General features: G+C 54.5%; 6 protein-coding genes across 8 annotated transcripts; 3 read left to right on the top strand and 3 right to left on the bottom strand.

Annotated features, from left to right (window-relative positions):
- Nucleotides 1–11392: 11392 nt before the first annotated feature.
- LOC132224775 (paraneoplastic antigen Ma6E-like) lies at nt 11393–14898 on the bottom strand. Its single transcript, XM_059679875.1, has 2 exons — nt 14778–14898; nt 11393–14561 (listed from the first exon to the last, which is right to left on the bottom strand). Exon 2 carries the CDS (start codon nt 14552–14554, stop codon nt 11393–11395), a length of 3162 nt encoding a protein of 1053 aa, XP_059535858.1. The 5' UTR covers nt 14555–14561; nt 14778–14898.
- Nucleotides 14899–25289: 10391 nt separating this feature from the next.
- On the top strand, nt 25290–37487 carry ZFP92 (ZFP92 zinc finger protein). The gene is made up of 5 exons (XM_059679173.1): nt 25290–25708; nt 31061–31111; nt 31339–31465; nt 32788–32889; nt 33220–37487. The coding sequence occupies exons 2-5, from the start codon at nt 31079–31081 to the stop codon at nt 34491–34493; spliced, it is 1536 nt and encodes a 511-aa protein (XP_059535156.1). The 5' UTR covers nt 25290–25708; nt 31061–31078; the 3' UTR covers nt 34494–37487.
- A 13662-nt stretch (nt 37488–51149) lies between these two features.
- TREX2 (three prime repair exonuclease 2) lies at nt 51150–55060 on the bottom strand. The gene is made up of 2 exons (XM_059679938.1): nt 53093–55060; nt 51150–52468 (listed from the first exon to the last, which is right to left on the bottom strand). Exon 2 carries the CDS (start codon nt 52438–52440, stop codon nt 51730–51732), a length of 711 nt encoding a protein of 236 aa, XP_059535921.1. The 5' UTR covers nt 52441–52468; nt 53093–55060; the 3' UTR covers nt 51150–51729.
- Nucleotides 55061–55079: 19 nt separating this feature from the next.
- Nucleotides 55080–78681, bottom strand: HAUS7 (HAUS augmin like complex subunit 7). The gene is made up of 10 exons (XM_059679937.1): nt 78454–78681; nt 77038–77153; nt 72139–72206; nt 69327–69388; nt 64584–64675; nt 64034–64171; nt 63860–63944; nt 63144–63356; nt 61957–62068; nt 55080–55300 (listed from the first exon to the last, which is right to left on the bottom strand). The coding sequence occupies exons 1-10, from the start codon at nt 78619–78621 to the stop codon at nt 55203–55205; spliced, it is 1152 nt and encodes a 383-aa protein (XP_059535920.1). The 5' UTR covers nt 78622–78681; the 3' UTR covers nt 55080–55202.
- A 9782-nt stretch (nt 78682–88463) lies between these two features.
- Nucleotides 88464–96700, top strand: LOC132224737 (extracellular matrix protein 2-like). The gene is made up of 8 exons (XM_059679837.1): nt 88464–88653; nt 90844–91128; nt 91428–91543; nt 91953–92085; nt 92276–92433; nt 93137–93276; nt 95549–95875; nt 96340–96700. The coding sequence occupies exons 1-8, from the start codon at nt 88488–88490 to the stop codon at nt 96518–96520; spliced, it is 1506 nt and encodes a 501-aa protein (XP_059535820.1). The 5' UTR covers nt 88464–88487; the 3' UTR covers nt 96521–96700.
- An 8965-nt stretch (nt 96701–105665) lies between these two features.
- BGN (biglycan) lies at nt 105666–121284 on the top strand. Of its 3 annotated transcripts, XM_059679839.1 has the most exons (9): nt 105666–105821; nt 106134–106236; nt 116038–116286; nt 116566–116678; nt 117505–117718; nt 118222–118332; nt 118500–118593; nt 118685–118823; nt 120055–121284. In XM_059679839.1, exons 3-9 carry the CDS (start codon nt 116049–116051, stop codon nt 120250–120252), a joined length of 1107 nt encoding a protein of 368 aa, XP_059535822.1. In that variant the 5' UTR covers nt 105666–105821; nt 106134–106236; nt 116038–116048; the 3' UTR covers nt 120253–121284. The 3 variants fall into 3 exon arrangements, with proteins under 3 accessions (XP_059535822.1, XP_059535821.1, XP_059535823.1); XM_059679838.1 differs by lacking the exon at nt 105666–105821 and having other exon boundaries at nt 106083–106236; XM_059679840.1 differs by lacking the exons at nt 105666–105821; nt 106134–106236 and adding an exon at nt 114155–114177.
- The last annotated feature ends 1580 nt before the right edge of the window (nt 121285–122864 follow it).

Below are 122864 nucleotides of genomic sequence, written 5' to 3'. Positions count from 1 at the left end.
GTTTGATTCCGGTCAAGGGCATGTACCTGGGTTGTGGGCACATCCCCAGTAGGAGATGTGCAGGAAACAGCTGATCGATGTTTCTCTCTCATCGATGTTTCTAACTCTCTATCTCTCTCCCTTCCTCTCTGTAAAAAATCAATAAAATATATTTTTTAAAAAAAAAGAGAGAGAGAGAGAGACATACACATCGATTGGTTGCCTCCCTCAAGTCAGGGGATGGGACGAATCTGGTCAGGAATCATATCCACAACCCTTTGGTCTCAGGGCAGACTCTCTACCCACTGAGCAACCCGGTCAGGACGGAACACGTTCAAATTTTAAGCTACAGGGTTTTGTTCTAGAACCACTTTCATCAGAGCTCATTGGTCTGAGACCGGAGAAAGGAATGTCGCCGGCCTTTGTCCCAGAGTGAGCTGTTAATGGAGTTCATCAAATCCTTAGCTTGATTTGGATTAGTTCAGGGCCTGTTTACAAAAGGCAAGATGACTCAAATGGATTTGCACACTGAAATTAAACCCCTGAAGCCAGGTCAGGCAGATGGCTCCTGAGTAACACGTTGATTTACCTGGGGCAACATCTGCCTGGCTGTCTCTGTCTTGCAAATTACTTATGCTGATCTTACAGGGGACTCAGTGCCTTTTAAGGACTGGAATCTAGATTCCAGCCTATTTGATGGCGCCGAAATCCTCTCCATCAAGAAAAGTGAGGTGAAAAAACAAGGGAGGAAAAAAAAAAAGTGGGTTGGACCCACCTGGTGTGACTCAGTGGTTGAGCATGGACCTATGAACCAGGAGGTCACAGTTCAATTCCCCGTAAGGGCACATGCCTGGGCTGGGGGCTCGATCCCCAGTGTGGGGCGTGCAGGAGGCGGTTCTCTCTCATCATTGATGTTTCTATCTATCTCTCCTTCTCCCTTCCTCTCTGAAATCAATAAAAATATTTTTTTAAAAACCCAACAAAACAGAAAGGTGAGCTGGGCAGGCTGGGCACGAGCCCTCGGCATGTGCTTTTTCTTGCAAATCTCATCTCCCATGTCAGAGGAGTAGTTTGCTGTTGCCGTGGTGAATTGGTATTATACTGTGACCTTGATTCTGAGCAGAAATGTACGTTGCCTTGACCATGATTACACAAAACTCGTTGTCTAGGAAACAGCACAGTTCTGAGAACAGGCAGGGCTGGATCATTCTTGGCTTTGCTTGGAAGCCGCACAGGCTTACCTTGTACCCAGCAGGGTCTCAGCTTTCCTCAGGGGCCTCTCAGCTTTGGCTCAAGTTTATGTGTGTGACATGGGGCGGGGGGGGGCGAGGGAGACAGAGACAGACAGAAAGGGGGAGAGCGCTAGCACCCCTGTGCTAATGTGGGGAGTTTCAAGCCCAGACAAGCTTCTGCAGCTGTTGTCTGGAAGCGGAGGGGGCTTGCAAGGCCCTCTCCCATCTCTGACCAGGAGGCTGTGGTGGAGGGGACAACACTCTGGCCTCCTGCCCAGTACCTTTCACTCAATGCAGTTTCAGTGCTGAGGAGTGGGGAGAGCACTAGGGGAGGGTCCACAGGCTTTGGGAAATGGTGGTTTCTCAAAGAGGGTGCCTGGCTCCATCTATGAAAAGGTCCCCCCAGTACTTCCCCTCACTCACACACCCACTAAGCGCAGATTGACATGAGAGCAGCTCGTTGGGGTACTTCTTTGCCACATACATCGTGCGTACCCTCCAATCGGGCTTCCCAGACCAGCATGAAAGCAGCCTTGACCTAGAAAGGCATTAGCCACAGTGGGGGGGAGGCAGTTTCCAACAGGGCACACCAAGTGAGGCCCGAGCTTGCCTTGACTTCCTGTCCAATAGCTTCATGGTCCTCATGGATCAGGGCCCTTCCCTCTCACAACCTGAGAACAGCCCACATTCAAAGCACGTCTCCCAGCCCCAGATAGGCACACCTCCTGATCAGCAACCCCATCTAGTTGCCCAGGCTGCAAACCTGCACATCATCCTTGACTCCCTCTCTTCCTCAACCACAAGCTCGCACTTCTTGCCAGTCTGTCAGGAACTCTCATTATTTCAATGCCTCAGTGCACCTGAGTCCAGCCACCCCCCACCCCCCCACCCCCGCTCCATTCTCCCTGCCGCTCACTCCTGCCCAGGCCCCGTCCTCACTCTATTAACAGCTACGCATGGGAGGGGTAAGGGAAATACTTCTCAAATAAATGAGAGAGAGAGAGAGAGAGAGAGAGAGAGAGAGAGAGAGAGAGATCACCATGAGGCAGTTAGCAAGGAGAAGAGAGAGAATACATGCACATAGGAGTGAGTCAAGTGTTCCAGAAAAGACCAGAGACAAGATTGAATCCACCCCATATCCCAGCACCCAGAAACAACCATTGTCAACAGTCAACATTGCCCCAGACCTAGGTGGGAGAAGATAGAAGTATAGACAGAGGCAGGAATGGGTAGGTGAGATGAAACTATTTCTCCAAAATGGGATCATCCCGTATACTCATGAAAAAAAGCCAGACTCAAAAGGCCACATACTGTATGAGTCTATTCATATGAAACTTGCAGAATGAGCAAATTCTGAGACAGAAATAGATCAGTGGTTGCCAGGGACTGGGGGAGGAAGGATGGGGAGTGACTACACATGGGCATGGGGTCTTCTTTTGGAGCAATAAAAATGTCCCAGGAGCCCTGGCCGGTTTTTGTCAGTGGTTAAGCAGTCGGCCTGCAGACCAAAGGGTTGCAGGTTCAATTCCCGGTCAAGATCATGTACCTCAGTTCCAGGCTCCATCCCCTGGTTGGGTGTGAATAGGAGGCAACCAGTCAATGTGTCTCTCTCATATCGATGTTTCTCTCTCTCCCCCATCCTCCTCCCTCTCTTCCATTCTCTCTTTAAAAAAATCTATGGAAAAAATATCCCAGGATAAGGATAAATAAATAAGTAAATAAATGAAAATGTCCCAGGAGTAGATAGTGATAATAGTTGTACAACTCAGTGAATATACCAAACACACTGAATTGTACCTTAAAAGGGTGAATTTTATGATATGTGCATTATACTTCAGAAAAAAAATGGATTGTTATATATATACTAGAGACCCGGTGCACGAATTTGTGCATGGATGGGGTCCCTCAGGGTGGCCTGTGGGAATTGGGGCCCAGCTCATGTCCCCAGCCTCACAGCCCCACAGCACCTGGGAGCTGGGCAGCGCCCCCCTCCCCGGCTGCCTCCCCAGGTCGTTGTTTGTGGAGTGATCGACGGGGCAATCGGGGTCTCCGGTTGCACTTGCCTTGGCCTGGTGCTGCCTGCTCACTGCTCCACCATCCCACTGTGGTTCCGCTCTTGTCAGGGCCTATTAGGGCCAGCCGCACCTCCATTGCTGCCCACTGCCAGCACCTCATCGCCAACACCCTTCATGTTCCACGCTGCCTCCTGGTGGTCAACGCATGTCATAGCAAGCGGTTGAACTCCCGGTCAGGCAATTTGCATTTTAGGCTTTTATTATATAGGATTGTGTTTAATCTGGAGCATTACACTCATTTTATTTGATTCTGACGAAGAAAAAGAAACTGGAAGAAAACTTTAAAAATTGTTGAATTTGTAGTAAATGTTTCTTCACAAGAAGTATTAGTTCCTAAAAGATCCACAAAAGTCAACGAATGAAACGACAAACAACACTGTCATCTCAGTAATGTTTATTTTTCCCTCCCAATTCTTTTCTGAGTTCTGCTGCCTTCCGTTCATTTCCTTCTGGTTTTTATTTTATTTTATTTTTTGTTACTCCTCACCTGAGGATATTTTCCCCCCATTGATTTTTAGAGAGAGTGGAAGGGAGGGGGAAAGATAGAGAGAAACAATGATGTGAGAGAGTCACATTGATTAGTTGCCTCCTGCATGCGCCCTGGCTGGGGTCAAGATTGAGCCTGCAACCAAGGTATGTGCGCTTGATGGGAATTGAACCCAGGATCCTTCAGTCCACTGGCTGACCACTGATTATTAAAAAACTAGAGGCCCGGTGCATGAAAATTCATGCACTGGAGGGGGGTCCCTCAGCCCAGCCTGCCCCCTCTCACAGTCCAGAAGCCCTCAGGTGTGGGAGGTGACCCGGCGACCAGGGGAAGGTGATGCCCCATCACACCTCTGCTGCTGCCACTGCCGGCAGTGCAAGCCTCGGCCAGCCCTGGTTACCTGCACCTTGGGCCGGCCCTGGGCGGCTGGGGGGCTGAGGGGACTGGGGGACTCCAGAGGCAGGCTTGCAGTGGGACTGAGGGGATTGGGTGCCACCATTTTGTGGCTGTGGGCGCCACCATCTTTGAGGGTGTGGCATTAAATTAGCATATTCCCTCCTTATTGGCTGTGGGCACCGCCATCTTTGAGGACAGGGCAATCAATTAGCATATTCCCTCTCTATTAGATAAGATAATCTCTTCTTTAAACTCTACATCTCTTCTTTAAATTCTCTTTTCTTTTGAGAAATCGTGTTTTCTGGAATTTCCTTGTGTCTGTGGAGAGGTTTTGGTTGTTTCTTGTGTAGGTTTTTTTTTTTTCTGGTCTATTGCCTTCCTGTATTTCTGTGTAATTCCCCTAGCAATGTGCTTTTCATCTTGTGTTTGCCTCTGTTTTCTCCCTATCGTATCATTTTTGTAACTGTTGCCAATTTGTATGTGGGACCCACATTGGGTTGTAAATGCACTTAATTTTGCCAATATGTCCACTAAGTCTCCCACTTCCACACTATCTGACCGGCCTCCCCTATAACATTTCAACACTCCCATGGCCTGTGTCCTTACGTTTCATTAATCGAACGAGATATTTGTTTTGTATTTTTCTCTGGCTTTCCAGACTGTGGCCCTTGACTTTGGGGTGGTCTGATTCCATGCTTCAGTTCTGAGAAAGCATCGCTGGCCCGGCTGGTCCCCCAACCCAGTGCAAACAGGGCAGTATTTGACTGGAGAGCGTCCTAATTTGTGGTTTGGGGTTCTAGCTGTTTCCAATGCTGTTTTTCTCTTTGAAGCTGTGTTTGAAACCAGGCCAGCCCATCGTTTCTCTGTATAACTGGAGAGGAAAAGAGCCCAAGGCCTGGAAGGAATTTCTCAAAGTCGGTATTTTATCTCAGGCAGCTAAGATTTAGGCAAGAGCACAGAGTACCCCAGTTCCACCTGCTCCTGAGCAAAGCCAGTCACTGGGGAGCTTGGGACTGGAAAGGGGCCCCAGCTTGGGAGGCCACCCCAGATAAGGGCTAGGCTGGGAAAGCTGAGCCCATCTGAGCTGAGAGCTGCTCTGTGGTGAGGAAGACAGACGCAGATCATGGTGTGCCTGCCAGTTATGGTTCCTTCGAAAGCAGAACCCACTCCCTGAGTGATATAGACGATGCACCATGGGGATGACACCCTCAGTCCATCAGGGGAATTGCTGCTTCTGGGCCTGTAGTCAGCAGGGCTGGTGCAAGGGACGCAGAGACCACAGAGAAGTGGAGCGATGAGTAAGGACAAACTGGGAGCCACATGTGTGTCCTACCACCTCAAATCTGGATGATGCGGTGGCCTGCAGGACATGGGAGTCCATCCTCTTGGAGCTGTACTTGAGTGGGCCCAGAACTTGGAGACAACAGAAGGAAGTGGCTCAATGGTTGAGCGTCGACCTACGAACCAGGAGGTCATGGTTCGATTCCTGGTCAGGGCACATACCTGGGTTGTGGGCTCAATAGTGGTGGGGGGGGGGAGGGGGGTTGCAGGAGGCAGTCAATCAATAATTCTCATCATTGATATTCCTATCTCTCTCTTCCTCTCTGAAATCAATTTAAATTTTTTTAAAAAAATAAATAATTTTATAAAAACCCCTGCTTCATTTCTCCCTTCCAAATTTTATGCAAATTTTCCCTGTGATCAACCTTAGCCTGGAACCATAAAGGGCAGGGAATCCTGGGACAAGTAGTTTCAGCTTAGCCCAGCAGACACAATACACTTGACACGTGCCGTCCCTCATCTGGGGATGCTTCTCTGCTTCCTCCACCCTGCCCCACTCACTACCCCTCTATGTGCACCTGGGGACATTTATCTTACACTTCAGGGATGCACATGTACCCTCGGCTCCCCAAGTCCCCCACAGCCCTGTGGGCACTGGTGGTCAGGGTTGGGCACTGGCGGGCAAGGCTGAGGGGGAGCTTCCCAGCTGGCAGCTTGGAGAGCACAGTCAGGAATCACTGCCCCTGCAACAGCGTTGGCAGTAGCTGAACACGAGTTCCTGATGCAGCCCCCTTGGCAGAGTCTGCCGGGGTCCCAGGAGTCTGGAATGCTCCAGTTGGAAAAAGAGGCAACTTACACAATGATTATGGAAGTTGTCCATCGCATGAGTGGATTTGTGCTGCCTCTCCAGCCCTAAACCTTCAGAAGGTCTGGGCCCTGGGACCCGCGAGGTGGCCACTGGGGCACAGGTTCACCAAGCTCTCTCTCAAGGCCACGTGGGCTCGAATCCCCGCTCATCCAGAAGGCATTGGCTCCCTGGGGACCTGGCAGCTGAGAGAGTGTCTGGAGCCCTGCTCCAGGGGACTTGTCCTCCGAAGTCCAGTGTGGCCATTGGAAAGGAATGTGTTCTCAGAATTAAGACTCTGAAAGTCCTTGTCAGGGAAGTGTTGAAGGCCAAATCCCAAGTGCCTCCTAAGGGGCAGGCACCGTGTTGCCAACCCCAGCAGCCAACAGGCCTGTCTTTCTTTTTCTTTTTTTAAAATTTTTTATTGTTTAAAGTCTTACATATAGTATTACATAAATCTCCTTTTCCCCCCATTGACCTCTCCCTGGCCACCCCAACCCCCCAGCATATGCCCTCACCCCCCTAGTGTCTGTGTCCACTGGTTATGCTTATATGCATGCATACAAGTCCTTTGGTTGATCTCTTACCCCCTCCTCCATCCCCTGCCTTCCCTCTGAGGTTTAATGGTCTGTTCAATGCTTCCCTGTCTCTGTCTGATCCCTTTTTGCTCATCAGTTTATGTCTTTCATTTTTCAGGGGCCACTAGGTAGCAGGATCCCAACGGTCATTTGGTGAATACTGTCTCCCTCTCTGCAGATGGGAGCTGGTCTGGGATGGGAATGAGCATGGGGCAGGGATGGGGCGCCAGCAGAATCTGCACTAGGCTTCAGGGAGGGCCATGCACTTACCCAACCACCATACCCTGTGCCAGCCGTGAATCTGGTCCCACGGGCTGGAAAAGACGTGGCAAGTGAGGTGGAGGGGTTCCCCACTCCTCTGGACTCTGCCAGCTGCCCTGGGCTACAGGCAGGGACAGGAAGGGCCTAGAGCAGTGGTTCTCAACCTTCTGGCCCTTTAAATACAGTTCCTCATGTTGTGACCCAACCATAAAATTATTTTCGTTGCTACTTCATAACTGTAATGTTGCTACTGTTATGAATTGTCATGTAAATATCTGATATGCAGGATGGTCTTAAGCGACCCCTGTGAAAGGGTCGTTCGACCGCCAAAGGGGTCGCGACCCACAGGTTGAGAACCGCTGGACTAGAATGATGTGCACTTGGATTGCAAGCAGGAAAGAGGACACAAGAGGAAGAATGAGAAGGAAATGTGAAAGGCACAGTCAAGGTCTGTGGAACGACCCTGACCATCCCAACTGGGACATAAGCTTTGGGGAATAGGGACAGGGCGAAAAATTGGGACAGGGACTCCCCCAGCAACCAGTCTGCTCGGCCCCCTGAGCTGGTCAGCGTCAGGGTATACTGTCTTCCTCAATTCATGGGGAAGAAGGAAACCACTGGGAATCTTAGGCCGCGGTCAGAAGAGATGCAGACTGAGAGAGAAATCACCTTGCCCAACTTTCTCTCTCTCTCACATACACACACTCACACATACACATAAGCCACACACACACACACACACACACACACACGCACACACGCACACACACACGCACACACAGAAGTCACACACATTTATGCATAAGCTACACACACTGAAGCTTTGTCCTGAGGCCTCCTCCCCTCCCACAATCCCAGGGCCTCCCCTGCCCTCTCACAGGCTCCTCCCTCCCCTTGACCAGGAGCATCCAGCCCACAGGAGTCTACAGGAAGGGACCAACTTTATCTGTGCCTGGGAGGGCTTCTCAGGCAGAGGGTGTGCCCTGCTGCTCACCCCAGAGAGGGGGCTCCCCTCTCACCACAAGATTAGCTCCCCCTCCAACCCAGTTCCAAGAGAAAAGAGGCAAAGGCCTACCCACCCTGACCCTGTCCCCCACCCCTTCCTGCCTGACCAGGGCCCCATACCTTACATTCCCGGGACTTGCTTTCCCTCAGACCTGCCCTGCAGGCACTAGGTATGGTATTCCCGAATCCCAGCCACCCTCCTGTGGATGGGGGTGCTCTTTTGGCGGGTGTCATTGGGACGCTCTTGTACCACCCAGGTCTTTAGCCATCATATCTCACTGTGGCTGCTGAAAGCTCTAAGGGAAATTAGCTGAAGGATGGCGGTTGGCTCGTGGGTGTTCGGGGAGGCTGGAGAGCCAGGCTTAGAGGAACAGGGTCTGCATCATGGCAAAGTGCTGGGCAGGCTCCCTCCCCTGACTGGCACGCACAGACACTGTGCTTTGCATCACCAATGTGGGACTCGGGCGCTGCCAGGAGAACCGTGGCTATCACTGTTCCTCAGGTAACAAGCCTCACCGCCCCTGCTGCCACTCACCACCCAAGTGGAACCTGGGAGGGCCTGCCTCTTCCCACCTCTGGGCCCAGATCCAGTGGGCGGCATGTGCATTTGATTGACGTACCTGGTCATGTGCCCATGCCCTAGCTGCAAGAAAAGCTGGGAGAACACAGACCCGGCCTTTTTGGTTCCTCTCATGGGAGGTGGGGCTCAGCCTCATAAAGTGGCAACTTCTGGAGCCAGAAGGAAGGAGCAGTGTCCACTGGGCCCACCTAAATGGTTCAGCAGCTTCCCACTGCCTTTAACATAAACCCTGACCTCCCTCCCCTCAATGTTGCCCCTTCAGAGGGCAGCCTCTCCCGGGGTCCTTCCACTATGCAGCTCACTAACCTAGTCTTTTTCTGTCGTTGGGAGCAATTCTTTAAAAAAAAAATTTTTTTTATTGATTTCCGAGAGGAAGGGAGAGAAACATCAATGATGAGAGAGAATCATTGATCAGCTGCCTCCTGCACACCCTCCACTGGGGATCAAACCCACAACCTGCATGTGCATGTGCCCTGACCGGGAATCAAACCGTGACTTCCTGCTTCATAGGCCGACGCTCAACCACTGAGCCACGCCAGCTGGGTGGAGCAAGTGGTTTGCAGGTGGAGGTGCTATGGATAAGGTAGTGCCCACTCTCCCAGAAACCGCAAAGGTGTCTAGAGATTCTGAGTTGCTCGGTAAGTGCCATCATTGTTATTCCACGGGGATATCTTCACATTTTAGGACAGTTCAAATTAAAATGCACTTGGGGTGTTTACAAAAGTCTTAGCAGTCTAATACTGGCTTCTCAGCAAGCATGCTATGGGGAATGAGTTCTTTGTTTCATGGCCCTCCCTCACACATCACACACACTTCGCAGTCCTGAATCCCAGGCACTGGAGGCCAGTGGCTCCTTCCCTCCCTGACCCATTTTCAAAAGACCAAGGGGACAGGACCATCCCAAGACAAGAATGAATGGAAACCCAAAACTTTATAATTCACCTAGTAAATGGAACAAAACCCCTCATCATGTCCTAGGCCAGTGGTTCTCAACCTTCCTAATGCCGTGACCCTTTAATACAGTTCATGTTGTGGTGACCCCCAACCATAAAATTTTTTTCATTGCTACTTCATAACTGTAATTTTGCTACTGTTATGAATCGTAATGTAAATATCTGATATGCAGGATGTATTTTCATTGTTACAAAATAAACATAATTAAAGCATAGTGATTAATCACAAAAACAATATGTAATTATATGTATGTTTTCTGATGGTCTTTAGGCTACCCCTGTGAAAGGGTCGTTCGACCCCCAAAGGGGTTGCGACCCACAGGTTGAGAACCGCTGTCCTAGGTTGACAGTCTAAGTACCCACCCTACCCTCTCCCTGGAGGTTTCCCAAGGGTGCTAAGCAGGAATCCTTCCCTGCTCCCGAAGCCCACCCCCAGCAGACCCTTCCCTCAACTGACCACAGCAAAACTCAGCTGAAACATTAAGTAACATTTATTGAAAAAGAAATATTTGTTGAAACCATTGAACAAAGGGAATGACAACAGAGGGGAACTTCTAACTGGCCACTAGAGCCCAGATGTCTTAACCCACCTTCTACTGGGGTCCCGGATGAGGTGCCTCAACTTCCTCCACACCACAGCCCTCACACCACAGTCTCCCTCCCTGAGGGCCCACAATTGGTCTTTGCAGAATAATGGACGCTGGTGATGTCCACTCACTGCAGGGTTCCCTCCCCTCTGGACGACATGCTGGGGCCTAGCTCTGCCCTATGGCCTGCACAGGACAGACACAGGACACTGCAAAACACAGCAAGGGACACTCCACCATGCTGAGGAAACTGAGTCACAAAGAACAGGGTGACATCAGTACACAGTGTCCATGAAACCTCCAGCAGCCGCCTTCTGTCCCTGGTCCACTTCTTCCAGGGGTCACTGGGTAAGCACCGGCCACACCTTCGCCGGTCCTTCCCGCCCTCTCCTGGGCCTGGGCACAGGGTCTCCAAGGTGGGTGATGTTCGCGGTGGGGAGGGAGAAAACTGCTCAGAGAAGAACACACACATCTCCACAAGCACAAGCAGCGGTTGGCCTAAATCTACACCAAGAAAGCTGAGGCTGAGCTCACGACACTGGATGAGAGCTGGCAGAGCCTTGGCTGGCAGTGGGGCTCACAGCACGTGCCGGGGCTGAGAGGTGGCTGCCCCGGGGGGGGGGGCGGGACACCCATCTGGGTTCACACACACCTGGAGGTTCTGCACCGGCACCAAGGCCTGTGTGTGCGGGCGAGAGGGGGTCACTATAGGGCCTACAGAGAAATAGGATGAGGGCTGCCCAGGGGATGGAGGATGGGGGTCCCAGAGACTGGCACCCTTGAAATGGCCCCTAACGTTTCCCAGTCCAATGCAGGTGGCAGACATATTCAGGTGCCCCTCACTTGGACTGGGACTGGCTGCCCAGGGGTGCCCAAGTGGGCAGGGTTTGGGGCTGGATGTGGTGACACTATGAGGGGACACCTCTTCCCATCCCATTGGTATCACAAACAGTCATCTTGATGGTTGGGAAGGGCTGATGGTGGGGTGGTGGTCAGGGCCCTTTGGGAGTAGTGGGGGGCCAGGGGGCAGGGAAGACCCTTCCCTGGGCCCTGCTCCCCATGTGGGGTGAGGTGGCCTTCCCCTGCCTCCAGGGCTCTGGTGCCCCGGGGAACAGGCCACTGGCCCTTCCAAGCTTACTTGAAGGAGGGCTCGGGGGAACTCATGTCCCCAAGCCCGTCGTCACTTTCTGACTCCTCCTGGAAGAGAATGCGCTCCTCCTCGTGGGGCTCGTCAGCCTCCTCATCTTCTTCCTGGGACAGTTCCTCTGGGTCACTGCCAGGACTTCCTGAGCCCACCCTGAAAGCAATGCCCATGTGGGCAGGCGAGGGCCCTGCCTGACCTAGACCTGCAGGAGCCAGAGCACTCTCATCTCCCTGAATGGCAGGGGAGGCCTTGGTGGTATCCTCAGGGGCAGGGTCTGCCCCAGTGGCACCTCCGGTTTCAGGAGCAGCCTCATCAGGATCGGCAGTGGCAGGACCCGCCTCATCAGGATCGGCAGTGGCAGGACCCGCCTCATCAGGATCGGCAGTGGCAGGACCCGCCTCATCAGGATCGGCAGTGGCAGGGCCCGCCTCATCAGGATCGGCAGTGGCAGGGCCCGCCTCATCAGGATCGGCAGTGGCAGGGCCCGCCTCATCAGGATCGGCAGTGGCAGGGCCCGCCTCATCAGGATCGGCAGTGGCAGGGCCCGCCTCATCAGGATCGGCAGTGGCAGGGCCCGCCTCATCAGGATCGGCAGTGGCAGGGCCCGCCTCATCAGGATCGGCAGTGGCAGGGCCCGCCTCATCAGGATCGGCAGTGGCAGGGCCCGCCTCATCAGGATCGGCAGTGGCAGGGCCCGCCTCATCAGGATCGGCAGTGGCAGGGCCCGCCTCATCAGGATCGGCAGTGGCAGGGCCCGCCTCATCAGGATCGGCAGTGGCAGGGCCCGCCTCATCAGGATCGGCAGTGGCAGGGCCCGCCTCATCAGGATCGGCAGTGGCAGGGCCCGCCTCATCAGGATCGGCAGTGGCAGGGCCAGCCTCATCAAGATCGGCAGTGGCAGGGCCAGCCTCATCAGGATCGGCAGTGGCAGGGCCCGCCTCATCAGGATCGGCAGTGGCAGGGCCCGCCTCATCAGGATCGGCAGTGGCAGGGCCCGCCTGATCAGGATCGGCAGTGGCAGGGCCCGCCTCATCAGGATGGGCAGTGGCAGGGCCCGCCTGATCAGGATGGGCAGTGGAAGGGCCAGCCTCATCAGGATGGGCAGTGGAAGGGCCAGCCTCATCAGGATGGGCAGTGGAAGGGCCCGCCTCAACGGCCACTGCGTTTTCCCAGAAAATGGCAGCTTGAGCGGCATTTTCACAGGGTGGGGTGGCCTGAGCAGCACCTTCATAGGCTGCAGAGGCCAGGCCAACATCTTCAAAAAACAGAGCGGCCTGGGCATCTTCACAGGCTAGAGCAGCCTGGGCAGCAGCCAAATCTTCAATGTCCATCCAGGGCCCTTCTTCCACTGGAAACTGCTGCTGGCTCGTAGTGGGAGTGGCCTCCCATGCCTCTGACTCCCGAATGAGCCGGAGCATCCCCAGAAAGCCAGGTGGTCTCCTCTCCAGGCGCATCCTTCTCAGCTTGTTCCAGAGAATTTCATTGGGGCGAGCCCACATCAGCACCTGCCTGGCACGCATCTGGTCTGCGCTGGAGGGTTGGATGGCCCCTTTCTCTATGGCCTCCTGCAGCAGGTCTTCCAGGCGCATCACATAGGCAAAGAGAGTTTCCTGGGGCCGCTGGGCACAAGTTATGAACCTCAGCCGCGCGGTTGCTCGGTTGTCCTTGTTCCCAAACACCTGAATCAGCGTGGCCAGGCAGTCCTGGGCTGTGATTTCAGCATTTTCATTCAGGATGTCACTCACCAGATCCAGAGCGGGCCCATGCAGGCTCTCCACCAGCCGCCGCTGCCGCTCCCTTTCCGATACGTGGCGCCACAGGTACAGCATGTCGTTGGCGTGGTCCAGCCAGCTCTCAAAGGACTCCTGCTGGTGGCTTGGCTCGTCCAGGCCAGAAAAGGATCTCAGTTCCTGATAGGCCATATTTTCCAGCAGAGGCTGCAGAGCCTGCCTCCATTGCTGGTTCCAGGCTCCTGCCTGTCCTGGGGCTCCTGCCATACCCACAGCTTCCTCACCTGGAGACCCTGCCTCACCTGAGGCTCCTGCCAAACTCACAGATCCTGCCATGCCTGCGATTCCTGTGTCACCTGAAGCGCCCTCCTCATCTGAGTCACCTTCAGCTACATCCTCATCTGCAGCTACATCCTCATCTGCAGGTATATCCTCACCTACAGCTACATCCACACCTACAGCTACATCCACACCTACAGCTACATCCACACCTACAGCTACATCCACACCTACAGCTACATCCACACGTGCAGCCATAATCTCACCTGAAGCTATATCCTCACCTGCAGGTATATCCTCACCTACAGCTATAGCCTCACCTGAAGCTTCTTCCACACGTGCAGCCATATCCTCACCTGCAGGTATATCCTCACCTACAGCTACATCCACACGTGCAGCCATAATCTCACCTGAGGCTATATCCTCACCTGCAGGTATATCCTCACCTATAGCTACATCCTCACCTACAGCTACATCCACATGTGCAGCCATAATCTCACCTGAAGCTATATCCTCACCTGCAGGTATATCCTCACCTATAGCTACATCCTCACCTACAGCTACATCCACACATGCAGCCATAATCTCACCTGAAGCTATATCCTCACCTGCAGGTATATCCTCACCTATAGCTACATCCTCACCTACAGCTACATCCACACATGCAGCCATAATCTCACCTGAAGCTATATCCTCACCTGCAGCTCCCTCCTCACCTGCAGCTCTATCCTCACCTGCAGCAGCTTCCACACCTGCAGCTCTTGCCTCATCTGCCCTGCCAGCCACTGCTTCCCCCTGGGGCTGTTCAGGGAAATCTGGTCTATCCTGTGAGTCACCATCAGGAACCTGTGGCAGGAAGATCACAGTCCAGGGTCCCTCCCTGCCTGGTATTTGTTGGGGGATCAAACTTCGGTTTAAATACTCAGGAAACTCAACCAAGGCGACCCTGGATTGGATCTCCCTTCTGAAGATCGTGCCCAGCACTCGGTACTCGCCCAGGGGCCTCAGTGCATCCTGCACAGTCTCCTGGAGTTCCTCTTCCTCACAGTCATCTGGGATGCCCAGGATGAGCAGGGAGCGCTGTGCGTTTATGGCCATCAGGCCGCACCAGTCTCGCAGGATGGTTAGTGCCATTGCCAGCATTGAGGACCTGAAGGGTGGGGGAAAGTGAATGATGAAAAGTGTGCAGGCTGTGGCAGTGTGGTCCTTGTCCTGGGTCAAAGGGGAGAGAATCACGTTCGTGCTACACAGCCCACCCCACTGCCCAACCAGAGCCCCATGCCCCACCCAGCAGAGGCCTGGAGCACCTCCTCTCCCTGTTCTATTTGTTTGATTTTAGGAAACTTTAAAAAATAAATAAACTTACAAGATACAATCCTCGCCGTATCCCAGAAATGAAATTGAGCGGTGGGGTGGGCTGGCTGACTGTAGCGGAGCTCAGAGGCTATTCGCAGAGCGAGCTGGAGATGAATGTCAGAGGATGCGGATCTCAGCTAAAGGACAGTAGACACAAACAAGCGAAAGCATATACTAGCCGTTTCCATACCTGCAGCTCATGGGTTGGAAGAATTAGCATCATTAAACTGTGCACACTACCCAAAGCAATTTATAGATTCAACACAGCCCTTATTAAAATACCAACAGCATATTTCACAAATCTAGAACAAATATTCCAAAACCCAAATAGCCTCAGCAACAATGAGAAAGAAGAACAAAGTTGGAAGGATCACAATACTGGATATTAAACTATACTACAAAACCATTATAATCAAAATAGCCTAGTACTGGCACAAGAACAAGTATTTAGATCAATGGAACAGAACAGAGGCCCCAGAAATCAACCCATATCAATATGGACAGTTAATATTTGACAAAGGAAGCAAAAGAGTACAATGGAATAAAGATAGTCTCTTCAATAAATGGTGCTGGGAAAATTGGACAGGCACAGACAAAAAAAACTGAAATTAGACCACCAACTTACACCATACACAAGAATATTCAAAATGGATAAAATCACAAAAATCCTAGAAAACATAGGCAGCAAAACCTCAGACACCTCACATAGCAGTTTTTTTCACCAATACATCTCCTAGGGCAAGAGAAACAAAGGAAAAAAAAAATAAATGGGACTACATCAAACTAAAAAGCTTCTGCACAGCAAAAGAAGCCATCAACCAAATGAAAAGGGAATCCACTTATGGACAACATATTCACCAATGATATATCTGATAAGTGGTTAATTTCCAAAATATATAATGAACTCATACAACTCAACACCAAGAAGACAAACAATCCAATTTAAAAATGGGCAAAGGAGGCTCACCAAGAAGCAAAGAGAGAGGACCCAAATAAACAAAATCAGAAATGAAGGAAGTGAAATAACAACAGCCCCCCACAGAAATACAAAGGATTGTTAAAAATTACTACGGACAACTCTGTTCTAACAAACTAAACAACCTGGAAGAAATGGACATATTCCTAGAAAAATACAACCTTCCAAAACTCAATCAGGAAGATACTAAAAATCTCAATAGGCTGATAACTATGGAAGAAATTGAAGCAGTCATCAAAAAGCTTCCATAAACAAAAGCCCAGGGCCAGATGGCTTCACAGGGGAGTTTTACCAAACATTCAAGGAAGAACTAAAACCTATCCTCCTCAGACTACTACAAAAAATTCAAGAGGAAGGAACACTTCCAAGCTCATTCTATGAAGCCAGCATCACCCTAATACCAAAACCAGGTAAAGACAACACAATGAAAGAGAATTACAGGCCAATATCCCTCATGAACATAGATGCCAAAATGCTCAACAAAATCTTAGCAAATCGGATCCAGCAGTATATCAGAAAGATCATACACCATGACCAAGTAGGATTTATCCCAGGGATGCAAGGATGGTACAATATCCGCAAATCAATAAACGTGATACATCACATAAACAAATTGAGAGAAAAAAAACCACATAGTCATATCAATTGACGCAGAGAAAGTATTTGACAAAATCCAACACCCTTTCTTGATAAAAACGCTCAGCAAGATGGGAACAGAAAAATCATACCTCAACATAATAAAAGCCATATATGACAAACCCACAGCCAACATCATACTCAATGGACAAAAACTAAAACCATTTCCCCTAAGAACAGGAACAAGACAGGGATGCCCACTCTCACCACTCCTGTTTGACATGGTACTTAAAGTATTAGCCATTGCGATCAGACAAGAGGAAGAAATAAAAGGCATCCAAATTGGAAAAGAAGAAGTAAAACTGTCCTTATTCACAGATGACATGATATTATACATAGATAACCCTAAAGACTCCATCAAAATATTATTAAACTTAATAAATGAATTCGGCAATGTAGCAGGATACAAAATTAATGCCAAGAAATCTATGGCATTTCTATACACCAATAATGAACTTACAGAAAGAGAGACTAAAAAAGCAATCCCATTTACCATCGCACCAAAAAATTTAAGATACCTAGGAATAAACTTAACTAAGGAGGTAAAAGACCTATACGCAGAAAACTACAGGACACTAAAAAAGGAGATGGAGGAAGACATAAACAGATGGAAGAACACACCGTGTTCATGGATTGGTAGAATCAACATCATCAAGATGTCCATACTACCCAAAGCAATCTATAGATTCAGTGCACGCCCCATTAAAATACCAACGGCATATTTCACAGACCTAGGACGAACTCTCCAAAAATTCATCTGGAATAAAAATAGACCCCAAATAGCTGCAGCGATCCTGAGAAAGAAGAACAAAGTAGGTGGTATCTAAATACCAGATATCAAGCTGTATTACAAAGCCACTGTTCTCAAAACAGCCTGGTATTGGCACAAGAACAGACATATAGATGAATGGAATAGAATAGAGACCCCCAAAATCGGCCCAAACCACTATGCTCAATTAATATTCAACAAGGAGGCATGAACATACAATGGAGTCAAGACAGCTTCTTCAATAAATGGTGTTGGGAAAAATGGACAGATATATGCAAGAAAATGAAACTAGAACACCAACTTACACCATACACAAAAATAAACTCAAAATGGATAAAGGAGTTAATCATAGGACGGGAAACCATAAAAATCCTAGAGGAATCCACAGGCAACAAAATCTCAGACATATGCCGAAGCAATTTCTTCACTGATACTGCTCGTAGGGCAATGGAAACTAAAGAGAAAATAAAGAAATGGGACTACATAAAAATAAAAAGCTTTTGCACAGCAAAAGAAACCATCAACAAAACAACAAGAAAGCTCATTGCATGAGAGAACATATTTGCAAATGTTATCACTGATAAGGGTTTAATCTCCAACATTTACAGGGAACTCATACAACTTAACAAAAGGAAGATAAACAACTCAATTAAAAAATGGGCAATGGACCTAAATAGATACTTTTGGAAAGAAGACAGAAGAATGGCCAAAAGACAAATGAAAACATGTTCAAAGTCACTAATCATCTGAGAGATGCAAATCAAAACGACAATACGGTACCATCTCTCTCCTGTCAGAATGGCTATCATCAACAAATCAACAAACAATAAGTGCTGGTGAGGATTTGGAGAAAAAGGAAGGCTCGTGCACTGCTGCTGGGAATGCAGACTGGTGCAGCCACTGTGGAGAACATTATGGAGTTTCCTCAAAAAACTAAAAATGGAACTCCATTTAACCCTGTGATCCCACTTCTAGGAATATATCCCAAGAAACTAGAAACACCAATCAGAAAGGATATATGCACCCCTATGTTCATAGCAGCACAATTCACCATAGGAAAGATTTGGAAACAGCCTAAGTGCCCATCAGCAGATGAGTGGATTAAAGAACTGTGGTACATCTACACAATGGAATACTACACTGAAGTAAAAATTAAGGAGTTCTTAGCATTTGCAACAGCATGGATGGAACTGCAGAGCATTATGCTAAGTGAAATAAGCCAGTTGGAGAAAGATAAATATCACATGATCTCACTCATTTATGGAATATAATGAACAACATAAACTGATGAACAAAAACAGATCCAGAGACAGAGAAGCATCGATCAGATGCTCAAACCTCAGAGGGAAGGTAGGGGAGGGTGGGGGTAAGGGGGAGAGATCAACCAAAGGACTTATATGCATGCACATAAGCCTAACTAATGGACACAGACAACAGGGGGGTAGGGGCATGAGTGGGAGGGGGATGGGGGGTAATGTGGAGATAAGGACACACATGTAATAACTTAATAAAATTTTTTTATTTTTTTAAAATATATTTCTTTATTGGTTTCAGAGAGGAAGGGAGAAGGAGAGAGAGATAGAAATATCAATGATGAAAGAGAATCATTGATCGGCTGCCTCCTGCACACCCCCACTGGGGATTGAGCCCGCAACCCAGGCATGTGCCCTTGGCTGGAATCAAACCCGGGACCCTTCAATCCGTAGGCCGACACTCTATCCACTGAGCCAAGCCGGCTAGGGCAATAAAAAAATGTTTAAAAACTCACACTGAAAAAAAATGGGCAAAGGATCTAAATAGACATGTCTCCAAAGTGGACATACAGATGGCCAACTGACATATGAAAAAATGCTCAATGTCACTAATTATCAGAGCTGCATGAAATAATTTTTTTCTTATTGGGGTTTTATTAAGTCTATTAATCTCTGTCTTTTAACTGGATTGTTTAACCCTTTTACATTTAATGCAGTTATTGATTGGTTTTAATTTACCATTGTACTATTTGTTTTCTATTTGTCTCATATTTTTGTTCTCCCTTCTGTTTCTGACTTCTGTTGCATTCATCATTTTTAAAATTTCTCTTTATTGTTGATGATATTACAGATATCCCCTAGTTTCCTCCATTGCCCCCCTCCACCTGGTTCCTGCCCCACCCCAGGCTTTCACCGTAGTATTGTGTGTGTCCATGGATTATCATATATGCATATAAGTTATTTGGTTATTCTCTGCCTGGGCGTGAAACCCATAAAGGGTTTCTTTTTCTCTTTTTTCAATCCTCACCCAAGGACATTTTCCATTGATTTTTAGAGAGTGGAAGAGAGAGGGAAAGACAGAGAGAAATATAGATGTGAGAGAAAAACATCGATTGGTTGTCACCTGCACATGCACTGGCCACAGTCCTTGACTGGAATCGAACCCGGAACCCCTCAGTCCGCAGGCGCACGCTCTGTCCACTGAGCCAAACGAGCTAGAGTGGGCATAAAATATTTTCTAAGTTCCATTTTGATTTTCTTTGACCCACGCGTTTCCAAATATTTAGAGATATGTTATCATTATAAATTTCAAATAAAATTCAAAATTATTTCAAATTAAATTAATTTCAAATAAGAGAATTTATTAAGTAAAAGTGCAATCTTTTAAAATTTATGGAGACTTTTATGGCCGGGTGTATGGTGTATGTGGGTGAATGTACAAAGCACCTTTGTAAAGAATCTACATTTTTGGTGGAAGCCAAGGCCTAGCCCCTGTCGACACTGCAATCCCCTCGTGGTCTTTTAGATTCCAACTGTAGCGATCCACACCGAACCGCTTCCCTCCTCCCACCCCACCCCCACTGCCAAGTCCATTTTCAATATCCAACCGCCTCCACCAGATCACCTGCTCCCCACCAGCCAGGGGGCTCCTCTCCCACCCTCAGCCAGTGGCTCTATCTTGCAGCCCATTCCCTCTGGACGCAGGGGGCGCCACTGTCTGCCGCCCTGCGAAGCGCCCTCCCGCGCTGTGCCCTGCCCCGAGCCGGGTGATGGCGCTCGCCTTTAGCAAAGCGCCCCCAGTTTCTTAGACGTTAGCCTTCCTCTCTGGCCTCCTCACAACCGGGAGCCCTCCCCGCCCCAGCCCTCACATTGGTCCCCGTCCCCTCCCGTGTTTTCCACACCGGCAGCCAGTCCTCCTCTCCTGTGGTCCCAGAAGCAGGGCGCCATCTGAGTTCACGACATCCGTACCTACATCTGCTAGGACTCTAAGCGATCCCGTCTAGCCTTCCTTCACCAGCAAGCCCCTCCCTCCCCGCCCCCCGCCTCGCAGCGCTGAAGCCTGGAGCGCGCGCCCCCTCCCCCCACCCCCCACCGGTCAGATCCGTTGGAGCTGGAAGCCCGCCCATGGCTGCTCTCTACACCGGGGGCAGGAGCAGCCCTCCTAGTCTGGCGGCCCGTGTTCTCCCTTCCGCCCCTCTCACACGCAGCGCGGAAGCCCCCCCCCCCCCTCGCGAGGGTCCCCCTGATTGCCCCACCTTGGCCACTAGCCCTCTCTTCACCCCCACAGTAAGCTTTAATCTTCCCCTCACGTCGGGGCACCAGGAGCCAGCCTGCCTGCCCCACACCCACCCATCCGCAGCCAGCAGGCCTTCTTTGGTAGAGGCCCCAACGCCGGCCCCCCGCCGCTCCACTCCGTAGTCCTCAAAGCACAGTCATTGCCCCCCACTCCAGCACTGGGGAGGCCTTCCTTCCACAACCCCTCCTCCAACCGCTCGGTCCGCTTAGCCATTAACACCACTCACCGCCTCCCCACGCCAGAGCGCCGCCATCTACCCGCCTCCACTCACCGCCTCCCCACGCCAGAGCGCCGCCATCTACCCGCCTCCACTCACCGCCTCCCCACGCCAGAGCGCCGCCATCTACCCGCCTAGCAAGCCGGCGGCACCCACCCTGTGGACCCCCTACTGGGAATCCTGCCGTCAGCCCCCCTCGGGCCGCTCCTGGTTCCTGCTCCTATGTACCCCGACGTGTTAGCCCTCCTCTCTGACCCCCTTATCCAGGGGCCCAACCCCAGTTTCGGCTCGAGCCCCCCCCCCCCAACTCCCTGCCCCGGGGGCCTTACTCTCTGTGGACGACTCAGGAGCTGGAGAGCTCACCTCTCCTGGGCAGCCAGGAGCCAAGGGGCGGCGTCTCCCAAGTTCTCCCGTCTTAAGATCTCGAGAGCTTCCCAGAAAGTTCTAGGTGTTTGGATTCAGGGCAACTGATTGGATCCGAAAAAGCACGTGATGGGGGCAATATGTTACAGATATGTAACAGTAACATATCGGCGGGGGGCGGGGGGCGGGGAAGGGGGAGAATGAAGCTTGATATACCAAGTCTTGAAATTCTGAAAACAACAAGTACACCCATTGGCCCTCCATGGACAAAATGGCCTACGTACGAACAAGATGGAGAAGCTGGCGGAGTAAACTTGCAAATGGAGAGCCCGTTGTGGCAAATGGGGAAATTTTTCTTCATAGTTTGTTTTCTACTGTGGTTGAAAATGTCATAAGACATATTTTTACGGACTTCTTGTCTAGTTGTCTCCAACTTTTGTTTTATATATTTTAAGCTTATTGTTATAAAGCACAAATACATTTATAAACTCGATGTGTTCCTGATTAATACATATGTCATTATTACCTTTTATAGTGGATCCCCAACTGGGAATCCTGCCTTCGCCTCCCCCCCCCCCATTACTTTAATAGTCCTTTTCTTTAAATTTGTTTTGCTTAGTATTAATGTAGCCATTTCCACGGTCTTATGCTTACTTTTTGCATGGTATATAATTTTGGATCCTCTTACTATCAACTCATCTGAGTCTTTATTTTTAAATTGCATCTCTTGTAGACAGCAAAATATTTGCCCTTTTCCTCATGCTGACAATCTGTACCTTTTAATTGGAGTTCATGACCCATTAACAGAGTGTAATTTTTATATGGTTAAATTTAGATTTATCCTTTTATTGTCTTAGTCCATATAGGCAGCTATAATAAAATACAGTAAAACCTCCATATAATGGATTAATTCAGGCGAAGGGGTGTCCATTAAAGCTGAAAGTTCATTATATAATAAAGTAGGTTTTCTGAATGCATGTTAAAAATTTGACAAATTAGTTTATCTGTTTTTACTTATGCAGACACGTTTGTGTAATGAAAATTAAGTATTTATGAAAAGTTTAATATCACAAAAAAGTTTCCTATATGTATTACTGTAATTTTAAGTTTATATTGAATAGGTCTAGTAGATGCCTGCATTCACCAGTCATCGAGATCAACCAAATGCACACAGCTAGGGCCCGGCTTAGAGCAGGCTCGAACATAAGCCCGCACCAGTTAAAACTGCTGCAGAAAATCACACCATCGACAACAGAGTCAGTTACCGCTGGAGATGCGGTGTGATCACGAGCTAATCATTCTCCGGACGGACATTGTTTACCAGTGGTGACTCTTGGATTTAAGTATGTAGACTAGAGTGGTAGATATGTAATATTTATTTATGTCAGCGAGATTATTAGTGTTGTTTTTTTCTCCTGGGATCCCCAATACACGTATCAGACCTTTTTATATTGTCCCACAACTCACCGACGTTCTGTTCTGTTGGTTTTTCTTAAATCTTTTTTCCTCTCAGTTTCTCAGAATGGATCATTTCGATTGATGTATGTTTCACTAAGTAGTATGAAGCCTCTAACATTCATACTATTAAGAAACACCAACGTTAACAGAATGGACTAAGAGGAGCCAAAAAAGGACTTGGCTCAGATGCTTCCCTCCTGAGCAAGGGGCTTCCTTGCCCCAGACCCCTTATCCAGGCCCCTTCTCCACTGGGGTCCAGCGTACCTGCTGCAGAGTGGCTGAATCTGGGCTCGCTGTCCTCAGGGAGCCGTTCCTGCCTGCAGCGATGAGGCCAATTCTCTCAAAGAAGGTCCTGAGCATCCGGCCACAATAAAGGGAGGTGGACGGGGAGAGATGGCCCTGTGTGGATAGCAGCTGACTGGTGTGTCCACAGACTTTCGTTGTATTACTCTGTCTAGGCTGGCTGGGCATGTGTTTGAAATTCTTTTTTTTTAACAAAATATTGAAAACAATCCAGTAGGGAAATTTCTTTCCCTATCCAATTGTGGGTTTATCAGTATTTCTTCATTAGTCTATCACTTTGGCTGACTGTAGTAATGTTCCCACCAGCCATAGGGTAACTCCCAAACGGTTAAGACAATTGTGCATTGTCTCCCCGCCTTTATTTTTATAGCCCTATTACAACTACATATTCAGAGCACAAGGTCACTCCCACTGCAGTGGATGTGGAGTACACTCCCGGAGCCCCCCTCCCGGCCTGCTCTCACTCCCCTCCTTTGGTAAAGCTTGGATGCCAATGCTGTCTAGGAATTGCCCAAGGCCAAAGGAGCTGCCTCACCCAAGGTCGCTCCCAGCACACATCCAATTACTACCAGCTGATGTGTGTGCAAAGGCCCAGCCCCTTTCTAGAAATTAGCTTGCAAGGGATCTGAGCTCAGCCCATTCCCTCTTGTATGAGTTTTCTCGGACTGCTGCAATAAATTACCAAAAACCAGATAGCTTAAAACAACAGGAATTTATTTCCTCACGGCTCTGGAAGCCAGAAACCCAAAATTAAGGTGTCAGCAGAGCTGCGCTACCTCCAATGGCTCTAGAAGAGGTCTCACATGGCTTTCTTCCGTGTCTATGTCTTTCTTCTGTCTCTTCTATTTTTTAAAATATATTCTTATTGATTTCAGAGAGGAAGGGAGAGGGAGAGAGAGAAACATCAATGATGAGAATCATTGATGGGTTGCCTCCTGCATGCCCCCCACTGGGGATCAAGCCCGAAACCCAGGCATGTGCCCTGATCGAGAATGGAACCATGACCTCCTGGTTCATAGGTCAGCGCTCAACCACTGAGCCACACCTGCCAGGCTCTTCTGTCTCTTTTTAAGACATTTGTCATTGTATTTAGGGCCCACCTGGATATCCCAGCATGACTTCATCTCAAGATTCTTAACTTCATCACAAAGACCCTTTTTCTGAAAAAGGTCACATTCACAGGTTTTGGAAGTTAGGGTGCACACATATCTTTTGAGGGGCCACCATTCTCCCCACTACATTTTGAGAGCTCAGGCTCACGCCTGCCCAGCCAGCGCCCCCACACCCCCCGCCCCAGTGAGAGGACAAGACTGGGCAGCAGGGTCCACAGACAAGGGCCACAAGTGGTCTCCCTGCCTCTGCTCCAGGGAAATGCCCCGAGCCCTGCTCCCCACAGCTAGAAGCACTCTAAGTGGGTGTCTCGGGTCTCCCCCTAAGCGAGGGGGCTGCTGAGGGCTTCTCCCTGAGGCCCAGGTTCTCCTTGTTTTGTAATGAGAAGCAGAGAGGAGCCCAGCTCCTGCTCAGTTCCCAGTGGCCTGGGGCTGGGGGAGGGGCGGACCATGCAGAGTGCCTGGTTTTCCTGGCTGCTTTTCTCTGACAGCCTTTTTCAGATTCCCAACTTTTCGGAAACTCATCATTGCCAAGACAGCACGTGTCCCCAGTCAGCCCTGGATTTCAGTCCTGGTTCTGCCACGTGGGTAAATAGGCACCCAAATGCCTACTCTGCAGACCAGCTTGAAGGCTTGCGGGTCACATGGGGGACCTGAGGGAAAGAAGTTGAATCCAGCAGCTCTTCACTCCCTGCTCTCATCCTCTCTCAGCCCTCCACCTGCCTGCACACGGCCCTCCCCCAAACCCTCTCGCTGCCCCTCACTTTCTCATCTCTGCCCTCCTGGCTCAAGTGGTTTGGTCTCTCTGCTGCTAGCTGCCCTACAAGGGCGAGGGGGGGGAGGGTCGGTAGATCCCAGATGGAGGGGTTGATAACTGGATGGACGTAAAGCCCATGTTGCCCCTCCTGTCCCCTTCGGGGGGTGTGGTGGATCGAACACTGAGACCAGAGCCCTAGAAGCATCCGGACCCGGACTCTGAGCAGAAGTGCTCCAGGGTCCGCCGGGAGCCAAGACAGAACCCCGGCGGGGCGCGCCGGGGCGGGCGCTGGCCGGGCCGCCCTCCTGCCGCGCCGCGCATGCTCCGTGCCCCCCCTTTTCCCACGCCGCCACCGCCCCCGCCCAACCCGCTCCGTGCCCGAACGTTGGTGCTGGATGGACAGACAGACTGACGACGGCAGTGCAGAACGCACCTCCCGAGCGGTGACAGAGGACGAGGCCCAAAACCTTCCCGGAGCCCCGCCGCCTCCTGGGGGCTGCCCCCGGAGGGCTTCTCGGAGGCGGCGGCCTCGGCTTTGGTCCTGCTGGGGCGCCAGGTAGGGGCGGGGCCCCATCTCCGCAAGTGGCGAGGGGGTGAGGGAGCTGCTGCTGCAGCAGCGGCAGCAGCGGCCGTCGGGACGCCCTGGGAAGCGGCGAGCTCTGAGAGCTGGCGGCCGGCCCTCGGGGCTACCCCCTTCCTGGGCGCCCCAGAAAGGCAGCCGGGTTTCCCAGTGTGTGTCCACTGACTGCGGTCCGCCACCGATCCGGGGGCCGGCAAGAGCGCATCCCGTCGCCCAGCCGCCTGGTAAGTTTGGACTGTTCGCCTCTTCATGTGGGAGCACCGTGCAGGCTGGCACAGCGACCCTGGTCGCAGCACTCCTGCCGGGGGCACCCGGCGAAGCGTCCACAGGCACAGGGCTGGGGGTTGTGCCCTTTGGTGGTGTGGGGGGATGGCGGTGAAGCGCCCCCCGCCCCGGAAGGCTTAAGAAGAGGAAGCTCAGGGCAGGGTCGAGGCCCTCAAGGGCAGGAGAGGGACCGAACTGAACAGCTGGGACTGTGCGGGGAATTGTGCAGGGCTGCCCTGCAGGGCCAGTTCTCACAAATCCCCTCCGAGCTCCCATTGTGGGCCAGGTTGCTGCGGGCATTGGGGGTACATCTGGGAGCGAATTTGCTTCAACTCCCTCCCTGCTCAGTGGGTCCAGTTTTAGTGGCAGGGCACAGACAATGAAAGGTAATGGTTTCAAATGAAGAATAATAAAGTATGCTAAATGGTGGGAAGTGCCAAGGGAAAAAATAGAGCAGAGGAAGGGAGGGGAGGTGTGGGATTGCATGTTTAAGTAGTGTGGTTAAAAGGCAACATTTCTGAAAAACTTAAAGGAAATGAGCGAGCCTACCAGGCAGAGGGAACAGCCAGTGCAAAGGCCCTGAGGCAGGAGTGTCCTGGTGAGTAGGAAGAAGAGTTCAGGGGCCACTGTGACTGAAGCAGGGGGAAGCAAGGATGTGGGAGGAGGGGGGAGAGAGGTCAGGAAGGGCCGTGGGTTTACTCTGAGTGAGACAGGCACTTCAGGGAGGGTGCTAAGCAGGGAAGGGCAGAACCTCACTAGGAGGTGGCTCTCTTTATGTCCAGCCCAGCCTCTACCCCTGAGGCCAGGGCCTGGAGACACCAGTTGCACGGTTGTTCCTCAGAGGGCGTTGCTGGGCCAGGCCGCCTGGAGGCCCCTGGGCTGACCTATGGCAGCTTTCAGCCTAGACCTGGGCCCTGGACTGAGGCTGGCCTTCCCAGGCTCTGGGTCTTCCAGATTTTCCACCAGGTGGGTGGCAGGTGATGTGCGCTTCAGGGAAGGCTGCTGGGGCCAAGGGAAGGCTGTTGGGTCTTGAATCACTAGACCCCAGAGGAAGTCCCACCAGTATGGAAGAAGACCGGGTGCAGTGTCCCGGGTGTCCTCCCTTGTGGATGACCCCTCCTCCCCCCACCCCCGCCCAGTTCCTGATCCAGCCTGAGTGGTGGGACTGCTGACTGCCTTTCCAGTTGTTTGTTTGTTTTCTGTTTTCTTTTTCTGGGGAAATAGCCCCATCTCGTGGTCTTCCAAAGGCATCAGCACCCAAGCCCACTGGCCACCCCTCCCGCTTTGGGCTTTGGAGCCAGCTTCACTTCGCCCCCTGCACTCCTCCCCTCCCCCCTCGGGGTGAGCAGGTGGCTCCTCATTCTCAGCTTTTCCTCTGCCAGGATCAGTGAAGGGGTGGGAGTCTGCCCCCTTCTTGGGGGCAAACCAGCCCAGGAGGAGGCTGGCAGGGCCTTCCTGGCTTCTGGCCCAGGGCACTGCTGTCCGATGGACCCTCCCCTGCATCCCAGTGCCAGGTTTCAGGAAAGCTGAGCTTCGGGGTCCAGAATCATCTTTCAGTTTCTCCTCTATTCTGGTGGCCCAAGGTCAAAGGGTCTTAGGAGAAGCTGCTCTCCAGCTCCACAGGCTCCTTCTAGATTGTTCCTTATGCACGTGCTAGGGAGTGTCATCCCATTCCCACCTGGAGGGTTACTTGGAATTATAGTCTGTGAGGAAAGGGCTTGGCGTGTCTTTCCTTCCAGGATTTGGAAGTGTGCTGACTTTGGGGGTCTAGGTCTCAAACATAGACACTGTTGCATGTGACCACTCATCGTGGCTGGCACCTCCCAGTGCGCCTTGTGGTGTTGAACTTGAATGTTGGTCTCCATCTACAGGTGAGCCTGTCATGCTGTTTCTCTCAGGCGGTCACAGCTCAATGGCTGTTTCTCCACTGGGGGCTTGGACCCCAGTATGTCTTGGAGCAGGAGACCGTAGATATCGCCTCTTCCTTTAGACTTTTCTGTTTTCCAAGATGGACCATGACCTGGCGTTACAGCCGTGGGAGAGAGAAAAGAAGCAAGTGCTGTTCTTCAAAATAATGTGCTGCTGGTCTGGAAAGCCCGGATGTTCCCACTAGTCTCCACCATACACCTTTATAGCTCGTTATGTCCCCCCAGTGACTGACGGGGTGTCAGAATGAAATGTGACGTGTGGACATCAGCATGATTACTCGACAGCCACACCTCTTGACCCCCCTTTTTTATTGAGATGAGATTTGCATAAAACAAAATTGACCATTCTAAAGCGAGTAATTCAGCGGCATTAAGTACATTAACAATGTTGTGCAACCATCACCGCTGTCTTGTTCCAGAACATTTTCATCACCCATGGAGAAAACCCTATACCCACAAAGCAGTCACACACACACACACACACACACACACACACACCGCTCCTCCCCACCCCCACCCCCACACACACACCCGCACACCTCATGCCCACCGATCTGCTCTCTGACTCTGGATTTTCCTATTCTGCACATGTCATATGTTAGTTTTCAAAAAATATCTTTTTATTGATTTTTGTTTTTTAGAGAGAGAGAGAGAAACATCAATCAGCTGCCTCCACTATGCACCCAGACTAGGAATTGATCCTGGAACCTGGGCATGTGCCCTGACCTGGAATCAAACCGGCAACCCTTCCGAGCACAGGATGCTGCTCACCCAAGTGGGCCACACCTACCAAGGCCATGTCATATTTTTAAAGATAAGATTATTTTTTGATGGCAGGTCACAAGACAGTGACACCTAGAGAGATGAAAGGCAGAACTCTTTCTTACAACTCAAAGGAGAGGAGGCTGCCACATGCGGGTGCATCGGGGTAGCATGCTAGTTTCCACGGGGTCCCTCTGGGCATAGGGGCTGTCCCTAGTTTTCTCATACTGACCCCTGAGTGTGGGAGCCCAATAAGGGGGTGAGGACATGTTTAGTGGCCCCAGAGAGAGGGCCCCATGATGAGGGAGGTAGCTGGGATGGGAGCTCAACAAACTGCCCATGAAGAGCAGAGAAAAGGGGGTTTTCAGTCATAAGTTCCAAACTAGGGCAAGACAGCTCTTGTGAAATTTTGTATTACATCATATAAATGGAATCATACCATCTGTGGCCTATTGTGTGTCTGGCTTTTGTCACTGAGCATAATGTCTCCAAGGTTCGCCCGCATTGTAGCATGTATCGGCATCTCATTCCTCTTTATGGCCAAGTAATATTCCATTGTGGGTACGACCACATTTGTTTCATCCGTTAACATTCGTCAGACGGTGGATATTGGGTTGTTTCTACCTGTTGCCGCTCTGGTGAATCACGCTGCTAGGAACATTCATGTACAGGCTTTTATTTGCACACCTGTTTGCAGTTCTTTTGAGTATATGTCCAGGAGTGGAATTGCTGGGTCATGCGATAACTGTTTATTTATTGAGGAACCATCAAACTATTTTCCCTTTTAATTTTGAACACCATCGAGCAAACCGACAAGTAGAGAGACTGGTGTAATGAAGCCCAGGCAGTACCCTCCAGCTCCTCTTATTTGCTAGTTTGCTCTTCCCTTTCCTTCCATTCTATTTCCTTCCCAGCATTTGAAAGTAAGTTTACAGGCCATTTTCTCCCAAAATGCTTCAATGTGTATCTCTTTTTTTGTTTGTTAAGCCTCATCTGAAGATATTTTTCCATTGATTTTTTTAGGGAGAGCGGAAGAGAGAGGGAAAGACAGAGAGAAACATCCAAGTGAGAGAAACACATGGATTGGTTGCCTCCTGCCCGGCGCCTGGGAGGAGCTTGTAACCGAGGTACTTGCCCTTGACTGGAATCGACCCCGGGACCCTTCAGTCCGCAGGACAATGCTCTATCCACTGAGCCAAACCAGCTAGGGCCATCTAATGGTTTTTAGCATCCACTCGACCTTAAGGGATTCTGTCTCTCTGATTCATAGAAACTTCTTCATAAGACATATGAGTTTATTTATTCCGGGCCAGTGTTGATTGACAATGTATCACAGGTGATAAGGGACTTTGGGCCAATTTCAATGCTCTGGTGACCCTGTCCCTTTGCCCTCTCTCTTGTTGCACAAACACGCTGTGCTCGCCCACAGCAGCATAAGAAACACTCCAGGCTCAGGCCCACCCACCCACCACCCACAGCCTTGTTCCTCCGCTACTCCGCCCAGGACTTCCACCTTTCAGTCTCCAGTTGGGTGGAAACAACATCCTTAGAGCAAACTTTCTTCTTCTGGCTTTGAGAACTGATGTGGAGAAAGAAATCTGGTTCCATCCACTTTGTCAGTGACACGCTTTTCCTGCCCTTAATGTGAGCCCGGGCTCCTTCCTGTCCCCCGGGGGTGAGGGGGGAAGGGGGAGAGGGGAGGATGGGGGAGGCCCCAGCATGGCCTCACGTTCTGCAAACTCCCCACCACCACCACCACCACTGCCAGCCAGTTTTCAGCACCATGAACGCTGAACTCAGGCCTATCTGAAGGCTGGATATGGGCCATGCCCTTGATCTGCTGTTCTCCTTACTCCAACCTTCATCTTTTGGCCTAAAAGTTACTTCTTCAGAAAGCACCCCTCCCCCCACCCCTTCCCCCCCCCCCCCCCGCAATCGTGGGTCCCTTCATTGTGCAGCTCACCAGCCTGGTCTTTCTCTTCCCCTTGAGAGAAAGTTTGTTTGCAGGTGGAGGCGGTATGTTTAGAGATTTTTTTTTTCAGAACCCTGACCTAAGGGGAAAGGGGGTTGGCGGCAGAGCTTCTAGGGATTGCTGGAAAGTTGGGGTCAGGGGTACTGCCCACATGAGAAAAGGGCCAAGAGAAGAAAGAAATGAGAAAAATAAAGGAAAGAAGAGCCCGGCTGGCATGGCTCAGTGGTTGAGCATCAACCTATGAACCAGGAGATCTGGGTTCGATTCTCGGTTAGGCCGCACGCCCGGGTTGGGGGCTTGATCCCCAGTGGGGGACATACAGGAGGCAGCCCATCAGTGAATCTTTCTCATCATTGATGTTTCTATCTCTCCCCTCCTCTCTGAAATCACTAAAATTATATTTTTAAAAAGAAACACTCCCTTGAAAGCCTAGTTTGGGCTGCTGGCCAGAGGGAGGAGTAAATCCGTGTCTGTGGCCCACTGTGCAGGTGAGGAGAGGGGACAGAAGCTCAGTTTGGTTAAGTGTTATGGGTTGAATCGTGTCCCCTGAAAAGATATGTTGAAATCTTGTCCCCAGGGGCTGGAATGGATGGGCTGTACTGGAGTAGGGTGGGCCTCCTCTCACACCTACCTCTTTCTACTTCCCTTAGCTTCTCCCTGCCTCTGCCATGGCAGCCATTCTCCTAACGACCAGAGCCAAGGTGAGTGGGTCTCCCAGCTGCGGGCTGCCCCTCGCCCCAGCATCTCCCCTTCACGGTCTCCACCTGCCACCTCCTCGTGTCCCAGCCTCACAACTGTTGCAACTCCGAGCCTCCCCCGGCTGCTGCACTCCCCAGTACCGCCCTTATCCCATCTTTAGTTGCTCCCACCTCATCCTGGGCCCCAAGAGGGTGAATTTCCCTGCAGTCACAGGAATGGCTTGTTTTAGGTGCCAGTATCTTTTGAGGACGTGTCCGTGCACTTCAGCAAGACAGAATGGAAGCTTCTGGATCTCAAACAAAGGATCCTCTACAAGCAAGTGATGCTGGAGAACTACCGCCATTTAGTGTCACTGGGTAAGGACCCCACATACCCAGTGCCTCCTGCTTTGTCTCTAAACTCCCTTTCTTTCTTTCTTTCTTTCTTTCTTTCTTTCTTTCTTTCTTTCTTTCTTTCTTTCTTTCTTTCTTTTTTTAACATATTTTTATTGATTTCAGAAAGGAAGGGAGCGGAAGAGGGAGATAGAAACATCAATGATGAGAGAGAATTATTGATCAGCTGCCTCCTGCATGCCCCACACTGGGGATTGAGCCTGCAACCCGGGCATGTGCCCTGATAGAGAATCGAACCATAACCTCCTGGTTCATGGGTCGATGCTCAAACACTAAGCCATGCCAGCCGGGCTGAACTCAGTTTATTTTTGAGTTTCTTTGCTGGTTGGTTACTGTAAGGCCAAAAATAAATGCATTTCCCCATCAGATCCATAATCCATTGCAGCCCAGCTTTTTGTCTCAACAGGGCAGTTTTTAGCTCAATGGTTTGGACCTGTGAATGTTTTGGGTTAATGTGTGCCCTCCCTCATCAAACTTATTTTGCATATAAACTCTGGTTAACGAAACTTCTTCTACCCAAAAGATGGTGCAAATTACCCTATGCCCTACTGGAGACTTAATTCACTTTTACCAAGGTTGCATTTCACATTTGTTTCTTGTTAGAATTTAGCAGCATCAAGCCACAGAGGGCCCAGGACATGGAGGCCCAGGCCAAGGCATGTAGACGCTGGGGTGGGAGCTGGGGCATACTCCCCTGCTGCATCCCGCTGCCTTTGGGGCTGCAGTGGACCCCCTTGCTCCAATTTTTCTTTTAGAGTCAACAGATTTCACCTCTGTGATTTGCCCGCACCAAGGGAGACTAGCTTCTTCCCCTGGGTTCTTTCTGACCCTTCCCAGGAAGATCTGGGCTTCCCAGGGGAGTTCAGGAATCCTCAGCTGAGTTTGGCATAAGGAACTGAGACATCTGCTCTGTCTGATGGTGATTCAAAGGGCAAAAGGGGTGCAGGCAGCCCCTTGGCTCTGTTCACTTCCTGATACTCCCTCAGGCCTTGACCCCGGTGGATCCCTGCTCTAGCCCTTTGGCTATGCCTCGGGGTATCCACACACACAGAGGCTCCCACAAGCCTGCTGCTCTCCACGAGGCCAAATAATAACATCTTTATCCTCGTCGCCCAAATTGCCATCTACTATAGATCCCCTGTGCCTGCCTGGCCCCTGTAGACTTAGAGGCCCTTGCTTCGTGAGTGGGACTCTGCCCTTTCTCTGGACCCTTCCAGTGGCACTTTTTGGAGAGTTCTTTGTTCTCTGTTCCTGAAGACACTGATTCACTTCATTTCCGTGCACAGGATTTTCATCCTCCAAGCCTCACCTGGTCTCCCTGCTGGAGCGAGGGGAATGGCCCTGGGTAACAGACAGCCGGACAAGGGCTGCCGTAGGAACACAGGCAGGTGAGTAAAAGGTGGTCGGCCAGCTTGCCTGAGACATTTGCATAGAGCAGCGGCCAGTGGAGGGTGGCACAGTCACTTTGGGTGGGGAACTCTCTTTTGTGGCAGATTTAAATGCCCCAAGGAGTCCCCCACTATGGAGGCACCAGATGAAGGGAGCACCTCCTGCTGTCTCACCCCATTTCCTCCCTTCTCACTTTCCTGTCTCTCTGCCCAAGTCCATCTCTTGGTTCATCTCTTCTCAGCCTTGGCATGAGGGTGAGGGTGAAGAAAAAACCCTCAATAGAGATCCAGGGAGGGAGCAACACCGGTTGGTGCCCTCTGTCTTTACAGATGAAAGGATCAAGAGCAAGGCATTGAGTTCCAAGAAGAAACATTGTCCAAAAGAATGCGCAGGTGGCAGCAAGGGCCAGGGAGCCAGGCTGCTGGAGGAGACACCTGAGCAGACACAGAAACATGTTCATTCTCCAGAGACAGGTTCCAGCAGGGGTGACCATCACAGGGAGAAAGGCCAAGGCAGTTCCTCGGGGGCTGGAAGAGAGCCAGTGCAGAGAAGCAACCACAGCGTCAGGCAGGTTTCAGTGTCAAGGCCACAGAGTTCCAAAGGCGCAGAGAAGCGGTACCTGTGTCAGCAGTGTGGGAAATCCTTCAGCCGGAGCTCCAACCTCATCAAACACCGCATCATCCACAGTGGCGAGAAGCCCTACGAGTGCTCAGAGTGTGGGAAACTCTTTCGACGCAGCTTCGCCCTCCTGGAGCACCAACGCATCCACAGCGGCGAGAAGCCCTTCGAATGCAATGAGTGCGGGAAGACCTTTACGCGCAGCTCCAACCTCATCAAGCACCAAATTATCCACAGCGGCGAGAAGCCCTTCAAGTGCTCAGAGTGTGGGAAACTCTTCCGGCGCAGCTTCGCCCTCCTGGAGCATGAGCGCATCCACAGCGGCGAGCGGCCCTATGAGTGCAATGAGTGCGGGAAGTCCTTCAGCAGGAGCTCTAACCTCATTGAGCACCAGCGAACCCACAGTGGCGAGAAGCCCTACAAGTGCAGCAAGTGTCCAAAAGCTTTCAAGGGCATCTCCCAGCTCATTCATCACCAGCGCATCCACAGCAGGGAAAAGTCATTCCAGTGCAAGGAGTGTGGAAAGGCCTTCCGGGGGCGCTCGGGCCTCAGTCAGCATCGTCGGGTACACAGTGGTGAGAAGCCCTACGAATGCAGCGACTGTGGGAAGACCTTCGGCAGACGATCCAACCTCTTCAAGCACCAGGCGGTTCACAGGGAAGAGAGGCCCCACAAGTGTCAAGACTGCAAGAAGGTGTTCCGGAGCAGCTTAGACCTCCTGGAGCACCGACAGGCGCACGAATGCCGGAAGGCCTGCAGCAAGAGCGAGGAGAAGCCTTGCACATGTGGCGAGTGTGACAAATGTGACAAGGCCTTGAAGGGAAAGTTGCAGAAAACTCGCCATGGAAAGAAGACTTCGGAGGACAGCGACAATGAAAAAGAGCCAGTCTCCTTGGCCCTCAAAAGTGCCCCTGCAGAGCCCCACCCTGAAGATGAGAAACAGGGGACAGACTCTGAATGCAAGGCTACCCACAGTGCCATGTGACAGGGTTGTCTCGGGAGGGCTGAGCGTCCTGCTCCCCTCCATTCTGTCATTGATAATGCAGCCTGAGCCCTGGGCTGATGACAGGGTGCCATGAGTGTGCACAGGAGTGCGTGTGTGTGGAGCGGATGTGAGCTGCTGAAAGGGCCCTTGCACACCCATCGGGACTTCATGCTGCAGGAGGACACCTGTGGATGGGGCCACCCCCAGGGCGCAGGCACCTTGAATTCATTCAGTAGAGTAGTCTATTTTCTCTCATCGAGTCATTCACTGCACCCCAAGACTTGTTAGTGTTTCCAGGTAGAAGACACGAAAAGCACTTTAATCCTTGAAGAGCTTATAGATGGAAGGCCCTTGAGGACATTAAAACTCGTGAGCTCTGTAAGTAGGCTGTGGCTCGACTGTGACATCCCCCCAAATTCATCAAGAAATGGTCTGCAAATGGACTCAGACAAATGCTCTCACACACTGCTCACGCCTGCATTGTTAGCCTGGGCTCCGTGGGAAGGCACAGGACACCCTGCTACGGTGCTGACCCGTTCTTTTTCCAGGCCATTTGTCTTTGTGCCTGAAGACTGCAGCCTTCCACAGCTGTCCCCAGCTGCTGCTTCTCAGAGGAGCAGCGCCAGGCCCCATCTTCTCAGAGCTCAGAGCTTGGGAGGTGGGGGGGGGGGGCTCTTGTGGGTGAAGGGCCGGGGCCCTGTGGAGAGGATGAGGCCCAGGGACTCTCAGCTTCTCCTCCCCCAGAGAGTAGCCTTTTTGCACTAGTCCCTCGAAGCAGCAGGCTCCAGGCAAGACATGGCAGCATGGCAACATTTGCCACCGGCTGCCTGGCTACCTTTGGTCTCCTCCCTGCCCACCAGCCCCCCAAGTTTGCCCTATCTGCTGCTTTTCTGCCCTCCCTTCCCCCGCCCAGAGCCCGCCAGCAAAGGCCACCCTGGCTTCTCTGTCCCTCCTTCCCACCCTCAGTGCCTAAAGCTGCCCCCACTCCCCGTACCCAAGCCGCACCCCTTGTGGTTTGTATGCATCAGGAGGAAAGCCAGACGGGTTAGGAATTTGCACAGAGGGTACCCAGCCGTGGTTCTCTCATTAGATCTGTCTTTATAGGACATTTCTGAAAATATTGGAGGCTCGGTTGCTTTGAATGTTTTTGCGTTCAGGACAATGTAAGTTGAAGGTTGAGATTTCTGCCATATGAGAGTGTCAGGGAATCACTCCTGAAATAAGAATCCCACCCCACCCCCAGCCCTCTGAGAAGTACTCAGACAGGAGAAAGGGTCTCACCCTCCCCCCCCCCGCCACGCCTCCCCGAGGCCTGGCACACGGTCAGTGTGGCGGCAAGCCTGGCTACTCTTCTCCCTCCTCCCCCACAGCCCTGTGGAAACAGGGCAGACCCTGCAAATGGCACTTTACTGCAGGCCAGGTGAGGTTCTCAAGGAGAAAGCTCGCACTGGCCAGGGAGGCAGCTGCTGGCAGGCTCTGTCCTGTGCCACCTATGCTGTCCCCGGAGCTGGGCCCAGGAGTTATGCCCCTTGGTGCTCTCGGCCCAGTTTCCCGGTTCGCTTGCCACCTCCTTCCAGCCCCCTTCACTCTCAGGGGCTCTTGTCTGTCACACAGAGCGCCTGAGGGCAGGCAGGTGGTGGATATGCTGGAGTCCCTCTCCGGGCCTCCAAGGAGCATGCGCGTTCCCTGCTAGACAGGGGAGGGTCAAAGACCCATCAGGAGAGTGTGGGAAGACCTGGAAGTCCAGATTCCTTCTGAACATGCTGTTTGGAGATGCAATCGCGAGGACGACTCCAAAAGTGAGAAATATAGGAATAGGTGTAGATGTAGATGTAGATGTAGATGTAGATGTAGGCGTAGGTGTAGGTGTAGGTGTAGGTGTAGGTGTTTTATAGAGATTTATTTAAAGGATTTTACACATCTTTGACTTCTGGAAAGTGCTTGTAACATGCTCTTATCTCATAGCCTCCTTCGCTGCATCCATATCCCCTTGTCCTTTGATTGGCCTCTGCTCTGCGTGTCACATTCATTTTTGTGCTCTAGCACTGGGCTTGGCACTTAGTAAATGTTAGATCGCTGAAGGAGGAACGCACAACGCAAATTGATTTGATCATCCGCACACCAGGTGGCTTAGCCTGGATGGCTCCAGCCCCCGTGACAGGAGTCAGCGGCTTATAAAGGACTTTGGGCGGGCTTTTTCCTGTGCGGAGACTTCTTTATGCATACCCGGAGGGGAGAGAATGGGATGTGGTCACCGCAAGTGAAATGTGGTCTCAGCAAAGGGACTGTCCTTAGTGAAATGACCTGGAAAGCCAGTTCCCGGGGGAGGGGTATCATTTCAATTGCTCGATCAAACCTAACAGTAAGTGCTTGTGGAATGAATATCACCCCCTCAGCACATTGAACTCAGGTTCTAGACCACAGTCAGCCCCAGCATTGCCTAGAGGCAGTTGAAAGTTTGTGCAACATTTGGGTTTTCCAGTAGAAAAAGAAGGATTAGGAACAGTGTCTGGAGTCCATGGAGAGGTCATTGGGAAATATGTTTTTTCTGAGATGCAGACAATCTTTGCTAGGATTCAAGAACCCAGTCCCCACGCATTGCCGGGGACAGTGGCCAGAGCCCTGTGCTTGGGCTCCAGTCTCCTTCAACCACGGCCTGACTGGCATTGGGGCAACAGCTCTCACGTGGTGGGAATCGGGAAGAATGCTTTTGTAAGTGAACAGTTTTGCTCTTACAGGCCAGTCAGTAACCAGCTTTTAATAAAGAAGAGCTGCAACCTAGCCGGTTTGGCTCTGTGGATAGAGCATCGGCCCACGGATGGAAGGGTCACGGGTTCAATTCTGGTGGGTGTGGGAGGCAATGGGTCAATGCATCTCTCACATTGATGTTTCTCTCTCTGTGTCTGTCCCCCTCCCTTTCAATCCCTCTAAAAATCAATGGGGAAAAATACCCTCGGATGAGAATAGGAAAGACAGAAGGGTGGGAGGGAGAGAGAGAGAGACAGAGATGGGGGGAGGAAGGGAGGAAGGAAAGGAGGGAGGGAGGGAGGGAATGAGGGAGGGAGGGAGGGAGGGAGGGAGGGAGGGAGGAAGGAAGAAAGGAAGGAAGGAAGGAAGGAAGGAAGGAAGGAAGGAAGGAAGGAAGGAAGGAAGGGAGAGAGAGAGAGAGAAAGGGGGGAGGGAGGAAAGAAGGAGGGAGAAAGAAAAGAGAAGAGAAGAGAAGAGAAGAGAAGAGAAGAGAAGAGAAGAGAAGAGGAGAGGAGTTGGCTCCCCCCAGGATAAGGTCATCCCATTGATTCTACTGGATAAGCTAGCTTTTTGTCCCTCCCTGCCCTCACCCCCACTCCACAACCACTGGTCTACTTTCTGTCACTGTTCATTAGTTGGTATTTTCTGCAGTTCTATGTAAATGGAACCCTGCTGTATGCACTCTTTCTTGTCTGGCCCCTTTTGCTCTGCGTAATGATTTTGAAGTGCATCCCGGTTGTTGTAGCAGTCAGTCCTTCGTTTTCATTGCCGAGTATCATTCCATTGTGTGCACGGACCACAGTATTTGTGTTGTTTCCGGGTATTGGCCATGACTAATAAAGCTACTATGAACGAACGTTTGTGTACCATTGTCTGTGTGGACATATGTTATCACTTCTCTTGGGTATACATGTGCCTGGGAGGGGAGTTTCTGGGTCAGTTATTGATTTTGATCTTATTGCTTTGATCATCCTTGGTTGCCCTGCTGTCCTGGTTCCCCAGAGACATGCTGCACATTTAACTGCATACTGGGATGTGAGGGCAACTGAGACCTATGTCTTGCCTCCATTCACAATCAGGAGCATGTATTTGTTGCTATGATGCCCTTGTTCATTGTTCTGAAAACGTATCACTGTTCCAAAAATTTTAAAAAACTTTTGTCTTGCCCTGGCAGGGTAGCTCAGTTGGTCAGAGCATTGTCCCAATATGCCAAGGTTGAGGGTCCAATCCCCAGTCAGGGCACATACAAGAATCAAGCAATGAATGCATAAATATGTGGAACAAAAATCTAAATATCTCTCAAGTCAATAAAAATATTTTTTAAAATTTTTTTCCGGCAAAGATTTCTAACAAAAAAATAAAATCAAACTGAAATAAGGAAGTAGCGATTAAAATAATTGTTTGTATTTTTTCCAGAATATTCCTCACATAATATATAATGTACTTTCCTTCCATATTCTGGATAGTTAGTGGGAACAAGGTGAAAGGAGGTAGACGGAGAGCAAGCCGGGTAGGCAGAGAAGGAGTGAGGAGAGAAGGACAAAGGAGGAAAAAGGAAAGCGGGGTTCAGGAGAAGGATAGCTGTGCAGTGCTTGCACACTTGGGTGGAAGAGACCTTGGTTATCTCCTCGGGTTGTGGGGATAGAATGGAGGAATCAACAAACAGAGTATTAGGAAAGTGGCCACAAGTAATAGAAAATCTGACTATGGTGGATAAAGTAATGTTTAATTTTCTCACATAAGAAAGCTGGAGGTAGCTTGCTGGCACTGGTTAGAGAGACCACTGGCATCTCCCTAACCAGCTTAGTTTTGCCTCTTGATCACAAAATGGTTGCCAAAGCTCCAGTCATCACATATGCATCCAAGGACAGAAGCAAGGGGCAAGGGCAAGTGTATCTGTCCCCGTTTATCAAGAAAGCAACAGAATCCCAGAAGCTTGCCCAGCAGACTTTCACTTAAGTATCAGCCAGAACTGGGTCAGATGGCCACCTTTACCTGTAAGAAAGGCTAGGAACGCAGAGGACAAGACTGTCATAACCTGTCACTGAAGCTAAGCCCACTGAGGCACTGAACAAAATTGGAGTCTTATCCCCAGAGAAGAAGGTTGGAATGGGTATTGCATGGTATTATGGATTGAATTATGCACCTCTGCCTCCCCCCCAAAAAAGATATTTTGAAGTCCTAACCCCCAATACTTTGTGCCCGCATCTCAAGATCTTGGAAATAGGATCTTTGCAGATGTAAATAGTTAAGATGAGATCATCCTGGAGTAGGCTGGGCCCTTCATCCAATATGTCTGGTATCCTTATAAGAGAGGACAGGGAGGAAATGGTTGTGTGGAGATGGAGGCAGAGGTTGGAGGGATGTGGCCACAAGCCAAGGAATGTCTGTGGCCACCAGATGCTGGAGGAGGTGAGGAATGATCCTCCCCTAGAGCCTCCGGAGGGAGTCCAGCCATACTGACACCTTGCTTCCTACCCGTGGACCTCAGCTCTTTATGCCTAAAACCTCAGAGGCTGGGTGGCGCTATGCCAGCAAGAGGAAAGAAGGTCAACCTTATTCGCTCTCCTTCCCCACCTGCCGGCACTCTGCATACTTATGTGCATGTTCTCAGGGTCGGAAGTGGTTACTATCCTGACCCCTGTTTACAAGTGAGGAAACTGGAGCTCAGAGATGGAAAGGAGATGTCCAAAGCCCCCCCCACTAAGAGGCCACAGATCCTCGCCCTGGTCCAGGGAACCTCAGCACCGCAGCTGTTTCCACTCCAGGCAACTCTGCCTCCCCTCCCCACAAACTAGAGGGAATCCAACTGGCTTTCCCATTTTCCCAACTTTGCCCATTTGGGGATGATTCCTTGCAAATGTTGGTGCATCCAAAGATCAAATCGCATCATCGTAGCTTTAAGGATTTCACAAAAGAAAAATGCTGCGAAATCCTGCCTTGGGAACTACAAAAGCTTTGACCCCCGTCTAGGTTCTCAGCTGATCACTCTCCTGAGAGCTGGGGAGACCTGGGAGCAGGGCCAGTAGTGCTTTCTTTGGTCAGATGCCAGGCGCCTCAGTTTTCTTCCTTGTGATAAAGATGAAAAGAGCCTTCATGTTTTCAGTCAACAAATCCCCACTGGGGCAGAGCTCTGGGCTGGCCCTGGGCTGGAGCTGGGCCCAGTGCTGAGCCAGCCTTCTTTCTAGGGACAGGAGTGCTACGTGCAGGGAGCAAAAATACAACAAGGGAGTGGTGGACGGGGTGAAGCAGTGGTCAGAGAGGGTCTCAGAGGTGGGGACAATTGAGCAGAGACCTGATTGGGGTGCATGTCTGGAACAGAGCAGTCCAGAAGGAGGATACAGCCAGTGCAAAGGTCCTGAGGCAGTGTGTTGAGTTCCTGGGGCTGCCATAACAAGCACCACAAACTGGGTGTCTTAAAACAACAGATACTTAGTCTCTCAGTGCTCTAGGGGCTGGAAGTCCAAAATCAAGGTGTTGGCAGGGCCATGCTCCCTTTGGAGGCTCTAGGGGAGGGTCCTTCATTATTTTTTAAAAAATATATTTTTATTGATTTCTGAGAGGGAGAGATAGATAGAAACATCAATGATGAGAGAGAATCATTGATCGGCTGCCTCCTGCACGCCCCACACTGGGCATCTAGCCCACAACCCAGGCATGTGCCCTGACCGGGAATCAAACCATGACCTTCTGATTCATAGGTCGAAGCTCAACCACTGAACCACGCTGGCCGGGCATTAGCAGCTTCTGGTGGTTCCAGGGGACCCATGGCTTTCAGTCACATTCCTCCAGTCTCTACCTCTGTCTTCATGTGGCCTTCTGCCCTGTCTCTGTGTCTTTTCCTCATCTATCTCTTTGAAGAGGAAAAGTTAGTGGATTTGGGAGCCACCCAGGTAATCCCCAAAGACTGCATCACAAGATCTTTAATGTGATTCTATCTGCAGAGACCCTTTTTCTAAAGAAAGTCACGTTCACAGGGTCCAGGGATTAGGACATGCGCAGAGCTTTAGGGAGAGCCCCATTCAGCCCAGTAGAGGCAGGAACATGCTTGGAGTGTTTGAGGCCACGTGGCTGGAGCCCAGGGAGCTGGGAGGAGGGATGGGAGTAGTGGGGCAGAGGCAGCCATGTAGGGCTTGGAGGCCACAACAAGAAGAGTACATGCCAAGCATCTGGTTAGTGCAGAGCTCAAAACAACGGCAGCCATCATCATAGCTGACATTCTCTGCCTATCTGCTAGGTGCTGGGCCCTAGGTGTGGTCCAGCCTCCTGGCAACACCAACTCCATTTTACAGATGAGGAAACTCAGGCCAGCCTGTTAGGTAACCTGTGCTTGTCACAGGGTTGGCAAACAAGGAGGGTAGAGAGCCAGGGCCCAGAACCCATGCTCTCCCTGGGCAAGGTCCGTGCATGTCACTAAGAGTGGAGGCACCATGCCGGCGTGGCTCAGTGGTTGAGCATCCACCTATGAACCAGGAGGTCACAGTTCTATTCCCAGTCAGGGCACATGTCCTGGTTGGGGGCTCGATCCCCAGTGTGGGGCGTGCAGGAGGCAGCTGATCAATGATTCTCTTTCATCATTGATGTTTCTCTCTCTCTCTCTCTCTCTCTCTCTCTCTCTCTCTCTCTCTCTCTCTCCTTCTCTCTCTCTCTCTCTCTCTCTCTCTCTCTCTCTCTCTCTCCTTTTCTCTCCCTTCCTCTCTGAAACCAATAAAGATACATTTTTTAAAGAGTGGAGGCTCCCTCCCGACTGCTAGATGCTCCTTGCCACCCCCATGGGACCTGGGCAGAGCAGACACACGTGGGGGGCGGTCCGTGGTTCTTGCTCTTCCTCCTCTTTCCCCAGGAGCAGGTTTTCAAGCTGATGTACCTGGCAATCAGGGTCAGAGAGCAAAGAGGTTTACAACTGTCAGTAGGAGAACCTACTAGAACAGTGGTTCTCAACCTTCTGGCCCTTTAAATACAGTTCCTCATGTTGTGACCCAACCATAAAATTATTTTCGTTGCTATTTCATAACTAATGTTACTACTGTTATGAATCGTAATGTAAATATCTGATATGCAGGATGGTCTTAGGCAACCCCTGTGAAAGGGTCGTTCGACCGCCAAAGGGGTCGCGACCCACAGGTTGAGAACCGCTGGACTAGAAAGCCTGTGCTCTGCCCGGTGTATTCCTGCCTCCTCACGCTGCCCTTCTGCCTGGCCCTTTGGCCGGTCCTTCCCAACCACTGGGACCCGCCATCATTCTGAAAGGCTGGCCCTCCGGCTGCTCACACCTCACCCTGACCTTCCCAAATTTTCTTCCTGGTCCGGTCCCTGCCTCTCAGGGCTCCAGACCCTCCATTCATCCCATAGAACAGCCCATGTGGGTGGTGTCTGCTCACCACTTCCGGTGATGGCATTGACTTTTCTAAAGATGCCAACCCCAGGAACACTTATCAGCAGACTTGCCAAGAGCACTCCACGGTGGCACTGGTTTTGTCCAGGCTGATGGCAGTGAGAAGAGGCGGGAAGATGCAGGGAAGCCTGCTGCAGAGAGCACAATCCACCTGGGACACTGGAGAGGCCTCACTCAGGAAGCTGAGCCCTCCATTCAGCAGAGACTGTCCCCTACGGCATGTACACTGCAGACCCGAGGGCTGGGGACATCAGCAGCCTTTTGTCCCAGCTCAGCCCCCTGGGCCCACTGGCCTGGCTTGTGGAACTTTGCAGTCGACAGCAACAAGCCTCCTGCCAGCCTTACAGCTCAGGAAGGGTCTTCCTTTTTTTAATTTTTTTTAAAATATATTTTTATTGATTTCAGAGAGGAAGGGAGAGGAAGAGAGAGATAGAAACATCAATGATGACAGAATCATTGATCAGCTAGGGCATGTGCCCTGACTGAGAATAGAACCTCAATTTGTTGGTTCCTTGGTTGATGCTCAGCCACTGAGCCACGGCCAGCCGGGCGAGGCAGGAAGGGTTTTCTTAAAGGCCCAGAGGCATCTCTTTGAAATGTAAACCTCAAGGGGGGCACCCCTGCTCCGCTCCTGGCTCCACCACCTGCAGCAGGGAGAACGCCCAGATGGCCGCCCAGATTGCTAAGCGACCAGCTGGGATGAGTATCTTGAGAAGCATCTGCCTGGCTAGATAAAAGGCTGGGGGCTCCTTCTGGCTCTGTGATCTCCTTGGCGGACCGCCTGACATGGGCATAGAGGCAGGTCTGTCGAATGCTTATTCAGTAGTGAAGCTGTTTGCTTTCCTTTCCACATTTGTGGAGAGGACTCTGGGTGGGCAGGGTCTAGGGGGAGGGGCCTCAGTGGGAGGCTCTGGATCTGGGGCCTGGGGCAAGAATACAGGATTCCTAGATATTAAGCAATGACAAAGTCTCTAGAGCAAGCATGTCAAACTCGCGGCCCACGGGCTGTATGCAGCCCACAACGAATATTTGTGCGGCCCAGCCAATGTAAAGGTATGTAAGAAACGTTTTAATAAAAATTTCATAGCTTAATTTTTACAATATCCTTTATACATAATTATTAATAACAAACTACAACGTTCGCTAATGACTGAGTACTATAATCCTGTTGCATTCATTTCCCTTACGTGCCTTACGCGCAGGCGCACCATTTCTCTCCACTAATGCCAGCAGCGAATATTGTAGCAGCCGATGGCCACATCATTGGTCTTGGACTGACTTGTTTGGTGTGTGAAACAGGAAATATTTCACTTTCGGAGAAAAAGAAAACTAGGTTTATTTGCGTGACGCTTATTAATTTGTGCAGTTATTCAGTGTCTGGTAAGTTAACGTTCAAGGAAAATATTAATTTTTATTAAAATGTTCTATTATATGTTAACGATGACTCATTTATTTCAGCCCTATGTATTCAGCATGTCTCTATCTAAATAACCTACATTTCTATGGAAATTGAAGCTTTTATTTTTTGCAGCCACATACACTTCAACCTTGTTTATTTGGCCCGTGTTAGCCTTTGAGTTTGACATGCTTGGGCTCAGAGAACTAAGACCAGGTGATAGTCATTGTGCTGGTTCTTTGTCCGCATCACCTTGGCTCAGCTCAACTTGGGTACCCATATTTGGGGCAAATATCAGCCTAGATGTTGCTATGAAGGGATTTTATAAATGAGTTTAACATTGAAATCAGTCAACTTTGAGTAAAGCAGATCACCCTCCATATGTGGGTGGGCTGCGCCCAATCCACTGAAGGCCTCGAGAGAAAAAGACAGATCATGGAAGAGGAAGAAATTCTGCCTCCAGATGGCCTATGGATTCAAACATGCAAATCTTGCCCTGGATGGTTTAGCTCAGTGGTTAGAGCATCGGCCTGAGGATCCGAAGGGTCACGATTTCGATTCCCAGTTAATGGCACGTACCTCAGTTGCAAGTTCGATCCACAGCCCCGTCGGGGCACATGTGGGAGGCAACCAATAGATGTGTCTCTCTCCCATTGATGTTTCTCTCTCCCCCGACTCCCTCCCTTCCACTCTGTCTAAAATCAATGGAAAGCCCAGCCGGTGTGGCTCAGTGGTAGAGTGTTGGCCTATGAACCATGAGGTCACAGTTCAGCTCCCGGTCAGGGCACATGGCTGGGTTGTGCACTCGATCCCCAGTGTGGGGAATATAGGAGGCAGCCAACCAATGATTCTCTCTCCCTTCCTCTCTGAAATCAATAAAAAAAAATATAAAAAAATAAGTCAATGGAAAAAATATTCTTGGATGAGGGTTTAAAAAATATATTTTAAATAAATGTTTAAACACACAACTCTTCCCTGATTCTCCAGCCCACTGGCCCACCTAGCAGATTTTGGACTTCCAGCCCCTACAAGCATGAGAGGTTATTCCTTATCTATCAGCCTACTGGTTCTGTTTTTCAGGAGACCCCTACCTGATCCAGTCATGAAGCTAAAAACATGAACACACAGCAACTAACTGCATAGAGAAAAACTCCTAGACGTGCAGGAAGACCTCAATAAAATGCAATTATAATGGGCTATTTTAATACAATGTTATAAAATTGTGCCCCCTAGAAAAGTCATCCAGCCCCAAACAACCTTAAGCAATACGTGCTCAGATCATTAGCCAATACAATTAGAAATACATAATAAAAGATGACCACAAAGTTTTAATGACTCAGAAATTAAGATAAATTGTACTACACAAGCATTAGGTTGGTGAGGAAATGAAAAGTGAAATTAAGCCCGGCTGGCTTGTCTCAGTGGTTGAGCATCGGAGCTATGAACCAAGAGATCACAGTTCGATTCTGTGGTCAGGGCACATGCCTGGTGGGTTGCAGCCTCGATCCCCAGTAGGGGCATGTAGGAGGCAGCCGATCAATCATTCTCTCTCATCATTGATATTTCTATCTCTCTCTCCCTCTCCCTTCCTCTCTGAAATCAATAAAAATATATTTTTTAAAAAATTAAAAAGACAAAATAAAAATCTTCCCTGATACGAAGCAAAGAGGGATGTTAACTAGCAAGATTGCGGGACACCGGAAAGTCAAGGGCTTAGAGCGCTTTAGTTATTCAAGATGAAAGATGGCAAAGGAGGTTAGACTTCCTCTTAGGAAATTAGAAAAAAAAGAATAAAAAGTAAATCAAAAGAAAAAAATGGAATTAATAAAGATAAAGACTAAAGTTAGTGAAGCAGAAAATAAAAGAAGAAATCAAAATCTTGGGGTTTTTCTTGGAAAAGACCAATGGAATATATAAATGGCAAAGGAGATAACCCTGCAAATAGTGAAGAAATGAAAGGATTATGGCAATGCACTTGAACGCCTCAAGGAAATGGACTTTATAGACTCTGCAATAACAAAGGTGCGCATCATTTTTTCAAAAGCAGAGTCTAGCCCAGCTAATGTGGCTTGGTGGTTGAGCGTGACTCAGAAACCAAGAGGTCATGGGTTCGACTCCCAGTCAGGGCACTTGCCCAGGTTGCAGGCTGGATCCCCAATGGGGGTGCGTGCAGGAGGCAACTGATCAATGAAGTTTCTCTCTCAGTGAGGTTTCTATCCTACTATCCCTCTCCCTTCCTCTCTCTCTCTCTCTAAAAATCAATAAAAGCATATTTTAAAAAATAAAATAAAAAAGCAGAGTCTAACAAGATACCATTTATGCAAAATCATAAGTGAGTGTGTGTGACTAAGTGCATGTAATATGGGGGGAGGGGGAGCAAGCGTGCAGTGTGTGTGTGTGTGTGTGTGTGTGTGTGTGTGTGTGTGTGTGAATGGGGATACATGGTGTGAGTGGTGGGGAAAGTGGAGAGTTGCAAGTGTTTTTTGTGAATGCTGGGTGCACGTGTGCATGAACCCAGGCCCAAGCTGCTCTTAGGGGATGGAAGTCTCTGATGTGAAACTTCAGACACTCGCGCCAGGCATTGGTTACTGCAAACACCAACACCCAGTCATTTCTGCAAGACAAGAACGCAGGCGGGCCAGCCCATTCCATGTCTCCAGCTTCTGCTCCAGGTTCCTGCACGACCTGGTTTGGATTTGGTCCTCCTCACATTGCCTCCTGCACAAGGAAGACCTGGCCCTGCTACTTTGGCACTCAGCCCTCTGAGGAATAATTCTGGTTTCAATCGGCTTGGGTCAGACATCCCCCAAGCATTCTCCTGATCACAGCCACTTCCCCATTGGTAGACACTGATGTGGCTTAGCAGCCAATGATGCATTGTGACGAGAGACAGGTGGCTGACCAGGGTGAGCTGCAGCAGTAGAATTGGTTCTTTGGGTCTGGCACCTGTCACCCAGAATAATGACTATGAGTCCCAGGTGCTCCCCGCCCCCCACCCCAACTGCTGTGTATCTCAGAGCTCAGCTGAGTCCCTGGTGTGGGTGTGCCTCAGTTTGTCCCACAGCTCACCCACTGAGGAACATTTGGGTTGTTCCTGGTCTGGGGCTATCTATATATATAAAAGCCTAAGCAACTGTTACAACCAAACAACTGGTCGACCAGTTGCTATGATGTGCACTGACCACCAGGGGGCAGACGCTCAACACAGGAGCTTCCCCCTGGTGGTCAGTGCACTCCCACCGCCAACCTCCCGAGGCCCCTACCCCCCCCCTCCACCCTGCCAGCCAACCTCCCATCTCCCATGGCCCCTCCCTCCCTATGCCTGCCCCCAGCCCCCATAGGCCTCATTTGCTGGCCAGGCCGAGGGACCCCTCCACCCATGCACAAATTCCTGCACTGGGCCTCTAGCTATGCATAAAGCTTCCAGGAACAGTGGTGTGCAAGTCTTTGTATGGACACATTCATTCATTTCTCTTGGGTAAATAAGTACCCCTGGAATCTTTGGGTCATGGTAGATGCATGTTCAACATTTTAAGACACAAACTTTTCCAAAGTGATTGCAGCATCTTACATCCCAACAGTGTTTGAGAGTTCCAGTTCCCCCACATCACCACTGGTTTGTATGGTCAGTCTTTTGTATTTTGGCTATCCTAATAGATGTTAAATATTCAGGGATTTTCAGAGTTAAACTCCACCATTATTAAAAATTAAATTTTATAATTTCCATTTAAATTATATTAAAAGTGAAGGAGATAATCAAAACTCATGTCTTATTTCACCACATTTTACTGTAACCTATCGTATTCGTTTGGTGGGAATCTATGTTGCAGTGTGCTACTGGAAATCTCTTCCCAACTTCACATTCACTGACATCATGTGCAGCCTGAAATTGGCCTGGTGGAAGTATTTACACCATAGGAATCAGCACACACTACAAACCAGAGTGTAAACTATTATTGTTGATTATGTACACTTGAGTCTGTAGTCATTCCACTGTGAATAGCAAAAAAAGAAAAAAGAAAAAGAAAGAAATTTTCTAATATCACAAAGTGTTATCCAATTCAGCAAAGGAGTCACTTATGTCACCAACGAATGTGTGAAGTTCTGACATACATCTTTGTTGTTTCACTTTCATCATTCTAAGACAAATGAAAATATCAACCAACATTGTAGTGGGAACCACGTTCATTCATCAGTTGCAATCATGGGTGGGGTACAGATACAAGAGTTTGGCAAAAGTTAACAAAGGGGTTGTGTGAGAATCAACTGGCCATATGAAATTTATAGTGTATTGTGTATGTGATTGTATATTTTACACATATTGGAGATTTCATTATGTGTAAATTGTGTGCTCATATCCTTTACACCAGTAAAATTTATAATAAACATTAAAGATGAAGGAGAGGCCCTAGTCCAGCGGTTCTCAACCTGTGGGTCGCGACCCCTTTGGCGGTTGAACGACCCTTTCACAAGGGTCGCCTAAGACCATCCTGCATATCAGATATTTATATTATGATTCATAACAGTAGCAACATTACAGTTATGAAGTAGCAACGAAAATAATTTTATGGTTGGGTCACAACATGAGGAACTATTTAAAGGGCCAGAAGGTTGAGAACCACTGCCCTAGCCAGTCTGGCTCAGTGGATAGAGCATCAGCTCATGGACTGAAGGATCCCAGGTTTGATTCCGGTCAAGGGCAGGTACCTAGGTTACAGGCTCCATCTCAAACCTGGTCCGGGTGCATGCGGTCGGCAACCAATCGATGTGTCTCTCTCACATCAATGTTTCTCTCTCTGTCTCTCCCCCTCCATTCCACTCTCTCTAAAAATCAATGGAAAAATATCCATGGGTGAGGGTTAACAAAAAAATAAAAAATAAAATGAAACATTCCTTTGAAAAATATGAAGGAGAGATAGATGATAGATAGATAGATAGATAGATAGATAGATAGATAGATAGATAGATAGATAGATAGATAGATAGTTAATAGATAGATAGGTACTAGTAGATAGATAATAGATAGATGGTTTACATTTACTTTCCTGGAAAGCTGCTGGCACCCATTCATCAGCATATCACTGCTTCCAGGCAGCAGTAAGGCAGGCCCCAGCCTATACATACAGTACAGAAGGCAACAAGCCAGTTCAAGCATGGGCTCGGAGAGGGCACCCACAGCCAGGCTACCATGAGGTCAGGAGAGCCCAGAGCGGTCAGAGAAAGGCACCCGGACCTGCCAAAGATGAGAGGGCACCGAACCAGACACTACTCTGAGACGATGGCAGTGGCCATGAATTGGGGTGTCGACCTGCTCCCCAGGGCCTGGAGTCCAGCCCCTCCTGGCTGACCTGCTGAGTGTGAAGGGACCCTCTTGGCATCACCCACTTCGTGAGTCAGTGGCCCAGAGTCTGGCCAGCCAAATAAAGGGGACTCAGCTCTGCTAGGGCACCAGCGGATCTGAGGAGCCCTGGCTGCCTAGATCCTCGTGGTGCCCCAATTCTTTCAGCTCCTGCCTGGTACAGGCAACTGACCTGAGGCCCCACCCCGGCCTGGCCTTGTGGTGCCTCCCAGGTGGGTGCTCTCCTGAGGCAGGGAGCCAACTAGCCCTTCTCAGGGAGCTCCGCAGTGTAAGGGCCACATTCCCAAACTAGCCCCTGCCCGTCTTTCCCTTATCTCACACCCTTCCCACCCCTTCCATTCTGTCTTTGGCTAGGCCCCAACCCCTTTACTTCTTTTTTTTTTTTTTTATGAAGTGTCTGAGATTTTTAAAAATATATTTTTATGGATTTCAGAGAGGAAGAAGAGGGAGAGATAGAAACATCCATGATGAGAGAGAATCATGGATTGGCTGCCTCCTGCACACCCCACACTGGGGATTGAGCCCACAACCCGGGCATGTGCCCTTGGCCGGAATCGAACCTGGGACCCTTCATTTTGCAAGCCAACGCTCTATCCACTGAGCCAAACCAGCTAGGGCACTTTAAAAAAAAATTTTTTTTTATAGAGAGGAAGGGAGAGGGGAAGGGAGAGAGGAACATCAATGATGAGAGAGAATCATTGACTGGCCGCCTCCTGCACACCTCACACTGGGGATTGAGCCTGTAGCCTGGGCATGTGACCTGACCGGGGGATCCAACCATGACCTTCTGGTTCATAGGTCGACATTCAACCACTGAGCCACACCGTCCAGGCTGCTTCTTTCTCCCTCAGTAGCCGTCCTCCCCCTCCAGGCTCGCTCTCCTTCTCCACATAGCAGTCTGAGAGGTATTTTAAAAACAGAAACCAGATCCTTCCCCCCTTCTGCTTACAACCCTCTGTGACTCCCCATTGCCCTCAGGGTCAGTCCAGACCCTCTGGCCCAGTGAATGAGGATGACCTGACATGGCCACTGCCCGTGGTCTGGCCTCACCATTCTGCCAACTTGCACATTGTAGTGGCTCTAGTCACTTTGACCTACTTAGGGTTCCCCAAACGGGCCCAGCTGGATCAAGACTCAAGGCTCTGCTCATGCGAGTCATTCTCGGGCGTGGCCACCCCACTCCTGCTCACCTGTTCTCCCTGTCTCTTGGATATCCCTTCCGTGCCTTGCCCCATTGTTTGGTGACACAGGTGGGGCCCCCAGAAGCAGGTTAGCTGGCTCCCCAAGAAGCCCAGCCGAAGCAGCTGCCCTCCCCACAGAGCAGCCTCTAGGTCCTCCTCAGGCCTTGCCATGAGGGATACGGGGCCCAGGACGGACTCCTAGGTGTCGCCCTCACTGCACCGGCTACCCGGCCTCTTCTACACGCCTCAGGTCAGCTCTGCAGCCCAGACTGCCTCTGGGCGCAGCCTAGAGCCCCCATTATCCCCCTCACCCCGTACACTCCAGTGGGCCCTTTGCATGTATGTGCCTGCGTGTGGCTGTGGGTGCCTCCCTTCCTCCCCAGCACCCCATCCTGCCAGGCACTTCGTTAGTCTACCAGCCTATCATATCATTCCATCCTGCAGGGGCTCCCGGAGAGGGAGGAGCTGGCAAATGCTGGAGCTGAGCTTTGCCCCGGTGGGCTCCGCCCCCGCTCCTCCTCCTCCTGGAGAAGCCGGAGCTCCTTGGGGGCTGGGGCGGAGCTCCTTGGGGGCTGGGGCGGCAGCTCTTTCTTCCTTGGGGCCACAGCAGATGTCCCTAAGTCCCTGTTCACTCATTTCTTGGGCCTCTGAGGTGACAATGCAAGGAGGAGGCCAGTGGCTCGGGGCCCACAGCCTGTGAGCACTCACGTCGTTCCCATCCCACTCCAGCCCCAGCCTTGAGCTCCCTGCAGGGAGAGGCCACAAGGGGCCAGACCTGTGGGGCTGCCCCCTGGGCCCTGACTGGGCTCCCTGCCTGGCCCTCTGGGCAGGACATGGGGGGGAGGAGGTGAGCAGAAATTCAGCTGGTGAACAGTTGGCAATGTTTATTGTAAGGCAGGGTGAAGGTGGGAGCCCGAAGTGGCAAACTCCAGCGGGCTGGGGGTGAGGCTGGGGGCTGGGTAGGCCAACACCCAGGGAAGGCCTGGCAAGTGCCCAGCTAAGAAGATGCCCAGCTGAGGATGGGGCCAGGGAGAGAGGTAGTGGTCCAGTGCCTGCTCCAGACCTCAGTGGGGCTGGATGGTCAATGCTGGTGCTGTTTGTGGTGCAGGAAGCGGACCTTGCCCCCCTGGGTGGTGATGTGAAGGGGCCCCTGGCACTCAGTCCTCCAGGCTCGGGCTATCGGGCGGCGTGTACATGGGCTGGATGTGAGCCCAGCTGCGGGCCTGCTCGTCGGCCCAGGTGAGCAGCTCGGCCGCGCGGTGCAAAAAGACCATGAGCAGCGTATGCACATCTCCCTCGGCCGAGTGGGCCGCGCTCGGCTCTGCCTGGAAGTAGCGGCGAAAGAGGCTGCCCAGACTGTAGCCCTTGCAGCCCTGGGCCCGGGTGCCATGGCTGTGGGCACGGTCCAGGCCCCGCAGTGCTGGCAGCGTATCCAGGCAGGTGGTATCCCGCGGCAGGTGGGCACCTAGGCGCTGCAGCTCTGTGCACAGCAAGGGGAAGTCGTAATCAAAGCCGTTGTGAGCCACGAGGCAGATGGGGCCCTCCTGGCGGCTGAGGAAGGCCTGTAGTGTCCGCACCACAGCCTCGTCGAAGCCGGCCTTCCGGCACTGAGCCAGGCCCTCGCTGCTCAGGCCCGTGATCTCGCTGGCCTTAGAGGTGAAGGGGCGCTCCGGGCACATGCACAGCGTGAGCTTGTCAAGGACACGGGGCAGCACGGGGGTGCCAGCCTCATCGCGCTCTGCGTTCTCCAGAGAGGAGCGGTGGACGGCGAACAGGGATATCTCAGCAATCTCGGGGTCCACATTGGGGAGCCCAGTGGCTTCCAGGTCCAGGAAGACAAAGGTCTCAGCCCGGGGAACCTCAGACATGGTGACGTTCGCACAGGGACAGTGACACCTAAAGTTGCCGGAGCAAGAGGCACAAAACCTGAGGGCCAGAGATGGGGATGCCTGGGCCCAGCGACCTGCAGATGTCCCAGTGGCCAAGGCTCCAGCCCCTCTGGGTCTCCTTCGTACCACCCACACTCCACTCGGTAAGACTTGAGGCTTTAGGGGCAATTTCTAAGGCCCACATTCAGGGAGCCTGCTAAGGGGCCTCCCGAGCTTGGACCCAGGGACCAGGGACTGTCACTTCTGACCAGGATGAGGCCTGCCAGGGGCTCATCACCCCCTCCATTCTTGCCCCTAGTCCTTCCCTGGCCATCCCCACTACCAAGTAGTAAAGAGCAAAAGAAAGACCTGATGTGACCAGAGGCCTCTGCCTCCTGCCTTCAGGTCCATGTCATCAGCGATGTGGGAGGCACAGCCCAGGATGGTATCTTCACTGAGACACCATGGCCAGGAGCCTCAGGCATAGCAGCCCAGGTGTGCACCCCTAGGGTCAGCTGCCAGGAAGCAGGCACCTGGGCAAGCCTCAGTCATCCCCAGCCTCCCTGGCACTCAGGCTCTGGCCCCAACCTGGCCTCCACCTGCCTCCGGGCTCTCAGTGGCTGTTCTCGCCAACCCAGCCACGCTGGCTTACCTGGGGCGGACGCTGTGGCTGGCTTCCTGGGCTGCTGGGCACCTGTCTCCTGCACACAGGCTGCTCCAGGCGGCCTTTAATCAGTGCCCTTTAATCAGCAGCCGTGGCCCGCCCTCAGCCGCCTGTTGGGCAACAAGGAGGCCTGAGGCCGTAGGACCTGTGTGGCCGGCTCGCCATCCTCTTACTCGCTCACAGCCACCAGATACACGCCCGCCCGTGTTTACAGATCGGGAAGCAGGCTCCCAAAGCAGAATCTCCACCAGCCCATGCGTCATGGGCTGAGGACGTGTCGTCACAGGCACAAGGAGGAAGTGCGAGCCTCCCGCCCAGCCGTGTCTGCAGGTCTGAGCCGGCCAGGCCGCAGGAGCTGGGCCTGGCCTACCTAGGTTCGATGCCCAGCCCCACGCTGAGGCCCCTCTCACAGAGGCACGAGGCCCCCTATCCAGGGCACAGTCCCCTTGTCACAGAGGACCAGGCTGCCTCTTGTGAGGACAGTGACCTTGGAGTTGGAAAGAAGCACCCGCACACACCTTATTCGGCCATGAAGGGGAAGGGTGCCCTCTAAGGATGGGGCCTTAGTAGCACCTCCGCGACTGGGGCAGCTCAACCACCTTGGGGCCAGGAAGAGGAAATGGTATCTGCCTCATGGGTACAATGACTCACAATATCTAAGGCGCCTGTAGCAGGGGCTTCCGGGTTATGGTGAGGCACAAGGCCTGGCCCTTTGAGCCATGTGGGTTTCGGCTGAGCCAATCCTTCCCCTCTGAAGGAGCAATGCGAGGGGCAGAGTAGCAGGCTGTCCCAACAGCCTCAGGACCACGGGAGCAGGGGTGAAGCCCAGCCCCTCAGCCCCTGGGCTCCAGGGCCTTCCTAGCCCACCAGGTTCGGCCAAGGGTGAAGGGCACAGTTAAGATAGGAGGCGGCGGAGGTGGCAAGGCCATCCCTGGTCCAGGAAGCTGGTGGCATCATCCGAGAACCTCGTTCTCGAGCAAGATGTGCCAGCAGTTGGCCTGTAAAGTTGTTGGCTCACCTAGGCAGTGACCTTGGGCCTGCTTGTCCTCCCACCTCCCACTACAACCGTGTAGGAGATGCCCCAGGCAGGCAACCGGGGTTCGGGGAGGAGGCAGCTTGAGCAAGAGGCGGCCTGGCGCCCAGCTCCTGGGAGCCTCCGCTTTGCAGCACCCACAGGAGACTTGGGGAAGCAAAGGTGCAGATGCAGGCAACGGGGCAGAGGAAGTACCAGTGAGGCTGGTGGCGAGTGTTTAGAGGGAGGCCCCTTCCCCTTAGGCCTGATGGAGACAGGGCCCCACCAGTTGTGCCTGTTCTTGTGCTAGGAGGGAGGGAGGTGGCTGTGACAGGCACACTGCTCAGGAAGATACTGGGTCACCCTGAAAAGCCCAGAGAATAGCTTCCTGGACAACCAGTCAGGTCACCAGCAAAATTCCCCTGGCTGGTACCAGGCGCCTTGGGGAGGAGGGCAGAGGGAACATGGGCCAGTTCCGCTGGATCCCCGATGTACTGGGTGCAAGGGATGGGGGTGAGGGACTGCGAGAAGCCCTCACAGAGGACCCTGAGACTGATCACAGGAGAGGCTGCAGCTGGGCAGGGGGCAGACTATGGTCATAGGCGGCCAGATGTCATGGCAACGTGGAGACTTCCAGCACTTGGCATCACCAAGTGTGGCAGGGGATACAGTGAAGCAACAGGAGCTACTCGTGCCCATGCAGGCGAGGAAGGAGTGGGGCAGGGCCCGGGCCCCCCAGGACAGCAGGTGGCACACGGCAGGTGTGGCCCAGGCCCCGGAACCACCAGGATGTGAAGGGAGGACTGGGCAGCAGGCACCATGGGCCACACAGCAGAAGGAAAGAAGGAAGGAGGCCGTTACGCAGAGCCATAGAAGCAAAAAGCAGGCGAGAGGCAATTTCTTCTAACCTACGGTTTCCTTTTTCTTCAGCTCACATTGCCCCACCCCCCCAACCTCTGCCCCTTCCCGCCCCCCACCCCCCACAAGGAGCTGAAGGCCCATGCATTGGGAGGCTATGCCTGGAGAACATGAGGGTTATAACTGCTTCCCCTGCCGATGGCTCGGTCACCCCGGCTGCCTGGCTCTTCAGAGTGCAACTTCCAGATCGAAGCCTTCTTCGAGTCTCTTTTTCAGACTTACACTGAAGAGCTTATATTTCTGGATTAGTTCTTCCATTTTGGCGGCTGCAGAGCAAAGAAATACAAACCACAAAGTGAGTCTAGCGCCTCCCATGGCCACCAAAGGGCTTACCGCTGGGGGTGGGGTGGGGAGGGCCATGGGGCTGGTTCCCACAGTGAACCAGAAACAACTGAACCAGTCGTTGTTAAAGGGGCTGGAGAGACCAGGTGCTGGAAAGCAGTGAGGGCCATGCAGATGGAAGGGGGGTGGGACAGGTTGTTGTGACTCAATCAGACACAAATCAAATGACGTGGTCCTTAGTGGTGACCTGCTGCTTTGCTTTCAGGGGTGGGGGACACTGCCACAACACGCATCTGCCTCTCAAGGTACCAACTTCAGATGACCACTGGGCATGGAATGGGGGCACTGAGCACACTCCTCTCCCCCACGCTGGGTATGGGGGTTTCCCTGGCGGTGGTGCCTTAACTTAAACACACACCTATTCTCTCCTCCACCAACTTGCTTCCCTGCCTCCTTGCCCATCCACATGGCAAGGTAGTTAATTGGCATTTGGTCCTGCCCATCCCAAGGGTGACTCTGAAGCTCAGGAATCATGGGGTGTGCCTCAAGGTGACTGGCCTCAGGGAGAAGCTAGAGCAGGCAGACTCCTGGCAGAGCTGGGACCAAGCTTGGCCCACCCCCGGTGGGTCCCGAACACCCTCCCCACTTGACATTGATGCTCTCGGCTCTCACTGGGGTCACAATAGCACTCTTCCTGATGCGATCACTTTGCTCTACAGATGGGCTCTTCCTAAGTCACCTTGAGTATCATCTGCCTTCATGGGATCCTTAGGTTTTCCCAACCTCTTCAGTGATGGCGAACCTTTTGAGCTTGGCGTGTCAGCATTTTGAAAAACCCTCATTTAACTCTGGTGCCGTGTCACATATAGAAATTTTTTGCTATTTGCAGCCATAGTAAAACAAAGACTTATATTTTTGATGTTTATTTTATCTATTCAAATGCCATTTAACAAAGAAAAATCAACCAAAAAAATGAGTTCGGGTGTCACCTCTGACACACGTGTCATAGGTTTGCCATCACTGGCCTAGACCCTCTAGGCCAGCGGTCACCAACCGGTGGTCCATGAGGTCCGAAAGGTCAGCGACCGCTGCTCCAGTCCATTGCTCTCCCAGGCTGCCCCCACCCTAGCTGATAAATCAGTTAACATGTCTCCACTCTGTCCCAGACTCAAGTCACTACCTGGCCCTGTGTTGGCTGAGCTTGGCTGGGTCTCAGATCCCAGGCCGGAAGCCCCAGGCTCTCTCTCTGGAAGCTTTGTGCCCCAGCCCTGCGTCCCTGCTACTCTGGACTTCAGAAGGCTGGGTGGGCCTGGGCACATGTCTCTTTGGTTTCATCTGTTCTAGGCTTGGAAACTGGAGACTCACCCCCTCAGCTCTGTGCACCTGTTGCTTCACTGGTATCCTCCACCCTCCACTGTCTCCTCCACCCTCCATGTTCCTTCCTCTCTTTCTCTGGAGAGCCTGTTAGCCACCTGGATCAGGCCTCTGCATTACTTCTCTATGTTCATTTTCTTTCTCTATTTTCTTTCTACTCTTAGATATTTGTTGCCTCATTTTGTTGTCTACCTCTCTATTGACTTTTCAACACGCTGGCAAGCCTTTTTAACTTGTAGGAGTGTTTGCTTGTTTTTCTGCACCTTGCTTTTCATTTGGACATGATATAAGGCTTCACACTTAATGATGTCAGTGAGTTCTGGGACTCTAGTAAAATAACATATAGTGAAAGCAATTCTACCATAGGCTAAGCCTTAGTGGTCGGCAAACTGTGGTTCGCGAGCCACATGTGGCTCTTTGTCCCCTTGAGTGTGGCTCTTCCACAAAACACCACGTGTGGGCGCACACGTACAGTGCGATTGAAACTTCGTGGCCCATGCGCAGAAGTTGGTATTTTGTGGAAGAGCCACACTCAAGGGGCCAAAGAGCCACATGTGGCTCGCGAGCCGCAGTTTGCCGACCACTGGGCTAAGGGATAAAATAGCATCTCATCAATATTCTACCACAAGGACATTGTTCGAGGACCTGCTGTATTGAATATGCAAGTTCATTTCTCTGAAAGAGCCATTAGCCCAGCTTTCCAGGTCTTCTGTCTTTCATGGTGCTGGCCCTGCTGTGTTCTGGTGGAGTCTCCATTCCCTGCAAGGTCTGCCCTCCACCAAAGGAGCTCTGTGGGGGCAGAGCAGCAGGAACAGATGGGGGTCAGCCCATGCCATGGACACTCAGAGGCCAGGAACAGGTGGACTTCACCTGGGCTGCTGCCTGGGTTTACCATTCATTCATTTCAACGGGGTCTATTTTACTGGGAGCACCAACCTGTAAAGACCTGCTTGGCTTTCGCCCTCTGCTTCCGGCCTACTTGCCAATGCCCCTTCGCCAGGGCTATGGGCCACCAGGTACACACGCGCCCCCAATGCTGTGGTTTTCTCCACCTCCTGTATCCATCAAATTGCTCCCATCCACTTTCTAGCATCCAGAAAGCTGCTACAATCTCGATCTCTCCGTGCTGGTGCTGTCAACTCCCTCCCTCACCCCCAGCACAGACAAGGATGCTTTGTTTTCAAAGTGCATTGACATTTTCATGGCACTGGGGACTCCGGAGGCCTGGGAAGTCAAATGGGGCCTCAGGACCACCCAATGGAGATGATGACTGGTGAATGACAATGGACAAGCAACCAACATAATCCGCCTACTGGCACCCAGACTGGTGGCCCAGCTTCTTATACTGGGAGAGGAAGTAGCACAGACACACAGACCTTCCATAGTGGGAGGCCTTGAGGAGGTCGTGAAGACCTGTGCCCTCAAGTTTTCAGGTGGGAACAGGGGAAATGCACAGGCCATTCTGACTGGCCCTTGGCATGGACTGTGCCTCTGGGGTGTCTACAGCCCAAGAACTCCTTTCAAACAAAATCAGGAACTGAACTTGGACATGCAGTAAGCCCTCTACGCGTAAGGCAGCACCACCCAACAAAGCACAGAGGGGGAGGGTAAGGGGGAGGGTAGGGTTCACACATCTTAGACAAAAAGGGTGCCTATCTAAAAGGTAAAACTTGCCCTAGCCAGTTTGGCTCAGTCGATAGAGCATCGGCCTATGGACTGAAGGGTCCCAGGTTTGATTCCAGTCAAGGGCACATGCCCGGGTTGTGGGCTTGATCCCCAGTGGGGAGCATGCAGGAGGCAGCCGATCAATGATTCTCTCTCATCATTGATGTTTCTATCTCTCTCCCTCCCTTCCCTTCCTCTCTGAAATCAATAAAAATATATTTAAAAAAGAAAAGTAAAAGGTAAAACTTGCCACCAGCCCCGTGACCACGGCTGAGATGGCACGCAGTGCAGAAGACTAATGATCACCATTACATTAATGACAGCGTGGACTGTAATTTATTAACAGCAATTACACACACTGGGGGTGAGAGTCATAGTGATAGTGGTGCTTAGGATAAATGTTAGGATATATTTTTAAATGGAGGATTCTGTTGCAGTTCAGTCCAAAAGAAGAGAGGTATCTGAGTGCCCGGTATACATATGGCAAGTGTCTGTGCCAAGGCCAAGAGAGGGGAAAGGCCAGAAGCCCGAGGAGAGGGTTAGCTAGAGAGTTCATGCAAAAACAGTCTCCGAAGGGAGGGCCCAGAGGCTATGCAGCCTAAAACCTCTCCTTGGGGGTACACTCGGGGGGGAAACGGCTATAGGCACATGATTTAGTACCTGCTGCCTGAGGTGGTGGATAAGAGTTGAGACAAACCATAGACTAAGCAGAAAGCGTGATAGGAGAGGCTGGGGGAACGAGATGCCCACAAGGGAACCTTGAAAGCTGTATGCAGGCTCGAGGCTGTGCAGATGCCCAGGAAAGACCTGAGAGGGCCCTAAGTGATCACGTCTGGCTGACCCGGAGGCTCAGAGCAAAGAGGACTTGAAGGAGAAGAAAGAACTGTCAACTGTCCGGCCGGGTGTTAATAAAAAACACGAAGCCACACATCCGGGAAGCTTAAAACACTCCAAAAGGATAAACTCAAAGCAATCCACACCGAGACATATTCTAATCAAACTGTCAAAAGCCAAAGACCAAGAGAATCTTGAAAACAAGAGGAGGAAGTGTACAAGGAAGAGTACAAGTGTGCAAGGGCTTCCGTAAGAGTGACAGAGACACAATCATCACCAAGTCCGGACAGCAGTTAGCTGTAGGCAGGAAGAGGCATGTGAGGGGTTTCGTGGCCGCTAGGCATGTTCTAGCTCTCAACCTGGGTCATGGTTACACAGTATTCACTTTAAAATCATTTGAAATGGAATAAAGGGGCAGTTGCACAGGGAAAATATCCAACCATTTCATGTTTCTACCCCTAAGAGTTGAGACACCTCCCTAAAGGCTCTATTTCTTACCAGAGAAAAAGTCTTCTCAATGTATATTTCCAAAATAAAAAGATAAACTTACTCAGAAAAAAAAAATGTTTAATTGAAACTAAATTAAGCTACATTTTTGCCCCTATCCAGCAGTGGAAATGTCAGAAGGATCAAATCCAGCGCTGTTGACGATGCAGCAAGATGGAAACCGCTTGGCCTTGCAAATGGTGATGAATGGAGCCTCTCCACCATGACCTCAAGAACCCCATCCTAAGGACATAATTGAAAGTGGGGACCTACACTCTATGTATAAACATGTTCGCTGCATCCTTTTTATTTTTATTTTTTAAATATATTTTTGTTGATTTCAGAGAGGAAGGGAGAGGGGGAGAGAGAGAAAGAGAAACATCAATGATGAGAATCATTGATCAACTGCGTCAGCATTCCCCCTACTGGGGATCGAGCCCACAACCTGGGCATGTGCCCTGACTGGGAATCAAACCATGACATCCTGGTTCATAGGTTGCCACTCAACCACTGAGCCACACCATCTGGGCAGCTGCATCCTTTTTAAAAGATTGACAATGGGGGAACTACCTAAGTCAGTGGTCGGCAAACTCATTAGTCAACAGAGCCAAATATCAACAGTACAACGATGGAATTTCTTTTGAGAGCCAAATTTTTTAAACTTAAACTATATAGGTAGGTACACTGTTATTAACTTAATTAGGGTACTCCTAAGGCTTAGGAAGAGCCACACTCAAGGGGCTAAAGAGCCGCATGTGGCTTGCGAGCCGCAGTTTGCCGACCACGGACCTAAGTAATATGTGTTTATTGGGGGAATACATGAAGACTACAAAGCAGGATAAAGAAACAAATTAAACTAAACCACCTCTGATTCCAACAGGAAGAAAACAATGTTTACGTTCTGGCCCATTTCCTACGAGGGGTTCTTCTATATTGTTTTCCTTTATTTTATTAAATATTTTTATTGATTTCAGCTGCCTCCTGCACACCCCACATTGGGGATCGAGCCTGCAACCTGGGCATGTGCCCTTGACTGGAATCAAACCCAGGACCCTTCAGTCCACAGGCCGATGCTCTATCCACTGAGCCAAACAAGCTAGGGCTAAACTGTTTTCCTTTAGAAAGGTGAGGTCATCTAGTGCATTTCCTTTTTACTCCGCATTTACCCTTCAGCATTCTATAATATGCATTTTCTCAAGGTGTGATCACCAACCTTTGAAATAACGAACACTACTTCACCACATAGACCATTATCTACCTGAGTGCTACCCAATGGCAAAGCTTCCCCTTGTTTTCATCTTACACTATTATAAACCCTGCAACAGCATTAAGAATTACCCTCAAAACCTGAAAGTGACCTACAGGCTCAGTAACAGAAGATAGTAAGCAAATTATAGCAAATGGCTGAATGGAACAGTGTTTGATAATTAAAAATGCTACTTTGAGAACATGGGAAAATGCTTATAATGAGGTCCAAGGGAAAGAACATCTATATATATAAAAGGCTAACAAGTGAAATGTCCCCTTGCAAAATGTCCCCTTGGGAGTTTGATGGGAGACCAGGAGTTCGATCCGCTCACTATGACATACGCTGAACACCAGGGGTGGCGTGGAATGAAGCCGGCAGCAGCAAGGCCCCAAACGGCCCTGATTGCTGGCCAGGCCTAGGGCCCCTACCTGTGTATGAATTTTGTGCACCAGGCCTCTAGTAATAATATAAAAGTACATGTGTTGTTATCACACTTCACTTATACAAAGAAATAAAAAAATGAGAGGAAAAAGAATGGAAGGAGCCCAGCTGGTATGGTTCAGTGGTTGAGTGTTGGCCTATGAAACAGGAGGTCACAGTTCGATTGCTGGTCAGGGCACATGCCCAGGTTGCAGGCTCGATCCCCAATGAGGGGACATGCATGAGGCAGCCAATCAATGGTTCTCTCATCATTGATGTTCCTATCTTTCTCTCCCTTCCTCTCTGAAATCAATAAAAATGTATTTTAAAAAAAGGAATAGAGAGAAATAGACCAAATGTTTTGGTCTATTTCTGGGACAGGATATTGCCTTGTTTTTATTTTACCTCTGCATGTGTTTGGGTCACCCCAAATTTCTACAATTTAATGTTCTGATTTTATAATCTGTCAAAAGCAGAAGGGGCCAGTCCCCAAATGTTCCCCCAATACTGGATGAGCACAGAAGGAACCCTGGCATGAGGTAGGTGCTAAGCCAAGGTGCACTGGGATAGCCCTGTCTGCGACTGCAGCTACAGAAAGTGGTGACCACGTACCCAGACTCATCGCCACGCTGGCACCGTAGCTCTGCCCACCCTCCTGCTGCCTCTCCGCAGTCTCAACAGCATTTCCCGAGGTTTCAGTGACGTCCAACACTGCTTTCAACAGCTGAGAGGGAGGGAAATGTGTGGGCATTAAGTGCTGTGGTCTGACCCACAGAAGGCATTTCTTGCTTCCCACCCAGGTTCACGTTCAGTGTGTGCTCCTCCCTAGGCCCTCAAGCATGTGGCATTGATCCCCAAGGATACCCAAGGGTGACAGCAGGACTTCCAGCTACCTGGAGGCTCACCAATCAGAGTTCTGCAGCCTAACTTCCTTTTTCCTGGCCCAGCGGGGACACCACACTAGCAGGTGCCCCATCCCACACTGGTAGCCAAACAAAGCCAATGGCATAGTGGGAATATATCCCATGTTGGGGAACTGTTGCCCCCAATTTAAAGGGCCTTTCTGATGGGAGAGGACAGGAGCCTTTCTGTTACATAACCAAGACAAATGTTGTAGAAGCCCTGAGCCAATGTCAGACTTCTACGCATGGCAACTGGGCTCATAATCATAACCAAAGCCTGCATTTAGATCAGCTCTGGGGCTCTGAAATATAAAACTTAATGAGTAAATATTCACATAGTTGGCTCAACAGCGTGAGACCACTTTCTCCTGTTTCTCTGAGCTGAGTCAAGGGCACAAACAGGAAGCATGTGGCTGTAGGCCATAGTTCTTGGTCAGACACACAAGAACAGGCCAGGATACTTTTGGGTGTATCGTGAAGGCAAGAATGAGACCAATACAGGGACAAAAATTGGAATGAAATACTCTGCAGCCACTAAGATCATGCTTTCTAAGAAGAAAGATATGCACTGATGCTCACAAAAAAAAAATCCCAGTGAAAGAGTAAGAGTGTCACAGGCAACGAGCACCCAGTGCAGGCAGTGCACAACCTCTTTCAGGCCCAGGGTCTTGGCTCAGGTAACACCCCCTGAAGTGTAGTGAGGCCCTCGAGGAGCCATCAGATTAACCTCCCTGGCAACAAGAGAATCTCCTGCCCCAACCCACTGAAGGCAGAGCCTAGAACCCAGCTGTGCCACTTGCTCACAGGGAGCCTGGGCCAAGCCCCACCCAGCCCTCTGTCCCAGCCCTAGGGTCCCTGGCTGGGGCCTACAGTGGGAGAGGAGAGGGTGATTCTTACTTTGCGGCATGAAATCAGAGTCCTGCACACAGTTTCAACGATGGGGCCGAGCGGGTGGATGAAGGGGCAATCCAAGTTGCAGCACTCGCTCAGCTCTTTGTCGTACACTTGCAGGAAAGCCAGGACGAGCTGGTGGAAGTCAGAGATGACCAGGCGCAGCTTCTGCTCCAGAATGCCAGCTTCGGCGCTGCCTATACCAACCGCTTTCTTGTGCTGCACAAAGCCAGAGAGAGAGGGTCCCTTGAGGTTGCCCTGCCTGCTCATGGGGCACCAGGTCCCTTCCACCCAGCAGGGGCCACCCCAGGCTTCCAAAGACCAGTGGTGGAAAAGAACAACTTGCTTTTGAGCAAGGTTGACTGGCTTCTGACCTCAGCCCTGCCACTGCGGCCTCTGTGGGCATCAGTGCCCTCCTCAGGAGAATAAGGAAGCCAAGCCAAGGACTGCTGGGAGGGTTGCACACGAGGCAGCACACGAAAGCCTGGAGCTCAGGGCCTGGCGTGCAGTCCACCTGAGGCCAACCCTTTGCATCTGACAGGAAGCCTCCCAGCTCCTGCCCAGAGCTTGTCTGTCTGTCCCCTTCACGTGAGCTGAGCAACCACTGCATTCTAGCCCATCAGGACCTACGCACACGCTACCTCACTTAAGCCTCACAAGCTTAACACCTAAGCTCAGGGTAAAGAGAGGGTGCCTTAGGCCCTAGGCGCCAGCACACTCACCTCCGCCCGCAGGACCTCCAGCTTGTCCACGCTCTCCTGCAGCTGCTTGACCATCACTAGCACAGTCTTGTCATCGTTCACCTTCCTGCAGGAAGAGAAGGGGGGACACTTCCGTCACAGGCCACACGTGGAAGGAAGAGTGTCTGAGATCACAGAACCATGCAGAGCTTATACCTCTTGCTGTCATAAACATGTGTGTTCACACGTGCTTTACAGTCAGGTCTCAGGAGACTCCGCAGATGGGGGCTGGAGAAGAGGCTGCCCAGTATCTTCTCGTTCTCCTCCCTGGTCTTCTTGAACTGCCTCTCCACACTGCAGAGAAAGCCCAGGGCCACAGTCACTAGCCGGACAACAGCATCCGGGGACTGTGCTGGCAGCCTTTTGAGGTCCCATGGGGAAAGCCCAAGAGGATAAGCAAGAGCTGGCTGAGAGGCCAAGAGAAGGGGTCTCCTCCTTCTTTGGTAACCAGAGCTGAGCGCCATGCCTTCAAAAGCCCCGCCCACCAGCAGGGACAGCCTGAGCAGGCCCAACCCCTTTCACCCTGACAGCCTGGGACCTGGGCCAGTATGCACCTGCGGCCACCAGGGCAAGGAGTGAAACCCCAGCTAGAGATGTGCCTGGTGGCAGGCCCAGGTGCCCAGCAGGTCCCCTGGCCACCAGCTCCAGATGGAGAACCAAGGACACCTGCTGGCCATTCTGCGGAGGGCCTGTTCCGAGACTCTACCTGGACATGATGAGGCATCCAGTGGCCATGCTCCGGACTGCATCCAACAGCTCTTCTATGAGGCGCAGCTGCTCCAGGGTGCCACCCCGGCCCTGAGCAGGAAACACCACATGCGCTCACTGACAAGGCATGCTGGGAGCCCCCGCCGCACACCCCACCCTGCTGCGGCTAGTGGGAAAGAGAAGCCTGGTCCCCACCCGGAAACATCTCCAGTAGGAGGCCTGTCCTTCTCAGCGGATCACCCTCCCCAGCCAGGAACGACCAGGCTGATGGCACAAGATGGGGCCCTGGAGGTGGCCTGCACTGACCCTCCTCCTCCCCCTCCTCCTAGGCAGATCAAGGACTTGTCCCTGGCAGGCGGCACATGGTCAGCCTTCTAGCCAGGTCCTCATTGCCCTGCCCTGCACACCTGCTATTCTGAGGACTGTGCTAGACCAGTGGTCGGCAAACTGCGGCTCGCGAGCCACATGTGGCTCTTTGGCCCCTTGAGTGTGGCTCTTGCACAAAATACCAACTTCTGCGCATGGGCTGCGAAGTTTCGATCGCACTGTACATGTGCATCCGTTACTAATGTTGTGGCCCCACCCCATAACAAAGAAACAGAATTTCTGGAGGATGAGGCCCAGAAATCAGGATTTTAAAAAGATTCCCAGGTGATTCTAATGTGCAGCCAAGGTTGAGAACCACTGCACTAGAATGATTCACTCAGCCAGCCTCACTGGTGGCTTACTATAAAGCCCTCCAAAATGCATTTGCACTGCCTGGCAGTGTTGCTCAGTGGTTGAGTGTCAACCAAGAACCAGGAGGTCATGGTTCAATTCCCAGTCAGGGTATATGCTTGGGTTTTGGGCTCAATCCCCAGTGTGGGGCGTGAAGGAGGCAGCCGATCAATGATTCTCTCTCATCACTGATGTTTCTCTCTCTCTCTTCCTCTCCCTTCCTCTCTGAAATCAACACATGCCATCTTCCTCTCTCATGAAATGCCCACCTCTCAGAGTGGGACGAAGGTGTCTGCAGCTGCAGACAGGTAAACGCCAGAAAGAGTATAGGGAGGCACAGAAACCAAGGTTACCACTGAGACGGTGATGACTGGCTGTGTTCTCTCCTCTGCTCTCCCCAAACCTGCACTCAGCCCAGCCCAAACCCAGAAGAGAGCACAGTGGTACAGACAGAGTTTTCCAGAAAAGAGAACCCCTAATGTTCAGAGAGAGCAGGAGAAATCCCCAGCCTTTTCTTGCTCCCTCTTCTTTGTTCTCTCAGATCTCAGACCTCTGGCAATAGAGTGGTGGGGGTGGCAGCAGCGACCAAAGTGGCTGAGGGCAGAAAACAGCAGGGGCAACACTCTGGAGGCAGGGAAACTTCCTCTCCATTTGGTGGAGCTATGGGGCTAAATCCTGCTACCCCTTCTTCCTCTCTGTCCTCCTGCTGCTGTGGTGCAGTCATGATGTGAGTGATTTACGGCTGAGGAAAAGGAAAAGGAAAGCCCTTTCCCCCAGGAACCAGATCGTATCAAAGAGATGACAGGGAGGGAAGAGCTCAGGAAAATGTCCGCAGAAATCTGTTTATGAATGCCTGGGCTCACCCTATCTCACCCTCCACCCCCACCCCCGCCCTCTCTGCCCCATGTGAGGGTGGATCTGATCTTTTTTTTGTAATATATTTTTATTGATTTTTCACAGGGAGGAGGGGAGAAGGATAGAGAGTTAGAAACATCGATCAGCTGCCCCTGCAGGCCTCCTACTGGGGATCAAGCCTGCAACCAAGGTGCATGTCCTCGACTGGAATCGAACTCAGGACCTTTCAGTCCATGGCCCAACGCTCTATCCATTGAGCCAAACCAGTCAGGGCGGATCTGATCTTGATGAGCATTCTGAAGACTCTGATTACTAAGCCAGGGGAGAAACCAGCACCCAGGTCCCAGGCCAACCACCAGGTGGCGCACGTGCAGGACAGACCCAAATGGCACAAAGGCTGTGGGAACTGAGCTGTCACTGGGACCACAGGCCAGAGAAGCAGGAAGCTTAACACATTGTTTGCAGGTAGTTTTTATCGCTCGCTAACAGGTGGCGCGGGCCATTTTTGCAGTTGAATAGATTGATTACCGTTATACCTGAAAGTACATACATAATTCACCATTGTGTGTGTTAGAGACCCAAATTTTGTCCTTTGGAATTCATATATCTGTATGTTAGCTTCCCTTTAGAGCAATAAAAAAGTATAAAAATAAACGTATTTATACGTTACCTGCATTCTACCGCTAGTCTATAAAAAAACGTATTAAACTAACCAGGTTAAGTGCCTTCTAAAACACAAACATTCACCATAAAATTTAACAAGACCCAGAGTCAAAGTAATAGTCAAAATGTCTAGGACACAATCTAAAATAACTTGGCACATGAAGAAACCCACAAAAATCTCTACTTGAATGAGAAAAGACAATCAATTGACATCAATGACAAGATGACGCAGATGCTGGAGTAACCTGACAAATTTAAAGTAGTCACCATAAAAATGCTGAATAGGTCATCATGAACACTCTTGAAACAAAAGTCAAAAATAGAAAGTATCACCAAGAAATCAAGATTTTAAAAGAACAAACACATGGAAACCTTAAAACATAAAAATAGAAAAACTGAAATTAAAAACTCACTGATGGACTCAATAGCAAAATGGAAAGACAAAGGAAAGAGTCAGTGAACTTGAAAACATTAACAGAAACTATCGCCCTAGTTGGTTTGGCTCAGTGCATAGAGCACTGGCCTGCGGACTGAGGGGTCCTGAGTTAAATTCCAGTCAAGGGCTCGATCCCCGGTAGGGGGCAGCCGATCAATGATTCTCTTTCATCATTGATGTTTCTCTCTCCCTCTCCCTTCCTCTCTGAAATCAAGAAAAATATATTTTTTAAAAAACAACAACAGAAAAACAAACAGAAACTATCTAATATGAGCAACAGAGAAAAAAACAGATAAAACTTTCCATGTATGGCAAAAGACACAAACTTGCAAATTTGTGAAGCTGAGCAAATCCAAACAGGACAAACACAAAGAAATCTTCCCACAAACACATAATCAAATCGATGAAAAAAACTAATGACAAAGAAAACAATGTTAAAGTAGCGGGAGAAAAACAATGCATGACCCACAGGGGGAAATGATTCAAATGACTGCAGATTTCTCAACAGGTCCTGCGGAGAAAGACTGCTAACCCAAAATTCTGTACCTAGTGAAAATATCTATCAAGAATGAAGGGGCCTGGTCTGAGGGGCTCAGTGGTTGAGCGTCAACCTATAAACCAGGAGGTCACAGTTCGATTCCCGGTCAGGGCACATGCCTGGGTTATGGGCTCGATCCCCAGTGTGGGGCGTGCAGGAGGCAGCCAATCAATGATTCTCTCTGATCATTGATGTTTCTATCTCTCTTTGAAATCAATAGAAATATATTTTTAAAAAAATAATAAAAAATAAAAAAATTGCTGAAGGCAGTTCTTCAGATGGAAGTGAAACAATACCAGAAGGAAACTTGGAGCATTACAAACAAAGGAAGAATAAAATAGAGAACAAAACCCCATTGTCAGATACAGAAAAAGCATTTATAAAATTCAACACCCTTTCATGATAAAAACTTAACAATATAGGAATAGAAGGGAACATCTTCAACCTGATAAAGGACATAAATAAAAACCACTGGAGTGGCTCAGTGGTTGAGCGTAGACCTATGAACCATGAGGTCATGGTTGGATTCCAGGTCAAGGCACATGCCCAGTGAGGGGCGTGCAGGAGGCAGCCGATCAATGATTTTCTCTCAACAATGATTCTCTTATAATTCAGCAATAAAAAAACAGATAATCCAATTAAAAGTGGGCAAAAGAATTGAACAAAGACATTTCTCAAAAAAAAAATCTATCAATAGCTAATAAGCACATGAAGGTGCTCAACATCATTCGTCATCAGGGAAATGCAAGTTAAAACCACAATGAGATCGCCCTTGCACCCACCAGGATAGCCGGAACCAAAAAGACAACAGTAAGTGTGGTGAGAATGTGGAGAAACTGGAACCTCACACGTTGCTGGTGGGAATGTAAAAATGGTGCAGCCACTTTGGAAAATGGTTTGGCTGTTCCTAAAAAGTTAAAAGTCAAGTTACTATATGACCTAGCAACTCCTTGCCATATACCACTCCTAGCTGTATACCCCAGAGAACTGAAAACATGTCTTCCGTCAAAAACGTATACAGGAACATTCATAGCAACGTTATTTATAATAGCCGAAATGTGGAAATAATTACTTCAATTTTTTTTAAAATATTAAGAGTAGAGGGCAGGGTTTCTTTCTTTGAATCAGGAGTGACAGATGGGGGTGGGAGGGTGGATTAGAGCCGCCTCTGTAGAGAAGCCTGCAGTAAGGCAGCACATGGGGGAAAATGCATGGGCTCAGGAGTCATGGGCCTGGGTTTGTCACTGGGTGTCTTCGAGGGAATTGTCACCTCTCTTGTCAAATGGGCCTAAGACAAGTACTGCTGCCAAGGGTGGGCGTGACAATTACTGACATGTTAAGTACTTACCACAGTGCTGGTGTGTAGAAAGTCATCGACCGAGTACAAGATGCACTCTGTCCCTTTGGTCATCAGAAGCCTCGGCCTCCTCAGCAATGGCTACGCTCTACTCAAGGAATCCTATGGGTTCCTGCCCTGGGGGGCTAGGGAGCAGGGGTGGAGATGAGTGGGGACAGAGAGGGCCCTCTCTTACCATCAGGATGTCCCCGGTAACCGGCCCAGTCAGCATCAGCTCACGGCTCACTGACAACATCACTGTTGGAACACAAGGATTCTATTACTGCAGATACCCACCCAAATAGGAGAGGATGTCATGCACCCAGGGGTGCAGGGTTCCCAGTAGTTCTCAGGGAAGGGTGTTCCTGCTCCAGTGTCAGCAGGTCCAGTGCCCACAAGGCCTGAAAGACCCAGGTGGATAAGGAAGCAGGTGGACCACACACCTAGGTGCCAGGACTGCCCTCTTGCTGTGTGACCTGCACCCAGTCACTGCCCCTCTCTGGGCATCAGTTTCCTCACCTAAAAATAAGGGGTCAAATCCCATGGTCTTCCATATAGGGACCTACAGCTGCCTGAGGAGCTGACAGAGGTCAGAGAACCTTCCAAACACTCCGTGTGCTGCCTTTTCAGAGACCTCGCCAGGCCAAAGCAAAAGGAACCATTGCTCCCATTTGTCAATTTCCTACACACCTTGCATGTCATCATCTCCTTTCCTCTTGCCACCAACCCTAGAAAGTGAGCCTTAGTTTCATTTTACAAGTTGGGAAACTGAGTCCAGGGTGCCCTGGGTATTTTCTGAGGAACCATCTGGTATACAGAGAAAGGCCAAGACTTGGAGCCAGAAAGCCTCGGGCCAGTGCCAACTCCACACCCCCCACCTAGCACAGTGGCAGTGTCCTTACCCTCACAGGCAAAGCCCATCTCCTACCCCACGTGCCTCAGTGACAGAACAGGCAGAACTCTGGCATCTGCTTTGAAAGGTTTGGTGCAGGAAGCAAGCAGCGCATCTATGAGAAAGTATTAGTAATCCTGGAACGCTGTACCAATGCCAGTTATACCCCCAAGCACACCTGCTCTGCCCACAGCCCTTAACCCCAAATCCTTGTGTCCTCCCTGGCCCCTCTCCTGCTTAGCCCACATCCAAGCCTCAGGGAGTCTGGCTGACCCTCATCCCTTCACTATAAATCCAGGATCTGAGCAGCACCCTGCTCCCATTCCCCCTCCCCCGCCCCCATTTCTAGCCTGGGTCACTGCAAGACCCTCCCAACCGTCTCCCTGCCTCTGCCTGGGCCTCCTATTCCCAGCCCAGTGGGCCAAGGGACCCTGTGAAACCCAAAGTCAGGTTGCAGCTTTCCTCAGAGTAAAAGTCAACATCCTTCTGTGGCCCACAAGGCCTGGCTGGATCTGGCCCCATCCCCCTCTGACCTCACCCCACCACTCTCCCCTTGCTCTCCACTCAACACCAGCCACCCGGGCACCTTCAGTTCCTCAAAGCTGCCAGGCACACACAAGCCTACCTCAGGCCCTTTGCACTTGCTGTTCTAGTGCCCTGAATACTATTCTCCTTGGCATTTACTGGATTCCCTTCCTCCCTTCCTGCAAGTCTCTGTTCCAAAGAGAGGACTTCCCTGGCCTTCTTATGTCAACAGCACAACCCTTCTCCCAACCCACCCAGGCACCACTTCGCCTGCTCCTGCCTTTGTTTGTAGTGATTCTCACCATCCACATACTGAGAATCTGGCTGCCTTCTTTGCTTATTACCTGTCTTTCCCCGCTAGCACCTAAGCACCGTGAGAGCAGTATAACTTCCTGCTGCACTGCTAGCACCTAAAACAGTGCCGGGTGCTCCACTAAGACTTGTTCGATGGATTGGTGATTCCCATTTACACTCTTTGACAAGCACTCACGTCTATCACCTGCTTGGACACTCAGCACACTCCCACTAGGTGGGCAGGGCTGAGGTTATCGTGGCACTTTACAGAGGAGAAAACCGAGGCCGGAAATGGCAAGGTCAAGGCTGTGGGCTGGGGTTAGCACCTGTGCGTGCATGTGTGTTAGACAATCCAAGTGCTGTCTGATGGCCAGGCTCACCGGGCTTGGACATGGTCCTGTCAGCAGGGAAGTAGCGGACACAGTGCGGGAGAGGCCAGCCCCCAGGTCAGCCTTGCAGGCTCCGAGATACAATGCCCTGTTCTTCTGGCCTATTTGAGCCTCAGGGACAACTGCACTCAGATACAGTGGGGCCTTGACTTACGAGTTGAATTCTTTAAGGGGCTCGTTAACTCAAATTACTCTATCAACGCAATGCAAAAAATCGGCTGAGAGAACTGGTATCTCAAAAAACTCGTTAGTCGGGACACTCGTAAGTCAAGGCCCCACTGTAATTAATTTGGCAGTGCCGGCTGGGACATGGATCAGGACTCCAGGGTCCAGTTTACTCCATCCTGGTGCGGTTGGGCCAAAGGCAGGCCCGTGGAAATTTCAACTTTTGGAGACATCACTGTGAAGATGAAGAGTTAGCCACCCCCCCGAGGACCGCAATTGGTTGCCCTTTATCTAATAATGCCCATTACTGGGTTACGGACAGTTTCTGCCAAGAGAGGACTGAAAAGAAGTGGTTACAAGACAAGCCCCTGGGGCCAGCTGACGGTGTGCTCCTAGCAATACCAGCTGTAGTGTGCACGTGCACACACCAGTGACACAGGGACGTAACCATCAGTGGCATCGGCAGGAACCGCTGTCTCTGCCCACAGTGCCTCAGGGGATGGACTGGCAGGGTGACAGGTTCTTGGTCTTATTCCCCTACAAGAACAGGTCACCCATTTGCTACATCAGTGGGGGAGGAAGCCTGATTCTAGAAGATTCTAGCAACATCCACAGGGTGTGAACCATCCAGAAGAAAACACCAGTCCAGTGGGAAATTCATACCTCACTAAGGAGGCCATGCACATGCTCAGAATTGCCCAGAATCCACCACCCAACTCCCAACTCCCCTCACACAGACTCACCCTGGATCTTCGCTTCTTCTGGGGTCCTACTTGTTGGGTTGAGAACCGGTGCCGAGGAGGGACAGGCCCTGCAGGTAAAGAGCAAAACCAGTCAGGGCTGAGTGGGCTGCAGAGGCACCCTCACGACTCCTCCTTATACAAACTCTAAAAAGTGAATTACTGTCCGGCCAGTGTGGCTCAGTGGTTGAGCATTGGCCCATGAACCAAGAGATCGTGGTTCGATCCCAGTCAGGGCACATCATGGGTTGCAGGCTCGATCCCCAGAAGGGGCGTGCAGGAGGCAGCCAACCGATGATTCTCTCTCATCACTGATGTTTCTATCTCTCCCTCTCCCTTCCTCTCTAAAATCAATTTTTAAAAAAGTGTGTTTTGCCGAAACCGGTTTGGCTCAGTGGATAGAGCGTCGGCCTGCGGACTGAAAGGTCCCAGGTTCGATTCCGGTCAAGGGCATGTACCTTGGTTGCGGGCACATCCCCAGTGGGGGGTGTGCAGGAGGCAGCTGGTCGATGTTTCTCTCTCATCGATGTTTCTAACTCTCTATCTCTCTCCTTTCCTCTCTGTAAAAACTCAATAAAATATATTTTAAAAAAATAAAAAAATAAAAAAAGTGTGTTTTGTTGTTTTTTTAAATCAGCAGTGAGGGTTTGCAGGGTTAACTCCGGGTCACAACTTTAAGCCATTTGGGGGCTCCTAGTATTATGGGTTCTGGGTTCACACGCCCCACCTCCTGGGTGGTGAGACAGCAATTCTAGCTGCCCCTCCTAGTGTGGCGGAGCCTCAGCCTCGATGACACCACAGATAAATGAAACAGTGGCCACTCATAAGCATCTTGCCTTAAGATGCTGAGCTGATGGACGGAACCCTTTCCAGGCACAGACCACATCCAAAGGCAGTAAGGGCGACAGTGCCTGGCAGGCAGCACGAGTGACACGCAGCTCAGGCCTCCCTCTGTGTCTCCTCTGTGAGGAGGCCATGGTGGGAGCCCCAGGAGCGGGTTGCCATGGTGGGACCTCCCTACATAAAGACAAGAGGCATCAAGATACCTAGAGACCGCACCTTCTCATCACGCTGACTGTTCCATGGGGAGGGCTCATTGCTCCTTCCCTGGGGCCATGCCTAGAAATGCCTTGTCCCAGGCCACACCTGCCCTGACCATGCTGGGGCCCTGGGAGCTAGTGGGGCCTGGGACCCCTGGGACTGTAGTAGAGAGGGGGCTGGACCCAGCAGCCTCAGCTGCTCAGCTGCACCTGTCTTCATACCTCATTAAGGCAACACAGCCCCACCCCATCCCTGTTCTGCCAAAAAAGGCAGGGGCAGAAAGGGCAGGAGAAAGCGCCCACCCTGTGAAATGCTAGGAGGCTGGCCCCTGGGCCTGCTTGCCAGGCAACGTTCCCACTCACAAGGCACCAAGCACTGGTGAGTGCTCAGCGGGCCAGCAGGCTGAACCGCAGCAAAGCACTTTGACACGCTAAGGAACAAGTCCGTAAAAGCCTAAGTGACCTTGCTCGGGAAGGGCTTTCATTAAAGTCGATTTTCCTGGAGCAGCAGGGAGCGGGGCAGAAATGAACAGCGTTCAAAGCCTTGAAAGCAAGTACAGCTCTTTGCGAGCCAAGGAAACTCATGTTCCACGAACTCATCCACCCAGGGGGCCCTGTGGCTCTGCTCCCCTCCTGCACCGAGGGCCAGCTCAACTGGCATTTAGGCCACCAAGAGCTGCCGTGCTGAGCTCCCCAGCCAATGCTGGGTGCGGCTCCCAGGTTCTGCCAAGAGAGGGGTGAACAAGGTGGCCCTAAACGAGGGCTGAAATGGAAAGCCACGTGCAAAGAAAGCCAACATGAACTTGGGGGGGAAGTGAACTCTGTCCAATCCTCTTTTCGGGCTCTTGAAAGGACTATAGCACTTTTGCCAGCGTGGGATCATTAAAAGGATTCAGTTTCTTGTGTTTAAAAAAGTATTAAAAGCATCTGAGGAATGCAGCTGTGGACTGCTCCCATGCCTCTCTGGCCAGCAGAGCGACCCAGTGCCCAGCTTCCTCTGGCCAGGCAGATCTGGGCTCCCTCCCCCAGGATCTCCAAGCCATAGCCTTGGCCTCCCCCCTCCTGGGAGGGAGCTCAAGACCCCAGCACTAGTCCAGGCTATTCTCAGTTCTCTCTCTCCTCCCAGGTTCCTGGACAAGGCGCTGGCCGCTCCAGGGCTGGCAATGGCTGGCACGTGAGCCATCTGCCATTCTGAGCCAGGAGCCTGCCATCTTTCCCTGCAGCTGTTGTTACACCTTCCATATTGGTCTCCCTGCCTCCGGTCTCTCCCCTCCAAATCCATCTGCCACAGAACCCGAGTCACCTTGCCAAAATGCCAATTTCAGTATGGCACTTCCCTGGTCCCACGCTCTTTCTGCACAGAGCACCAAATTCAAAGGCCTCATGTGGCTTGCAAGGCTCCACGTGAGCTGCCCTGGGCTGCTATTCAGGCTGCTGCTACCTGGCTCTCCCTCCCACACAACTTCCTGCTCCTGTGGAAATGAGCACCTACCATCACCTGTTCCATCCCAGGTCCAATGCCACCTCCTCCCTGCCAGTGTCCGCGGCACTCAGACTATGGAGGTGTGCCCAATACTGGGATTCGTGTCTTGGCCTTTTGCAGCCACTAAAGCCCCAGCTCCTGGAGGGCACCCATACGAATCTGAGGCACCTGGAACGGCACAAGTGCGCATGTGCCCCTGGGCCCTCGTCAGTACAACACCGCTGCAGTCCAGGCTGGTGGGGAAGCCCTGCCCGGTACCTGCCCCGGCAGCTCCCAGTGCTTTGCAGAGCCAAATGGGACAGCAGGCAAGACAAAAGCTACAGGCTGAGGGCTCTGGCAGGAGTGTGCTCCAAGGCTGTGGGTGTCCAGGGGAAGAAAGAATATGTTTTGCTCTGGAAACTGGAGACTTTTTTAAAAATATATATTTTTATTGATTTCAGAGAGGAAGGGAAAGAGAGCGAGAGATAGAAACATCCATGATGAGAGAGACTCATTGATCGGCCGCCGCCTGCATGCTCACTGGGGATTGAGCCCACAACCTGAGCATGTGCCCTGACCACAGAATCGAACCATGAACTCCTGGCTCATAGGTCGATGCTCAACCACTGAGCCACCGCAAGCGAGACCTTTAAAAAAGAGATAGGATGTGCCCTGGTTCAGTGGGTTGGAGCGTTGTCCCATGCACCAAAAGGTTGCAGGTTTGACCCCTGGTCGGGGCGTGTGCGGGAGGCAGCAATGTGTTTCTCTTTCACGTGGATGCTTCTATCTCTCTTTCTCACTTCTCCTAAAATTAATTTTTAAAAACATTTTTAAATAATAAAAAATAAGCCATAGCCGGTTTGGCTCAGTGGATAGAGTGTTGGCCTGTGGACTGAAAGGTCCCCAGTTCAATTCCGGTCAAGGGCACATGCCTGGTTTGTGAAGTAGATCCCCAGTAGGGGGCATGCAGGAGGCAGCCAGTCAATGATTCTCTCTCATCATTGATGTTTCCATCTCTTTCTCCCTCTCCCTTCCTCTCTGAGATCAATAAAAATATATTTAAAAAACAAAAAATAAATAAAAGGAGATGGGACGTGTGACCTGGGTTTTTGAAGGCTGTGTCAGAGTATATGTGACATGCAGAGACCTGAAGGGCACTTCCAGGAGGGAGAACAGGTGAGCGAGAGCAAAAGGTTATGAGTGTGGGTATACCAAGGTCTGTGGTGAACCTGAGGGACGAGCCTGCAAGGCAGGAGAGACTTAAGCATGAAAATGCCTCCTCCTTCCTCTTGGCCGTCCCCAGGACACCCAGCTCAGGGCCAGGCCTGCTGACATCCGGTGGCCCGGCAGACACCAGCTGGGTGCAGGCCAGACCCTCGATCCTCCACTGCCAGGCTCCTGCCCAGGTGTCTTCTGCAGCTGCAAAGGCAGACAGGCCAGGCTGAAGAGGGGCAGGCCCAGGCCTGGCCTCATGAAAGACGCCTGTACCAACCCTGCCTGGGCATCCTTAGGGCTCATGTCCAAAAGCACAGGGCCTGTCTTCCCCACTGGAGCATTAAGACAGATGCTCAGCTCAGGGGCTGCTGCTCCCAAGAAACAGACATTCTGTGGACTTTCTAGAGCTTTCCCTTGCCATCAAGGCAGGCTTTGCTTCCCCTACATCAGTGGTCGACAAACTGCGGCTTGCAAGCCACATGTGGCTCTTTGGCCCCTTGAGTGTGGCTCTTCCACAAAATACCGACTTCTGCACGTGGGCCACGAAGTTTCAATTGCACTGTACATTCGCGCCCGCACGTGGTATTTTGTGGAAGAGCTACACTCAAGGGGCCAAAGAGCCTCATGTGGCTCGCGAGCCCCAGTTTGCTGACCACTGCCCTACACAGTGCCAAGCACATACACCAGGCCACACCTTGACCTGAAGGACTGGGAAACAGGGGGTCTTGGCTTGCTTGTCACTCCTGAGTGATAAGACCCGAGGCAGTTACAACCCAGCCTGACCCTCAGGTTCCCAGCCTGAAAACAAAACGACTAAAGTGAGTAGATCATTTCTCAGGCTCCTTCCAGTCCGGAAATCAGTAGTCAAAGAAAAAAAAAAAGAACGCTCAGAAGCCAAGCTGAGTACTTCAGCCAAGTGGTGAAGAGACTCCCCAAAGCAATGGTGGGGGGGCCTTTTCACCCCAAATTTGACCATGGCTCCATAGCTGGCACTTCTTACCTCAGCAGCTGTTGTCACAGTGATCTGGGGTAGGGAACAGAGCCCCTGGGGTAAGGGGGGAGGGGACGGGAGGAGGAGAGGGGCGGGAGAGGGAACCAGGGACAGAACAAACCCTATCTGGCTCAGGTGGGTTGAGTGGCACCACGTGTGTCACTGACATGGGGAGGAAGCAGCCGCTCCATTACCGTGTATACATCCACTGCAGGATATCCATGCGGTACTTCGAGGGAGTACACAGCAGTTGCTTCACAGTCTCTGGTTGTTTGATGTGAAGCCCCTTGAGGAAGGGGCATTGGAGGTCCTAAGCAAGGAAGGGGAAAGCCAGGAAGCTTTAGAAAACCAGAATCAACAAAGGGCTGCAATGCACGTCTGTGCTCATGCCCTTGCTGCTCCTCCACGTATGTTCACTGCCACCTGCCACCGGGCACACACCAGGCTTGTTAGCACTTCCAACTGCCTGCGGGCACACTGTCCACCACCCCCACCTTGTGCGCCCTGCAGCGTCCTCCCCTCCATCTTGCCCAAGGGTAAATTCCCCTCATTCTCATCCCCAGCTATGACAGCCTGCCAGCCCACCTCCTTAAAATACGCCCCTCTCTGGGCTCCCATAGCAATTTGACCTAGTAGCAAATAAGGGCTTTAGCAAGATTCTGAGACGTCAATGCAGGCTCCTGGCTAAGGGACTAAAAGGACAGGGAGGGAGATGGGGCCCACAGGGCCTCTCCTGGAGGGGAGGGGAGCAGAGGGGAGGAGGACAGGGGAGGGGAGGGGAGGGGAGGGGAGGGGAGGAGGGAGGAGGGGAGGGGAGGAGAGGGAAGGGAAAGGGAAAAGAGGAGGAGAAAAGGGGAGGGGAAAAGGGGAGGGGAGAGGGTCAGGGAGGGGAAGAGAGAGAAGGAGAGTGGAGGGGGAAAGTGGAAAAGAGGGGAGGGGAAGTGGAGGGGAGGGGGAGAGAAGGGGGAAGAAGAGGGGAGGGGGAAGTAGAGGAGAGGGAGACAGAGGAGGGGAGGAGGATAGGGGAAGGGGGAAGGGAGGGGGATAGAAGAGGGGAGGGGGAAGTGGAGGGGACAGGGGAAGGGGGGAGGTGAGGGGGATAGAGGAGAGGGGAAGAGAATAGAACGGGAGGAGAGGGGAGGGGGGCCGGGGGAGGGGGGAGGGGGGAGGGAAGGAGGAGAGGGGTGGAACCAGGGACAGCTACCCAACTTGAGTAGTGGGCTTCTTCACTACCACCACCATTGGCCTGTGACGCAGATTGGCCTGTGACGCAGATTGGCATGGGGCATGGACCCTGCCCGCCTGTCTCCCCAGGACCCACCCCCCCGCCCCTCGAAACTAACGGTCTGTTCCCTCCCCCTCCTGGCACTTGATTCGCGCGCCCAGAAGGCGCCGGCCAAAACTAGCAGACACTGGCCATGGAGACAGCAAGAAAGCCAGGGGCCGCCCAAGGAGCAGATACGGACACCCCTCAAGGCGTTCCCAATAGCGGGAGCGCAGCGGGGAGACAGGGGCGGTGCACACAGCGCCACCGACTTCCGCGGGAGGCCCGCCAACCCCGCCGCCCGGCCCCCGCCGCCGCCCCGGGTGGTTCCCTGGGCCCGCAGCACCTTCAGCTTCTCAAACACCTCCATGGCTAGCTTGGACTCTCTGTCCTCAGCCTGGTTCTCCGGGCAGTAGCAGCCTCCGCCAGCGCCAGCGGCAGCATCACCGCCAGCAGCAGCGCCAGCGTCAGCACCAGCAGCGGCAGCACCAGCAGCAGCACCCAGCTCGGCCATGTTTCAGGCTCTTCGTGGCGCCTGGGGCTCACAGGCCAGCGTTGCTGCCAATCATGCAGTAGCCGCAGTCCTGCCGCCCACCAGTCTGAGACGGGGCGTGGCCTCCACCGCGCCTTCCCATTGGGTTTCTCACGCGCCAGAGAGGGGCGGGGCGAGGCAGTGGGCGGAGCCTGGGCGGGCTCTCAGTCACCAACCTGGCTCGCGTCACTTGCGTGGGCGACCAGATCGGTGACGCATGCGGGAGAGCCTCTTCCAGGAGAGGGCGCTCCTTGGTCGGGTTCTCCCTGGGAGGATGAAGGGGAGCTTTGGGGACTGAATGAAACTGGGACTTGTGTCCAGTCTCCCAGAGCTATGCTCTATCTCCTGTTTCCCACACAACTGGAGTTAAAGGGGAATTTCTTGAGTTCGAATCCGACCCCAACAGTCACTAGCTGTGTGATTTGGGGCGGGTTACCTAACCTCACTTGCCCTCACTTAATGGGAATAATGAGAGCAGTTACTTCATTGGGTTTTTAAATACCTAATACAGTACCTGGCACATAAAAAGCACTATGTAAGAATAAAAGTTTATTGTTATTATGCTGGGCCCTACTACTTCCCCCTCCTCCTCCCCTAGACAGTCTTTGGCCTTCATGGAAGGCTCTGTGGCTCCTTTCTGCCTTGTCCACTCACACATTTCTTTGCATCTCTCAAAATAAGTCTGGAATGAAATTTGTCAGCTGGTTATCTCCCATACTTCTAAAGCCCCCAGCTCAGTGAATGCCCACATCCCCAAGACTTGCTGATCAGATTAGGTGGGAAGGAGCTGGAGGGTGGCTAATGCCCAAGGAGTGGGGAGCCAGTGGCAGGCAGCGGCTACCAGCCTTCCTCTGTCCTCTCCAGGGTCTATCCCTCCTCCGTGCCTCCCCCTGCCATTTCCTGAAGGGTGGGATCAGGGGACAAGTCTAGAGGCAGGGAGACCTGGGGACCTGGCAGGAAGCAACTGCAGTCAGCTGAGTGACAGGAGAGGGCTCAGCTCTGTCTGGGAGGAGGGGGTGGGCAGGAATCTGAGCTAACGGGAAAGGACCCCAGCCTGGCCTTGTGGGGTAGGGCCTGAGGCCTTATTGAACAGTTTGTAATTCCAATCTATTCTGAGGACACGGAGCCTCGGAGCCTCCTCGGAGCCTCTGAACTTGAGCTGAAGGGACAGCCAGCCCTGGCCCAGGGGCCCAGGGACCCAATGACAGGCAAAGCACCTTAAGAACCCCTCCCCCTCCCCCTTCCCCTCCCCCTCTCATGTGGCTGCTGCCTTGGGCCCTTCTGGCCGCTGAAGGCTATAGGGACTTTGGGTTGTTTTCTAAATCTCTTTTTCTCTTTTTGTTTTTCCTTCTTTTTAAAAAATTTCATTGCAATCATAGCCCCAGCTCAGACGTTCAAATTTTTGTGGGTTCTTTTCTGTGGATCTTTCCTAGGACTGGGGAATTTGGCGGGAGAAACCACGGCAGTGTGGTAGCCTCCCCCACCCTCCCCATATCCTCTGCTCCTGAGAATCAGGAAGAAACCAGCCCCTGTGTATTCTGGAAGAAAATTCCCCTTCTCCACCCAGCCCGATGGAGCCAGTACTCTAAGCAGCCCATTCCCAACTCAGCAGCTATGTCTACGGCACAGGGTGGGACGCAAAGAGATTGGCAGGGCCTTGAGGGCAGAGAAGAACATCTCAAGGGGCGATGGGGTCCATCCGCCTACATGGAGGACCTGCTGGCCAGCCCTCAGCCCATGGAGATGCTGCTGAGCACGCAGCAGCAGGCTCCAGCCTCCCTGCCCACATCCCCCCCAATCATGGTGCCTCCCAGGCACCCTCTACTGGAAAAGCTGGAGGCTGGGATGGCAACAGAGACTGCTGTGGGGAAGAAAGGGCCGAGTGGTAGAAAATTCTGGAAATGTGGACTCAAGCTCAATACAAGGAAGTACTTCTCCCAGAGGGCACTGTCTAAATACTAGCTTGCTGCCTGAAAAGGGAGGGAGCTCCCTGTCTTAGGTGTACAAGCCCGGGGTCGGGGGTGGGGGGCAAGTAAGGATGTGGAGGGATAGGTTGCTACAGTGAAGGAGTGAACAGCTCTCTAAGGGTCATTCCTGCCCAGAGTCCCTGGGTTCTGTGAGGGAGGCTTGTGCAGGTCAGGGGCTGAAAATGGGACTAAAGAACCCTTCGGGGGGGGGGGCGTGCAGAGGTGTGGGGGTGTTCAGAGGAGACCGTAGGGCCTGGGGCAGACCCAGACACTGCATGCAGCAAGAGCCAACCTCCTGATCGTGGGGGAAACTTGGCCATAGATCCCAGCAGGGCCTCAGCCATATGTCAGTGCTTGGAAAACAGGTTGGAAAATGCGACCAGTTGACAGACACTGGCCCCACTGAGCCACGGACAGGCTGGCAGCCACCACACGAAGCACCTCACTCTGTGCAGAAATGTACAGCCAGCTTCACCCGATGGCCTCCCTGCCCTAGAGCAGAGGGCTCTCGGTGGGAGCTGTGCAGGGCACTGGGCAAGGGGGGAAGGGGCAAGAGTGTCTCAACCTCACTGTTCCAGCTGCCTGAGCAGCAGACCCTGGGGTGCAAGGTGAATCTTAACCAAAGGCCCCCTAACAAATATCGCCAATGAAATCTGAAGTTCAAGGGTTTACCTCTCCAGGAAGAGGAGATGGGTTGGCATCTGCTGCATCCAGCAGGGATGAAGGCCTTGTCCCACAGGGCCCACCAACTCCTGCCCCAGAAAGGGGGCAGCCTTGGAGGACAGAGGGGCCCTCCAATCTACTCCCCTCTAAGATTCTCCAGTAAGAAAAGGAGGACCGCCCGAGCAGGTTTGGCTCAGTGGATAGAGCATTGGCCTGTGGACTGAAGGGTCCCGGGTTCCGGTCAAGGGCACATGCCTGAGTTGTGGGCTCGATCCCCAGTGGGGAGCGTGCAGGAGGCAGCCAGTCAGTGATTCTCTCTCATCATTGATGTTTCTATCTCTTTCTCCCTCTCCCTTTTTTAAGCTACTGGGATGGCATAAATCTGGAGGGTTCCAGATCTGCCATGTTGGGCCTGACAGATGTGAGCTTACCATGAGTGTGGGCCTGGGGGAGTCCAGTGGTCCTAGCCCTCAATGGATGAGACTGTCAACACAGGAGCTAACTGATGACTGCCAGTTCTAGAATGTTCTCATTCTAGGCTCATGTCCACATTGGGAGTCCACTGGCACATGAGGATGGAGATGCCGCGCTGAGACCTTGGCCTCCTCTTCCTGTCACTTCTGGTCCCTGTGCTAGGGTGGGGAGCCTGGTAATCCCAGGCCAGGGCAGCTGGACAGTCAGCCCTTGAGAGGGGCAGGTGGCTCCCTGCCCAAGGCACACCTAGGCAGTGCTGCCCTCACACACGGTCAGACCTGGCCCTGCCTGGGGCTTCCTGCTTTAGAGCCCTACCACCACTTCCTGCCTCTGAGGGGCTCCCCAAGCCAAGTGGATGCCACCCACTCCCAGGACACAGGCTCCTGCAAGAGCACATTGCACATGCCCAGAACCCTGCCTCCACTTCCCCATCAGATCCCAGCCTATTCCTAGGGCCTCTCCCCTCCGAGGGTGAATCTCACTTGAGGTACGAGGTGTTTGCAGGGGTGTGGACAGAGCCAGGCTGTGTGTGCCCAGTGTACCCACAAGTGAGCCCTTGCCCCAGTGGAGGCAGGGGTGGAACCCACACGGATGGGGGCAGAGGCCAGGGCCGGGGTCTTCACACCCCTTGCTCCAGGCCCCACATATGGTGGATGCCCAGGCCTGGTCCCCATGGGCTTTTGAGTTCCTCTCCCTCCCGTTTGCAGCAGTCTGGGAGAGTTTGGGGCTCAGTGAGGAGTTGGAAAATGGCACGTGTGCGGGCGGGGGCCTCAGCCTCTCCCCCCACCCCCCCACCCCCGTGGCAGTGGCGGCGGGAGAGGAAATGGCAGGCGGGATGGCCCCCTCTGCGGGGAGACACTCGGGTCTAGACGGCTTGGCAAGGCCGGCAGGGCTGAGTCACATGCGTCTGGAGCTGGAGATTCGGGGCGCCAGGACTGGAACATGAACGTGCCCGGCTGGGCGGGGGAGGGGGCGCTCGGCCTCGCCTTCTGGCTCCCTTGCCCCCAGGCCAGCAGGAGCCCTGGTTTCTTCCCAGACTCTGTCTTCTGCCTGAGCCCCCTCCATGCCCACCTGGAGGAGCACGGGCAGCTTCCACAGGGGTCTAGCAGGTCCCATGTTATTGGCAGGGACCAAATGGCGTTTCAGACAGGGAGGGAGATGTGAAGTGATTCCCCACGTGTCCCCATCCTAATCATGGCCCTATTCCTTCAACCCAGCCATATCCCCCACCTGGGACCTTTTCTTGTCCCAAAGCCACCCTTACTGCACTCTGCCCCCTCCTTCCACCTTCCACTGTCACCCTCCCCAGGGACACCCACTCTGCAGCAGCTGAAGGCCTCTGCCCCTCTCTCTGTGACCATGACTGCCAGTGCACCTTACTACCCGCCACCCCATCCCCAGCCTTCACTGTCCCGTTTGGGGTTTTGTGTACCCCTTCCCTCCTCCTCTCTCTGTCTCTGTTTTCCTCTCTCTCTCTCTCTCTCTCTCTCTCTCTCTCTCTCTCTCTCTCTTCCCCCTCCTCCTCCTCCTCACTCAGGAACACCAGGTCTTGGGCAAGGAGGCACGACACATGAGTCTGGATTGCTGATGTATTTAGTGCTCACAAAAGCATCTACAAGCAAAGTTGTTTAATTGGGACCAGATCCTCTGAGGTTTCAATGGCATTAAAACAAGATGAGTTTTTCTCTTGGGAAGAAATTGCTGGCAACAGGAAGAGGACATGGAAAGTTTGGCTTTTCTCTTCTCAAAGCTTAAAGAGGGAAAAGGGCCCTGTGCGTTGATTTATATACCATAGATGTGTGAACATACGCCCCACGGGTAGACCCAGCATCTGAGTGCACATGAGCATGTGCACACACTGCTCTGGATGTTACTCAGACACAATGTGGAAGGTTCAAGAAGAGGCCTGGCCTGGCTGGGTGGCTCAGTTGGTTGGGCGTCGTCCCGTGCACCAAGAGGTTGCCAGTTCAATTCCGGGTCAGGGCACATGCTGGGGTTGCAGGCTCCATCCCCGGCTGATCAATGTTTCTAACTCTCTCTCTCCCTTTCCCTTCCTCCCTCTCTAAAAAAAATCAATTAAAAACATTAAAAAATGTTGAGAGAGAGAGAGAGAGAGAGAGAGAGAACAGGCCTGCTCCCATGCTCTGGGGTTCACCACAAAGGTGGTCTCTGGCTGCAGAGCCAGCGTTCTGGCCTGGGCCCTGGCAGAAGGCTTGGCACCCAGTAGGGGGTTTGATGCACTTGTCAAATGACAGATCATAGAAGGGCAGGACAAGCAGCCCAGACCTTAGCCCTGAACTCCAGATTCACACATGGAACTGCCTTCTAGATGTCTCTGCTTGGCTGTCTTAATCTCCAGTCTCACACCTGACAGGGGCAAGTTGGACTCCCAGCTTTTGACTCTGGGCCTGCAATTCTGACTCTACCCTCTTCTCCCACCTGCGGCCTCCACCCTGGGCCAGTCATGCACTCGGGGGGGGGGGGGGGGGAGGGTGTCCCTCAGCCTGGTCTGCACCCTTTCGCAGTTTGGGAGCCCTTGGGGGATGTCCAACTGATGGCTTAGGCCCACTCCCTGCTCTTGGAGGAGCAGGTCTAAGCCATCAGTCAGACATCCTTAGCACTGCCACAGAGGCAGGAGAGGCTCCCACACTGCTGTGCTTACCAGCCCTGAGCCCAGCTTCTGGTTGAGCGGCGCTACCCCTGTGGGAGTGCACTGACCACCAGGGGGCAGCTCCAGCATTGAGCATCTGCCCCTGGTGGTTAGTGCGCATTATAGCGACCAGCAGTTTGCTGTTTGGTTGATTTGCATATTAGCCTTTTATTATATAGGATTATATAGGATGAGATCATGTACTAGTAAGTCCTCTGCTCAGACATCCACAGTAGAACCTTGGCCGGTTTGGCTCAGTGATTAGAGCTTTGGCCTGAGGACAGAAGGGTCATGCGTTCAATTCCCATTCAAGGGCACGTACCACAGTTACAGGTTCCCCAGCAGGGGCACTTGTGGGAGGCAACCAATTGATGTGTTTCTCTTACATCGATGTTTCTCTCTCCATCTCTCTCTCTCCCCTTCTCTCTCCCTTCCACTTTCTAGAGATCAATGGGAAAAATACCCTCAGGTGAGGATTTAAAAGAAGAAGTCCAGAGTAGGTGCCTGTTTCCTTCAAGATCTAAGGCAAATTTGGCCTGCCCTCACTAACTTCACCTCTAACTCAGCATGCTCCACCGCACTGGTGGTCCCTTGCTGGTTCTCACATTGGGCCCCAAACTTTCCTGCCCCAGGGCCTTTGCACTGGCTATCCCTCCTTTTTTTAGGGGAGGGGGGCTCTTTGCTTGAGTTCCTTTTGTGTGGCTATCTCTTTTTCACTCACATCTCCATCCAAATGTCACTTTCTCACACTCCTCATATGATCCCCTGTCAGAAATGCCCCTCCCTCTAGTCATCATGGCCAGCCCCTTTCCTTCTGATGGGGTCCCTGTGCTCTCCACTACACTGTCAGCTCTGTGAGTGCAGGCAGCTGGCCATGTGCACTGCACACAATGCCTGGCCCACAGCAGAGGCTCAGGAATGTTTGATGAGTGAACAATCCATTCTCCAGTCCTCATTTGGTGGGTGGGGAGGGCTCAGCTGTGAAGTTCTAAGGAGCCTTGAGGGACAAAGAATGTTGCTTTGACATCCTCTGAGCTGCCAATTTGAGTTCCAATTTGTGCTGGGTATGCACACATGTTTGGACAGTGGGCCACATGGAGGGGAAGGGCAGGGCAAAAGGGGGCTGGAGTCTCTTCCTTGCCCTTAGAATTCTGGGATTGTGCAGCTAGAAGGGATCTTGACCAGCTAATGCCATTTCCCTAGGCCCCTTCCAGCTCTCGGATTCTAGAACTTTCTAAGGAGCCCATGTCCACCACATTGAGATGACGAGACTGAGGCCCTGAGCGGGGAGGCTTGCTCCTGACATTAAATGGCCTGTCCGCCCAGGGACGGCTGGGAGCCCAAAACTCTTTCCAGCAACCCTGGGCTGCATCGCTGGTTCCTGGAAAATGTCGACACTCTCCCACCCTGTGCTCCAGACACCGGCTCGGGGAGTGCTGGCCAGGGGCCCTGCCTGCCTCAGCCCAAGTCCACGAGTGAGCTATGTGTGCAAGAGGGACAGGCACATGAAGGCCCCTCTGGTTCTGCCGAGACCCCCCCGCAAGCTGGCTCTTCAAGGTCCCCACAATGGCCAGGCACCCTGAGACTGGGCAAAGTAGGTGGCCCCTGGTCCCCCCCGCGGGGAAGGGCATCTAGGACAGGAATCCCCCGGGAGCTGGGGAACTGAGCAGCCAGGCCTCACCCCTTCCTGCCTAGGTGGGTAGGAGCAAGGGTCCCTCCCTTCTCCGGGCCACTGTGCCAAAGAACCTGGGAGCAGACTTCCCCCACCCCCAGCCCAGCTAATGGGAACCAGATGACAGGATGTTTAGTCAGCGCCTGGGGAGCAGCGAACAGGGGAAATGGGTTGGGGGGCAGAATTCCAGAATCCATCCCCAGGCAGGGGGAGGGTCAGGACTCCCACCACAGTTGTCTCCTAGGGCCCACCTCAGGGGAAGGCAGGAGGCCTGGCCTCTGGCATCTGACTTGGGTGAGCCAGGCTCCCTCTTCGTTCCTTCTCTGTCCTGAAGGTGGCGGGAAGTGGGGGAGGGGGGGAGAGTGGCTCAGTCTTCCAGGATCTCTGCGTAAAATTTGCAAATCTCGCAAATCTGGATGAGTCTCCCAGTCACACCCAAGCCTCCCGTGCCTAAGGGCTCCCCTCCCCCAGCTTCAGCAGACTGCCAGCCCCGTCATCCTGTGTCACCCACAGGCACACAGGCACATGGCAGCTTCATCCTTGGCTCCCAAGGTGCTTGCTCGTGCTCACTCCCCAGACAGTCCCTGTCTCTAGGCTGCGTGTGGCATGGTCCCAGACAGGGGACAGGGTGTCCCTGCTGCACCCTGCGTGCTGTCCATCACACCGCTACCCGGACCCAAGTGGGCAGAGGCTGAGGGGCCCACCGAAGACCCACTTGCCGGGACACCCCGCCCTGACCATTGTCCAACCCTTCCCGGGTCTCATGCACTCCCACGTGGCCCCAGACCGAGACCTTGAACCCCAGGTGGTGATGGGAAGCTCCTTCCCTACAGCCCTTCCCAGCCCTGCTCCTCCTCCGCCCCGCCCCCACCCTCTCCGGCACCCCCGCCTTGCCCACAATTAACTCATTTTTTGAGATCGCTTCCAAACATAAGTCAACACTGGACAGAGCTGTAGGAAAAGCTTCCTCAACGCTGGCCCCGAGGAGCCAGCCTCGTGGTGAGCCCAGCCTCTTGGCTGTCCCCCACCCCCCGCCTGCTGTTGGCTTGGGGCTGGGGCCCTCTGAGGACTGGCCCTGGGCCTTGGTCAGACACTCTCTTCTTTGACACTTGCTCCACCCTGGCGTCCCTGCCCCCAGGCCTGGCCTCCTTTACACCTTGTCCCATCCTGACCTACAGGTGCCCCTCCGAGCCACAGGGCATGTGAGGTGCCCCCTCAGGAGCCCCTGATGACAGTGGTTACACTGGGACCTGGGGCTCTTGGCCAAGAAGTCTGGGGATATCTGTGAGATGGCCTTGCTCAGACCACTGTCAGGCTGCCCAGGCCAGAGGTCCCCGAAGAGATGGCAGCCCCTGGTCCACACACACTCCAATCTGGGGTGGGGGCACAGCCAGGGGGTCACAGGACATGGAACCCCCTCCATTTCATTTTATTTTTTAAAAACTTTTAAATAATATATTTTTTTTTTCATTGATTTCAGAGAGGAAAGGAGAGGGAGAAAGAGAGAAACATCAATGAGAGAGAATCATGGATCGGCTGCCTCCTGTACGCCTCCTACTGGGGATCAAGCCCGAAACTTGGGCATGTGCCCTTGACCAGGAATTAAACCGTGACCTCCTGGTTCATAGGTTGATGCTCAACCACTGAGCCACATGGGCCGGGACCCCTCCATTTTATGAAGGAGATCATAGAGGCCTGGAGAAAAGGGCACTGCCCAGAGGTAGGCAAGGTGCTGGTAGAAGGACCAGGAGCTGAGCTGTGTACCCCAGCGCCCATGCCCAGGTCGCCCTGTGGCCCCAAGGGCTGGGTCCAACTAGCCCCCTTGGCTCTGCCCATGTGTCTGTTTCCCCTGGAATTGGGAGTCCTCAGCATTGGCACACAGGTTTCCCAAAGTGCCAGAGCCATCATTGCCCAGGTAGTCTGGCACCTGCCCCCTCTCCCGAGGACCCGAGGCCTGGCCCCTCTCCTTTCCCAGCCACGGAGGTAGGACCTGGCAGCCTCGGGTGGGCGGCCTGCTCTGCGGTGGGCCTCACAGGCCCGCTGTGTGTGGAAACAGAAGCCTCATTCATGGGGGCCACTGGGCTCAGGCCAGTGGAGAATAAATGCGGGCCTTATGGGAAAGTAGCGAGAGCGCTGAGGCCCAAGAAAATATCAATCTGCCTTTCTCTTCAGGTGAGAGCAAGGGATGCTGGGGAAAGTGGGGAGCAAGTCCTGGGGAGGTGTGTTTGGAGGGGGCTCCCTGGGGGAGGGCCAGGGTGGGGAGAAGCTCGGAGCACTGCAGCCAGGGCCAGGAGCTCAGGGAGCGGGACTGTCCAGTGCCATCTGAGGTGTCCCTTCCTGCCAGGGCCACCGCTCCCACCGCTCCCAGCTATTCATTCTCTCTGCCGATGCAGGCGCCCTGTGTGGCCTGCGCACAGTGGCCATGAAGACCATGCTGCTCCCTGTCCTGGCTCTCTGGGTGGGGTGCTGCCCTGGAGGGGCCCTGGCTAAGCAGAGGCCGAGCCTGAGAGAGCCCATGGCCCCACCAACCCCCACGGGTTTGCCCGCCCTGCAGCTGCTGCTGCCCATCATGCCTGGGCGTCCCGATGGTGAGTAGGTGGCACCAGCAGGAGGAAGCTGGCAGGAGGGGAGTGCCCTGTCCCACCAGTGGAACCCCGCAGGGCTGGGGCAGAGGGAAAAAATAGCTGGTCACCCAAGGCTGCCCACCCTGGATGCGGGAGGGGCCTCAGAGGGGCCCATGGCCTCAGGGAACCATCCCCGGAGGGCATGGGGTGGACTGCAGATTCTTAGAAAGTCCCATGCCCATCCCGCAGGGTGGGAGCAGGGGAGGTAAGAGCCCCCTGCCCAGGAGGGGCCACTGTAGTGGGGCTGGAAGAATGGATCTGGATTTGCTGGTTGGGGAGCTGAGCTGGCTGTGCTGGGCCTGCTGGGGAGACTGAGAGAAGCATGGGAGGTTGGAAGTGGGGGGCCCAGGGCTGGGTTGGGGTGGCACAAGGGGCCCAGGAAACCAGCTATGGTGTGGCCACTGGTTGTCGGCCCACCTCCAGGCCTGGGGGTGGGGCAGGAAGGGCCAGGGGTGGACCTGCAGGGAGGCTTATGGTCAGTACTGGTTAAACGGGGCCGCCACGCAGTGGAGGGGAGGCCTGGGGGCTATTGTCCCTCCTTAGCCATTGCTGGTGGCCCCTTTAAGTGGCCTCTGGGCTTGCCTTGCCCCCAGCAACCTCCCCTCCCAGCAGGCATTGGGGCTCCCACTTCTGAAAACAAGCTTACAGGTGGCAGTGACCCCTTCGGATCTCCAGAGGCTATGCCCACCCTCCTGCCCAGGCAGCACCCACAGGGCCCCAGAGGCATAGGAGCAGGCCCAACCCCTCTGCCCAGGTCACTGAAGCCCTCCTGTGCCCACCCCAGGGGCCTACCTATGCCTTGTCCTGACAAGATGGAGGGTCCGCAACAGTAAAGAGCTGCCTCAGTTCTGAGAGGCAGGCAGGGTGACTCTGGTGCTAGGGGTCCCCTATGCTGGGGCCATGAAACCAGGAAATCTCTGACACTTGATGGCCTTGGGGGTCTGTGACAAAAGGATGGGAGCTCCTGGAGAGAGGAAAGAAAGGCAGAAGTGAGGCCTGGGCACAGAGAGAAAGAGGGAGGGCACCCTAGCCAGGTTAGCTCAGTGGATAGAGCGGTGGCCTGCAGACGGAAGGGTCCGGTTTCGATTCCGGTCAAGGGCATGTACCCTGGTTGCAGGCTTCTCCCTGGCCTAGGCCCTGGTTGGGGCTTATGCAGGAGGCAACCAATCCATGTGTTTCTCTCACATCGATGTTTCTCTCTCTCTCTGTCTTTCCCTCTCTCTTCCACTCTCTCTAACAATCAATGAAAAAATATCCTCAGGTGAGGATTTAAAAAAATAAGAAAGAAAGAGGGAGGGCTTCCATCCTGTAGCTGACCCCCAGCTAGGGGGAAGGTGTGGCCTCTCAGTCACTCAGGGGTCCTGGCTACCCCAGCCTGAACCGGCTCCTTCTGCAGGGGGCAACCCATTCCCAAGAATGGTGGCTGGGACAGGCCTGAGGACGGGCAGCTGTACTGGGCACAGGTGTGGCCCACCTCCGAGAGGGTGCCCATGGAGCCCCCACCCAGCCCCCCAGACCCAGCTGGAAGGCCCCTGCCAGGCCAGGGCTGGCCCAGAGGAGTCACCCCAAGTAGCCTGGAAGCAAGAGTAGGCCCTGCCCCAGGCCATAGCTGCAGTGGGGGCTGAGGCAGCAGGGCCTCAGGTGGCCAAACTCAGGCCCTCAAGGATCAGCAAGACCCCCTTCCCTCCCCGCTCCAGTGCAAGAGGGCACAGTGGCTGCTGAGAGGCCGGGACAGGAAGGCAGGAGGCTGGGAGGCTAGGAGAAGGGGCCTGAAGCCCGGGAGGCACCTCAAAGGTGAGGACTGGCCAGGACAGGCAGCCCCCAGGTGGAACTGTGGGGGTGACAGGCTGTGTGTGAGTCTGAAGAGGCCTTGACTTGGTCCAACCTGTACCAATCACACCAGTGTCACCAGCCACTTGAGACCCCACCCCATTCTCAATGTGCCCAAGCCTAGACCCTCGCATGTGGGGCCAGAGGGGGTCTCTCTAAGGCAGGGCTCCTTCCCACCCTCAGCCCAGGGAAAGAGGCCCAGTGGCCCGGTGTTCCAGCCCAGCTGGCAGCTGCTGGCAAATCTAAGGGCCCTGGGCAAGGCCCTGACCCTCAGTGGGCCCCTGTTGCTATGTGACTGGGCTGGGGCTGCGTCTTGTTCTCCAGGGTCTTCCCACCACCGTGGCCCAAGGGGCTGGCGACAAAAGAAGGACTGCAGTCAAGGCTGCGGGGGCAGCAGCATCTCAGAGACCACAGGCCGTGGGCAAAGAAGGCCTGGAAGCAGGCGAGGGCATGGGCATGGGCCTGCGGACCCAGGCACCATGGAGCAGGCCATGCCCTCCCTGCCAGCCTCATGCCTCCTGGCCCAGGCGGCCATCGCCTGTGGCAATGCCAAGATGAAACACATCCCTGCCCTGACCGACCCTGGCCTGACCACGCTTTACCTGGCAGGTGAGTGGTCTTCTTCCCCACACTCACCCCTGCAGCATGGGTGAGGCAGCCACACCTCCAGGCTACTCTGCTAGTGGGTCCTCAGCCAGTGTAGCCACCACCCTGCTGTGCCCGGAAATAGCTCACTTTCCCATGGGTCCTGGTCGGGAGCGAGAAGATGCTCTGACCTGGGACAGCAGAGGAGCCAGCTCCTTTGAGTGCGTCTTTGCTGCCTCCGCCGGAGTCGGGGGAGGTACGGAGTGGCAGACGGGAGGGGGACAAGGACACATGGAACATGGCTGCCCCATGTGTGTGCACAGAGAATGAAATTGCCAAGATCCCGGCCCACACGTTCCTGGGACTGCCCAACCTGGAGTGGCTGGACCTGAGCAAGAACAAGCTAGATGCCCGTGGCCTGCACCCTGGTGCCTTTAAGGTGCGCAGCAGCCCCGCCGCCTGCTCTCCCAGGGGCCTGGGCAGCCCCAAATGGCCCCAGGCATCCATGGCTCCTCTCCCACCCCTGCCTGGGGGACAAGGCCCAGAGGAAGCACGGAGTGCCCAGCACGGTGGGCTTGGATGATGTGGGGTGACACAGTCCATAGCTGGGAGTGTGTAGAGCAGCACAAATTTGTGGGCTCCATGAGGGAACAGCACCCCTGGGAGAAACTAAGGGGGGTTCTGGAAACCCAGAGAGGCCTGATCTAAGCAGGAACTAGGAAGCCGTGATGCAACCCATTAGGGGTGCCCCTGGGTGGGCTAAGCCCAAAACCACACCCAGCAGGCTTAGACCTGGCCCACAGAGAACACCAGCCCCCAGCCCCTTCTTCTCCCCGACCCACTTGCAGAATCTGACGCGGCTAAAGCGGCTGAACCTGGATGGAAACCAGCTGTCCACAGTGCCGGCCCTGCCCGCCTCCCTGCAGGAGCTCAAGCTCAATGACAACCACCTGCAGGGCCTGCAGCACAGCAGCTTCCGGGGTGCGGGCAGCCCCAGGGGCAGGGAACAAAGGGCTGAGGCCTGGGCAGCCATGGAAACCTTGGAAAGCTGTGGGAGGGCGAGGGGAGGGTCTGCCCAGGGCAGCCTGGCTGGAGGGCAGAGGAGGGAGCAGCAGCAGGCAGCTCCCAGTGGCTCCACGGTTGGCTCAGGCTCTGCCGGCCCACCCTGCAGGGCTCAGCAAGCTGCTAACGCTGGAGGTGGAAGGGAACCAGCTGCATGATGGGAACATCTCCCCCCTGGCTTTCCGGCCCTTGGGCAGCTTGCTGTACCTGAGGCTGGACCGGAACCGGCTGCGAACCATCCCACCCGGCCTTCCAGCCTCCCTGCAGGTGAGATGCGGGCCCCGAGTCCGGGACAGGCAGCATTGTGGCCAAATGACCAGAGCATCTGCTGCTGGCTAGTAGGGCTGCCCATGTGGGTATTTTTTTTAATTTAAAATATATTTTTATTGATTTCAGAGAGGAAGGGAGCGGGAGAGAGAGAGATAGAAACATCAGTGATGAGAGAGAATCATTGATCGGCTGCCTCCTGCACACCCCTTAACGGAGATCAAGCCTGCAACCCGGGCATGTGCCCTTGACTGGAATCAATCCTGGGACCCTTCAGTCCACAGGCCAACGCTCTATCCATAGAGCCAAACTAGCTAGGGCCCATGGGGGGAATTTTGATGATAAACCCACAAGGCCTCAACGCCAAAGGCCTCCCCTCACCCTGACCCCACCTTCCAAGAGCCCAGAGTTGGGCCTCAAGGACTTTCCTGGACCCACTGGCTGTCCCTGAGCCAGGTCCTTGCCCACTCTGGGCCACATGGTCCCCTGTGCTTGGTGGTACTCTCTGTGGCTGTGTCTTGTGGGACCCTGAGGAGTCATGGCATCACTGGCAGATGTCGCTGGGATCCTTTGCACAGGTGACTATGGCCCTGAGAGGACCAGAGACTGTGGCATCCGAGTACCACGGATGGGGCCGGGAGGGGGCAGGGAGCAGGGCCAGGCCCCCAGGGAGCAAGCCCCTCACCCCGAGCCTTGGCTCTAGGAGCTGCACCTGGGTGCCAACGTCATCGAGGAGGTGACAGAGCGCACGCTGAACCGCAGCTGCAGCCTCAGTGTGCTGGTGCTCAGCAACAACCGGCTCCAGGAGGACCGGCTGGCGCCCCGAGCTTGGATCGATCTCCCGTGAGTGCCACCACCGCCCTGGCCCTGCCCAAGCTTCACCCCCATGGGTACCTGGAGGCCAGAGAGGAAAGATGTACTCAAATAAACCCAGAGAGTCAGGTGGGAAGGCAGAGAAGCCTGGGGTGGCCCTGTTGCTTGGGCCTGGTCTCAGGTGAGTCACCTGAGTCACCCGTCTCTCCACCCAAGGCTCAGGGTGGCCTAGGCCCTCAGCCACCACCTGCTCCTCCACAATTTTCCTGTGCCTCCCGCCTGGCAGAATCCCCAAGGCCACAGAAACCCCTTCCCTCTCCCATGCCTGGGCTAGCCCTACAGGCACCCAGGAAGCTCACCCAAGAGGTGCCATGGGCTTGGATAAGGGGCAGTGTGGGTGGTAAGAGCTGGCCTGGCGTTGGGTTTAGCGAAGAGGCAACAGAGGGAAGAAGAGTCATGGAAGAGATGATGGAGCACAGGAAAGAGAAATGTATGAGTGTTCTGGGGCGGCTGTAACAAACTACCATAAACTGGGCAACTTACAGCAACAGAGATTGACTCTTATGGTTCTGGAGGCCAGGGACCCAAAATCAAGGTGTCAGCAGGGCCATGATCCCTCTGAAGCTCTAGGGGAGGATCCTTTCTGCCTCTTGCAGTTTCTGGTGGGTCCAGGTGTTCTTGGCTTGTGGCCACATCACTCCAGTCTCTGCTTCTGTCTTCATGTAGCTTCTTCTCTGTGTCTCTCTTCTGTGTCTTACCTGTCATTTTACTTAGGGTCCACCAGGGTAATCCAGGATGATGGCATCTCAAGATCCTTGACTTCATTACATGTATAAAGGCCTTTTGCCAAATAATGTCACATTTATAGGTTCTGGGTAGACATGTGTTTTGGGGGCCACTATTCATCCCAGTATAGGAAGGCTCCAGGATGAGTACCCTGATCTGGTTTGGACATCGGGGTGGGGGTGCTGGCAGGAGGGGTCCAGGAGGGGATCTGGTCCTTAAAGGCACTGCCTCAGGAGTCAGGACATGGTCCCGGGATCAGCAGGAGGGCTGGTGAGGTCCAATCCTTGGGTGCTAGCACCAGCACTGAGGGAGCAGGGTGGGGGTGGAGAGACAGACAGGGGTCGACAGATTGTCCGACCTACTATTGCAGGATCAGAGCCTCCCGCCCTGCATCCTTGAGTTCCAGGAAAAAGTTACCAGAATGTTTGGGTTTAATTATTCTTTTTTCCTCTCCTGTTCCTGCCAAGGGGGCAAAGGAAAGCAGACAGCAGCCTGGGGAGGAGCCGCCCAGCCGCTGTTCCACTCCCGCCACGCCACGGGGGCCTGAGGCGGGGGCGGAAGGGGGGGAGGCTGGCAGCCAGTCAACCAGTCAAGCCCCAGCTGGCACCGCCCAGTATTTCCCTGGATCGTGGAAGGGGAGGGGGCTGCTGGCTCCGCAGGCTCCGGAGGTACCTGAGCCCCCAGCCCTGTGGACTGAGGACAGCATGGGCCCCAAGGCCAAAGGGCTGACCCCACCTACAGGGGCTGGGGGATGTCACTGAGAGAGAAGCCACTTTCTCTGCCCTGGGCCTTCTAAAAGCTTCACCTCCCTGACCAGCCCTTGCTCTCACCTCCCATGGAGCGACCTGGGCTCACGGAGGCCTGAGCTTCACCGCCTGCCTCCCTGATCCCTTAGGGTCCCCTGGCCTTGACCCTCTGGCTTTGACCCTCTGAGAGATTGATTTTTTCTCCCCCCCCCCCCATCTCTCTTCTGCTTAGCCTGGTTGAGGCAGGAAGAGGACAAGAGAGTAGGGATGGAAGGAGGAGGCCGTGGGGCCAAGGAAGGGCAAAGCAGGGACAGGCCTAAGTGGGAAAGGCAGGTGACAATTCAACTGCCCCCAGCTCTTTCGCCAGATAGCAGGTCCCTCCACTTGTACTTTTTTGTCCAGTGTAGCTCTGAGTGTGTGTGTGTGTGTGTGTGTGTGTGTGTATTGGTTTCAGAGAGGAAGAGAGAGGGAGAGATAGAAACATTAATGATGAGAGAGAATCATTGATTGGCTGCCTCCTGCACGCCCCACACTGAGGACCGAGCCCACAACCCAGGCACGTGCAGAGACTAGGAATTGAACCGTGACCTCCTGGTTCATAGGTCAACACTCAACCACTGAGCTACACCAGCTGGGCTGACTGTGTCTTCTGTCAGGGCAAATCCAACTTTCCTCTTGGGTGTGGCCCAGGGGCCGTGATCTGGGTTCCAGCTGTTCCGGTGCTTGTGGCTGGGCGCCATCAGCTCACCTGGAACCCCTGTGCCCCACAGCAAGCTGGAGACCCTCGACCTGTCCCACAACCGACTCGTGCACGTCCCCTCCTTCCTGCCGCGGGGCCTCCGGCGCCTGCTGCTGCACCACAACCACATTGAGCGCATCCCTGGCTACGTGTTTGCACACATGAAGCCGGGCCTGGAGTTCCTGCACCTGTCCTACAACAGCCTGCGCGCCGACGGCATCCACGACGTGTCCTTCTGGGGCCTGCGCACCTCCCTGGCGGAACTGCTCCTGGATCACAACCAGCTGCAGGCCATCCCGCGAGGCCTGCTGGGCCTCAAGGGGCTGCAGGTGCTGCGTCTGAGCCACAACAAGATCAGGTAGGGCTGCCACCTGCGCCTGTCCTGCTGTCTCCCCCCTCCCCGCTCCAGCCAGGGCTGAGCCATCAGGTCCTGCCTACAAGGTGGGCCGGGGAGGGCTGGCCTGTGGGCCCTGTGGCCTCAGAGGCTGAGGGTGGGGCTGTGGGGGAATCCTTTACACACCCCCATCCACCCATCTCGGCTGGTGTGATGGGAGGCTGTGCCCAGGTGGAGGGCAGCGTCCAGCAGAATCCGGGCAGGGGGTGGGCAAGGGGTGGGCAAGGGGCAGGTAGGACAGCTCCAGTCCAGAGCAGCAAGGGCTGAGCCAACTGCCTCCCCCTCTGTCCCGGGGCCTTGTCCCTGCACAATGGTCTCATTGCCCCCCTCACTGTGGGGCCCTCTCTTCCTCTACTCTTGTGTGATGCCTGCCTCCCCTTCCTGGGATCTTCTCTCCTCTGCTCGGCCCTGCCACCCCCACTCCACAGACACGTGCCCCTGAATTCCATCTGTGACACTCGAGCGGCCCAGGACTCCAACCTCATCTCCACACGCCTGGAGAACAACTTCATCGATAGGCGCCGCATCCCCCCCACCGCCTTTTCCTGCATCCGGGCCTACCACAGTGTGGTCCTCCAGCCCCAGCAGGGGGAGGGGGAAAGCTCCTAGGCCCCCCTACTGGGCTTCCCTGCCCTCCCCCCTCTCCTTTGGGGCTGGTGAAGGGGGCTCAGGCCCAGGTCCACTTGATCTTTGCACCACTTCAAGAAAGATCTAGAACACCCTGATTCTTCCCATGGACTGCTGAGGCCCCTTCACTTAGTAACCAGCCTGGTGGGGTGCATTGCTGGTTCGGACTTGAATGTAATAAACGCATCTTATTCAAGCCCATGGCCTCCACCAGCCTCCTCCCACCCACCCTCCCTCTTGGATCAAAGCCACGTGCGTGTGCTGCATGTCCACTGTGTGTGGAGTCCCCAGAGCCCACATCCTGGACATTGCTTCATCAGCAGGGGGTTGAGAGTGACTGATTCCGGAAGCTTCTCCAAAGAGCCTCCTCATCCTCACTCATCTGCCCTGGCCAGGGTCCTGAAGTCCCCAAGCCATCTGGGGGCCAGGCTGGACTCTGTTGCTCAGAGCAGCATCAGTGCCTGTCATCCACGAAGCATCCCTGTCGGGGGCAGAGGGGGCTGGGAGAGAGGAAGAGATAGGCTTAGCTGGCAGAACAGGCTGATGTGGAAGCCCATGGTGCCCACCCTTTGTCCTGGAGCCACCCACATCCACCACTGCACCCAGGCCAGGGACACCTTGCTTCTCCCTCTTCCCCGGTTCAAGGTCCCAGGGCCCTCCTCCTGGTTCCCCCATCCCAGGCACACACCCATTCCCCAAGCTAGCCTGTGGGTCCCCGGCTCCCCCAGCCCCCACAGCCCTCAAGGGCAGGCTCAGGCGTCCAAGGCTGTGGGATCCAGATGTCCCCAGTGCGACCTGGTGCCAGGGAAGGGTGGGGAATGGCATGGGCTCAACAACTCTTGGGAAAGGAGCTCTTGGTCTCTGGGAGGCCAGGCCTGGCCCTGGGGATCCAGCAGCCACTGTCCCCTGGCCAAAGTTGCTGACTTGTCTGCCTGGTGGGGGAGGCAGACGCAGATGCGGGCCAGCTGTGGTGGTGAGCCCTGCTGAGCCCTGAGGACAGGACTGGCCAGCTGTGCTGGGTGGGGACACGGGATCTGTGAAGCCCCATGAGGTCACTGGAACAGTTGCCCTGCCCGTGCGAGGGGAGCCACCAGGACTAGGGTGGGGTCACTGGGTCAGCCTTGACAGCTCATGATGCCACCATGCCTGGTGCTGAGAAGGACGGAGGGGAAAGGAGGAGGCAGGCAAGTGATAGGCATCAAGGATGCAGTAGGAGCAGGACCGGCCCCAGCCTTCAGCGCTGCTGGCTGTGGGGAGAGTGAAGCAGGAAGGACACCAAGTCCCCACTGCAGAGACTTTGCCCTGCCACCGCCTCTCGCTGTAGTCTGGGCCTGGGAACTGTGAGCCTGACATCGGTCCCATTCTGTAGCCACCCACCCCCAACCGCTCCCTCCCCCTCCCCTAGTTCTCAACAGAGAAAAGGCCAGACTCTGGCAGGGGGCGGGGCGAGGCCTGGGAAGCTGGTGGAGTGTTTGCTTTGGACTCATCCCTGCATTCCTTCTCCAACCCGGCCTAGGCCCACAGATATGGCACTTCCTGTTTGGGCTGGGTCAGAGGTCAGCAGCCCTTGAGGCGCTGGCCCTGATGGGGAAGGCTGCTACTTTCCCAGCTCTCATGACCCCTTCTCCCCACCCCTCCTGTTCCAGCTACCCCCCAGCTGCCTCCTTCCCCCACAGACACAGAGGTCAGGCCCTAGGAGCACAGGAACTTGGGACTGGGTGAACCCCCCACTTCCCTGCCGCTCCTTCCTCCCCTGAGCGGATGAGGTCCAAGGACCAGGAGGAGAAGGGCAGGGTAACATGGCTGCCATGTAGGGGTAAGGGCAGAGTAGGGCAGGGCATGGAGGAACAGGCCGCCCACAGGTAGTAGCCAGGTTAATTCCACTCCCAGACAGGAAGCTGCTAGACTCTTGGGGCTGCTGGCAGGTGGGCTGAACCCAGGCCCAGAAGCGAATACTTGGGTGGCCCTCCAGAAGGGAGCCGGGACCAAGGCAGCCGGGATAGCAGAGCCTCCCGGGAAACCAACTGCTGAGGGGAGGATTAGCCTATAGGGAGTTTACTTGGAGGCTCTTGGGCTACCACCTCGGAAGGGGAGGACAGGAGCAGGAGTGGCCCAGGGAGAAGCTGGCCTGCAGCCAATGATACAGCCCAGCCATGCCCCTCGTGTGCTCCGACCCTGAGCTGGTCCTGAGTTGGGGCAAGAGGACCGGGTCTTTCTATCCCCCTGTCATCAGTAGGTGGGGCTGCCCAGCAAAGGGGACATGACTGGGGTGAGGGCTCTCTCTCCAGCCCTGACAGTTCCCCCAGAGGGCCAGGAGCTCAGGACTAGGGGTGCCAGTAGCTAGGGGCAGGGAGGTGGCAGTGGCAGTAGCAGCACGGTGTGCCCCCGGTGAGAGCCAGGAGGACGAAGGAGTGCAGTGCTGTGGACATCTGGTGGCAGGACCGAGCCTGCCTGTCACCTGGTGCCCGCCTCCTCTCCACCCATGCGCCAACCCCCATCCTCTGCTCACGCATGCCTGCACGGGGCCCGGTACTGTGTCCCCGTTCAGGGCAGGTGCTGGCTCCATTGGTGGGGCTCTGGGGGGACACTGGTAACTGTGATGGTGACTACAGAGTAGGAGTGACTGGGGTCAGGTGGCATGGCAAGTAGGGAGGCACTCATGGGCGGCCCCTGGATTGAGACAAGGGTAGGAGGGGGTGGGGGTGGGGCAGCGGGGACTGGGAGGGGAACAATGAGGACAGGAAGAAGTGTTGCATTCTTTGGTGCCGGACTGATGTCTCCTCTCAGGGACCTTGATGGAAACGTGCACATCTTGCCCTAGCTGGTTTGGCTCAGTGGATAGAGCATTGGCCCGCGGACTGAAGGGTCCCAGGTTCAAATCCGGTCAAGGGCATGTACCTCAGTTGCAGACGCGATCCCTGGCCCTGGTCAGGACACGTGCAGGAGGCAACCAATCAATGTGTCTCTCTCATATAGATGTTTCTCTCTCTATGTCTTTCCCCCTCCCTTCCACTCTCTCTAAAAACCAATGGAACAATATCCTCGGGTGAAGATTAACAACAACAACAAAAAAACCTTGCATGTCTGAACTCCTACCCCCAACCACAGACCCAGAGCCCTGCCCATCGACCTCCAAATTCTCCAACCCGCCTATTCCTCTCTGTCCCCAGTGCCCCGACTTGAGGGTCTACCTTCGCAGGTCTCCCTGCCTAGCCTCCTGCACATTTGGTTCCGTGCCTTCCTGCTGCCTCACACCCCGCTTCGTGGCAAGCTTGGTTCCAGCTCCCAAATCCAGAGACACAGGCCCAGGAAGGAGCATACAGAGCCGAGGGAGGCAAAGGATACATCTAAGGTCATATGCTCTGTGCCACGCCTCCCCCACCCTGGCGGCCACCCAGGGCCAGGCCAGGAGACACTAGCTGCAAGGCCCCCCTCCCCTGCACCCACCCTCACCCACTGCCCTCACCTGAGCCCCCAACCCCTGCAGGCAGCTCGTAGGGGCTGGCCTGCCCCAGGGGAAGACCATGGGGGCCCCGGGTGCCTCATGGCATCTGTGTCTTGCAGGTTTCTAAGGCGCTGAACAGATGGATGCCTCCCCGTGGCATAGTCCCTATCCACCATCCCTCGTCTGGCCACACCCAGACCGTGCCTCTCTAAAGATAGCTAGTCGTAGGCCAGCCTGCACAAAGCCCCCTTCGGGCCCTGAAATTACAGCCCTGGCAGCCCTGGGCGGAGAGCCACTGTGTGATTATGTCCTCAGGGAAGGTCAAAAAAAGCTCTGGCATAGAGAGTGCCAGCTTTCACCGGCCACACCTCGGCCATCGGCACTGGGAAGCTTCCAGATCGTGGAGGCTCGGCCGCTCCACAACCACTCGGCTCCCCCTTGAGCATGTTAGCATGAGCTTCTCAGGGAATGGTCCTAGTCCCCTTCACCCAGAGGGTCCCCTGAGCACAAGTTATACGTTTGGGGCTTCTGGATGTCCCAACTCTGGCCTCCAGGGACCCTGAGGTGGGAGCCTGCCTCCCTGGTGACTATGGGCCTGGCCCTCCCTCTCCCCTGCCTGGCCCCTGAGAATGCAGAGATTGGGGGTGGATGAAGCTCGCCAGCTGTGAGTGAGGCCCACATAGGCCATGAACTCGAGGACACAGGCTTGGGTTCAGGGGCTGCAGTGCCTGGGAGCCTTCAGAGCTCTCTCAGAGATTTCAGCGGAATTCAGGGCAAGGCCACTTGCTCAAGAAGTGACCTTGATGTGTGTGTGATGTGTTCCTGCTTGGGGATTTGTCCTGGAGGCTGGAGTGTAAGGGGACTCCCTTGGGCAAGACTCCTTGTGCTGGGCTGGCTTTGCCAGAGTCCTATGTGGACACTCCGGGGAGGGGCTGAGAGGCAGGAGAGCCACCTCCTCCTAGAAGCCCTCCATGTGCCCCCTTCCCATGCCATCACCTAAACCTGCGCTATTTCCTTCTGATCACTCACCACACTCAGTCACCATGTTGCTTCTAGTCCAGCAGCAAGTGCAGTCTCCGTGGAAGTCAAGGCTGATGGACTCAGTGCCCAAGGATGAGACAAAGAGGCAGAGGGGAGACCCGAGAAAACAGTGGGGAACCAGAAAGAACAGACAAGGGGAACGATCTGCAGAGGCGGGAGTGAGCAGGGAGCCAGCCGGACCTAGCAGGGCCAGGAGGCCAGGAAGGCCCCAGAAGGGGGCTGGCAGAGAGCCCCTGGAGCTCCACGCTGGCAGCTCTGTCCAGGCCCCAGAGGCTCATGGGACTAGCAGCTGGGTGGGCTGGATTTCAGGGGGAACTCTCACTGCTGCCACCTCTTCAGAGGTCCCCCTTTGAGCCCCTGGGAGCCCCGCCCACTGGGCAACCTCCCAGACTCCCAGCCTCTGCCCTGCAGACACTAGAACCAAGGGCCGGTTTTTGCTCCTACAGGGAACCAACGGCTTGAAACGGGCCCTCTGGGTGCCCCGCTTCTCTCCTGGGCCTCCCCTAGCTTTGAAGCCAGGGCATGAACAGCTTTAAGCCAGCTATTGGGGGACAGGCTGCAGCTGACCCCAGGCCCTTCTCCACACACAGGCCTATAGGGTGGCAATGGCCATGGATTGCCCAGCTGTGCCCCCTGCCCTTGCCCCCTCCTACCACCTCCCTATATTGACGCACCTGCCCTGCATTCTGGGGCCCCAGACTGGTACTAGGAAGTGGGTTGGGGTAGCAGTGACCCCACAAGGGCCATGTGAGAGCAGGCAGCCAGCAGTATGGCCTGGGAGTTTTCCCGAGAAGCCTGACCAGCCACTCAGCTCCTTCTCAGGTCAAGTTCTTGGCTCCTTCTGGCAGCAGGGCCTTCTATGAAGGCGCCTGCAGTGGGAGAGGGGAGGGGAGTCTGGGCTGAGTGGCAAGCCGGTTCCAGCAGGATCACTCGGGCCTCTGAAGCCCTTTGGGGGAAGTGTCCAGGGTTTGGCTTTAAGGGGGCCTGTTTGGTGGTGTCCCAGAAGTGCAGGGCATGCTGGGAGAGGATCCTGGTCGCCTTCAGGCTCATCCTGATGGGGGATGGGTTCTGCCTCCCCTCCATCCCAATCCCTTCTCAGGCGCCCACCAGGACCAGGCCAGCGCTGTCAGCCTCTCATTCTTCTGAAGCTCAGACAGCTGTGCCCCGGCCTCCTCCAGAGCCTGGGGCCTCAGGAAATGCCTTCTCTTCCTTCCTGCCTTGCGCCCCCCAGGCCTGCCCTCCCCTGCCTCCTGCTGCCTCCTCCCAGCCCTGTCCTCTGGCCTCCCACCAGCCGGCAAGGACATGCTGTTCCCAGTGGGCATCAGCTAGGGTCCAAGTTGTTCCTTTGTTGCAGAGAGAGCTGAGGCCCAGAGAGGAGGAGGGAGAGGGGGAGGGGAGCCCAGGACTTAGGTGCTGCCTGGCTGGTCTGGGAGTGGCCCCCAAATTAGAGGGCCAGGCCCAGTGACTCAGTGGGCCTGGGGCCGGGTGTGCAGTCACGGCTTATTGCAGACTGCAAACCACAGACACGAGAGCCTTCCAGGCACAGGAACCGTATGTACAGAAATCTTGCCCTGGATGCACCCCCCAACTACGGGGAAGATCTCCAAGGTGCATCTGTGCCCCTTGCAGGGTGCCACCCCCACGCTCCCTCCAGGAAGATGCCAGACTGCAGGGGAGATGGAGGCTGGCCCACCACTAGGTCTGACCACCTAATTTCAGTGACATTCTCCCCCCTGCTCCCCACACCCTCTGCACCTTGCAGTGTGCGCTTCCTTCTGCCACCAACAAGTCCCTCTTCACTATTCCTCTGGCGCTGTGCGCAGCCCTGGCGTCCCAGCCTCCAGAGCAGGGCAGGGTGCAGCAGAGGGTGGCGGGCACAAGGCCAGGTGGGACTCCTTGGGCAATGGGCATGCCTTACATGGGTTTCTTTCATTTCTTACACAGCTCTATTTTTTCAAATATATTTTTATTGATTTCAGAGAGGAAGGGAGAGGGAGAGAGAGATAGAAACATCAATGATGAGAGAGAATCATTGATCGGCTACCTCCTGCACGCCTCCCACTGGGGATGGAGCCCGCAACCCGGGCATGTGCCCTGACCGGGAATTGAACCATGACCTCCTGATTCAGAGGTCGACGCTCAACCACTGAGCCACGCCAGCTTGGCTTAAACAGCTTTATGGAGATGTAATTGACATACCATACAGTTCACCTATTTTAAATGTACAAATCAAGAGTTTTTAGTATAGTCACGGAGTGTACAATGTCACCACAGTCCATTTTAGAACATTTTTATCATCTCAAAAAGAAAACTCATGCCTTTAGCCGTCACCCCTCCATCCCGCATTCCCCAGGCCCTAAGAGACCACTCATCTACTTTCTGTCCCTATACATGCGCCCATTCTGAACGTTTCGAGGGGAATCATACAATCGGTGGTCTTTCGCGACAGGCTACTTTCATGGAGCACAATGTTCTCTGTGTGTTTTGGACCCTCTTTCTCCTCCGAAAGGCCATGACTGGAGATGCTGCATGGGCCTCGCGATATTAGTCTTTCTACTGCCAGAGATGTTGGAATACGTCTCCAATAAACAGTAAAAACCACAAGCAAACAAGCAGACAAACTGACTCCCCTTGTCTGGAAAGACATGAGTTCTTTCCAGTCTCCTGGTTCGAACCTTTTGCGTCGGCATTGCCCCCCAAAAGAAGAAGGAGCCAGAGCTCCCGACCCGGACCCTGCTTGGCCCATATCACCCTTCTCCGTGACTCAGCCTGGAAGCTCCTTGCAGGCAGGCGCCACAGCTCGGTCAGGCCACCTTCTGTTCCAAGTCCCCTGAACTGATGTTGGTGCAAGAAAGGGGGCCTTGCCCGGTCAGCCTGGCTCAGTGGTTGAATGTCCATCTATGAACCAGGAGGTCACGGTTCAATTCCCGTTCAGGGCACCTGCCCGGGTTGCAGGCTCAATCCCCAGTGTGGGGTGTGCAGGAGGCACCCAATCAATGATTCTCTCTCATCATTGATGTTTCTATCTCTCTCTCCCTCTCCCTTCCTCTCTGAAATCACTAAATTTATATATTAAAAGGGTTGGGGGAGAGCCCCTGGGCCCAGCCATTCTTCCAGGCAGAACCTTCTAGACCCCACTTGCATGCCAGCCCTGGGCTGAGCACTGAATAACTGAATGACAGCTGGCAGGACCCTCAGACCTCATCCCTGTTTTCCATCCATTGGACCCATTTCTCTTCGGCCTCCCCTCAGCCTCCACCTGCTGAGGTTTTCCTCTCTATACACTATTCTCTTTCGGTTTCTGCGGAATTCTGTCCTGTCTTGTGTCACCTGCCTTAGCGTCTTCCTCTCTCAGCCCCCTAGTCTCCTGTGCAGATCTCAGCATCACTGCCTACCTCGGTTTATTTATTTATTATTTTGATTTGATTTGATTGGTTTCAGAGAGGAAGGAAGGGGGAGAGAGAAATAGAAGCATTAATGATGAGAGAGGATCATTGATCGGCTGTCTCCTGCATGCCCCACACTAGGGATCGAGCCCACAACCCAGGCTTGTGCCCTGACCGGGAATCAAACAGTGACCTCCTGGTTCATGGGTCGGTGCTTAACCACTGAGCCATGCCGGCTGGGCCTACCTTGGTTTCTTACTCCCTCTCAACTCTCACCTTTGTCTCTCAGAAGCTGCTCCTGCAAGAGTCTCCCTCCTGCAGTGTCAGCCCATGAAAGAGGCTGGCTCTGGCCTGGCCCCGCTGCATGCTGGGTACACGGGCCAGGGGAGGAATGGGACCCCAGTGGACAGGGTGGCCTCGACTCTAGCCCAGCCGTGGGCAAACTACGGCCCGCGGGCCGGATCCGGCCCGTTTGAAATGAATAAAACAAACAAACAAAAAAGACCATACCCTTTTATGTAATGATGTTTACTTTGAATTTATATTAGTTCACACAAACACTCCATCCATGCTTTTGTTCCGGCCCTCCGGTCCAGTTTAAGAACCCATTGTGGCCCTCGAGTCAAAAAGTTTGCCCACCCCTGCTCTAGCAGCAGGTGGAGCTGGGCTCCCTGGGTCCTCAGGAAGTGGCCACGCTTCCAGTCATGGCCTGGGTGTAGTGGCTGGCGACAGCCTCTTCCTGGGAAGCTTGGCTGGCCGGGCAGTTAGTGAGTGGCCGGCACAGAGCTGGAGCTCGAGCCCCGAAGGAAGTGCCCACCCACAGAGCCGTTATCACATCCTAGGGGACCTGCACAGATTGAGCAAAAGAATGACTCGCTAGGTTCCTTTTCTCTGAATCAGCTTTCCCACTCAGCTTCTCTGAGCTCCGGGACAGGCAAGCTAGGGAGGATCCCCCAAGTCTGGGCGGGCCCAGGCCGCCCCCAGCTCAGTCACATTCGGAGGTCACACAGATAAGACAAGTTCCTCTTTTTTAGGGAAAAAAAGAGGCTGGAATGTGTGGGGGTGGGGATGGGGGTGTCCAGAGTTCCCAGGAGCCTAGATCAAGCCCTTCCCGAAACCCACACAGCTGCCTCCCGGATCTCAGAGAAGCACCTCCTTGTTCAGGCCCAGGCTGCCCCAGATTCTAGGCGGGCTCAGAACAGAATCCCAGGGCCACTCGCTGGACCAGCAGCCAGAGGCTGCCTCCCTCCCCCTCATCTCTCTTTCCTTTCTGCCCTCTCGCTTTCCTCTGCCCGGCCCAGGGCCAGAAAGCCATTTCCCACCCCTTTCTGGGCCTCAGTGTCCCCATCTGGGCAGTGGAAAGTTTGACTCTCTGAGGCTGGGCCTGCCCAGAGACGCCCAGGGTCCTGGTGTGAGTGAGACCGTGTGTCCCTTCGCTCCGTTCCCTGGGGCAGGGAGAGGGGGTGCTGGAGGAGGGGATGTGAGCAGGGAGCCGGGAGTGGGTGCAGCTAGCCCAGCCGTCTACAAGAAAATTGCTCCCTTTGAAGCTGCCAGGGGGGCCTGGAAGCCTGCCCCCCTCCTTCCCTTCCTCCCTCCCTCTCTCCTTCCCTCCAGCCCCCTCCCTCCTTTCCTCCCTCCCCGCCCCCTCCCCGGTTGGCCCGCCCGCCCAGCCTTTAGCCTCCCTCCCACCGCCTCTGTCTCCCTCTCTCCACGAACTGCCCAGGAGTGAGCAGCTGCTCTGGACGGCCCAACAGACAGATACACGGACTGCTGGACACTCAAGCCTGCCAACCAGCCAGCCTGCACCCAGCGCTTCCCCTCCTCAGGTAGGGCCCCCACGCCAGCCACTCACTGTCCCCACACCCCACGCTGGCCTTCAGCTGCCCTGGATGTCCCATCCCTGGCTCTGTTGCCCCCTCACCATTCTCAAGAAGTCCCAGACCCTGACCTTGCTGCCCCTATGCCGCCCCTCCACGTCCCTATCCCTGTCCCTCCTGCCCCCTTACCACCCTCTCCTGTGGGTTCCCAGGATGCCTGCGGGTTCCCAGGGCACTGCTGCAGGCTCTCAGTCTGTGCCCCTTCGTCGCCGCCCTGTGGCACCCTTGGTCCTTGTCCCAGTTCTGCCTCTACTCCCCTCACTCCCCTCCCTCTTCCAGGCACCTTCTCCACCCCCCTTCCCTCTCCCCTCTGATCTCACTCAGCTCAGCTCCGTGCCTGCCCTCTCTGCCTCCCCCTCGGGGTTGTTATCTTTGGCTGTGGCCCCAGAGCATCACCAAGGCATGGCTGGATGGCTGGCACCCCAGCTCTGCCAGTGGGCCAGTGGCCCTCTCCCTTTGCCACAAGACCCCGGGTGCACCCTGCACTCCCACCAGCCTCTCTCTGTGCTCTGCTCCTCCTGCTCAGCAGGCAAACCTACTTGCTCAGAGTTTCTCCTGGCCCAGGTCGGAGGCCCGAGGGCCTCCGCGGGAGCCTGGGCCAGGGAGCAGTCCCCATTGCCCGGGCCCAGGCCTTGGCAGGAACTCAGAGACTTGGTTCTCCAGGCACTCTCCAGGCACCCTGCCCAGATGTTCCTCGCTTACCCACAGGCGAATGCCCTGCCTCTACCTCCTCCTGGGAGAGGTGTGGGTCCACCGAGCCCTGGCTTCCAGGGCCCAGGGTGGGGCTGCCTGGGTGGGGCTCAACCCCATCTCCCCAGAGCCCCGTTGGATTGAGACTCAGAACTGGGCTGAGGCAGAGAGAAACTCGGGCAACTAGGCCATGTTACCCTGGGCCAGGCCTGGCTTGGGGCCCTTAAGGTTAGGGGGACACTGGGTAAACGTTTGGCTGCAGACCCACTTCCAAGCTGGGACCCTATCATCTCATCACCCCAGGCCTTTAGGGATGGGTGGACTTCAAGGGTTCCCTGACCAGCAAGCAGCCCTGTTCCCAAAAGGCAACCCAGCCACTGGTGCGGGGCGAGGGGGCACCTTTTGAATGGAGAGAGAGAGAGCCCCTGGTCTGAGCAAAGTGTAGCTGGCGGGTTGCCTCTAGGGCCCTTTGGGAGGAGAGGAGTGGCTCCTGTGGGTCCCACCCCCATCCCATCCATTGTACAGAGGGGGATACTGAGGCCCAGAGAGGGGCAGGAACCTGCTCACGGTTGCACAGCCATTCAAGGGCAGAGCTGAGGTCAGGACCTAGGGCTTCTGACTGACAAACTCTGGCTGTATTGACCCCATACCACCCAGGGACTCGTCAGAGTCACTTGACTACTGATGACAATAGCCTGTGGCCAAGACTATACTTTCAGGGATCATTTCTATAGTTCGTTACAATAGCCTGTGGTCATACTGTGAGACAATCGGGTGGGGGTAGCAAGATCACTGGCCCCTGGCCCGCAAGCTGCCAAGATGGCTGGCACGTAGAGGGGCCTGTCAAGAGACCCAGGAGAGGAGGAAGGTAGAACAGAGCTCTCTGGGTGTGCCCCTGAGTGCCCTGGCCACCTCCCCCCCTCCCTGCGTCATGGGCTGGTGTGGGGCCTGGGCACTGGTTACTGAGGGCTGCTGAGTGCAGAAAGTCCATGATCCTCCAGGGCGGAGCAGTGGGTGGCATCGGGTGGGGCAGACCTCACTTAAGCCAGAGAGATTGTTCAGGAACAATCTTCAGAAGAGCCGCTCAGGTTGCGGCTGCGGTCAATGCCATCTGTCCTCAGGAGGCTCCTGCCTCTGTGCCCTCACCCCGCCCTGGCCTGCCAGCTCACCGCCCTTAGGGCCTGCCTGGGGCCGGGACAGGCTAGAGATGCTCGGGCCTCCCTCAGCGCCAGAGAAGAAGGTTCCTGGGGGTCTGTGTCCAGGAGCGCGTTCATGCAGAGTGAGAACGCGTGCACGAGACTACAGACGTGCAAGCGAGTGCTCCTGGCAATGCGCTGCTGCCTGTGCCATCCGCGCCTGGGAGACCTGCAAGGGCAGAGGCACCTTCGTGTGGCGCTTGCCCATGGCTAGCTACCGTGGGCCTCCTGGGGGAGCCTCTGAGGACTGGGCTGTGTGGTGCATTGAAAGGAAGGTGCAGAGCTGCCTCCAAACTGTAAGGGCCAGGCTGGGAGCCGGGAGCAGAGAGGGCTCCGATGGCAAGCCAGCCGCCCGGTCCAGCTACCCACTGGGCCACCTTCAAGCCCCACGGACCCAGGTTCCAGTGGATATGAATGTCCCGCTGCTTTTGTGCTCTGCCTGCCCTGGAGAAGAGGCCGGGGTCCCCGTGTAGTAGATGGGGAGTCTGGGGCCCCACCCCTTTGCCAGTGGATCCGGTGGCAGTTCTGAGTCAGTCCATTTTAAGGGCCCAGAGAGTTGGGGGGGGCGACCCTCTGATCGGTGTGTGTGGTGACTTGCGACCATCAACCCAAATTTCTCTCCACCATGGCCCTGGCCCATTGGAGGGGCGTGGAAAGGGGGCCTTTGTAAGACAAGAGTCTCCTTCAGGAAGATTCTGCAGTCACTGGAGGCCACAGAGTGTCTCTTCCAGTGCCAACGTTAAGTCCCCAGAGGAGGGAGTTGTCATGAGCCAAAAGCGAGGGTCTGCAAGCAGGGCCTTCTGAGAGGGCTGCCTCCTCCCACCCACACCCTGGCCTCTGAAGCCCCACCCACTGGGCACTGGGCTGCTGTCTTGCAGGTGGCACATCCGGGGCCCCTCACCATCCTTGTCCATCCTGATTGTTAACAAGGTCTTCCCAGGCCCACCAAGACTTCATCCTGCTCCCCTTGGTTAGGTACCCAGAGCCGGAGAGCTTGGGCCCTGCCTGGAGCTGCTCCACCCCACGCCTGTCTGCCCTGCTGCTGGGAGTGAGCCACACTAGCCCAAGACTTGCCTCAAATTGAGGGGCTAGGAGGTGACAGTGGCTCTCCAGAGAGCCCTGCTGTGAGCCATGGGGTGGGAATGAGCGTCTGCTCCCCTTGAAGGCAAGCAGATCCGGGCCCTGCCAGCTCTGCCCCTCCCTCCCCTCCCTCCTGTCCTCTTCGGCTCCCACCCTGGGCCACCCACAGAACCCTTTCTGTACATCCCGTCTTAGGGGAAGCCAGTGGGAGGTGAGCAGAGGGGGCTGTGCTGGGGGGATGGGAGGGGGTCTGCTCAGGCCTGTCCCAGCCCCAGCCCCATGGCCAGGCCCTTCTCCAGCCTTCCAGACCAGCTCCAACCTTCCATATAGGAACACACAGCCTAAGTGTCCCAGGGCATCCTTCACCCCCACTGCGACTCCAGGCTCCTGGAAGCCACCCCAGCCCCACATGAGCCTCTTCCCCACCCTCTCTGCTCTGGGTAGGGGTAGCTCCTGGAGTGGCCGTGGAGGGCACCTTCTTGCCCACAGACCAGCAGCCTCAGCTTTTTCAGATGCTGCTCAGCTCCCAGCACGGCCTACAGAGCAGCACCAGCAGCACCAGCGAAGGTTTGGGGACTCAGATGACTCCCATCTGCCCCCTCCCTGTGGTGACACATCTCTTAGGTTTAGGGGGCAGGGCGCTGGGGGAGGTCCCAGACTCTGTGTGACTGTGACCTCACCCCGGCTTCTCCCCCACCAGCTGCCTCTGGGAGGTCAGGTGGCCCACAGGGACACAGCAGTCAGAGGCCCATGTGGCCACAGGATTGGGTATTGGGGGAATAGAAGCAGGGCTTGAAGGACAGGGGCAGAGGGCAGAGGCTGGCTCTGGCAGCTCTGACCTTGGAGACAAGGGAAGTCCCGAGGCAGAGGAGAGTGTGACTTTGATCCTCTCAGAAGTCTGAGTCCCAGCTCAACCTTCATTATGGTCCCCTGGGGACCTGAAACAGGGAACCCTGCGAGTGGCTGAAGGTGAACAGGTCCTGGCTGCCAAGGGCTGGGTCCCGCCACAGCCGGAGCCCCTGGGAGAGAGCTGGGACCCTGTGCAGGGAAGGGCTGTGGGGAACCCTGGGCCCAGGAAGGGAAGGGGCTACAGGCCTCCCTCCAGGGTGCCTGGCAGCTCTCCTGGCCTGGGAGCCAGGCCAAGCTCCCTTGCCCTGGCCTGGCTTAAGGAGGAAATGAGGCAGGCAGGGACTCAGGCTCTGGTAGGCAGGCAGAGAGCATCGCCTGGGGGGTCTGGCGCCTGCTGGGACCTAAACTGCTCAGGGGAACTTCCCTGGCCTGCCAGGGTGATGGCTTTTGCAGGCAACTTCCTTGCAGACTGAAGCAGAGCTGGCCTTGTGCATATACTTGGGCCAAAGCAGTGCCACCTGATCCATCGACGAAGGGGGTAGGCCCCTCGGGCAGTGGGGAGCTATTGATGGTGGCAGCCAGAGAGAGGTGCTATGTTTCTAAAGGATTTCTGATGCAAGCAAGGGGGCGCAGGGCTGTGCTTTCCAACCACCTCATGTCCCAGCTGGGGCAAGGGAGCTGCCAACGAGTCTTCTCCAGGGACCCCAGGGGCTGGGCCAGCCCCTACGCAGCCCAGGGAGCGTGGGATCTTGCGGCTTTGGGGCCTGCAGCAAAGTCTGCAACTGATGGCTGAGGGTGGGGCAAGACTCATGGGTGGTAGACAGACAGACAGCAAAGTCCTAGCTCCACCATTTCCTCGCTGGGTGGCCTTGGGCAAACTCTGAGCCTCATCTTACCCATTCAGCAAGTAGTAAAAAGCAGGGCTTCCTTCTATGGTCATTGGGAAATCATTTGAGTTTCCTGCCCCGCCCTGGGAGATGGTGATAGCATCCTCCCTCTTCCTCAAAGATTCTATTTTTTAAATATATTTTTATTGATTTCAGAGAGGAAAGGAGAGAGAGAGAGAGTTACATGAATGATGAGAGAGAATCATTGATCGGCTGCCTCCTGCACGCCCCACACTGGGAATGGAACCCAAAACTTAGGCATGTGCCCTGATGGGGAATCGAACCATGACCTCCTGGTTCATAGGCCGATGTTCAACCACTGAGCCACACTGGCTGGGCTCCTCAAAGATTCTAGAACATGATGAGGAGCTTAGGATTTCTTCATCAGTGGGAGGAGGAGGAAGGGCACACAGCTTAGGTATAGAAGGACCAGGGAACTCAGGACCCCCGGCTGATGTAGGCCATCTGTGACCTGACTCCTAGCGTGGCAGAAAGCCCGCAGGTTGACCCTCTTGCTTCCCTCCTGGAAGGGTGGGGGCAGGTGGGGGATGGCTCTCCTTGACATGAGGGGAGGGGAGTCTGGTTTGGCCAGCACCAGCTGCTTCACCCCTTCCCGGTGGCAGCCCTTTGCAGCCAATGGCTGGCTTCCTGCAGCCTCTGACACCATGTCCAGGTGGAGTTTGTCCTTGAAGACCCAGCTCTGTCCAGTCACCCAGCAGCGCCAGGGCCACACTTGGGCATCTGCTCCCCTTGTCACCTGAGGGCACGCTGAGACAATAACAGTGGGTTCAGGGTGGCTGGGGTACAGACACAGACAGGGTGGGGCTCAGGGACCAGCCCCTCCCCACTCCAGCCACCAGCCCTTTATGCAGTCATCCCCACAGCACACACATGTGGGCTTTAGCAGACCCATGGGTGGCACATGTGCCCGCTCTCTGTTTGACCCCAAGTGCAGACTAGAGCTGTTGGGAGTCCAGGGGGCCATAGGGAGCACCCCAGGGTCAGCCTGGGTAGCAACCCTTCCTCTTGCCTGCTGGTTGAAGCTGGGCCCAGGGGATTTGGTGAACAGGATTGAGTTACGGAGGAAGGGCACCCTGAATCACCACCCTCCCCCCCCAATCTCCCTCTCTCTCACCACAACTCACCCATGCAGTCCCAGGGACCTGACAGGGCTGAGTGGAAGGTGGCACGCATGTCAGAATTCCGGTCGGGTGGCTCAGTGGGGCCAGACACGTCGGGTTGGGGCCTAGGGCTAGTGCCCGGCGTCTAGGACTTGGCAACTGTGGGCCACACCTCGGCCGGCGAGCTCCCAGGGCATGCCAGACCTCAAGTCCTGCTCCCGCCGCCCTTGGCCTGGCCTGAATGCCTGGCACGGCCCGTCCATGTTCTCAGAGGCTGCCAATGTGTCTTGTTTGGCTGCGACCTGGAGCAATCCTGCTCGGAGGACCGTTCCGACGTCCAGAAGGCCAGACAAGAAGGCCCCTATGGGGTCGGAGGCGCACGCTCCAGGAAGCCCAGCCTCCTCCCTCGCTCACACCTGTGGGCGCCAGGCCTGAGGCCTCATGGCCATTACCACTTCTTTCCTTTGCTCTGAGGAGGTGGGGTCCAGAGAGCTCAGAGCCTGCTTTGATGGGGCTGGAGGCCCTCCCTGAAGTCCTGGGGACATGCCTGGGAAGGCTGATGAAGGGAAACTGAGGCCCAAAGGCCCAGGTGGTGTGGGGAGGTGGCATTGGGAGGACTTGCTGTGATTCTCACACTGTCCATGGGGGGCTCCCACTTCCTGGGCTTTGACCTTCCTGCCTCCTATGTGTGTGTGTGTGTGTGTGTGTGTGTGTGTGTGTGTGTGTGTGTGTGTGTTCCTGAAAGGGGGGGAGGCAGTGTGAGGTGATGGGTAGGAGGCAGGGGCACGCTTAAACTGGGGCAGCTGGGCCCATCTACCTCCCCGCAATCCCCCACCTTGATCACCCTGATCGTCACCAGCCTCGCCGGGAATTCCTCTCCCGGGCTCTGCACTGCCCACGCTGGGCCAAGCCAGCCATCCAGAGACCCCCCCCCGTCCTTCACGCGGTGCTGAGAGGCGAGGCCGAGGCCTGGAAGCTCAGGGCCTGGAGTTACCCGAGCTGGAGTCTCGGTCTCATGCTGAGTGACTCGGGGTGCGGGTTGGGGGGTGTTGGAATCTGTTCCCCTTTCTAGGCCTCAGTTTTCTCTCCCATAAAATGGAGGTACTCATTGCGCTGGACACAGGGAAGCCTTCCCCCTGGGCACCCCCGGAGGCCCCTTCCTGGCTCCTTCTGACTCTGTGGGGGTCTCTGGCCGCCCCCTGCAGGCTCGCTGTCCAGCCGGCCCCCTCCCCTCTGCATAGTTCTGGCGGAGTCCTGTGCCAGTCCCTCGAGGGGAAATGAGGGCTGTGCCGGGAAGCCCGCCCAGCCTCCACCCGCCAGCCTGCCCACTGCCTGGGCCCAGCCAGGAACCGGGGAGAACCAGCCAAACCTTGTCCTCTGCCTCTGTCACGGGGCCCTGATGTAGGGCCTCCAAGCCCTCAGCCTCCCTTCCCCTCGGAGTGTGTCTGCGCTGGAGCCAGGCTGGCCCGAAGATGCAGTGACGTCAGGCAGGGGGGCTTCGAGCTGGCTCAGCTCCTCCAGAGCCCCCAGCCCGCAGGGCAGGTCCCCTGTGACCCCTTGGTTGGCCTTCCCAGTACCCATCCATCCTCTGTCCCCGTGGAGGGGCCAGACACCAGGGCAGATGTGCCCTGTGGAGGTCCCAGCCGTCTCCAGCTCCAGGCTGCACGGCGTCTATCTGCACCCACCTCTCCCCACCCAGGCCCCCCCCCACCTCACCTCCACCCCCACCCCCACCTATCCAGGTGGGCTGTGGATCCCAGAGAATTCCAAGGCTCTTGCTGGGCATTCCAGCCCTGACTCATCCCTGCTGTGAGGGAGCAGCTTTGGCAGGGGTGCCAGACAAAGGGGGGAGCAGTCTCCTCCCTCTCTCCCCTTCCATCTTCTCTCCTGCCTTCGTCCTCCCCTTCCTGTTCTCTCCCACTGCTCCTCCTCCTCCCAGCCCCGGGCAGCCAGTGGCACCTGGGCAAGGGCCCTGAGCAGTAGTAACAGGCACGGGAGGCCTAGACCCACGCCACTCTGTCCTGAGAGTTGCAAACTCGAGGGAAGAAGGAGGGACCTGCTGTCCAGGTAGGCAAGCCCCAGGCCTTCTCCCTACCCCGAGCCAAGGCCTTCTGGGGGTCCCCTGAGTCCTGCATCCCCTGAGTCCCCTGGGGCTGGCAGAACCTGGTGGAAGCCAGGGAGGCTGGATGCTGCCCCAGTGTGTGGGACCCTCACTTTGCTGTGTGACCTGGGGCAGCTTCTCTGAGCCTGCCACCGGGGGGCCATGCACTCAGGAGGGCGGTAGGCGCCTGGCTGGGGCCCTCTGAGGCTGGCTCTGTGGCTTAGTCAACAGAACCATGGCCTGGGATCCTCCTGCCATCCCTCCGCAGCTGTATCCTCAGGGACCATGGGAACCAAGGCGAGCCATGTGACCTGGGGCTGCAGGAGTACTGGAGGGGACAGCAAGACAGGGATGGTTGAGAATCTGAGGGTCACAGCTGTGTGCCCAGGCCTGGAGCTGGCCCCAGGCACCACCTGGTAGCCAAACCAATCCCACGTCCAATGGGCCTGCCCAGGAAAGCAGTAGGCAGGTCCAAGCTGCTCCGAAGATGCCGGCCTATAGTGCCCTCCACCCCCAGGCCTCCCTTCCACTTCTGCAGCCAGCATCCAGGCTCAGGGGGCTCCCCAGCCCCACTGATCCTCCAAATAGCCCCTCTCCTGGCCAAGATGGGCACCAAGGGAGGGCCTCCCTGGGTGGGGCCAGTTTGGGTCTGCAGGAGGCACAGGCCGTCGCTGGGCTCCTTGCCCACAGATGCACCCAGGGCAGCCTTCCACCCCCTGCCCCCCACCCGGAACCTGTGAGGCAAGCAGGGGGGAGGGCACATTTAATCCTGTTGAACAGATAGGGAAAATGAGGCTGGGACTTTTCCGGGAAATCCTTGGGTGGGGGGGGGTGTGGGGGGGGAGATGGGAGAGGCACGGGCCCTGGCTCCTGCCTGTACAGAGCCTTTGGGCAGAGCAGGAAGGAGGCAGGCCCATGTGGGTGCCAGAGGCAGGCTCAGGCAGGGAAGCACCCCCACCCCACCTCGCTGCCCAGCCTGGGGGCCTCCAGACAAGCCTGACCCTGCTCACCACCCTGCTGGCAGTCTTCTCCCCTGGGGGCGGGGGAAGGGAGGTGGCTTCAGGGGCCTGGACCCTGGGCAGATGGAAGGATGTGGGAGCCCCAGGGCTCTGTGAGCCCAGCCAGGGGAAGGCTTGTGGGCCAGGCGAGGCAGCCGAGGCCCCGGGGGACAGTGGGGAAGCGGATGGGGGGCTGTGCCCTAGGGAATGCCCCTCTCTTTCTCCTCCTGCCTCTGGAATGAGCCCAGGTCTTGGCACAGTGTGCCCAGCCTGGTGCCTTGGCCTCTTGACTTCCGTAAAAAAGATGTGGGTGCGCTGCAAGGTGGGGGGCTCAGGCAGGAAAGGAAGCAACTCATAATCCCTTAACTCAACCCCGACTGCGCCCACATTGCCTTGAGCTTGTGGGATTGGCCCGGGGCCACAGTGGTATCTTCAAAGCGTGTGGGGGGCAAATGATTGGGTTTCTCTCTCCGCCTCCTCCACTCGCCTCACTGACCCCCCAGGCAGCTGCTCGCTGACTCAGTGGTGTGTGTGTTGGGGGCGGGGGGGGGGAGGGCCACAGACTCCCTAACTGGGAAGACACTGCAATTCCCACTAAAGCCAGGTCTTGCCTGGGAGCACAGGGGAGCGGAAGGAGGTGCCCCGATTCTGCCAAGTGCCTCCTGGCTGCCCACAGCCGTTCTCTCTGCCACTCAGGCCCCAGTGGTGGATGGGGAACACGGTGCCAACACACAGAGAACCCCAGCCCCTGGCTGGGGGAAGGGCCGAGAGGATGGGTGTGGTGCTGGCTGGGCCCTCCTGACGGCCCCTCCTCGCCCTGGCTTGCAGGCACGTCCATCATGTGGCCCCTCTGGCTCCTCACGTCCCTGCTGGCCCTGAGCCAGGCCCTGCCCTTCGAGCAAAAGGGCTTCTGGGACTTCACCCTGGACGACGGGCTGCCCATGATGAACGATGAGGAGGCTTCGGGTACCGACACCTCGGGCGACCCGGATATAGACTCCCTCACGCCCAACTTCAGCAACATGTGTCCTTTCGGCTGCCACTGCCACCTGCGGGTGGTTCAGTGCTCCGACCTAGGTCAGTCTCAGGGCTGTGGCAGGAGGGGTGTGTGGAGGCGCGGGCACAGCCCGAGTGCCCCTAGCAAAGGGACACACGTCTGTCCTGTGGGATGGGCGTGGGAGGATGGGAGCGCAGATGGGTGACCCCAGGCAGGCCCTGGGATCCTGATTTCAGAGTGGACGGGTGGCGGTGGCGGGGCCCCTGGGTGTGTGTCTGTGTGTGTGAGTGTCCCCGTGCTCTGAGCCTCTTGGGAACGTGGCCTGGGCTCACATGGGTGACAGCGGTGCTGGTCCCCAGATCTGATCACTGTGCCCAAGGAGATCTCGCCCGACACCACACTGCTGGACCTGCAGAACAACGAAATCAACGAGCTTCGGAGGGACGACTTCAAAGGCATGCCGCACCTCTATGTAAGCCCGCCCAGCCCTTTCGCCCAGCCCTTTTTTAAAAAACATATATTTTTATTGATCTCAGAGAGAGAAAGGGAGAGGGAGAGAGAGAGAGAGAGAGAGAGAGAGAGAGAGAGAGAGAGAGAGAAACATCAATGATGAGAGAGAGGCACTGATCGGCTGCCTCCTGCATGCCCCACACTGGGGATCGAGCCCACAACCCAGGCATGAGCCCTGACCAGGAATCAAACCGTGATCTCCTGGTTCATAGGTCGATGCTCAACCACTGAGCCACGCCAGCCAGGTCCACCCTGCCCTTTAGAAGGGTCTTGGGGAGGTGGGTGGTCTGCAGCTAGGAGTGGATCCAGATGGGTGTGTGTTCTTGTACTTGTGGAGTGCAAGAGGGACCTGGGACCTATGGCGTCCTGAGAGGAGTCTGGAGGTGGGCGTGGAGGGAGTGCCCGGGGTCAGGGTCACGTGCATGGGTGTCAGCAACCACAGGGCAGAATGGGATCACTCAGCTTAATCGTCTTTTTGGCTGGAAACTTTATTGATTTTTCGCAAGAACATATTTCATTGTATCCAGAGTACAAGTGGGGAAACTGAGGCTCATAGGAGCGTTGGGCCACGCTAGGCAGTAGTGGCATCCCCTGGCTCCGGGCTCTGCGCTCTGCTAACCCAGCTGGGCCTCAGGCACCTGTGAAGTAACCGCCACTTACTCCTGCTCTCTCGGCCTCTGCCTCCAGGTGGCAGCGGAGGGAGAGAGAGGAGAGGGCTGGGTGGGCCGGGGAGCTGGGCCTTCACCTCCAATGCCCACTCCTCCCGCCCCGCCCCCTGCCACCTTCAGGCTCTCGTCCTGGTGAACAACAAAATCTCTAAGATACACGAGAAGGCCTTCAGTCCCCTGCGGAAGCTGCAGAAGCTCTACATCTCCAAGAACCACCTGGTGGAGATCCCTCCCAACCTGCCCAGCTCCCTGGTGGAGCTCCGCATCCATGACAACCGAATCCGCAAGGTGCCCAAGGGCGTGTTCAGCGGGCTGCGCAACATGAACTGCATTGGTGAGTGTGGCCCTGGCCCAGGACAGTCCCCGTCCCGGTGGCTGTCAGGAACGGTCAGGGACAGGGACCAGGACCTCTTCCAATCAGAATGGGTCTCACAGAATGTTCTGGGGCCTTGTCTAGGGACATGCCCCAGAGCGGCCAAAGCAAGGTGAAGAGAAACCAGGGGACAGGGGACTGTAGAGAGAGGGAAGGGAAAGGGCCAATGCCACTAGACAGCCAACCGGAGCCTGCCATGGGCTCCCCCTTTTCTCCTGCTCCCCCTGCCTCCTGAGCCGGATGCAGGGCCAGTGCCCTTGGGGGCTAGTGATCTTGAACAGCCAGGACTTTGCAATTTGCCCCATAAATCAGTGGCTGCTTTCAGGGGGAGATAGGGGAGCAGGCAATTGGCAGGGTTCATCAGGCCAACCCCAAGCCAGGAGGCCAGCAGGCCCCGGGGTGTACGGGCGGCAGCTTGAGCTCCATCTGCTCTGGCTGTGGGGCTGAGGGGGCCTCTCTCTTAGAGATGGGCGGGAACCCCCTGGAAAACAGCGGCTTTGAACCTGGAGCCTTCGATGGCCTGAAGCTCAACTACCTGCGCATCTCCGAGGCCAAGCTCACCGGCATCCCCAAAGGTAGGAAGACAGCCCTTTCTTCCCATTCTGGGCAGAGCTGGGGATCTAGAGCCTTCTAGACCCACCTGGTCTCCTTATAGGGAGGGCTTCAGCGGGCCTCCCCCACTTCACACGCACACAGCAGCAACCACACCCTCCTGCATTCATCTCATTCATTGTCCCGGCAGACCTCCCGGAGACCCTGAATGAACTCCACCTGGACCACAACCAAATCCAGGCTATTGAGCTGGAGGATCTGCTCCGCTACTCCAAGCTGTACAGGTGGGCTGGGGCCCAGGCGGGTGGCCCACCCCTCAGCCCTCTTCTCCTCTGGCTTCTCAGTACATCTCCTCCTTCCTCCTTCCGTTTGCAGGCTGGGCCTGGGCCACAACCAGATCCGCATGATTGAGAACGGAAGCCTGAGCTTTCTGCCCACCCTGAGGGAGCTGCACTTGGACAATAACAAGCTGTCCAAGGTGCCTGCTGGCCTTCCGGATCTCAAGCTACTCCAGGTGAGAGCTGGGGGGAGAGGGGGGAGGGGGAACCCAGTACCAAGTCCTCTAAGACTGGGGGAGGAAGCAGCCCATGTCCCCAGGCCAGTTCCTTGGCCCCCCTGCCCCTCCTGATTCAGGCCCCAAGTAGAGAGTGGAACAGGGACTCGCTGTACAAGTGGCAGCTGCATGGTCTGGCCACTTACTCCTTCTCCCTCCGCCTCTGCCTCCTCATCTGGAAAGGAGCAGTCACGAGTCTGTGCTGAGGAAGAGGGGGAGGACGGCAGGGCAGCAAGGAGGGTGGGATGAGCTGGAGAGAGGTTGTGACAGATAAGCAGGAGGTGGCCTGGTAGATCCTGGAGCTGAAGGTCTCCCAAGACGGCAGGGCCTGGGAGGTCGGGGAACAGGAAGGGCCTGGGGATCAACAAATACGTGCCAAGACAGGGATAGCCCAGGGCAGGAAGTGGGCTGATGGGGTGGTGGTGCAGGGCCTTGCCTGGGGTTCCCTTCCCTGGCTTGGTTTCCAGTCACAAGGGTGAGCTTGGTCTTGCCCAGTCCTGCTCGAGCCCCTCAGTCTCTTCCTCAGCCCCATTCCCATGGTTGTCCAGCCAGAGCCCTGCGTGCTCGCAGCAGCCCAGCTGCAGCAGCAGCTGTGCAGGGAGTGCTGGACTGAGCGCGCCCTCTAGTGGCCAGTTCCTCTCCGCTTCTAGGGGGCGCTTGTTGCACACGAGCGCCTCCTCTGGTCATTGGACGTCTTACCACACACACTCCTGTATGCTCAGCCCTCCCCTAGGGAGGGGCTTCAGGGAGTTGGGGAAGGCTGATAGAGGGCAAGTGCCCCTGAGGACCTGGAGGAAAAGGAAATTACCCTGAAGGTTCTTTCTCCTGTCATGCCCCGGAGTCCCTGGAATGAGAGGCTGAGAGGGGCAGGCCCGGAGGGAGTTCATTGAACTCAGAGGGAAGGCCAGGGACCCTCTGGGATCCCAACGTGCCATCTTTCTTGCATGGACACCCCCCCATCCCCTGCCCCCACCTCCATGTGCCCCTCACCTCCCACCCACCATGAACCCACCTGAACCCCTCATCCCAGCCCCTGGTCACACACATGTCTGACCACCATACTCCAGCCTTGGTTTGCTCCTCCCGCTGGATGCAATGCAATGATGTGATGCCCAGGTGGCCAGATTCGGGAAAGGTGGTTGGGGCGCTGGGGCCACTGGCGCTGAACCTAGGCCACGCCCCTCTGCCCCAGGTGGTCTACCTGCACAGCAACAACATCACCAAGGTGGGCGTCAACGACTTCTGCCCCATGGGCTTCGGGGTCAAGCGAGCCTACTACAACGGCATCAGCCTCTTCAACAACCCTGTGCCCTACTGGGAGGTGCAGCCAGCCACCTTCCGCTGTGTCACCGACCGCTTGGCCATCCAGTTTGGCAACTACAAGAAGTAGAGGCAGCAGCAGCCTTGCGGTGGCCTGAGCTGGGTCTCTGGGGAGCACAGCGAATGTCCTGAAGGGGGAGGCAGAGCGAGGGAGCCAAGCCAGTGCCCAGCTGCACCCAATCCAGCCCCACCCCGATCCCCAACCCCCCACTCGCTGCCCTCTGACACCTTCACTCTGGTTCCCAAGCATGCAGGCGGGGCACGAGGCCCAGGCCCCATCACATGTCCCCTTGGCTTCAGAGCTGCCCCTCCCCCCATCATAGCCATTCAGAGGGGCTCCCACCAAATTTTCTTCCATTTCACCCTAAAACCAAATTGTCTGAAGCTCCAATCCAGGGAAACCAGTCCCTGGGTCTGGGGGACGGAAGGGGATGAGCAGACCCCTCTGAGCCCACCGCACCTGCCTGGGGCACATTCCTCCTTCACATGAACTTGCAGCTTCCAGCCCTCATTGGCCTGGTCTGCCATCCTTGGCCTCAAATGGGCTCCCACCTTTATGCAAGTTCATGGCCCATCCATCGGAGCCTCCTTGCTCTACTGACTCTTAGACCAGTCCTCTCTCTCCCTCTCTCTCTTTCTCTCTCTCAGTCTCCCTCTCCTCTCTTACATCCTTGGGCTAGATCTGGTCTCTGTCACAATAGGCCTCTGCCCAGTCCCTACCCAGGCAAGCCAGTGGGTGGGGTGCAGCTACCCCCCCCACACACACCAGTCTGCCCTGCCCAGGTCTCTCCCCTAAGCCTGGGCCTGCAGGCGGCAGATGGAGGTGCTGCGCCCGCCCACGCTCTAGTCACGGGGGAAGCACTGGGCTCAGCCAGACCCTGGAAGTCAGGCCCCCGGGAGGGGCCCAGCATCCCACTGGAGTCCCAAGCACGCTTTTCATTTCCCCTCCCCCTGTCCTCCATGATGGCTAGGTCTCCCCACCCCCCACCCCCACCTCGCTCCCGGCCCTTGGTGTGGGGTTTCGAGCAATCACACCCAGCTTGAGGAAGGGCTGCTTCTGAGGTCGGATGCTGTCTTTCAATTAAAGAAACACTGTGCAATATGGCTCTGTGTGTCATTGTTCTCGGGGTGGCACTGGGGGCCGCCTCTGGCCAGCTGCTGGGCTCTGCCTCTCTGTGCCCCCTCCAAGCCTGGGGCTTTATCTTGCTGCTTTCTTTGAAGGTCCTGGGCACCTCCAGGTGTGAGGCTGTACAACAGGCCCTGGTGACGAGGTGGGAGGCCACGGCCTGGCCCCTTCCCCTCCCTTCTAGGCACTTCTGCTGCCCCAGCTGTCCTTAGACTGGGCTCCTGGAGCAGCCCACCCCGGTGTCCTTTCTGAGTGCAGGCTGCAGGGCACCAGGCTAGACCCCTTTCAGGGGAGCCAGTAAGTCCTAGGGCCCCCCTGATTGCCCCTCTTTTTTAAAAAATATATTTTTATTGATTTTAGAGAGAGGAAGGAAGAGGGAGAGAGAGATAGAAACATCATTGATGGGAGAGAATCATTGATCGGCTGCCTCCTGCACACCCCACACTGGGGATCGAGCCCGCCACCCAGACATGTGCCCCGACCGGGAATCGAACTGTGACCTCCTGTTTCATAGGTCGACGCTCAACCACTGAGCCGCACCGGCCTGGTGCCTGATTGTCCTTCTTGATGGGTTCCTGTGTCAGCACCAGGAGGCTCACTCCGGGGCAGGGCGGCACGCTGTGTGTTGCGTGTGCCCACCTGTGCTGGTCTGGCCCGGGGTCCCAGCACAACCTCCACCCCATAAGGCACAGTGCGTGCCAGCTGAGCCACGCCCAGGCTGCAGTGTGCTGGCACCAGTCCCAAGAGAAGATCCAGAGCGCAGCCGGGAAATCCTGCCCACTGGACACGGGTGGGGGGACAGTCCCCAGAGCAATGCCCTCTCGGCCTGCCCAGAGGGCTGAGGTGGCAGTGGGCTGGATCCTGGCTGCTCTGTCTTCGTGCTACATGAGGGGGCTCTGTCTCTAGTGGTGGAGCCCTGGGGCTTCCCCGGGCAGCCACAGGCCACTCACGAAAATAGAGCAGGCAGGGCCCACTGGGAGTGGCAGCCCAGGAGAGGAGCCCGGAGACTCAGCACCCCGCCTCCCACACACTGCCACCTGCCCTTCCACCTGGCCTGGCACCGGGACACCCGGTGTTCCCAGGTTTCTCCTTTTGGGGATGGGAGGCACTCCTCACAGTGGCGGCCCAGCGATAGAATGTCACCCGTCGGCATCATAGCACTATTCTGGGCCATGTGCTCCACAGCCCAGCAATCTCTGCTGAGCTGGGCAGGCTCAGGGCAAGGGCACTGGCCAGGGGCCAGGAGTCAGGGCCTCGGTCAAGTCCCCTCGCTGGCTGGGAGGAGGGGCAGTCAGGCACCGGGGCCTGGTGGAGCCAGAAACCTCGAGCCCTCAGGCCCTTTCTCTGTGTACTGGTCTTGGCGCCTGACCTGTTATGCGGGTCCAACACAGCCCCTCCCCCCTGTGGGTCTCTGTCTTCTCACCCTCCCTCCCTGCCTCCCTCCCTCCCTCTCTCCCAGCCTTCCTGCAATTCCTTTCCTCTCTGCCTCCCTCTCACTGGGGACGCAGGTGCCACAACAAGCTAGCGAGACAAGAGTGATAAGGCTGTTAGGTACA

This window comes from Myotis daubentonii, chromosome X (assembly GCF_963259705.1).
Source record: "Myotis daubentonii chromosome X, mMyoDau2.1, whole genome shotgun sequence".
Lineage (NCBI taxonomy): Eukaryota > Metazoa > Chordata > Mammalia > Chiroptera > Vespertilionidae > Myotis > Myotis daubentonii.
Note: the sequence above shows the minus strand (reverse complement) of the source record. Positions and strands in the feature narration are given on the sequence as shown.

What these genes read in the sequence shown, in the direction of transcription:
- LOC132224775 (XM_059679875.1), bottom strand. Translation starts at nt 14,554, where the DNA reads ATGCTGGCAATGGCACTAACCATCCTGCGAGACTGGTGCGGCCTGATG.
- TREX2 (XM_059679938.1), bottom strand. Translation starts at nt 52,440, where the DNA reads ATGTCTGAGGTTCCCCGGGCTGAGACCTTTGTCTTCCTGGACCTGGAA.
- LOC132224737 (XM_059679837.1), top strand. Translation starts at nt 88,488, where the DNA reads ATGAAGACCATGCTGCTCCCTGTCCTGGCTCTCTGGGTGGGGTGCTGC. An exon ending in GACCACGCTTTACCTGGCAG is followed by an intron (nt 91,129 to 91,427) that starts GTGAGTGGTCTT and finishes GTGTGTGCACAG; the next exon opens with AGAATGAAATTGCCAAGATC. An exon ending in CTGAGCCACAACAAGATCAG is followed by an intron (nt 95,876 to 96,339) that starts GTAGGGCTGCCA and finishes CCCACTCCACAG; the next exon opens with ACACGTGCCCCTGAATTCCA.
- ZFP92 (XM_059679173.1), top strand. Translation starts at nt 31,079, where the DNA reads ATGGCAGCCATTCTCCTAACGACCAGAGCCAAG. An exon ending in TCCTAACGACCAGAGCCAAG is followed by an intron (nt 31,112 to 31,338) that starts GTGAGTGGGTCT and finishes GGCTTGTTTTAG; the next exon opens with GTGCCAGTATCTTTTGAGGA. An exon ending in CCGCCATTTAGTGTCACTGG is followed by an intron (nt 31,466 to 32,787) that starts GTAAGGACCCCA and finishes TTCCGTGCACAG; the next exon opens with GATTTTCATCCTCCAAGCCT.
- HAUS7 (XM_059679937.1), bottom strand. Translation starts at nt 78,621, where the DNA reads ATGGCCGAGCTGGGTGCTGCTGCTGGTGCTGCCGCTGCTGGTGCTGAC. An exon ending in CTGCAGTGGATGTATACACG is followed by an intron (nt 72,207 to 77,037) that starts GTAATGGAGCGG and finishes CTTTACCTGCAG; the next exon opens with GGCCTGTCCCTCCTCGGCAC. An exon ending in GGATGCCTCATCATGTCCAG is followed by an intron (nt 64,172 to 64,583) that starts GTAGAGTCTCGG and finishes CTTTCTCTGCAG; the next exon opens with TGTGGAGAGGCAGTTCAAGA.
- BGN (XM_059679839.1), top strand. Translation starts at nt 116,049, where the DNA reads ATGTGGCCCCTCTGGCTCCTCACGTCCCTGCTGGCCCTGAGCCAGGCC. An exon ending in GGTTCAGTGCTCCGACCTAG is followed by an intron (nt 116,287 to 116,565) that starts GTCAGTCTCAGG and finishes GCTGGTCCCCAG; the next exon opens with ATCTGATCACTGTGCCCAAG. An exon ending in CGCTACTCCAAGCTGTACAG is followed by an intron (nt 118,594 to 118,684) that starts GTGGGCTGGGGC and finishes TTCCGTTTGCAG; the next exon opens with GCTGGGCCTGGGCCACAACC.